The 118,609-nt window shown below is 34.0% G+C and overlaps 2 protein-coding genes across 2 annotated transcripts; one reads left to right on the forward strand and one right to left on the reverse strand.

Moving 5' to 3' along the window:
* Positions 1-45,995: 45,995 nt before the first annotated feature.
* On the forward strand, positions 45,996-63,211 carry LOC145296245 (chymotrypsin-1-like). Its single transcript, XM_080142458.1, has 6 exons — positions 45,996-46,084; positions 49,902-50,070; positions 52,963-53,087; positions 54,770-54,901; positions 57,205-57,347; positions 62,987-63,211. Exons 1-6 carry the CDS (start codon positions 46,033-46,035, stop codon positions 63,149-63,151), a joined length of 786 nt encoding a protein of 261 aa, XP_079998584.1. The 5' UTR covers positions 45,996-46,032; the 3' UTR covers positions 63,152-63,211.
* A 10,546-nt stretch (positions 63,212-73,757) lies between these two features.
* On the reverse strand, positions 73,758-102,113 carry LOC145295870 (chymotrypsin-1-like). The gene is made up of 6 exons (XM_080141606.1): positions 101,955-102,113; positions 97,580-97,742; positions 87,475-87,599; positions 83,786-83,917; positions 77,870-78,012; positions 73,758-73,984 (listed from the first exon to the last, which is right to left on the reverse strand). The coding sequence occupies exons 1-6, from the start codon at positions 101,995-101,997 to the stop codon at positions 73,820-73,822; spliced, it is 771 nt and encodes a 256-aa protein (XP_079997732.1). The 5' UTR covers positions 101,998-102,113; the 3' UTR covers positions 73,758-73,819.
* Between the last annotated feature and the right edge of the window lie 16,496 nt (positions 102,114-118,609).

Below are 118,609 nucleotides of genomic sequence, written 5' to 3' on the forward strand. Positions count from 1 at the left end.
ATAGATTCGAACCCGACAACAGAAACCATCTCTGGCTTCATTAGCAAGGACCTAATCCATTCGGCCACCGTTAACCGCGAGAAATACTGTTGAAATTTAAACATTTATATTTAAATGCTTTTTAACGTATGTCAGAGTGATCTAATCATTATATGATGATCTACGCATAAGAGCTAAATTGACCGACCTAATTTCAACTGAAAGGGCTCAACAATAAGAAACGAGTTTCTTAAAGGGGCTGACATGTGTGTGTATATGTTTGTGTGTCTGTAATTCGCAGAATTATAAAAAATTATGACATAATCAATTGAAATTTTAATTATTATGATCAAGTTCTGAAAATTAATATTTGACAAGATTTAATTATATGCACGTGTGTTTCAAAACATCATCTTAATATCGCTATTGCATCAAAATAAAACTTTAAAAACCTTTAAAAACATTCATGATTTTCCTCATGATTTACTCATTTCAATTCAGAAAAATTCTAGTAGTTACACTCGCAAGCCGTTCAAGAACAAAAAACTGTCTGTATAGAGGGGATAAATAATGCATTCTTATCAATAGATAAAACGGAATCATGATGGTAACCTTCCGTCTCGTGGGCTTTCTGCATCTGATGCGCTGCAGCGTTTGCATTGGCTAGACCGTCGAAATTGGACTTCCCTGTTCAAATGCAGGCCTGGATAGGTGATAAGGAGACCTAAGTTTGCCCAGTTCCCAGGGTCCCCCTCTCGGCGTAGTAGAAAAAGTCCGACGAAATGGTGAAAGCCCATACGGTCGGAGCCAGCGCAGCTGCAGGAGCTGCCGAAAAGGTTTGTCAGTGCTTCACCGCCTAACGAGATTCCAAACCAAATTTTTGTCCGGGTTTACTCCCTTTCCCTTTGTCTTTCCCATCCGAAAAGCCAGTGGAACTATTTGCTCATAGCTGAGGAAAACACAATCGATTCGCATAAAAATGACAAAATACAACAAAATCTAATTTGTTAGTAAGCAATGTTTGCATTACATTGTCTCCTGTGAATATCTTGGATTGTTTTCGGTGTTAACTTACGATATTATAATTATATATATATATATATATATATATATATATATATATATATATATATATATATATGCACACACACACACACACACACACACACACAATTATATATATATATATATATATATACGCACACACTATATATATATATATATATATATACACACACACACAATTATATATATATATATATACGCACACACACACACACACACACACACACACATATATATATATATATGTGTGTGTATATATATATATATATATACTAGCAAAAGTACCCGTCGTTGACTATATAGATGAAAACTATATAGATGAAAACATAGTTAAAGACAAATAAATTGTTTTAGACCATTAAAATAATTTCCAACGTTATTGAAAATGTTCACTTGATCATTTATTTTTATGATCACGTGTTTGAATTCATGTTTTAAAACCTATCATAAATTTATGATGTTACATCAAAGTTCTAATTATTTGGTTAAGGTAATATATATATATATATATATATATATATATATATATATATATATATATATATACTAGCAAAAGTACCCATCGTTGACTGGGTTTAAAAATAGCCTACAGAAAATGGACTCTGATTTATGAAAGTATGATAGGTTATGAAAAGGAAGGGGTGTAAAGAGATAGCTTCGAATTTGGGGGTATCAAAACCAAAGCAAAATATGATGAAAGTAAAAATATAATAGGAAAACCCCATAATTTATTATACCATACCTGTTCACACTGAAACACTTATAACAATATCCTGTGGATCGATATTAAAAAAAACCTTGTTAAACTTTGTAACATATTTCCATTCTATGGAGGTCAGGTGCGAACGAACATCCCATAATTTTATTATACCATATTTCTTTAAACTGAAACATAATTATCAAAGTATACTTACGCAGATAGATATGGAAAGTCTTTATTAAAGTTTGTGCCTATTTCCATTCCATGGAGGCCAGGCACGAACGCAGACCCCACAATTTTATTGTACCATCGCTATTTAAGTTAAAACATACTTATCAAAATATTATTATGTACATCTATATCAAAAACACTTGTAAACGTTTTTTTTTTTGTAATTTTTAAATTTTATATTTCCATAATTTGTGGACAAGGCGCGAACGAAGACCCCACAATTTTAATGAACCACCGTTCTGCCAGATCAAACATACCCATTCCTGTGTCTCGATACATCTTCTATCATTATATGTAATCAGTTTTTTTAAAATAGTCAACCATATAGGAGTCTATTCGTGACCACACACACACACAAAAAACACACACACACACACACACACACACAAAACACACACAGATTCAGGTTTATATATATATATATATATATATATATATATATATATTGCAATTTAACCAAGACGGTCGACCTGTAACAACGTGGGGATGGAATTTCCTTTCCCCAAACGAACGCGGCAGGTTTATCATGTACAAAACTAACTTTTTGTTGGTAACATAGGATGGAAATCACATCTGACGAGTTGATGAGAAAGAAAATTTTTATGAAAACTTAAAATTTCATCCAATTAACAAAACGGTTGTAATGAAGAGATCCAAGATGAAATAAACAAGAGTTATATAAAAAAAAAATCATGTAAGTCTAAATTTCAACAAAATTTTGTACTATATATATATATATATATATATATATATATATATATATATATATATATATATATGATTCTTTGATGGGTTACGAAATTTATATATCGCAATGATGAAGGGAAGACTTAAATTCATGATTAAAAATGTTTAACATAAAGTTACTGGGGTGAAAAGAGAAGAAAAAATGAGGGAGTCAGCTGACCGGTTTCGCCTTCACTTTATCAAAACTGTATCGACAGATTTGTTTTGGAGAAAAAAAAAACGAATGGGAACGTTATGTATGGGAACAAATGGGGGAAAGCGATTAAAATACAGCAACGATATATTACTCGAAGATCCTAGAGACTAATCACGCTCAAACCCAACAGGCAATCCTTCTGTTTAAAGAGGGAAGGCCTTCTCAACCGAACGTGAACAGTCTCTTCTTTAAATGAAATAACAAGTGAACACACGCGCATATCGACCGATTACTAAGCAACTTACCTTCCAAAGGAAAGTTGAGCTTCTGAAAAATGACTAAAATGGAAACAATGGGACGTCCTATATTCTATCTTGGATTCGAATATCAACCGAAGACAATGAACATTCCAAATCGGAATAATGTAAATATATGAGAGCAACATACAGAGATCGACATGCACAGAAGTGAGTGACATTTCTGAGTCGCTCCGCACAGACACCACACTGCCTATCACCCACTGCTGATCAAAAACACATACCATTCGCTCTATCGCTTTATTGTTTTGATTTAAATGATTTGTTGATGTGAATTGAAAAGCACAAGAAAAAGAACTAACAAAGTGTAATTTCACACGCATTTGACAAACGCGCTAACAGAAATTCCATAGACGTTACAACTGTTTTAATACACCAGTTATATAAATCCGACAACATTAGTTTTGGTTCCGTATGGTGGGAGATTGCGCAATCTCTCTCACGACAGAACAGGCGATATATCGCATTCAAGAAACTCCACCAAATGAAGCGCATGTCAATGTCCATAGCATTAATTGCATACACTATTTTCGTTGAACTTTCGATGCCTCTGTTCAGTCTCGAAGGACAAAGGGTACCCCCCCTAGGGGCAACTGCGCATATAATTGTGAGGCAAGGATTGCGCAATCTCTAAGACACCTCTCCTAAATCGGCACTGTTTGAGTCCAGTGGCAAGGTGACGCCGAGATAAGCGTAGAGTACATACAGCACCTGGAAGTCCCAAATGGTCACCCATTTTTTAAAAAACAATTTTATTACATTTTCACCCCAAACAAGGCACATTGCCACTTTGATGTAGGGGATTACTATCAGGGACATAAGCTACAGGGGTACTATGTGGGGAGTTGGGCAGCAAGATATCGGTTCACGTTACACTTGAACTTCTGCATGTCAGTACAGTTGGGGAAGCAGGAACCCTGAAGGGAATTCCAAACTCTAGCGATTCTGGGGAAGGAACTACTGGAGTAGAAGGCTCTCTTACATCTAGGGATATCTACTGTGAAGGGGTGGGATTTAGCTGCTTGTTGGGTTTGTCGGGGGTATTTACGTCGAGGAGGTACAAGTGCTTGCAGTTCGTTTGAGCATTCACCGTTAAAGTACTTGTAGAACAGGCAGAGGGAGGCAACATTGCGTCGATGAGACAGAGGCTGAAGCTTCGATGACAGTTCAGGACCTATCAGATTGGCGACTCTCTTTTGAACCTTGTCTAGGAGCGAGAGACAAGTAGCAGATGCACCAGCCCAAATGTGACAACAATACTCCATAAATGGGCGAATGGTGGCTTTATAGAGGTACAGGATACTTTCGGGCGTTAGTAGCTTTCTAGCACGGTAGAGAGAACCTACCTTCTTAGCAGCGATCCGGGCAATGCTCTCGATGTAATTGTTCCAACTCATGTTTCCTGTGAACGTTAGGCCGAGGAGTTTAAAAGATGTACTTTCAGATAAAGCGTCTTTGGCCATTGCTATTGGTGGTAGAGAAAGTTTCTTGTAATTATGAAGTTTAGTCTTGGCAGCATTGAATGTGACCATCCATTTTTGTCCCCGTTCCACTACAGATTGGAGGTCCTCCTCTAGTGTTTCTGCCATTTCTTTAGATATGTGTTCATTTGTTTTCCTGTCGTGTCTGTTATAGAGCGTGGTGTCATCAGCATACATACCAATCTCACAGACAATTTTGTCAGGGAGGATATTTATGAATATTAGGAATAATAGACGTCCAAGGATAGACCCTTGAGGCACTCCCGCATTCATATCATATTATTTAGATGTACGACCATCGAGGACAACCTGGATTTTTCTCTTATCTAAGAAGGATTTAATTATGTTAAGTATTCGTTCAGTGATACCATAAGATCTGATTTTCCTGAGAGGACCTTCATGCCATACCCTGTCAAAAGCCTTATAGATATATCTAGAGCTACCGCTCTACTCTCCCCCGCTTTGTCCAGTGAATGGTATATACGTTCAGAGATTACAGTGAGGATGTCTGCTGTTGAACGGGCTTGCCTAAATCCATATTGTTTGTCAGTCAGAAGTTTAGCATCTGTAAGGTGATGGACTAGAGGATGGTTAATTATGGACTCAAATATTTTGGTGAAAAATGGGAGGAGGCTAATTGGGCGATAATTTAATGTGTCAGTTCTTTCGCCAGAATTCTTGAAAACTGGTACCACATAAGCAGTTTTCCAACAGTCAGGAATGCGAAATTTAGTACTGACCAAGTTCAACGTTGCTTAACTTTGGTGATCCAGCGGGAACCGGTGTGTTAACGTGATTATGCCGTACAACTTTACGTTGTAAATAAACGTTGTCCCGTTTGTCAAGAATGTATCAGTCTACCGAAAGAGATGGACCCATGAGCCCAATCTTTGGCGTTCAAGGCGAGCAACATAATACGTGTTAATAATAAATGAGAATACACTGTTTAATGGATGTCGATAAATATAAAAGAAATCAATGAGATTTCGCGCGCCTAAAATGTTCATATTAAAGAGATGTTCTTCGCCTTCTATACCGCCTCGATAACAACATAAATTATAAAGAAAACACATGGAAATCACCACAGAAAAGCATAAAGCCACGCGATGTAAATAGACAAAAATATTACATTAATGTAAAAAACAAACAAAAAATAAACAAAAAAATAAATAAACAAACAAAAAAGTCATCAATATGTGTGAGATTGATATATTCCAGCCCAGAAAACAGCAATTCTGCCTCCTTTGTCAGAAACCTAGCTCCTGGAACTGGAGAACTGAAGAACAAAAATAAGGGTAGCAAGAGATACGAGCCTGCCGAAAGTACACCGAAGGTCTATATTCTACTATCCTTGAATCTTTACTATTCGCAACTAATTATTTAAAAAAGCCATATTAAAAAAAATATAATGATTTTTAATAAAATATTTACATGTTAAACGTGGTTTCAAAAGCATCTTGTCTGTTCATTCAAAATTTAAAAGAGACCACTTTATATGTTTAGATAAAATATATTACACGCGTTGACGAGTACCTCATCGTGTAAGCAATATGCCAATCTTATTTTCAAGAGGGAAATATTTGAACAAGTGGATAAAACATTCTTAGTGAATAGCAAAGTACATGTTTAAGTGGAGAATAAGTATGGAATGAAGTGGGTTCGTTTAGAGTATATAATCTATATAATAACGACGATCCAAAAGTGATCCCTCCTATTTTTAATTCCGCCCCAATGGATCAGGAGGGATGGCAAATTGCATTGTTATGATGACTGAACTTATGCATTCATGACCTTAAAGTTTCATTTCCCTGTTGCAGATATTGATGACATATGACTCTCAAAAAACAATCATTGTCTTGGGCGTGCTTCAGAAGTAGAGTGTGCCATTGAATTCGACTATTCAGAAACAATTGAACTGATTAACATTCACCGGCGCCTATTGAACATTTACAAATCCTATGCAGTTGGCCTCAGCAAAGTTAGGAGATGAGTTTGTCGATTTCAAAGTAGCGATAGATATGTGTGACAAAGCATGCTCCGGAATTTTACGAATGAAGCATCAAAAGAGGTTGGAAGATGTGCATTGGGAATGGTGATGACTTTGTAGAAAAATATATTCTGGGCCACAAAGAGGCGCTTGTTTTAAATGAACTATTATCGTCTTTATAGCTCTTCAATTTTTGGAGTTAAAAAACGACCCTCGTAGCTATAGACTTTGTGTTTTTTTTATCTTGCTTGCTTATTTTTTATGGAAATCGCTTGAGACAAGGCATGAAGGCACTTGATGTAAGAAGCTAACAGGAACCAAAATTGATCATCATAAAAACAGGAGATGCCTAGAGACATTAGTCTTGAAAAATAAGAAGACTGCACGTAGGAGGAAAACAGTGAGCAGGAAGACAGTTCCACAATTTTAGAGTTCTTAGAAAGAAAATACAGAAATAGGAAGCTGTGTTACAATGAGGTATTAAAACAGTGATTGATGGAGACCACTAGACCAATGAATCAAACCAGCTGGGACAAAGGAATCAAAGAAAAGATAAGACAATTCTGAATAAAAAATAATAGTATTTATAAAAAAAAAACTGCGACCAACAAAATCACGTCTGTGAGAGAGAAGTTGAAGTGAAGAAGAAAGCGTGGAACCAATCATATTACAGATACTTGTTTGTTGTATGTTGTCATAATGTCACCGTACACGTTATGAATACAATATGATGCTGCATTATAAACACATCGGATTTGGCATTTATTATTTAACTAACAGGGATACCCGACGTTGCCCGGGATTGAATGATGATCAACGAATATTTCACACTCCTATATTTTTCTTGTCATCCAAATCCGTGAAATCGCCCGAAAGGAAGCTTCACGTGCCTCCATGCAGTAACTTAGTCCAAAATATATGTTATTCTATATTGCACCATTGCACTCTAGAGAATCTAGTGTTTCTTTTATAAACCTATTTTATATAAACTTCTTTCCAGTTAACCAAATAAAACATTAGAAATTTACGTGCGAGGTTTGAACCTACAAATCACGTCATGCAAAAAAAAAATAAATAAATAAAAAAATTAAAAAATAAACACACTATCTACTTACTCACATATGAATTTTTATGGTCCGTTGTTCTATCATTGTTGCTAAGCGACGACATGAAAAACTGGCTTTATCGATGATAGATAAATTAAAATAACGGTTTCGATTATCAATTATCGGTAATTATCGAGGGTATTCTGAGACAAAACTTAACTAAGATCACTCCCAGACTTATACACTAAAGTTCTGTAAATTTTAAAGAAAAATCCGTCCAGCCGTTTCGGAGTGTACAAGGAACGAACACACACAGAAACAAAGTTGCATTTATATAATTGTAGATTACATTTCGACGTAACTATATATAAACTATTTCAATATGTAATATAAACTAAATTATGATAAACAGAAGCTTTCTCTACAATTATTATAAACATCTTAAGTTAATTATCTGTTCAATTTTGACATTACAAAGACCTTCCGTTAAGATCACAATTGGATTTATTGTTACTTGGATAGAACGATATGTTGTTTAATTTATTTGTTATGGACTCAAGCCGATAATAGGTTTAGCAGTGCTATGGACGGTCATCTTATTTATATTTCACTGGTGGGAACTATAGAAATTCCACAGGGGACGCATTCATACGTAATATATTGATGTTAGCATTCTGTAGATGTAGATGTCCAGCGTATATGGAGACGCTCTGATATTATTGTAGCTCTTTCGTTAAAACTATAAAAGTATTTATCTAAGCCAGTTGGGATGTCTGGCGTAGCCCGGTCGTAAAGTACGCTTAAATATGATATTTTAATTCTTGCAGATTTCGTATATATTATTATAGGGTTAATGTTCTATTGGTTTTTATATATTATAAAGTTGTGATTTCAACAATGCAAAAATATATCCATATGACTTTCGTGAATCAGCTTGAATCGAAACCGAAACCAAAACTATCCTATTAATATATAGATGCCTTCCTTAATTGCTGGGAATATTATATAGAGTCTCTCTAAACAGTTAAAACTGATAAAAACGTTATACGTGTTAATTTGGTCTTTAATTTCGACAAACTTTTTCTATTTTATAAAAAGTCGCTATTGTGGTCCTCCCGCCCAGGTCAGCAGATGACTTTTGACCCTGCTGAACTGATCTGGCTGTTGATCGTCTATCTTCCGAGTGGACTTAACATAAATTCTCAGCGTCTCAGGCTTCATGTCGATTTCCGCTGAAAATCAAATAGCTTCGCATGCGCGCAAAAAAAGAAGAAAACAAAGAAAACAGACTCGGAGAGTTCTAATTACGAAAAATTAATTTCACGAAAATTACAAGTTTTTACATATGTACATCGTTCAGTTTGATTACACCAGAGACATCAAGATTTTCCAAAATCCCATTCTTCGTTCTCCACGATGGCGGTCAGGATGGATGGAGGGGGTTGTGGCGTTCTTGGGAGCATGTGTTTTCTCGAGATTCGGCTTCAATCTGCTAAAATCGGCACGGGCAACTGCTTATAAACCAAGGGGAAGGATTGGTTGGGACAATCTGCTAAACCAAGAAGGGTCCAACACGTCTCTTGGGGGATATCCAAATCCTTTTTGCGAGTGTGAATCTCAACAGGTCTTCCATGGTCTGCGAATCTGGGACCAAAACTAAATCTCTCTTCACACGCCCCAAAAGGTCAACATTAACACCTTTCTCACTCAGAAACCCAGTAAGTTTGAGCAGGTGTTCCTCAGGCCAACAAATGTATGATCTTATTCCACATTATTCTGACATTTCCTGTCATAAATATATGCCTGTTTTTACAAAGCACATTAAATTCATCACTTTTGATAGGTTACCCGCCGCTGTCCAGGATCCATTCAACGTTTTACAGACAATCTCAGCACATTCACCCAGCCCTACTCACGGTTTTAGGGAATCTTAATCTCCCCAATCGGGAGCGATATCGCTCCCTTAGGCGGTCACGTCATACTATGGTGTTTGATTTGAAACCTTTTTATTTACTACCAGACTGATCGGTGCCGCCCGGTGATAAGATAAGCTTAAATATGATATTTTACTTCATGCAGATTACATATTTATTATTATGCAGTAAATTCTCTATCAATTATTATATCAAGCCTAATATATAACAGTGAGATCAAAACTAAAAATAAATATTTATGACTAGGGTGCGATCAGCTAAAATCGAAACCAAAACGTACAACTGTTCACCCTCATTTATTTATCTCTGAACCACGCCCATACGCAGATATATATGTTTAAATATATATTTCTCTCTCTCTCTCTCTCTCTCTCTCTCTCTCTCTCTCTCTCTCTCTGTATCTCGTCTGTCTGTTACTCTCCCCATATATATATATATATATATATATATATATATATATATATATATATCCTATCTATCTATGTATCTATCTATCTAATATATCAATCTACTTACACATTCATATCCTGTATGTATGTTTACTTATATTTTATTATATGCTTTTACTTACATACTTACTTGCTTTATCTGAAATTTGCAGATAACGGCCATCCTCTCCCCTTAATTAAAAAAAAATATATTTATATTTTATTTTTTATTTATTTATTTATTTTTATTTATTTATTTTTTAATTTAAATTTTTTTTTATTTTTTAAAATTTATTGTTTATTTATTTATTAATTTATTTTTCTTCCATTTAGAGTCTTTTAATAACTCTTGCTGACATTTTCTTAAATAATAACGTGTACATTTCAGTTGACCTCTGTTTTGCCCTATATTTTTCGCGCCTTTTAACGTCATTTTGTCTGGGTCATTATTTTATATTTAATTCTGTCATCATTTAATCTTTTTTCTCTTCTTCTTCACTGATTTTTTCCTCTTCTTCTACACTGATTTTTCTTAATTACACTTCGTGTCGGCAGCCATGTCAAACGCATATATATTTTTTTTAATTAATATTATTGGAATTTTTCCCCTTTTCCTTGTACATATTTGTGAATTATTCCACGGATTTCGGCCTTTTGGATTATTTTGGACCATCTTCCAATTACGTGATTTCCTTGAATTTTATTTGTGCGAATGGAAATTTAATTAACGTTCTTCTTTAATTAACTTTCTTGGATTTACATTGTTGGATTTAACCGTTATTGGATAATTTACCTTTCGCCAGACTATCCATTCACGTGAACTCACCTTTTTCTTCACCATATTCCCTCTGCTTCACCTTTTGCTATCAAGTAAGATCTTTGACTTACTTGCAGTTTCATCAAATACTTTTGTACGCAAAATCCGATCCTGCATTTTGCTACTTCCTACCCTCTGATGAGAAGAAAAGTATTTCTTCGAAACTTAGCGGATTAAGGACTATCCACTTATTAAGTGTTTCCTTTTCAGATTAAATATGTTTTTAACTCTTTTTCAAAGTGTTTTTAACACGTTTTATCAACTATTTGCTCTTATATATATATATATATATATATATATATATATATATATATATATATATATATTTATATATATATATAATTTATCCATTTAAAAGATGCTTTAAATTCCATAAAAATTGATTTTTTTCTTTTCTTTTCTGGTTATAAAAAAATCACTCCAATCTGTTTTGTTTAATCCGTTCAGTAATCGCCTACGCTTGCGTTCCTGGTCTCCACACGGACTCACACATATTTTCAGGAGTTCAATTTAATCATGAACTATATCAGTAGCGGCTTTGTAAAACGAGATAAAAATTATATAAAGGTAGAAGGCCGATTCCTTAAATAGATGTCAGCTTTTTTGTTGTTGACTTAAGACAAAGTAGCACGAGATAATAGATGGATAGAAAAGCTAATTGCCTTCAACAAAGGGTGTGGTGCAGAAACATCTTACGTGGGCACGTATATATATATTGATATACGTACATACATAGAGCCACACACACACACACACACACACACACACACACACACACACACACACACACACACACACACATATGTATATATATATAGGTGTGTGTGTATATATATATATATATATATATATATATACACGCATATATACGCATACACACGCATTTAGTTATTTATTTATTTATTTATTTATGTACTAGCACAGGTGCACCGCGTTGTTCGATCATAAAATACGCTAAAATATGGTATTTTGATTTGCGCAGATTTCGTATTTATTATTATAGAGTCAATTTTTTCATATTATTTTGTGCCCGGTATATAGTCATGATTTCCAAAGTAAAAAAAAAATGATTTGAGTGACATCAGCTAGAATCGAAACATAAACCAAAACATAACAAAGCACATTGATTGAAACTATATCTACAAGTCAGCGAAGACTGAAGTTTATTTGTACGTAATGTGGCTGGATTGTAAAAAGGACACTACAGATTTATTAAAAAACTTTTAGTGAAAAAATCAATCTAGGTAACACGATTATGTAATAGCGCTGACATCTATTCAATGTAGCCGCCTTTAATCTTAATCACCGCCTCGATACGGGTTCAGAACTGCGAGCATGCTTTTTCTACAAGCGCCGGCGGGAGCTCGGCGAATGCTCGTCGAATACTCGGCGGATGGCGGCGATCAGGTTGGCTTTGGTGTTGAGGGAAGTGATGTTGGTGATGTTCTCGACGTATGACCAAAAAAGTAGTCCAGCGGGTTCGGTTCGGGGGAGGAGAGAGGCCAGTGAGAGAAGGGTACAAACTAGTAGCACTCCTGAAGTCAAGCCTGAGTCTCTTTGAACTTGTGGGCCGGCGCAGAGTCCTACTGCCACAGTCAGGGTCTGCCAGTGGCCACCTGATTGCACCAGAGGATCACCACACTCTTCAGCACATCCAGGAACACTTTGATGTTGATTTTCAAGCCGACTTCGAAAATGTGAGGTGGCATGATGAAACCACACTAAAGACCATAACCATGGTCGGAAACTTTGTTTCTATCACCGTGGACATGTCCCTATTATTCGTGGCAATCCAGCGATGCATTTTGAGGGTGCTGGCAATAGTCCTGTTGTCATAATTTGGATCGGTATAAAGCATGAGTTGCAAAGCGGCACATTTCCGATCTTGCTCGGTGAACATTGTTTCACTTTCAGACATGATTGAAGGTTCCAATCGCTCTTGGGATTTGAACATAATTGATCAAATAGTAGATAGTCTGCAACAAAAAAGAAAAACAAATTTCATCAAAAGGATATGGAGTCATGTAGTCTTTTCTAGGGCAACAATTTTATCCTCCACCCTGTAAATAGGTATAGTCAAATAATCAGAAACGAACCCTAGGTTTCATAGCTATTTCGTTTCAAAATTCTGAATATTCAGTATTAGATTTCCGTATCTTCTCTGATTTGGAAATGGAAAAGCTATAAATCTCGATCAAGTCTATAAATATCGTAAATCGTGAAAGAAAGAAAAACAACGCGTATAAAAATCCCTTCTGGGCTAACATGCCTAAACAAACAATAAACAATAAACACTAATAAAAATGACGTTTAAATTAAATTTTAATAAAATAATTAAATATTCCTAAAATCCCGTAAAACAAATAAAAACATATGACAGCACTGAATAGCTCTTTTGGAGAAACACAAAAATTAATATTGTTAATCTTGAACTGGTGATTGTTTTCTTGGAGTCTACCATTATTGATAGTATATACACATGTGTAATTATTTTTATATATACGATCATCAGTGCAAGAAGTGACGATTGCTACTTGTCGGGAGATTCGAACTCCGTTACAAAGCCACCTTTGTCTCAATTGCTAGAACGTTATATTGCCCCGGCATGCTAAAATAGTACCACACACACACACACACACACATATATATATATATATATATATATATATATATATATATATATATATATATAAAGCAATTAACAAATACTTTTGTTTTTGAATATGATCTCATCAGCACAAAAAGAGGGGAGTAAAGAAATTTACTTACTACAAAAATGCTTGTTTATTTTGGTATCTTAAACTTCTTGAATTATACTAGCAGTTCCGCCAAGCTTTGCTCGGACCCTATGTACTGTTCATAACTTTATATGCATATGTATATATTAAAAAGTGTTAATATGTACCGTAATATGTACCGTAGAGCCAGTGCTCAAAACAACGAGATATTATAATAAGGCTGACTGGGAAGCCATCAGGGAACGAATTAGAGATGCTCCATGGAAAAATATTTTCTCTCCCTCTGCTGAACAATGTTCAAACGAGACCACTGACTGGTTCAAAACTGCAATCGAAGCGCATGTTCCCATGCGGAAATTTTATAGTAAGCCCCACACTCCCCAATGGTTTACGTCGACTTGTGCAACTGCCATTGCTCAAAAGCAGCATGCATACCGTAGGTTTAACCGACATCAGTCCAGTTCAAACAGACTGAAGTATATAGAAGCTAGAAATAACGTTAAGAAAGAAATAGCGACAGCTAAGAGAGAATTTACGGAAACCACTAAAAAGCGTATCGAAGCACAAAAACTAGGAACTCGAGACTTCTGGAAAATCTACAACAGTGTAGTAAATAAGGGGCAATCAACAATTCCCCCACTAACCAACAATCATGAGGTTGTCTTCTCAGCAACTGACAAGGCTAACATGCTTGCCAGTCGGTTTGCCTCAAACTCCACACTGGACCCTTCCAACCACCCCCTACCTGACTTTCCTATGCGGACAGACGCCACACTAGACGATCTGAAAACCACCCCTGCTCAGGTGCATGCTATCATAAAAAACCTTGACACCTCAAAAGCATGTGGACCCGAGCTGTGCTATTAAAAAAGTGCTCAGCCGAAGTAGCTCCAGTTCTCTCCAAACTCTACAACAAATGCCTTAATGAAGCTTGCTTTCCGGACTGTTGGAAAGCTGCTTCTGTTGTACCAGTATTCAAGAATTCTGGCGAAAAGACAGACCCATCAAATTATCGCCCCATTAGCCTCCTCCCACTTTTTGCCAAAATATTTGAGACCATAATTAACCATGCTCTAGTCCATCATCATACAGATGCTAAACTACTGACTGACAAACAATATGGATTTAGACAAGCCCGTTCCACAGCAGACATCCTCACTGTAATCTCTGAACGCATATACCATTCACTGGACAAAGCGGGGGAGGGCAGAGCGGTAGCTCTAGATATATCTAAGGCTTTTGACAGGGTATGGCATGAGGGTCTCCTCAGGAAAATCAGATCATACGGTATCACTGGTAGAATACTTAACATAATTAAATCCTTCTTAGATAAGAGAAAAATCCAGGTTGTCCTCGACGGTCGTACATCTAAACAATATGATATAAATGCGGGGGTGCCCCAGGGTTCTATCCTTGGACCTCTATTGTTCCTGATATTGATAAATGACCTCCCCGACAACATTGCCTCTGAGATGGTTATATATGCTGATGACACTACACTCTATGGCAGGCACGACAGGAAGACGAATGAACACATTTCTAAAGAAATGGCAGAAACACTAGAGGAAGACCTCCAATCTGTAGTGGAATGGGGACAAAAGTGGTTGGTCGCGTTCAATGCTGCCAAGACTAAACTAGTTTCATTCAATAATTACAAGAAACCCTCTCTACCACCCATAGCAATGGCCAACGACTTTTTATCTGATAGTCCATCTTTCAAACTCCTTGGCCTAACGTTCACAGGAAACATGAGTTGGAACAAGTACATTGAAGGCATTGCCAGGGCCGCTGCAAGAAAGGTGGGCTCTCTCTACCGTGCTAGAAAACTACTAACACCCGAAAGTATCCTGTACCTCTATAAGGCCACCATTCGCCCATGTATGGAGTATTGCTGCCACATTTGGGCTGGTGCATCTGCTACTAGTCTCTCGCTCCTTGACAAGGTTCAAAAGAGAGTCGCAAACCTGATAGGCCCTGAACTGACATCTAAGCTTCAGCCTCTGTCCCATCGACGAAATGTTGCATCCCTCTGCCTTTTCTACAAGTATTTTAGTGGTGAATGCTCTGACGAACTGCAATCACTTGTGCCCCCACGACGTGAGCACCCTCGACAAACCCGACAGGCTGCTAAATCCCACCCCCACACTGTAGAGATCCCTAGATGTAAAAGATCTTTTTACTCCAATAGTTTCTTCCCCAGAACCGCTAGACTCTGGAATTCCATTCCAGGTCCCTGCTTCCCCAGCAGTACTGACGTGCAGAAGTTCAAGTGTAACGTGAACCAACACCTTGCTGCCCAAATCCCTACATAGTACCCCAGTAGTTGTTGCCCCTGACAGTAGCCCCCTACACCAAAGTGGCAATTTGCCTTGTTTGGGGTGAAAATGTAAAAAAAAAAAAAAAAAAAGTAATATCTTTCTAAATAATCGGCTTCCTTAACTACCATAGAGAAAATTAGTAGAGACCACAGACGTCAAATTTTGTTAAATTTTGACCCCAATTTTCACCCTTTAGCATTTATTGTTTTGGGCTCAAATTAAATACAAATTTTTGACCCATGTCCAAGTAACCTACATCTAAAATTTCAAGTGTTTAGACCCAAAATTGTCAGAGGAGTTTGGTAGAGCCTGCAAAGGTCAACTCTGTAAACTTTGACCTCTTGCCAGCCAAATTTTCGCCCAAAAAACTGATTATAAAGCTTGCTGTATGTGTGAAACCCGTTATGTAAAATTTCAAATGTTTAGACCACAAAATTGGCTGAATAGTTACCTAGAGACCTCAAAGGTAAAATCTTTTGAAATTGGAAGCCAAATTTTAAGCAAAAAATGATTAAAAAGCTTGCCGTATGTCTGAATACACTTTATGTAAACTTTCAAATGTTTAGACCAAGAATCGGCTTAGTAATTTGGTGGAGACCGCAGAGATCAATTTTTTAAAAAACTTTGACCCCCAACTATAACCCCTTAACATTTATTGTTTTGAGCTCAAATCAAATTATAAAGTTAGTTCCATGTCCAAGTAACCTATATAAAAATTTCAAGTATTTAGATCCAAAATTGACGGAGAAGTTGGGTAGAGTTCTCAAAAGTCAAATCGTTGAACTTTTAACAGAAAATTTTCTGGCCGAAAACGGATTACAAAGATTTTTCCAAATCTGTACACCCTGTACATCAAATTTTGAGTCTGCAGACCGAAAATTGACAGAGTTATTTGGTAGCGAAGAGTACACAGACAGGTAGACAGACAGACATTTTCATTTATAAATATATATATATATATATATATATATATATATATATATATATATATATAGGATGGTTGCGTACCTAGGCACTTCAAAATGTTACTACTACAGGGTAAACCCCCCCCCCAAAAAAAAAATAACACAAAAGCTAAATGGAGGCCATCTAGAACATATGCTGTAGAACGGAGAAAAAAGGCCAAAGACCCTAGTGTTTTGATGTGAAGTTATGAATATAATAAACTAGTTATGACCGAAGTTTCATTTCATTCGGACAAAACACTAAGAAACGGGCCCTAATTAGAGTTGAGGCCCTTTTTTGAGAGGGTGGGTCACCCTATATTTTAACAAATTAAAAATTTTTTGGTTGTTTAGTTTTTTCCCCAGTACTTTTATCTTTTAACGTTTGAATCTATATGGATGACTTTTGCGTTTTCAATATATATATATATATATATATATATATATATATATATATATATATATATATATATATATATATATATATATATATATATATATACTAGGCTATCCGTTGGGTCAGTATGTTATATTAGCTATGAAATTAATGTACGTATTTACTATGCCTCCCCACGGGACAGAGTTAGACACCAGGGTCGTTTTTTAACGTGGAGAAAAGGTACAAAAATAAAAAATTGTCTCAGTCGTGAAGGATTGATCCTCCACCGAAAGAGAACAAGAAATGGAAGTGCAGCATCTGAAGAACAGATACTACACTTTGATCTTAATGTATGAGCATGACAATTGTGACGTACAGAAAATAGTTTTTTGTGACATAACAGAAATATTTTCGGGATTATTTATTTATGTTGGTAGTGTAGAAGAAAATGTATGATTGTTTTTTAAGAAAGGTGTATTAAAAAAGGGGAATATATTTAAAAAAAAAAAAAAAAAAAAAAAAAAAAAACAGGAAGGCTGTGGGTAAATCGCCGTTTCAAAATGCTTTTATGGTTGCCAAGGGCTAAAGTAGATTTATTTGTAAGAAAATTGCGTTAAAATAACTTAAACGTAATACGGAAATGAACGATATAAAAAATGCAGAAAGTATTAACAATTGTTTATTTGGATAATTTAAACAATTGGGACGCTGAAAACGTACACATTAAACAATACGTTTTATTGTCACGTTGATTATTTGCTTATCTACGCATGCGCAACCGGAAGTCGTAAACCAGATGTTGGGTTACAACACCCGTTACAAGATCATTTGAGTTTTATTTATATATATATATATATATATATATATATATATATATATATATATATATATATAATAAGTTATGAAAATATATATGGCAATCAACCTACACAGAATATTCCGCGTTTCATTCTCGTGAGAGTTCGTCAGGCTTATGGCAATTAAGCTACACAGATTCTGCGTTTCATTGTCGTGAGAATTCGTCAGGCTTATGCATATGCCTGGCGAATTCTCACGAGAATTAAACGCGGAATATTCTGTGTAGCTTAATTGTCATATATATTTTGATAATATACTACCTAGCTCTACCTATGTATTGAGCACTGTTGAAGTAAATACTACGCATAAATTATATCTTCGTATATTAATTTTTGTGATTAAATGAAGTAATGATTTATATATATTGTCACACATAAACATATAAATAAAATATAGTCATATACAAACATAAATATGATATAGTGTTTATATATTGTTTAAATATTTAAATATCGAGGCTTTATCTTTTTAATTGTGAACAGAGAGACCTATTTTTAGCTACTTAAAATGCGCGTGGGTTTTCTTTTTTAAAATCTCAGATGGAGGGAGAAAGGAAGTTGGGGCTTGAGGAAACGTTAACGGACATTAACTCAACGAAATGGTGGGAGAGTAGGGGTTGATACGCAAGTTATATAAATGCATTTTCTTTGACGATCGGATAGGTTATCTGATAAGAATGGGTAACAAAAAACACGTGTCGTTGGCGAAGATTCTCCATTTGTGGTTGGTGAACAATTTGGAGAGAGGACTCCTTCTTTATTATAAGTTTATTACATAATTATGTTTGGAATGCGGAGTTTAAAATGGTAAAGGCATAGACGGAGGATGAGAAAATAGGCGAAAGAACTAACAAACAGATGGATAGAGAGGGAGAAAAGGGGGGATAGAAAGAGAGGGGGGAGAAATGAAGAGAAAATGGAAGGGGAAATTGAGTCAGTTCGAGAGAGATAGAAAAGAATATACTGTAGAGAATGGAAAATACATATACAGAGATGTATAGAAAGGAAAGGAGAAAGGGAGAGACTCGCATAGTTAAAGATAGAAAGTAGAGAGAGAGAGAGAGAGAGAGAGAGAGAGAGAGGGGAGGAGAGACAAGGAAAAGAGAAGAAACAAGTAGAGAGAAAGAGAGAGAAGGAGAAAATTAGAGAGAGATAGAAAGGAATGGAGAGAGAAAGAGAGAGAGAAAAATGTGTGTACCCACGCACGTGCGCACGCGCGTGCGCATGTGTGTGCACGCGCGTGTGTGGACGTCGACGCAGACTCTAGACATCAGTTAAAGTTAGTTCCAATCCAAGTGTATTTCCTAATAGTTTTCAATGGTCACCATTTTAATTTTAACTTAAGAAACTAGCCACATGGGCATGCGCAAAAGAAAATATCGGAAATTGTTGAATTTACTGAAAAGTAAATAGAATTAGAGTTATGGTTTTAGTTAATGTTACGATTTGTGGTTGGTGTTAGGGTTAGTGTTAGGGTTAGGGTTAGGCTTAAGGGTTAGGATTAGGGTTTAGGGTTAGAGCTAAATTCGTAAAATTATATATTTCTGAGAGACTGTGGAAAATGTTTATAAAATGTTATTAAATACTGAAAAAATGTTAATAGAATCGTTAATAAATACCGAAAGAATGTTAATAAAAGGTTATTTAATACTGGAAAAATATTTATAAAATGCTATTAAATACTTAAAAAAAATATTTATAAAATGTTAATAAATACCGAAGAATGTTCTGCAGAATTGATTGTTTTGGTTCGTTTGATATTTTCAAAATAAAATTTGTATTCTCACTGTTTGGCTTCCATGTGTATCATCTGCAGTAAAAACAAAATGGCGACCACTGAAAATCATTACACAATACACTGATTAATAAAAGTCTTACTATCATAAAATACGACAATTTTAAATGTGATAGTCGTTCAAAACAGACCAGAATACACCTAAAAACCAACTTTTGAAAAGTGATTGTTAAGTAGGTACACATCGTCATCTTGACCGTTCCGACAATAATTCTGATGGTCTCGGAACTTAACAGCATATTGATGTTCTAGATATTCCCCCATTAATCGGGAACTAAAAGAACCTGTGGAAATTCCATGGAATGAGAAATATCTTTAATCAGAAAATAAGGCTGGAAGAAAAGCCATAATACGGGGAAATATTGATAAGTCAGCTGACCATATATGGTGGGAAAGGGGAAACTATCTATTATTATGGAGTGAAGTAAACATTACAGACAGAGAAGAACGGTGAAGAGCAAGATGACTCGAAGAAGCAGCGCATATGGTGGGCAACGATTCTCTCCTAAGCAGGCATAACATAATTCAATACAATATGGTAACCATTATATATATATATATATATATATATATATATATATATATATATATATATATATATATATATATATATATATATACTAGACTACCCGTGACCCGTTGGGTCAGTATGTTATATTAGCTATGGAATTCATGTATGAGCGTGACACTTGTGACGTAAAGAAAATAGGTTCTTTTTTTTACACAGCAGAAACATTTCTATGAAAGTATATTAAAATGAAAAATCACGGACGGATCACTCAAACATGAAAAAAAAAAATTCTCCCTATTTGTGTAAAGTTAACTATTTTTCCGAATAATCGTTCAAAATCGACAATTAAGCATGATTTTCCTACGAATGTCATTTAGCAGCAAAAATGCACGAATTTACCGATGAGAAATATAAGAATGAAAAACCCATATTGGAATCCATCAACTAAGTTATAGAAACTTAAAATCTAAAAAAAAAAAATAATAATCTTTGATAAAACCTGAAACAACAAAAAAAAATAAAACCTAAATAAATAAAATAAAATAAAACTAATATTGAAACAGATTAGTAAATTTGTCAACAAATTCACCGTTCTCACACAACTATTTTTATCTAGAAATGTAAATAAAAAATAAAAAAAGGAAGGAAGGAAGGAAAAGGGACGGATAGAGAGTAGTAGTAGTAGTCTTAGCTTTACTACAATTGTTCTTATGTTTGTCAACGGGATAAAGTTGCTTAGTTGTAAGAAAATAGCGACAGTATGGTTGTAATAAAGAATAGTTGCAAAACACCCACACTCTTCCCATGTAAAATAATAATTTCGAAATAATAACGTTAATATTTCAGTGCTCAGGTCAAAATCTGCAAAAGAAGCGATTTGTGTTTATTTGTTTACGTTGTTATGGGTTAATGTTTATGCGCGAATGCGCAACCGGATGTCGTATACAAGAAAGTTGGTTACATCCCTCGTTACAAGGTCATTTGAGTTTTATAATTATATATATATATATATATATATATATATATATATATATATATATATATATATACTAGCAGAAGTACCCGTCGCTGACTGGGCTAAAAAATCCTTCAACTTCGACTCTGATTTATGAGAGTACTAGCCTAGGTGTCCGTGTTGCCCGGGTGTTTGGGTGTGTGTATTGACCAAAATATATATATATATTTGTAGTAGACAGGCAGGCTCGAACCCGTACTGCAAAGGAGGAAAGAACGTGAACAAAACCTGACGTCTTTGCCGGTGCGTCCATCGCCAAACCGGAAGTGGCGGAGGTTTAAATTAAGGCTAGTCAATCGAAAAGAGGAGATTACTTTCGAAAATATCGGCGAAAAAAACGACCCTTCCTGTAGAAAAGTGCCGGTGAAGGAATTTATGATTTTAGTCAATTTTTCGATAATTGTCGTCCGAAGGGTCGAGTTTCAAAACGATACAGATCTCGTGAAAATCGCCGCCTCTATCGAAAGTTTTAGGCATACATACATACATACATACATACATACTTACATTTAAACAGACAGGTGAGATTTATATTATAGATGAAAGATTATGAAAAGGAGGGTGTGTGTCTAAAGAGATAGTTTAAAATTTTGTGGTATCGAAACCAAATCAAAATATGATGAAAAAAGAACGAAAATCTTGCGGAAATATATATTTTTGACATTAACTTTGTTGTATTTCGTAACCAAGAGTGACCAACAAAATCATGTTTTTCATAAAAAAGCAGCAAAACACCCATTGGCACATTTCAATTTCTCAATTGCAAAAAGAATGTAAAACCATGTAAAACAATATGATATTAAACATGCCAGAAGTAACTTAAAAGTATTGAAATTATGTGAAACGAGAGTTCCTGTCACTGTCGGGAATTGCTCCCACTTATGGGGAATTCCTAGCACAATCTCTATTTTAGCGATACGTTTCAATAAGTAAAATGAAGAATTCAAAAGTAAATGTTTTAAATGAGAAATTATCAAGCTGTAAAATATACAACTATAGAACTGCATAGAAGATTGTCACGCAATCATGAAAACAAAAAGGATTTATAAGATGCACCAAAAATATAAACAATGACTCACATATATTTTTATTTAATTACGGCGAGAAAAAAATATACCCAACCTTTGAATTGTTCAAAAAAATGTAAAGAAATAAGCATTTACCTCCGCTCATTAAATCAATTTGGGATGTTTTCTACAAAGATACAAAACATAGTCTCGAAATTCTGTTACACTTTTGAGAATCCCATTTGTAAAATCGTTTTCCCTTGATTCAAGTGCTGAGTCATATATGATTTGCGAACAATGTTCACTTATTAGTTTGTTAATTCCTCAGAAAAAAACTTCCTTATAGATAATATTTCTAGTTTTACCATTATGAGTGAATATGAAAACGTTGTTCTTACTCTCTACTCTAGATGCACCGATATATAGCTGTCCATATAGCTGTCCATATAGCTGTCCATATAGCTGTCCATATAGCTGTCCGTGTGAAAAACAATCCTCTTCTAAATGCAAACCAACAACTTGTAGTATTTGATTTTGTGACTTATTGATAGACATTGCAAAAGACAAACGTATGGGAACCTGAACGTGTTTTAACAAAGGCATGAAGGAATTTGAGGGATACAAACATATTCGCCTTTTCCACAGCCAGAAAATATGGCCTTCAAAACATTTCTCATATATTTCTTGATAACGAGTCTTGTGCCATTGCATACATTTATTGGCGTGAGATTGCGCAGAAACATGACCGGAGTAACTAGTTTCAATTAAAGACAATGAGGAGGAGCACCTTTAGGCTCGAAGGAATTCAAAAATTCAACTGGATAACTATTTCAGAATCATCTACGATAGGATCTGTGGATTTATAATTATGCTCAGTTCCTGGCAACAATTTTCACAAATCTATCATTTAAACAATTCACTGCAATATTTTTGGTACTATAATTGCTCTTTCACGTAACCAATCATGATTTGTAAAATTTGAAATTAATGATGCAAAACCTTTTCAATTAGTTCTTCAACAGAGTTAACCAAGTTAGGTATTTTTGATAAATTTATTTTACCTTTCCGATTCATATTCAGTCTTCCTTCTCAAAGTTTTAAAATGGCATCAGCAAATTGTCTAGACAGAAAATCTCCATGTAAATATACCCTCATATTTGTCGAAAGTTTTAAATGTTTGGTATGTTTCAAAAGTACAGAGGATTTTAAACATGAGTTCTCCTGGAAATAACTGGCAAAGTTTGCCTAAAAGCACTACAGTCACACCTCCTATTAAATAGTTGGAATTACGCAAATCCTGAATTGTTCTGTTGACAGTTTCTATAGTTTTTTTATGACATTGTAACTTCATGCCACACGATCAAAGATCATTTTATGAGAACTTTAGCAATACCAGAATTTTTACTAATATTGCAAACAGATTTATCAGTTGACCTCACATCCAAAAGGAAGCTTGAATGATTGAGCTGTTCGATCTCCAGGGAGTAAAGTTGCAGCAATTCCAAAACTTGCTACATTTAAGGCTATTTCCTTTCGTTGCCTGGGTTTGGACAGCAAGAAATTGGTGACAAAATTTTTCTAATTTCCCTTGATGCATCGAAAAAATATAATCCTCCTTTCTTATGGATCACTCGCTCAATGATTGTTCTATATGCATGTTGTTGGTTTGGCAAAGGTTTCAGCACGTTGTCATCATTGAATCTGGTCAGCGAATCAATATCATATGAAGTTATAGCAAAACATCTGTAAGTTATTCACTTCACTTCGATGAGTTTCAGGTAATTCAGATTTGTAGATCTCCTCCCCTCCCATGGCGATCACATGAAATAACAATCAGCACAGAATTATATATTTATTCGCTAAATAAAAGTAAGTAAGTAAGTAAGGGAGTGTTAGATACAATCTACCTATTGTCAACCTCATGTGTGCAAAACATAGTTTCACAGCCACCATTTTCAGGAAAATCTTCTTCTATAAGAGAGATATCCTCACTAAACTAAGTTTCAAGTAGAAAGTTTTTAGGATATCTTTCAGGAAATATGTGGTGTTGCTGATATTTATAGTCATCAGATAAATCATCCTTATATTTTTGCCACAATGCTAATGGATTACTTACTTCACAAGTTTTGAGGACTCTTATAGAAATGGGTGTCTGTGACACTGAAGTCTCAGCCATAGTTCTCTCTCATTGATTTTGATTTCTAACAAATTTAAAGCCAAACAGGCTTTCCTGTAATTATTAACAGTTCGTCCTTCAATAGTTCTTAGAAAGAAAAATGAAGTCGGTCTTCTTATTTCATGAAGAAAGAGTCTCAAAAAGAAACATTCACGGTTACTTGGGTGCACAGAGTAAACTCTTCCAATTGTAGTGTCAAAGTTTGCACCTGATGACCCTCAACATTAGATCCTCGTTTTCTCCTGTGCAATGTGTTGTTACTTCATGTGTAATACAATGAAACCTGATTATAAATAAGAGTTTTTGCAAAATTATCTTGTTCACACAATTTAAAAGTGCAGATGTATCTATTGGATTTAGGGCGACTTGGGTAGCATTTTCGTTTATGAAATAAACCCTCTGACCACTTTCAAGAAGAACTGCAAACTGCTGGATTGGAGGATGTGTTCCATGAGTAGGAAACCCAAAATATGACAAAATGCTTCTTTAGTGCCAAGTTAATATCGAGTAAGTTCATGACTAACATTTTTTGTAAGGAAAACATGGCGACATCAGATGACTTTTTTACAGGGTGACTAAAAAGAAAAAAACGGGCACCAACTCTAATTAGGCCCCGTTTCTTAGTGTTTTGTCAGAATGAAATGAAACTTTGATCATAACAATTTTATTATATTCAAAGCATCACATCAAAACACTAGGGTCTTTGGCCTTTTTTTCTTCGTTCTACAGCATATGTTCTAGATGGCCTCCATTTAGCTTCTTTTTTTTTATTTTGGTCACCCTGTATGTATTTGCAAACATATTCAATAGACTTCAGAGAATTACAAAAGTGAACATTTATGTGAGCATTGAATTTGAAAGTAAGGGAGTGTTAGATACAATCTACCTATTGTCAACCTCATGTGTGCAAAACATAGTTTCACAGCCACCATTTTCAGGAAAATCTTCTTCTATAAGAGAGATAACTATCCTCACTAAACTAAGTTTCAAGTAGAAAGTTTTTAGGATATCTTTTTTACCTTGGTTATCAACAATGCAAAGCGAATTTCTATTGATATTATCACATGGTCCATGCACCATGTGAATATTTACTATATCAAATAAGGTTGAATCAGTTTGTATATCAGGTAACTCAACTAGTGTAATGGAATCAATTTGATTGTAGTTGATTTTTTCTGGTAAGCCACAATAATATATGCGTATGAGACAAGCCTCTCTTTTGCTACTCAATTGTAGCATCGTAGTAGGCCAACGATTTCTCATTTCTCAGATTAAACTTTCGAAGATGGGTATATTTGCCGATGACATCACCCTCTATAACAGGCATGAGGGGAAAACAAATGAACACATGTCTAAGGAAATGGCAGAATCACTAGAGGATGACCTCTAACCGGTAGTGGAATGGGGACAAAAATGGATGGTCACATTCAATGCTGCCAAGACTAAGCTTGTTTCCTTCCATAACTACAAGACACCTTTTCTACCACCAATAGCAATGGCTAAGAATACACTGCCTGAAAGTACTTCCTTTAAACTCCTCGGCCTAACGTTTACAGGGAACATGAACTGGAATATATACATTGAGAGCATTGCCAAGGCTGCTGTAAACAAGGTGGGCTCTCTCTACCGTGCTAGAAGCTTACTTACGCCTGAAATAATCCTGTACTTCTATAAGGCCACCATTGCCCATGTATGGAGTATTGCTGTCACATTTGGGCTGGTGCATCTGCTGCTTGTGTCTCACTCCTGGACAGGGTTCAAAAGAGAGTCGCCAACCTGATAGGTCCTGAACTGTCATCTAAGCTTCAGCCTCTGTCCCATTGACGAAATGTTGCATCCCTCTGCCTGTTCTACAAGTACTTTAATGGTAGCTGCTCTGACGAACTGCAAGCACTTGTACCTCCTCGACGTGACTACCCCCGACAAACTCGACAAGCAAGTAAGTCCCACCCCTTTACAGTAGAGATCCCTAGGTGAAAGAAAGCCTTTTACTCCAAGAGTTTCTCGGAGTAAAAGGCTTTCTTTCACCTAGGGATCTCTACTGTAAAGGGGTGGGACTTACTTGCTTGTCGAGTTTGTTGGGGGTAGTCACGTCGAGGAGGTACAAGTGCTTGCAGTTCGTCAGAACTGCAAGTCTTTGGAACTCCATTCCGGGATACTGCTTTCCCAACTGTACTGATACGCAGAAGTTCAAGTGTAATGTGAACAAACATCTTTCTACTAATCTCCCTTCTTAATGCCCTCAAAAATTGTCCCCGATAGTAGCCCCCTACTTCAAAGTGGCACTTGCCTTGTTTGTGGTGAAGATTGAATAAAAAAAATAAATAAATAATATATATATATATATATATATATATATATATATATATATAACTTACTGATTCTCTACGTCATTTTTTCTATGATATGTATGTGGCAAGTAATTTTCAAGGTATCTGGTTGAATACGACGAAGTTTCTTTTTCGGATTCTCTCGATTTGTGGAGAATTTCTCTTGGTCTCTGGTGGTAAATTCTGTAGTATGTAGCCGAATGATTCCGTGTACTGAAGATTCCCGAAAGGATGAAACACTAGTGTCTGTAAGTATTTAATCATGATAGTAAATAATTATTTCAGCCCCTTTAAGAAACTCGTTTCTTATCGCTGAACACTTTCAGCTGAATTATAAAGTCGGTCAATTTAGCTCTCATGCGCAGATCGTCATATTATGATTAGATCACTCTGACTGACGTTAAAAACATTGAAAAATAAAATGTTTAAATTTCAACGTTATTCCACACGGTTAACCGTAGCCGAATAGATACGGTCTTTTGTAATGAAGCCATAGATGACTTCTGTCACTGAGTTCGAATCTATCGACTGGTGTTAATCGTGACACCCTGTACTGAATATTCCCGAAAGGATGAAACACTAGTGTCTGTAGGTATTTAATAATTATTATAGTAAATAATCCTTTGAAATTTTGCCATAGCATTTTAATCGCATAATTCGTGTTTTTATATACTTAATATAAAAATATTACAATATCAAAAAACATTTTTTTCAAAGTCGATTTTTCTCGAGACTAACCGATCTACAACGTATTCGATAGGTTTTCACACTTTGTTCCCTGCCTTTAAAAAAAAAAAAAAATTCTCTTTAGGTGGCGTTCAACAGCAGACATTCTTTAAAACGTTTCTGTTCGTTTTTGGTTTATTTGTTTGTTTGTTCATTATCTTTTACGTAAACAAAATCGGAATAAAATATCATTTCAACAATTTTGTAATGCTTTGGAATGCACACTTTGGCCCTTTTGAAAAGCTTCATTCACGTTTATATACGAGAATTTTGGACGCTAAAACCAACGCTGCTTCAAAGTTAACAACAACAACAACAACAACAACAAAAGCAACAACACTATAAAAAATACTGAAAATTGCCTTTTGCCTTCCCGGCGAAATTTACGTTTTAACATTACACTTAGCCGTAAAATTTGATTTGCTTGAATAAAAAATACATCATCAAATGGCGTGATTTTTTTAAAAATATTTCATCTTCGTTACGTGACTGGTATTTTTTTTTTTTTTTTTTGCATTTTCTCTACTTTTAATTGCCACTATAGTTGTAATTCTAAATTTTCACAAAAGCAACAGTTTGTCAAACTATTCCATTATATAAAAATTATCTTATAATATTTTTCATTTTTTCTCCTTTTTTAATGAATTATTATCGATCTCCAGCTTAATATTGTTGGTTTACAAAATAATTTTTTCATGCCGATTTTAACAGACTTACTAATGCTCATCTGTGATAGGCTTAAATCTGTGACTCCAGCTCTGTAGCTTAAATGTCGGCGGACTTAAATGGCAGACGAGCCTAAAAAGTTTCTTCATATTTTTTCCATCGATTTATTACCGATAAGCGACAAAAAGCGGTGGCTGGTTAATTTTAATGCATCCAAAACCAAGCTCCTTTACATCATCAACGCTCTGATCCCTATTTGGCATCTATTGAAATGGATGGCTCTCGTTTTGGAGAGGCTCCATGTTTTGACAAGCTTCTGTGCTTGACATTTACTCCTGATCTGAAATGGAACACGTACATAAAGTCTGTTGCCAAGGTCGCGGGAAACATAGTAGAATCCTTCTATCGCTCCAGAAGATATTTCACTAATGATGCAATTCTCTATCTATATAAAAGCCAAGTACGTCCAAGGATGGAGTACTGCTGCCACATCTGGACAGGAACTGCTAAAACAGCCTATCCTGCCTTGACAGAGTACAAAATAAACTTCGTGGCTTAATGGGGGATGCCCTTTTCTCTTTCCTGCAACCTCTCTCCCACAAAATGACGTTGCGAGCCTGTCTTTGTTTAATCGTTACTTCCATGGCAAGTGCTCATCTGAACTTCAATCTCTGGTTCCCCCTCGCCTATCTTTCACGATAAACACCCGTCTAGCTGAAACCACTGTCCAAAATTTCTCCACTCTTTATCTGTGCAAAAAAATAAAACGTAGATTCCATGAACAAAGTTTCTTTCTTCGAAGTTCACGCCTGTGGAACCCTCTTCCGTTTGCCTGTTTCTCACCTGACTACAACTTGGATGTCTTCAAGTTCAACATAAACAAATTCCGGATGAACCGCCCCCTTAAGTAAGACACTTTATCAAATCTCCAATACTAACGATTACTACGATACTATCCCATTGATTACTGTACACGCAATAACCCTTATCCCCGAGTGGCTTCCGGGCCTTGATAAGTGGTGACTACCATGTAAAAAAAACCTTTCACGTAAAAAAAAGAAAAAGAATCAGCAAAATTTATTAATTTTAAAATTTGAAGTAGATGATCACATACATGTCCATAGTAAAACCAATCCCCCATACTTTTCTTTTTGTCTTTTGGAAATATCAAAGGTTTACAATGTTTTGTTTTCCCTCTCTTATTTAAAATGTCCTGCAGATTATCAGACTTACGTCGTCATACTCGTAGAGTATAAGCAGTGCGACCTGTAGTTGCCAATCAATCTCAAGAAGAACGGCAATCAGCGAACGAACATAGAATGATTCCAACGATTGAAATTTTTACATACGGAGGAGCTGCTTTGCATGAAAAACAAATATTTGAATCTTGGAATGTAGCTATTAGGTTGTTGCATAAGTTCCCGCCGTTTTTTTTTTTTAAAGAAAATAAAAAAACACAGCAAAAGTAAGTTCGTGTGGGACGCCAAGCTCCAAGTTTTTGTGTGAATTCCATCGACTGAAGGTAGCGTAAAATTGTCACAAAATCACATTTCATTTTTTCACTCAATTCTCTACATGTATGGTGGCCATCTTTCTTCAAAAGAACCCTGTGCTGGTCTTCGTCTGTCTTGATTGGTCTTCCGGAACGGGGAGCGCCATTAAGATCAAAACTACCGTGTTTGAATCTAGTAAACCAATCTTGAACAGTTTTCTAAGCTATAGCGTTTTCTCCATATACGGCATAAATATCCTTGGTCACTTCACCCGCTTTTTGACCTCGATTAAAGGCGAAAAGATGTCGAAAATATAATTTTTTATTTACTTGATAAGACATTTGACGTTGGATCAAAATAAATGACACGTATAGAAGCTCAAATTGTAAAAGAAAAAAGTATTATATGAGACAGGACTTAATCTAGTGAATAAGAGATAACGGTAGTGTTTTTTCATATAATGTGAAATGAAACTTTTGTAAAATATTGTGAAAAATTTAATTTTTCGGTATGCATTGTAGATTATATGTTAGAATAGCATACAAACCATAAAAACCATATGAAAAATAAATATACAAACAATAATGTTATCAAACGAAAGCTAAGTTACTATTCTACCTACCTGGATAAGTTGTTTTGTGTTTTACTTATTTATTTTTCTTTACGTAAAGTATAATTAGTGTAAAACTGGTTTAATTATAACAAAAAATATGAGTTTCTTGCTATTTTGGGACAACTTGGTATTGTCTGGGTTTCGTTTGTTACTTCAATTCTCAGATTTGTTCTCATCTATGAAATATTCTTTGCAACTAAATTTTTTATGTGAAAATATTGAATGCTTGATCCAATAATAGTATGGTTGGTTCGAGAAATTCATTTTTCTTCGAGTTATATTGATTTTATTAAGACAGACTTCAGGGGCTTATTTCGTAATGTTTCTGAAATAGTTAAATTTTACTCCTGACTGTTTACTTGAATATATCATAATTTTGTTTCAGTTTATGTCACCCTTACATTAAAAGGTCAATCCTTTTTGTTATTGTGAACATTTTGCTTATGCAAATATTCTAACTGGTTTGAAACTAAATTCAAAAGTACTTTTTTATCATAAATATTGTAACTGACTTCAAAATATTTGACCCGGTAAATTTCAAATCTGTTATTGTTTCAAATATTTATCTTCGAACATTCTTCCTCTATTGAAACATTTTATGTTTCAATAATATTGTAGATCAGTTCGATCGTCTATAGATACCTGCAGTTTCATGGAAGCACTGGAAATTCAGTCTGTAGAGTCGTAATGTTCAAAATCCGACATGCTTCTAAAAAGAATTCTTTAATAGAAAGATATCGGGGAAATGAATGCCAAAGAAAAATCATCATGAATGATGCACCCCCACCACCACCACAACCAACAACAGCAACAACAACAACAACAACAACAACAACAACAACAACAATCGTAACTGCTTATTTTTAGTTTTAATTCATTTGATTTAGGTCGAATGATTTTTACGCAAATTGTGTGTGAGCAAAAAGAACAATGATGTGATTTTTTTTAGTTAAGTTAAAATATATTTTTTCACGCGACTCGTTTGTGCGGTGATAAAACCTCTCAAATACACTTCTGATGTTAGGTTGTATAAAAGTGTTAACTTTGGTAAAAATCTGATTTCCTTTTTTAATCGGAGTTTTTCGATTATCGATTTTCAATACTTATCAGACATATACCGATTCAAAACACTCACAGATACACCGAGTATCCTCTTGTGAAATTTCCAAAGAATCAGCCAAACCGTTTCCGAGTTCATAGGGAACTCTCTCTAACATAAAGTTCGTTTAATATAATAGTAGACATATAAACGAATCGTTTATATACATTGATTGATCTGAATATTTTAGTAGAGATGGAGGCTAAGGTTGAGCGATTTGTACATTTAAGAATAATTAATAGACTTAGAAAATGAAAATATTTAAGAATAATTAATAGACTTAGAAAATGAAAATATTTAAGAATAATTAATAGACTTAGAAAATGAAAATATTTAAGAATAATTAATAGACTTAGAAAATGAAAATATTTAAGAATAATTAATAGACTTAGAAAATGAAAATATTTAAGAATAATTAATAGACTTAGAAAATAAAAATATTTAAGAATAATTAATAGACTTAGAAAATGAAAATATTTAAGAATAATTAATACGCTTAGAAAATAACAATATTTAAGAATAATTAATAGACTTAGAAAATGAAAATATTTAAGAATAATTAATACGCTTAGAAAATAACAATATTTAAGAATAATTAATAGACTTAGAAAATAAAAATATTTAAGAATAATTGATAGGCTTAGAAAATGAAAATATTTAAGAATAATTAATACGCTTAGAAAATAACAATATTTAAGAATAATTAATAGACTTAGAAAATGAAAATATTTAAGAATAATTGATAGGCTTAGAAAATGAAAATATTTAAGAATAATTAATACGCTTAGAAAATAACAATATTTAAGAATAATTAATAGACTTAGAAAATAACAATATTTAAGAATAATTAATAGGCTTAGAAAATAAAAATATTTAAGAATAATTAATAGACTTAGAAAATGAAAATATTTCAGAATAATTAATACGCTTAGAAAATAACAATATTTAAGAATAATTGATAGGCTTAGAAAATGAAAATATCTAAGAATAATTAATAAACTTAGGAAAATAACAATATTTAAGAATAATTAATAGACTTACAAAATGAAAATATTTAAGAATAATTAATAGACTTAGAAAATGAAAATATTTAAGAATAATTAATATGCTTAGAAAATAAATATATTTAAGAATAATTAATAAACTTAGAAAATAAAGATATTTAAGAATAATTAATAGACTTAGAAAATGAAAATATTTAAGAATAATTAATAGGCTTAGAAAATGAAAATACTTAAGAATAATTAATAGGCTAAGAAAATAAATATATTTAAGAATAATTAATAGACTTAGAAAATAAAATATATTTAAGAATAATTAATAGGCCTAGAAAATGAAAATATTTAAGAATAATTAATAGACTTAGAAAATAAAAATATTTAAGAATATTTAATAGGATTAGAAAATGAAAATATTTAAGAATAATTAATATACTTAGAAAATAAAAATATTTAAGAATAATTAATATACTTAGAAAATAAAAATATTTAAGAATAATTAATAGGCTTAGAAAATAAAAATATTGGAAGCAGCAAAAAAAAAAAAAGACGATGAAAGACATTACTGGAGGAGTAGAAACAGCTTCCACATAGATTTTGCTTCAAAACCAAATTCATGGAGCAAAGGAATGTCTTAAAATATTTGAAAAGAAAGTCGTTGTTTAATTCTATCAAATTGCTCTGCCTTGAAAATACTCAAATCTGGGATAGGTCATAAGTACACAAGTTTTCATGACTGGAGTGATTTTATTTGGTCAATGTTAAGCATCAATATAATCTATTTTATACCAAGCAATTTTGAATGGAAGTTTTTTTGTGTTTTAACTTAATTTAAAGTATTTTTATTTACTTAAAATATAAGTAGTTCAAAACCTGTTGCGTTAGAACAACAAAAAGATGGTGGTTTCATTATAGTCATAGGCGAGCCTCAATAATTGCTTTAAAATCTAAAATTAAACAAAATAAATAATAAATTAGATTTTCGCATGTTGATATTTATTGAATAGGTTTATAAAAGTATTTTGTTGATTTTTCGATTTTTAAGCGATTATCTAGGTAACATTGTATATTTATTTTTGTCCCTTTTTTCGCTTTGTTGCTTATGACTCAATACATTATTTCTTTATACGCAAAATAATGTTTTCAATTTAACTCTCTTTAAAATATTTGATGGTTTTGTTGAAGGCTTTAGTCAGAAACATCGCTCATGGAATGTGAGGATTGTGTGCGTTGTATTTGAAATGCTCATACAAAAAATGTATGGAAACTTATTGAAGGTACCTCGTATTATAAGGTAGCCTTTGAGAAATTCTTGTGAATTACTGCGTTGAAATTTTGGTTTTCGTGTAATTCGACACATTTTTAGAGGTCTGTATTGATTCTATACGTTCTTATGGCAATTGTTTTAGAGAAAGCATAGAGCCACTTGATACACGGAGTGAACGATAAAAAATAATTGCCAACGATAATATAGATGGATAGATTCCGACCAGAAAACAGCAATTATTCCCCCTTTTGTCAGAAACATCACTCATGGAATGTGAGGACAAAAGGACAAAATTAGGGAAACGAGAGTTACGAGGATGTCGAAAGTGCACTCAATGACTCGAATAATATTGTTTCGTGCTTGGTATTTTAAAGATCAATATTTTCAGATATTTAGGGAAAACGAACATACAGTAAGTGGAGCGTTAAAAACGAAAATGACAGCACGTATTAATCACGAATCTTTGCGATTAATTGGATAATATGTACGAGCGGATGGATTGTGCGTCCGGCTTTAAAATTAAAAAAAAAATACGCTTAAATATGATATTTTAATTTGTCCAGATTTCGTATATATTATTATAGAGGCGTGATTTCAAAATTAAAAAAATGTATTTCGGTGCTATCAGCCAGAATAGAAACTGTAACATCCGAAGCTGGTGACGTTACCACTGTACCAATTGACACGCATATAAACCGATTAAAAATTGAAAATAAACTGAGATGAATGTACAAAATGTTTAACGATTGTTTCATTTTTTACCCATTTTGACCTCATAAAAACTATTTTTATTGGCTAAAAACCCATAAAAGAAATCCAATCATTTGAGGCCCCTAGAGCCGCTCTGCGACTTTTAGTTTCGGAAAAGATAGAGTTTGAAAATATGGAGACAGGCAGACAGACATATAGCCGTTTATATATTAGATTTTGATTATAAAATTTTAAAGTTAATCGCGCAGATCATCTATATGTGTACAAATGGCATCAATCAAATATTGTTTGGTTTTGAAGGTGTTAACTTTGTGCCGCTTTTAATTTTAATTTCTTTTGTTTGTGTAACTAATTCTCATGTCACATTTCTACTTGAAATATGAGGTTAAAAAACGAGTCTGCTAGAATCAGGCGCATGATAGATTTAAAAATAATTGGAGTTATTCTAAGAAAAATAAGTGGAGATGGAAATCGCGATGGGGTAAAAATGTTTATGAAAATGCAGAAAAAACAAAACAACTGTTATGTGTTAGTGACACTGCATATTTTTTATAATGAGATTGCTTTGAGCTTTTCTTTTGTCACGTATGTATGTTTAATAGTCACCATGAATTGTTGTCTCTTTAAAAGTTTGTACGCGTTTCCTGTTCACTTAATATGATTCCAGATATGCCTACTCTGCACACACACACACACACACACACGTACGCGCGCACGCACGCACACGCACGCGCACACACACACACACACACACACACACACAACCACACACAGAGGCATGTTATATATCCGCTGTAGCCGATTGTCAAAAGTATTTTTCAGGCGATATAAATTCTAAAAATCAACCTTTGTCATTGCCTCGATATATACACTTGTTGCCGATAATAAAACACACGTAGCTGGGTATAAAAATATTGTGTTTATTCAAAATAGCATTTTCGCTTTTCTAATTACAGTTCTGATATTAATGACGGCATGCGGGATGAGGTTGATACGTTCTTGTAGTGAAGAAAAAGTGTGTCGTTTAGCTCGTGGTCGCTCTGCTCCTCTCTGTTGTCTGTCATCTCTTTTATTGGCTCAGATGACGTCACCATTCCAACATGCATTGTCTTAAAATGTAGGTCAAACTCACTGACAAAATCTCCGGGGATTCTACGTCCCACATTTTAACCTCTTTGACGTCATCCCTGGGCATCCACATTCAAGCTTCCGATCGACTTTTATTTTGACGTCATGCGCGAAGATCTGGATGATCCAACATACACACACGCAAATTTTGAACCAGAATAAAATATTGATCTTGTAAGATGAAAGCTCTCGATTACGAAAGTCAGCTAGCAGACTGACTTTACTTTATTACATAGATTTATAATTCGTGATTATTGTTTATTCATTAGAATAAAATGAAAATTAATAGAAGTTTTACTTATAAATGCAAAAAATCTCATTATATCCTTTTTTAATTTATCCGTTAAGAATGAATTTGAGAAATTAACAGAGAGAAATATATATATATATATATATATATATATATATATATATATATATATATATATATATATATATATATATAATGTTTACAAAACTGGAACTAGAAATGGTTTGACGTAGGAGAAAAGCTATATAAATAAATAAATGATAATACAATTAATACAAATATTAATTGAAATGTATTTATAAGTTCGCATTAGAAACGAAATAAAAGAGTGGATAGTAATAGGGGCTTAACGTACCCTGGACGTGCTATGCGACGATGAAATTCAGCAGTAATATTAATTTCGGCTGTGGCTGTGTGACATTGCGCGTGGCAGTGTGTAAGTTCTTTGGGCTAAGCTGATATTTGTCCATACGTCTTTTATTTAGTCAGCATACGTATGAACTTACGTGTGGCTGAATTTGTGCCTGATTGTCTGCGGTGAACCTTGGTCCAGTGGCCAAGCCTTTATTTAGATTTTCCCATAAAAAGTGCACTATGTATGTTTGTTTAATGTGATTTTTTTTTAAGTATAAAATCTCAATAACAGCATATATTGGAGATATGACTTACATTGACACAGCGGTTCTAGTTAGATCACCAAAGTTAAGCAACATTGAGACTGGTCATTACTAAAATGGATGACTATTTAGGAATTTCATGTGTTCTATGTGCTCTTCACTTATCTCGGCATTGTTTCCTGTCGTCTAGCACTTCTCCTTGCCATGTAATAACATTTTAAAATGCCTGGGTACGTAAGCATTCAATATATATATATATATATATATATATATATATATATATATATATATATATATATATATATATATATATGTGTGTGTGTGTGCACATATAGTTACATGAGTATATGTCATTTAAATTTATACACACACACACACACACACATATATATATATATATATATATATATATATATATATATAAAAGTGAGAGAGAGAATTAAAGCATGATAGTAAAAGTTATTCAAGACAAGTGTTTCGTTTTGTACAACCTATTAGTGTGGCTGGATATAGCTAGTATATACACACCGAGCATACGGTATAAGCACGTTGATACACCGGTTCCCGTCAGATAATCGAAGTTAAGCAACCAGCAACGTTGAGCCTGGCTATTGCTAAAATGGGTGACCAATTTGGGAATTCCAGGCGCTGTATGTAGGAGGACGTCGACACCTCCCTGCAAGAGTTTCAAAAACCTAACGTCATCTCCCCTAACGGGGACCGCTCATGAATTTTATAATTCTATGAAACGTCCTCCTTTGGAGGAACCCAGTTAAATCTGAATAGGGTTAGTGTCGACCGACACTGACACACACCTAGCGTCCGATCACATTCAATTGTGAGTAACAGTCAAGCATAACAAACATATTACTTATAATTTCTTGTCATTTAGTTCTTAATCAGTTTCGATATATTTTATCACACTATTCGGTAACCGAGAGAACTCTATTCCTTACAGAATATCTTGCTAATGCTGATTATAACTGAACAATAATAAATCAATTGATGTCGAACGAATAAAGACATTATTAGCAACAGACTGTTGTCTATGTAAGTATTTTTGGACAATTTCCAATGGACATTGTCGACGCTCACCGATATCTCCTGTGCCGTAAACATCTGTCGAAATATTGATGGATCAGTTTCCATTCTTCATTTCCATTCTGATTAATTCCAATTCGATTCCAATTAATTATGAGAAATTGAACTCAATTCTATGTCCAGCTTACTCGTCTCGTATCGACCCATCATAACTTTCGGCGCAACGTGACTTTACTTGAAGACAGAAGATTAATATTTTGAAACTTGTTTGATTAAGGCTTGTCTTTATATTGGATTAAAGATGCCTCTATCGACAATACGTAACGACAACAGATTTCTTTAAAAAATTTATTAGCCAAAAAAGCCACATATCAAAATCAGAAACAGAGACACCATTAGACCGGGCAAGATTAGATTACTAGTTAAATACTTGTCCTACAGATAGAGAAAATGCAATTGAAATAGAAGTTATATTACCTTTAGGGCATGTCTATATACACAGCGGATAATTCGAATCTTCATCTATTACTACTACTACTACTACTACTGCTGCTGCTTATTTGCTACAACTTATAACAACATATCTATTATAATAAACTACTATTTCTGTCACAATGTACGCCATATATGACCATAAATGATGTCATAGCAGAATGGTGTCATAAATTACGTCATAACAAAAATAATTTAAACGGTGGAGGAGGCAAAAATGAACGTAAAGATTCAATATACTACTACTACTACTACTACTACTAATAATAATAATAATATTAATAATAATAATGATGATGATGATAATAATAATAAAATAATAATAATAATAATAATAATATTTAACCACTATTACGCATGACTTCCCTACCCTCGTTAATTGCAGTTTTTGTAATTTATTTCTTTATGAGAAAATAAGTAGAGAAAACCTTATTTTTTTCATCTCTCTTCTTTTCACCTGCATGTTTATTATGATATAACATTATTACGATGTTTTTGCTAATTAGGTACAAGGTTTAAAATATGTGCAGGCGTCAGAACACAAACAATTTGCAAATTTTAATGATTGTAAAATAGAGAACAGAAAAAAAAAGAAAGGAAATGCATGTTGCAAAGAATTGACATTTGTGGAAATATTTCTTTGTCTTTCAGCTGTCTTTGAATATTCTTGTCTTCTGTGTTCGTATATATGGAGTGTAAATGTACAGAGTCCTTGCTGTCATGTGCTGAGATGAACCTCTGCATGTGCTCTGTCGGGTTCTATTGTAGGCTCGATTCACGGAAACCCAGAGCAAAAGAGGAAAAAGCTTGAAATTTCACAAGATCGTCTTGGCACAATTCGTTTATCGTCTTTCATTGGTTTTCTTTCGACGAATCAGAAATCTCGTAAGAAATTGCTATTTTAAGGGGAAGTAACGTCGTGTAAAATATTTGAACATATAACGTAATCTTGAATATTTTTTACCAGCAGACCCAGGTAGTATTGTATCTCTCAAGTCTATATTTAATTCTGCTTGGCGAGTAAAGTAAGACCTTTTTAATATGTGTTATTCACATATGTCAAAGATAATCCTTTTCATCGTTGTATACTATACACAGGTACGTATATAATTTGTTCAGATAAAGTTGCAGATAAGCAGCACTATTTTCCCAATTCAAGGGGGATAAATATTCTTTTCAAAATAATTAAAAAGTAATAATTTAAAAAAAATAATTAAAAGTAAGCTCCAATACGCTTTAAATAAATTTCATAAACGAAATTTCCTTTCTTTACTTTTAATTTTTAGATAAAAGAACGTTTAAGTTAAGAAAAATGTGTTATAGTTTGTTTGAAGCACTGTACGTAATGTAAAAGGAGTTATGCTTGAATGCCAATGCAGTTGGTGTGGAAAACACCGTGGATACGAGTTAGTATATAAAAGAATAATAACAATATTAAAAGGAATGTTCAATAATTTTCAATTATATTATGTTTATTTACCAACATAATGTGTCGTACAAGACAGTTGGTGTCGACGTCCCTAATTTTCGAGAGTAGTATCTCTTCTTCAGAGGAGAAAAGAAAAAAAAACATATGCAACTGTTTGGCGAGTCTTTCTTTTGGTCTAAGGGAGGTAATTCTGCGTGTGTTTAGATTGGTCTCCTTGCTAAAGCGTATACGTCAATATGTATACGTATACACGCATACGTATATGTATGTACACACGCACATATATAACTGCATATATTCATTTTAATAATTTAATTAATTTATTTATTACATTTTTATTTGTTTGTTTATTTAATTTATGTTAATTTCTTTATTCTGTTTGTTTATTTATATGTATATATACATATATAATTTTTCTCTGCGTTTTATCTAACCTTATTAATTTATTATATATTATTATTGATTTAGTGTCAAGGGCGTAATAGAATTATTTGTTTGTTATTTCAAGTAGTGAGTGCATGTTCAGAGTGTTGCTGGTGTTTCTATGTTTATATAAGGAGGCTGCAGTTTAGTTCTGCTCTGTTATTTATTTTGGTTTTATGTTGTTTTTATTAGTAGTGATTCCTTAAAAGTTACTTTCCTTAGACAATTCTCATTATTTAAAACGAATATTTACACCACGGTAGTCATTATACTCTCAAGTACACACTTAAAGAATAACATCAAAAAACACTTACTCTTGACTAGTTTTTGACCGCAGCCAAAAACATAATCATTTATATACATTTATAAAATGCTATAATGATTCCCAACAATATTTAATATCCATCAAAACTCGTATCCTGGAAATTGATTTGACATCCAGACTGCGATACTGACAACCGGAAATAAAGAAATAAATAAAAAATAAAATAGACAAAAGAAAGCCTTGCTTAACAGTTGCATACGTTTTTTCTGAAGAAGAGTACTATTCTCGAGAATTAGGGATATCGACACTTACCATCTTGTACGATACATTTAGTTTGTTTTAGTTTTATTCATTCATTTCGTATAAATCAGATTCTATTTTTTTTTTATGGCAATCGCTCAAGACAAGGCACTCGATGTATACGGTTAAAAATACTACTTCGCGGTCAAAAACAAGGCAAAAGTAAGTGTTAGATGAATAGATTCCGATACAAAAAACAGCAATTCTTCCTCTTTGTCAGAAACAAAGCTCAAGGAATGTGAGGACTAAAGGACAAAAAAAAAGAAAAGAAAGGAAAGCGAGAGTTAACGCAGCAGCCAAAAGTGAACCCAAGATCTACTGTCAACTTTCTTTGTTGTTTTTTATTGGCATTAATTTCCCCGGCACCTTTCCAATTATAATTATTTCTAGAAAGACATCGGGTAGTTACTACGTGAAAGTTGCTTACATTTCAAATGAAACTGTTTCTGTGGGACGAACAGAATTCCAACTATGTACACCCAGGTTATCAGTCCATGTCGTTAACCACATAGCCATTGTCAACCCCTAAACAACACTTTTTTTTAATATATTATCTACTAGCTGAGGGGGAAACCCTGCTTTGCCCGGGTGTAAAATACGTTTAAGTATGATATTTTAATTTGTCCGGATTTCAAATATATTATTAAAGAGTCGTGATTTAAAAAGTAAAAAAAAAGTATTTAAGGTACCATCAGATAGAATCGAAACTGTAACATACAAAGCAGATGCTATTACCACGGTACCAACGTGACACGCACCGATTGAAAATGAAAAATAAACTAAGATCAATGTATAAGATTTTTTTTTCAATTTTGATCTATTTTTGATCCCTTAAAAACAAGAGACCCATGAACGAACGGTCCGTAAAAAATCCAATTATTTGAAACCTCTAGCGCCGGTCTGCGACTATTAGTTTCGGTGGAGATTGAGTTTGAAAATATGGAGAGAGACAGACAGACAGACATGGTTTTGTATATATTAGATTTGCATTATTTGAATTATCTAAATTACTATTCTCACCTTGAATTTTATTCTCTCGGTGTTTCAGCCGATGTAAACTCCGATCTTCTTTTAGGTGCGTCTTTCTAACTCGGCATCTGTACAGAAATATGGAATACATTGTTCTCGTTCTATCAGCCGATATCGAATCGAATATAATTTTTTTTTCTTAGTTCGTTTCACCGGTAGTGAGTATAGAAGTTTTCAATCTACAGAAAACTATAACTTGGAACTGGTTGTTTTTTTACGAGGGAGTCAGCACTTACCAAGGCCCAAGGCTACTCGAGGATAAGGGATAATAAATGTACGCTAGTCATCGGGAATACACCTTTATCCGTAGCGCAACGCCTCCATGTACAGTGTGGAACAATAAAAGTGTCGTCCTAAAGAAAACAACACTACATATTTATTTAAAACTTTTATTGAAACAATTAATTCAGATAAATTTATTATGGAGTAGAGCTATTCAAATGTAGACGCCTTCAGTCTCAATCACTGGCTCGATACGGGTCCGGAACTGGGAGCATGCGGGAGCTTGGCGAATACTTTGCAGATGGCGGTTTTGTGGTGGTCATGTTGGTGATGTTCTCAACATATGACAAAACGAAATAGTAAAGCAGGTTTAGGTCGGAAGAGGAAGGAGACTAGTGAGAGAAGAGAACAAAGTCGTAACAATTCTTTCTGAAGCCAAACCTTGTCCTCTTTTACTAATATATATATATTTTACTAATATATATATATATATATATTTTACTAATATATATATATATATATATAATTTTACTAATATATATATATATATATATAATATATATATATATATATATATATATATATATAAGTAAGCTTAACTATATCAAATATATATATATAAGTAAGCTTAACTATATCACTATATTATATATATATATAAGTAAGCTTAACTATATCACTATATTACTAATATATATATATATATATATATATATATATATATATATATAAGTAAGCTTAACTATATCAAATATATATATATATAAGTAAGCTTAACTATATCACTTTTCATGCTCACGTTTTTCTATTGTTGCATATATATATATATATATATATATATATATATATATATATATATATATATATATATATATATATGCAACAATAGAAAAACGTGAGCATGAAAAGTGATATAGTTAAGCTTAAACATAGAAAAGTAAAGGACTAGTTGTTAAAACTGGGAAAGAAAAGGACAATATATTCAAGTAGAAATTTGTATTGTGAGCGTGCTGGCAATGGTCCTATTGTCACAACTTGGATCGGTAGAGAGCATGAGTTGTACAGCTGCGTATCCCCGATTCGCTCGTTGGACATTGTGTCACTTTCCGACTTGATATAAAGCTACTATCGCTCTTGGGATTTGTACACAACTGGCCAACTAGTAGATGGTCTGCAACAAAAAAAAGAAAACCGATTTTTATCAAACGGAAATGCAATCATATCGTCTTTTCTTTTTCTGAAAATAACATACAGGAATAACCCAAATAACCCAAATATCAAAATTAGCAATCCAGATCTAGAAAATTCCGAAGCGAAATATTTATTTGTTCTAAAATCGAATATTATATTTTAAAAATTATTTTAAGAATATAACAACATTTGTTGAATACTACGAATTACATTTTATTACGTTCGTTACATTTTTTCTAAAAATAGCAATAAACATTACAGCTTGGGTTAAAGGTTTTATTTATTATAATTCTTCGTTTCAATTTTCGACAGATTAATACATATTGCAATTTATTCAATTCAAATTTAAGAAACTATCTATATCAAGTTCTTAGGAGAGTATCTTTGCAAACAAAGAAACAATCTTTTAGGACTTAATGTAGTTTCTATCTGATTATTTCCGTGTTTTCCCCCCGCTTATCCTCCGCCATATTTCCATCTCATATATTTTTCTTAATCGTTATCAACCTCAATTTTAGTTATGTTGAGTGAGGTTCGAAACTGGTCATCTATCTGTTTCATTTTTTAATTCATAATGATTAATAAATTCGACCTGTACATAGTTTATATATTTTCAAATTTATCTCGTATTCCTTGTTTTGAATAAGATATGGTAAATTTAATTCTAAAATATCGTGACGTCTTTTACTAATACACACACACACACACACACACACACACACACACACACACACACACACACACACACACACACACACACACACACACACATATATATATATATATATATTTATATATATATTTATATATATATATATATATATGCATATATATATATTACAATAGAAAAGTTTCAGCATGAAAATTCATATGGTTAAGCTTAAACATGGAAAAGTAAAGGACTGGTTGTTAAAACTGTAAAAGAAAAGGACAAGATATTCAAGTAGAAAATATAATAAATTTATAACTTCAAACATTGCAGCATTAAGAATTGATTATACAATGTTATAAATTGAATTTAAAAAAAATTATTAATGCTGAAATATATTACATTATGAATGCATTATATTTTTTCCTAGAATATCTTGCCCTTTTCTTTTACAGTTTTAACAACTAGTCTTTTATTTTCCAATTTTAAGCATAATCATATCAGGTTCCATGTTCGCATTTTTCTATTGTAATTCATGATTTTTCCAGGCTTTAAATAAATTCACTTCTTTGTTTAATTTTAGTCTTATTTTTTTGACCCATAAACACATATGTAATAACAATGTACGATACTCGTCTGTTTTCAATAAAATCCACCAATTATCTCCCTTTCATGTTTTAATCCTCTCTTTTTCACTTGTTACTTCTTTGCTCGCGACAGCAATGAATTAGTAGCAACACTAGTCGCTATGGATACCAGTCATAAAAAACGTCGCTCACCTCCTTACGATTTTTACGATTTCAAACACCATAACTTTTGTTTTACTGGACGAAAATTGAAAATGCTTTTCACAATATAGCTTAGAGGGTGATCTATAAACTGTAATAATTTTTTGAAATTTGGTCGACAAATGAGTGAGAAGTGAAGCTTTAAAGCAGTTCTAAATGACTCAAACTTCCACTTAACCATATATTCAAACACTCAAACACTACTGTGTTTGAATATATATATATATATATATTCTTTATTTGTTTTTACATAAGCACTAATATGTTGCTACACAGTCATGAACATGTTTCGGTTAGCTAGCTACTAGTAACTAGAGACCTATCCAGGTGACACAGCTTATACGAAATCACAGTTTGCAATGAAAGTATCAGGTCTTCTTCGTCACGGGGAGGATTAAAATCAGAAGGTTCCGTCAGATATTGTTAAAAATAATATATATATATATATATATATATATATATATATATATATATATATATATATATATATAATAAGACGACAAGATTATGAAATGAAGTCATAAAACTATTGCCAAAAAAAAATATTTCCGAATATTACCTAATCAATATTACAACCTTGCATTAACCCCCCCCCCAAATATAAGCGTTTTTATATTGCCATTTGCCGTTTAGGTTTCACCTGTCAAAAATACCACTCCATAGTTAATAGACACCCCACAAACCGTTAAAATTTTACCACGCAGCAACAATACACCCCCAATTTTTACCCTAAAACATATACCCCTTAATATCAACACTATGTTAAAGACCATATACAATTTTATATATAATACTATATATAACAAGCTTCTTCTTTATTTATTTAGATTTCAATAAAGCTTCCCCTAACATTCTATAATTCCTCCTAATCCTTTTCGACCCTAATGAACCCTTCGCTAGACGCCAGATCTTCCCCCATGCTACCTAGCATCTTCTCTACTCTTCTGATGAGAAGCATTAAGCTTCGAAATGCCCTGGCATAAGGAGTCCCGTCTATCCCTCAAATTTTGCTTGAATTCCATTATTCAATAAATGATCCATTCTATATCTACCAATATATAGTTTTGTGACTTCATTTCATACTATTGTCGTCTTATTGTATAAGCTCCAAAAATAATTGTTGAGCTTTGCATTATCCGGATAAGTCTCCCCTTGTGGAGTTGAACTTCCTTTCTTCCCCTTACGCATTAAGCTATATATATATATATATATATATATATATATATATATATATATATATATATATATATATATTAATTAAAATTAGATACTTGCAAACTTGGTTACGTGAAGATTGCCAATATCTATAGCGAATTTAGTGTTGTAGGATCGTTTTAACTCAAACAGCATACCCAGTAGTCAAGCTGCGCCTGCATCCATATCTTTATTGTTACTTACCTCCGATAATCCGGCAGTAAATCGTTATAGAGCCGAAGACATGCGTATCGATCATTCATTGTTGATGGATTTAGTTATTGTTTGTTTACTGTAATGAATTAATGGCACCCGCGTCTGCATTAGAAACATGTGTACCTGGTTCGTGGAGAATTTCAATTAACCAACACAAAACCATCGCATATGGCGAATAAGAAATCAAACGGGAAAACTGGAACAATCTAATATGAAAAGTCAACATGAACACTATAAAAGAGGATGAAGTGTTTGATTCCAGTATCATTTTGAACAACTAGCAAACAATGAAGATGTTCATCCGTATCTGCTATTTAGTGTTGGCGTTGGCAGCTTTAGGTTGGTTCATAAGTTTTGCACCTTTTTTATTTACATTTTTATTTTATCAACATGCTTTCGATTTTTGGCTAGGAACAAAATGTAGCATCTGTTCTGATAATACACTTCACCTTTTCTGATCTCAATCAGTGAGGGATCCATTCTTTTAGACTGGGGCAAATTTAAATTTTTTGTTCCTGTCCAGAGAGACTCTTTTGGGGAACTGGATTTCTCACATTAAAAACCGACTTGTGTCCGCCCTCGTGGGAAGGCGAGTAAATAGGAACATAATTTATTGAAATCCTTTTAAACAATTAATCACACAACCTTAACATACTTGCGTAGATGTAAATCGTACATTATATTCCCTTTAGCGTCTATTTAAGGTGCTGGCAACTGTTGAACGGCTTTTAAAGATTGACTTCCAAACTAATTTATCTCTACCTAAGTCTTTGTTTATCCCTCTTTTTTCTCAAATCCATCTTTACCATTTTCCTCAATGGTTTTGTTGGGCTTCCGCTGTAAACTGATCCTGATACCTTAACTGTTCTACATTTATTAACTCAAAATCTCTCATTCATTCTTTCAATGTGACTATACCATTTAAATCTCCTGTTCTACGCACACTTTTCTATACTGTCCAGGTTTACTTTTTCTCCGAGATAATCAGATCTTAGCCTGTATTTACACTACACAGCAATCATAACATTTTCAAGTCAATCATCTCCATTTCTGTCATCATCATCGTCGTCGTCATCATCCTGAGTACACGTGTCCAAGAAACTCTTCCCTTAGTCAACAAAGCAGCCGCTCATCTCTCTTAATTAGTTGATGAAGTCTTGTGAAGATGGTTCTAGTGGTGATGTTGCTGTCGCAAAGATCTTGATATTTTCTTTCTTTATCCGTGTTATTGCTGAAAAATAGAGGCAATTACACGGAACCCAAAACAACTCCATAAATTGCTTCCAAAATTTGTATTGACTTCTAACAGTAATATGCAGCAAGTACACTAAGATAAACTGCATCTTTCCCCACCAGTCCCTGTAGGATGGAGGAAGACCCGTAACCCACGTCTATTCATTTTGACATCAAATTTTTGATGCAGGCATTCTCTCTCTTTAACATTTCTGTCACGTAATTCCTCCTATAACATAATTCTTTGTCACATCGTCATAGGTTCATAAGAGTAGTGGTTGATCGGCAGAAATCAGAAGCTCAAAGTATTAATACTTGGGTGTCTCTGGGGCCCAAATATAACACTCTAATCTACATCAATGATCTCCCAAATCACACCCTAAGATCATTCGTAGACATTTATGCTGACGACACTACCATCTATGGCAACACTTCAAAGGCCGTAATTGATCGAGTTCTCTCTGATTCTCTCTCCTCTGATCTTGAGCACGTGGCACCATGAGGAAAGAGGTAGCTGGTTAGTTTAATGCATCTAAAACAAAGTTTCTATCTTTACATCATCAACGAATGAATGGCTCTCGTCTTGGGGAGGTTCCATGTTTTGACAAACTTCTGAGTATGACCTTTACGCCTGATCTGAAATGGAATACGTACATCAAATCCGTTGCTAAGGTCGCTGGAAAAATGGTGGGATCATTATACCGCTCCAGTAGATATCTCGCTGCTCATGCAATTCTCTAGCTGTATAAAAGCTAAGTACGTTCAAAGATAGAGTACTTTTGCTACATCTGGATAGATGTGGAGGGTATGGCTTCTTCTCTTCCCTGCAACCTCTTTCCCACAGAAGAGACTTGGCGAGCCTGTCTCTACCGTTATATTCATGGCAAGTGCTCGTCTGAGCTCCAATCTATGGTCCCCTCTCTCTGAACTTTCTCGAAAAACACTCGTCTAGCTGAAACCATTATCAATAATTTCCCCCATTATTTATCTGTACCTAAACCTAAACGTAGATTCCATGAACAAAGCTTCTTTCTTAGAACTTTACGTCTGAAGAACTCTGTTCCGTTTTCCTCCTTTTCAACTGACTGTCTTCAAGTCCAACGTGGACAAGTTCTTGATGAACCATTCCCTTAAGTAATCCAATTTACCAAATTTCCACTACCAACAATGTCTACGATATTGTCCTATTGACTATTGTACACTCATTAATCCTTATCTTCGAGTGGCCTCCGGGCCTTGATAAGTGGTGACTCCTTTGTAACTTGTTATTCTCTGTTTTAGTTAAAAGCCACTGGTGTTGTGCACAAGTAACTTTAACAATCCATACCGACGAAAGTTGAATCAAGTGATTTGAATGCTAACAGAAACATTTCATATACTCTTTTTGAAATAGAGCACCTGTCCTATGTTTGAAAATTACTTGCTTGAATCATGTTTATTATCTTCGTCATTCTTGTCGGTAGTGTTTGAATATATGGTTAAGTGGCAGGTTTAGTCATTAAGAACTGCTTTAAAGGTTCACCGCTCACTCATTTTTAGACAGAAATTCAAACAATTATGACAGTTTATAGATCACTTTCTCAGCTATATTATGAAAAGAAAATTGTCAATTTTAATTCCGTAAAACAAAAGTTATGATGAATTTTCTGGTGTTCAAAATCGTAAAAATATGTAAGGAGGTGAGCTAAGCTTTTTATAACTGGTTTCTATAGCAACCATGTCGCTTCAGCGACTAGTGTGGATACTAATTCGATGCTGTCGTGAACAAAGAAGTAACAAGTGAAACAGAGAGGATTAAAGCATGAAAGGGAGATAATTGGTGGATTTTATTGAAAGCAGACGAGTGTCGTACATTGTTATTACATATGTGTTTATGGGGACAAAAAAATAAGACTAAAATTAAACAAAGAACAAGTGAATATATTGAAAGCCTGGAAAAAATCATGGATTACAATAGAAAAATGCGAACATGGAACCTGATATGATTATGCTTAAAATTGGAAAATAAAAGACTAGTTGTTAAAACTGTAAAAGAAAAGGGCAAGATATTCTAGGAAAAAATATAATGCATTCATAATGTAAAATATTTCAGCATTAATAATTTTTAAAAATTCAATTTATAACATTGTATAATCAATTTTTATGCTGTATATTTGAAGTTATACATTTATTATATTTTCTACTAGAATATCTTGTCCTTTTCTTTTCCAGCTGTAACAACTAGTGTCTTACTTTTCCATGTTTAAGCTTAAGTTTAACCATATTAATTTTCATGCTCGCATTTATATATATATATATATATATATATATATATATATATATATATATATATATATATATATATATATATATATATATTAAATACAAGGACAGAAAACTGAGATGTAGTCTTAAATATCCAGATGGTTCAAGCAATTTCACTAGTGTTGCAACAAACCTGACAATCAAGTTGGCCTAAAATCATATGATCAGAATAAGTCAAAGGGTATCCTGTAAACTTGTTTTTGTTTATATTTTTTAATTTGTTTTTGTTTTAATCTTAAATTAATTTTTATAATAGTACAAAAATATCAAATGTTTTATTTTTGTTAAACAAAAACGATGAGAACACATGCAATAACAATATTCTTAACATGATTTATGTAAACGAGACTCGAAAATGGACCTCCACTTTATTCTCGGGGCCTCATAACTTTCGCTTCCATTATATTGTCATTTAGTTCTCGCATTTCAAGAACGATATTTCTGGCACAGGAGGAAAAATTGATTTTTACTGTGTCGAATCTGTTCATCTCACATTTGTCATCAGCTATTTTTACTTGAATAGTATTTTTATCTACACATATCAAGTGGCTTCATGCATTGTCTGGATTGATTTCCATAAAGAAATGGTCATAATTTAATAAAATGTTTCTAATTTCAGAATGCCAGTCTGCTTCCATCCGTCATATCGTTGGTGGATCAAACGCCACTGAATGTGAATTCCCTAATATCGTCTTCCTGGATATCATAAAAGGCCCACTCATGGACCTCTTCCAGTGTAGTGGCTCATTGATTGACAACAGACATATTCTCACCGCGGCGCATTGTTTGTAAGTATTGAAAACAGTTTTAATTTCCAATCACACAACTTCGCCATCTTTCCTTTCGTTTTTTCAATAGTAAGTGAAAAAAAATGTAAATCTTGGAAAAGCACGAATCTGGAGATTTCATTAAAAATAGAGAAATCGTGAAATAAAACCAGAAAAAAAATCAACAGCTGATTCAGTTATTCGATATATTAAAAATATTAACTTTTACATTTAAATTAGCAATGTTATCCGGCGTTTCCCAGAGGAATAGATAATGAAATAGAAAAAAAAAACCTTTTAGCTCACTCTCCGGCTATCTCTCTTTTCTCTTGACCTCACTCAGACTATTCTCCTCTCTACCTCAGCCGACAGTCTCATAATCTCTCTATCTCTCCCTAACCCTATCCCTCTCCCTACCTCATCCTCTGACTGTTTTTTGTCTCTGTACCTTACCTCTCTACCTCTCGATTATTCCGTTTTCTATCTTACTCCTCCAACTCTCTCTCTCTTTCTCTCTTTATATCTTTCTCCCACTATTACTTTCTGTCTTCTTTACACATCGATTGTCTCCTTCGTTTTCTTATCTCTATATACAACCACCCCTCTCTTTATCTTAACCTCTAATTGCTTAATTGTCTCTTTTTCCCTCTCTTTCAGACTTACTCATTTCACTGTCCTTACTTCTACCCCCGACTGCCTCTTCTTCACTTTGGCGTATATTTCAATATAATAGAAAAGATTGTTGACTGAGCGTTTGACCTTTTTTAGTCTATTTTTTTTAAAACAACGACAAGTAAAAATGACAAAAATTAATTGTACTTCCTTCCCGCCACATACTAATTTGGCTCTTGCTAACCACAAAAGAATGCATATTACAGTTCTTCTAAGACCTTAACTAGATCGAAGTCAAACTGATTTTGATGACACAAGACTAGTAAGTGTATCTTTGTTTTTGACTTTTAGTTGGACACTCAGACAGAATAACAATGTTACTTTATATATTAGAACAACACTTCTCAACCAGGATTTCCTTAAGAACAAAACAAACTAATTCACTTGGTTATTCTAATATTATTATTATTATTATTATTATTATTATTATTATTATTATTATTATTATTATTATTATAATAATAATAATAATAATAATAATAATAATAATAATAATAATAATAATAATAATAATAATAATCACGCAGTCCTTCATAGCTGAAGATGACTAGTCAAGGTCTCGGTGCTTTATCCTACTGTGTTGTAGCATTCCACGTTCAGTGAGGAAAGTTTCCTCTACAAGTAGTCCATGGGTAATTACCAGGGTTGTGCGTTTGGTAATGTTTTTATTCAGATCTTGCCATTATTCCTATCTCTATTTCTGCCTTCCTTTGTAAATGCTAATGCGCCAGCAACTTCGGTCTGCTGCTAGCTCTTCCTAATTTTTCGTGTTCATTTCATTGCGTTTAGGTGGCAGTTTATCACATCCTTGTTCCAGAGCTTCTGCCCAGTAATCTTTCTGTACCCATTTTCAAATAGGATTTTTGGGATGCGATTGTTTTTTTTTTATTTTGGCCACATGTCCAGTCCATCGCAGTTTTGTGGTGGCGAGTATGGCTTCTATGCTGTCCATGTTGGCTCTGTTGAATACTTCAACATTTGGTATAATAGATTGTAATATAGATCGATTATGAAATCAGTATTAGAAAGAAGTGGAAGACATTAAAGGCGACCGAGACAGCAAATACATCTTAGACCACGCAAATATTGTTGGTGCTGACTGTATCTTGGGAGGATAAATTTACAATCGCAGAAGAGAGAAAGATGAGAGATTTGGTGATCTATAGATCGAGTGAAAAGGGATAGATTATTAAGTATTATTATTTCGCTGTGGGTGTTCGATGATATGTTGGGCGAACGCTAATCAACACACTGCGACATCGTTTTTGTTGTACGAGGGCAGAAGTAAATAAATTGTCGAGAGACTTACAAGTGCATTAGTTAAAACGTCAACCTGGATCTGTTTGAAAAAAAAAAAATGGCGGGTCTTGAACAAAAAAAACAGCTTATATTAGTAAGTATCAATTAAAGGACGAAGCTCTAAATTGGTTCTTCCTGATAACCACCGTAATAGATCTGTTAACTATTGTGCACTATAAATGTTGCATACGACTTATTCTAATTCATTGTTATCAATATATATAACAATGATTGGGAATATATTCAGTAATATCTGTACGGTTTCAGTTATAAACCGCTTTTATCAGTCGGTGCTAATACAATGGACAGGACCTGTACATGTCTCTATTTCGATCGATGACGTCACATGAACATCGCATTAACCGGTGTTAATCTGTTTAAATAGATGGCGTTACTAAATTATGACGTCACCCACTCTACACGGGGATAAACTGAAAAGGTCCATCAAATTTTATGTGTAGTATATACTAAACTGCTAAGAGTATAGAGTCCATTAAATATGCTGGCAACTGTTGGGCGGCTTTTAAAGATTGACTTTCAAACTAACTTATCTCTATCTAGGTCTTTATTGATCCCTCTTTTTCTTAAATCCATCTTTATTATTTTCTTCCATGTTTACGTTGGCCTTCCCCCCTGTGAATTGACCCAAGTATCTGAACTGCTCTACATCTATTAACTCAAAACCTCTTATTTGATGGATCGCGTCATCAATTTATGGCATCATTTATGACGTCTTGTTATCATTTTATTGTTATTTTTATTATTATTATAATTATTTCTATTATTATCTTTATAATTATTTTTAAATTTTAATCATTAATAATTAATTAATACTCTAACTATTGTTACTATTATCGACTTTATTATTATTATTATTATTATTATTATTATTATTATTATTATTATTATTATTTATGTATTTATCTATTTATTTATTTTCAGAGAAGGCGATATTCTTAAAATCTCTGCTTGGTTTGGTTCGCTTCATACATACGAAATGTCTCATGAGAAAATAGTTTCCAACTTTTCTGTTCACGAAGACTACAAGGAAACTAACACAACCATTTGTAAGTAACGATGCATTTGCTATAACTATTGTATTACAATCAGAACATGACTACGGCTGCTGCAGTTTACTTCGTTGAATGGCATATTAACTCTCGAATATCATTTAATGTCAAATCTGTATTCTATATACCTATATGTCATCTACGAAATACCGGTCTTGTTCCTGATTTACACATTTAATATTATTATGTACACACTACAAACACTATATAAGTTAAATGATAAAATGATAAGACTCTTTATTTGTTATATGTGAATAATAATAATAATAATAATAATAATAATAATAATAATAATAATAATAATAATAATAATAATACTGGGACCTTGGGGAGGCTTATTGCCACTCAGATTCGAGTAAAGACCAGTGGTCGCTACTAACGAGACATCAATTGTAAACAGTTGTTGCAATAACGCAAATTAATTTGCAAATGGTATCGAAAGAGGTTGAGAGTACTGGAAATCTGGGGAGACTTGTTGTCACTTAGACTCCAAGGAAAACCACAAGTTACTCTCAAAGAGAATTCTTTGATGATAGCCAGTGTGAAAACTCCTAATGAGTGATTAATAATAATAATAATAATAATAATAATAATAATAATAATAATAATAATAATAATAATAATCTGAAATATTTAGGAAACCCCTTGAATACGGAGACTAATGCACGTAAGCCACATGCACGGACTACAGGAGCTACTGCAGAGACAAAACATGAAGAAGCCTTACATGGAACCAAGAAGATGCATATCCATAAGTTCTCTATCCTGTCCCCCATCCCCTTCCATTACCCAATCACCGCAACCCACAAAAAAGAATGATACCAAATAGCTGAGAAGGGCCAAGGAGGATGGAAAGACCGAGGAGAAAGCACTAACCAGACCTCCGCTGGATAACTGTGAATAGAACTGAGACCTTGGGGAGGCTTATTGCCATTCAAATTCCAGTGGAGACCAATGGCTGCTGCTAACAAGAAATCAACGTTAAGTGGCTGTTGCAATAATGTAAATTAATTTGTAAATGATATACAGAGGTGGAGAGTACTGGAAATCTGGGAAGACTTTTTGTCACCCAGCTTCCAGGGAACACCAGGTCTTGTTTTCAAGGAGAGATCTTTTAAGACCTGTGTGAAAGCTCCTTGTGAGCTAATGATGATGATGATGATGATGATGATGATGATGATGATGATGATGATTTTATGAACATACGAGGAATGAAACACTTTATTTAAGGAGTTAAGCAAATACTATTTCAAGGTAAAAAAAAAAAAAAAAACTAACTAACGATACGTTTCATATAGATAGAGTCCGACCTAGGAAATTGCAACTCTCTCCCTTTGTCACAAACATCGTCCATGGAATGTGAGGACTAAAGGATAAAATAAGGGAATCGAGAGTTACGAGGTTGCCGAAAGTAAGCCTAAGGGCCACTTTCTATTCTTCTTAATTATTGAATATTAGTTAAATGTGTAATGATAAAAAGTAACGTTTTCCTCAAAAATACACAGTGATGTTTTCTCGTAATTTAAATAAAGATAAACTGCGCATGTACTCCAATTATCGGCGTAGATAAGGTTCAGTTCAAAGCGAAACGTTTAACCAACTCAATAGAAACCCGAATAGAATAATAATATGACTTTTACTATTCATTTTTATCTTTGATGTTGTTTTTCCAATTACAGTTAATGATGTGGCTGTTTTGAAGTTGTCTGAACCAGTTCATTTTAACGCCTGTTTAAAGTCGATACGCATGGCAGACGCAGGAGAAGAACTATCGAAAGATTGCGTGATTGCTGGGTGGGGCAAAACTGGCGGTGAGTACTTTTTATTAGTTTCTTTATTTGATATAAAACTTTCGAATGTCTCAAAAAAGAAATTGGTGATAGGTCATTCTTTTCCATGCAGACAATTGTGTCTACACCTACAATAAAATTTCGTCGAGGCCGGGAACTCCAGTTACTTCAGACTTGGAATTATTTATAAATTCGGAATTTACACTAATAAGCTAGGAAATTATCCCGAAATCTCTTTATATTTCCGAGTTTCATTGTACGATGTTCTCAGTGCGGTTAGACTAGCACTCATCCAAACTCAAAGATCGAACCTACATCCATCTAGTTGATAATTGACATCTCTAATCTCAGGCGCATGGAATCGGCGCTCGCAAATGATTTACCCAAATGTTTATTTATATAAACATTTGATCGCTGATTTTACAGTGCTTGACTTGTTTGTTTGTTTATAAAGACCTTCGCGCACACGCGCACACACACACACACACACACACACACATATATATATATAAATGTTAGCCCCTTTAATAACTCAGTTCTTGTTGAGCACTTTAAAGTTGAAATGAAAGTCGGTCACTTAAGCTCGCATGCGCAGATCATGATGTTATAATCATTAGATCACTCTGGACGGATGTTACGACATAAAAAATAAATTAATAAATGTTAAAATTTAAACGGCGTTTCTCGCGGTTGAAATTGGCCGTGAGATTTGTTCCTTGCTAATGGAGTCGGAGATGACTTTGTGGTCGAGTTTGAATCTCCCGACCAGCAGTAATCGTGTTACCTTACACTGATGATTCCCGAAAGGATAAAACACGTATACATACATAAAACACGTATATATATATATATATATATCAGTATATCACGTATATATATATATATATATATATATATATATATATATATATATATATATATATATATATATATATATATATATATATATATATCAGTATATCACGTATATATATATATATATATATATATATCAGTTGAAATAAAAAGTTGGTCAATTTAGCCCTTATGCACGGATCATCATATAATGATTAGATCACTCTGACAGACGTTAAAAAGCATTTAAAAATAAATGCTTAAATGTCAACAATATTTCTCGCAGTTAATCGTGACACCCTGCAATGATGATTTCCGAAAAGATGAAACACTGGTGTCTGTAGAGATTTAATGATTATTATAGTAAATAATTATATGTTATTCAATTTAAATCAATGTTAAAGTTTAATTGTCTAAAAGTCTTTAGTGAAAGCACAGAACGTCACTATCAGATATTGAGGTGATCAAGATATGTAGAAGGCTCTTCTTGGGTCAGATCACTTACAGACGGTGTGATGTATAGATGCCCAAGAAACTGCTGTCCTCGGATATAACAAGAAAACTAAATGAAGGTCCAATCTTTTATGGTTACGTGGTAGACACGTGTTGTGTAAATAAAGCTGTTCGATAATCCCGAATTAATATTTATAAACCACATGTTTCGTAAATTACGATAGATTACGTTAATAACTGCATTCTACTTAATAGTTTTTTTTTATGTCAACTATAGTAGAAATCATTTGTTTAGTAAGTAATTTAATGAACAAGGACAAATTAAAATACACATTGAAAGTATTACTGATTAAGGTTCTGAAGTTTTTAGACGATTGCTTATATTACTTTTATTGATCGGACTATGGGTGATAAAAAGAGATAATCCCCTGTCGATCTTTATTAGAGTTGCCTCCCCTTTATCAAGCAAATTTTACACAAATACGGAACAATAACCATAAAATAGAGACTAATAATAAAAAATACGAAAATAGCTACGGCGCTAGTAACTTTTCTCTTTTCTTTTCCAAACAACTAGCATGCCTGAGGACGGTCGAAGGCCAATCCGACTGAAAAGTTGCACAAAAACACTCAGAATGAGAACAATAGTCCGATCAATACAAGTAATATATTACAGATTACATTATATATTTCAAAACTATTACATATAGCATTATATATCTTAAAACTATTACACCCTACATTATATATATCAAAATTATTACAGAGTGCATTACATATATTAAAACTATTACAAACTATTAGAACTATTACAGACTACATTATATATATATATATATATATATTCAAACTATTACAGATTATTAAACTATTACAAATTACATAAGATATATCAAAACTATTATAGATTATACTACATGTATCAAAACTAATACAGATAACATTTCATTTTACACCAATTCTTATAAAATGATTCTCTAATATAATCCATGTTTTAGTAACACCTTTTTACAACCTATGTTTTACTTTAAATGTAGAACATCTCGGAGCATCTCCATATTTGCAACGTGCCGATGTTCCCCAACAAACTCCGGAAAAGTGTGCCAAGATCGATAGTAATATAATAAAACAACATATTTGTGTCGGGACGTTCATTAAAGGCGATAAATCAACTTGTCAGGTAAGAAGCATTCTTTTCTTTTCTACTTATTTGAAAACTGTTAATGGATTTCCTACTCTCTTATTAACAACATATTTAGCAACTTATTTTTTTTATCAATCGATTTTGTTTTTACAAAGATTTAAAATGATTTTATTATCTATTAGCAGTTCAGCCCGGATTTACTCGTGCCCTATGTACTGTTCATAACTTTATGTGCATATGTGTATATATATATATATATATATATATATATATATATATATATATATATATATATAAGTTTGACTCATGACCAGGCAACCTACATTTAAAATTTCAAGTGTTTAGACCCAAAATTGGCAGAGGAGTTAGGTAGAGTCTGCAAAGGGCAACTCTTTCAACTTTGACCTCTTAGCAGCCAATTTTTTGCCCCAAAACTGATTTAATAGCTTGCTGCATGTTTAAATACCCTTTATGTAAAATTTCAAATGTTTAGATCCAAAATTGGCTAAATAGTTTGCTAGAGACCGCAAAGGAATTTTTTTTTTAACTTTGTCCCCTTGGCAGCCAATTTGTCGGCCAAAAATTGATTTAAAAGCTTGCCGTATGTCTGAATACAATTTATGTAAAATCTCACATGTTTAGACCAAAAATTGGCTGAGAAATTTGGTAGAGACCGCAGGGGTAAAATTTTTTAAAACTTTAACCCGAATTTTGACCCCTTAACATTTATTGTTTTGGGCTCAAATCAAATTAAAAAGTTTGATTCATGTCCAAGTAACCTACATCTAAAATTTCAATTGTTTACACCCAAAATTGGCGGAGGAATTTGGTAGAGTTTTCAAAGGTCAAATCGTTGAATTTTGACTCCTTGGCAGCTAAATTTCTGTCCGAAAACTGATTAAAAAGATTTTTCCAAATCTCAATACCCCTTATGTCAAATCTCGATTCTGTAGACTGAAAATTGACAGAGTAGTTTAGTAGGGAAATGTATACACACAAACAATTTCACTTTTATAGATATATATAGATATCATATTTCGTTTAATCTATTTGTTCCACTTTTTCGCAGAAACCACTGAGCCAGTTTAGCTAAAACTTTCTGTGGACCTTTATTATGATAAGGTACAGCGAACTAAGCATTATGACACCCTTTTGATGTACAGTCATAGATTAATAAGAATGATAAGAGATTAATAGGAATTAGTATTTAATGCAACTATCAATTCGACATAAAGCATCCATTATAAGTCAACATGCAGTAACTTTAATTCATTTTTAGCGGTCCAAAATGTGCAGTATGTATGATAATTATAATTCTATGTGTCCGGTTAAAAGTTAACAACTACACAACATACGCTTATAAATTATACGTCATCTGATTTAATGTAACTTCTTAACAATGTAACTTAAAAAAATAGGAGTTTTTTAAAAATAAGTTTCTAGACCTTTTTCATATGGGAAATTTTATTGATAGTACACACAAGAACCTCTAGTTCCTTTCGAAGTAATCTCTTCCGGCTGCAATGCACTTGTACCGTTCCAACAACTTCCAAAAGGACCCATGAAAGTCCGTTTGTGTGATCGTGTCAATTACCCTCGTCACAGTCTCTTTCATCCCCTGAATTGCCTCATAACGACAACCTCTAAGGTTTCCTTGAGCTTAGGGAATAACCAAAAGTCACAGGGAGCAAAATCTAGACCTCGTAACAGAAGGGCCTCGCCACTTCAGAAAAGCAGTGGATGAATAGGGATCGAAACTGCAAAGTGGTTCCGCCAAGTGGTGAATTAGTACTGGATCTGGTAGCACACTAAAAGAATGTTTCCAGAAAATGTTGGGTAGCCTTGCGTGTTTATATTAATTGTAACAGTTTTAGAATACAAATTTATTTATTGTTTTACTTGCATTTCGCTAACTACCACGAAACACCCATGTTAGATTTTGAGTCATTTTGTATATAGCGTTGTTTCACTATTGTAAGTATGTTTAAAATTAGCGGAGGAAGATATGTCCAAACGAACAAAATTTCCAGGTATTTTTTCTGAATAGAAGAAGTATCTGATTTCAACGACATTACCAAATTATTTTTTAGTTGTTCCCCTTAAACACTGATTCGTAACGTGCTATTACGATCGCAGATATATATTCATAGAAGATGCATGAGAGGGAAGTTGAACAGCAGTTCATATTACATTTAAATTTATGCATGTTGGTACGGCTGAGGAAACTGGGAGTAGATAAAGAATTCCAAAGATTATTAGGCCTCTAGGGACTTCAACATTGAAAGGACAGGATTTTGTTGCTCGTCAGGTGGGTCGAGATATTCATCGAAGCACATTCCATATGTAAAACAAACACGAGAATAACACCGTGGTGATACGACAGTGGCTGGGGTTTGGTAGACAGTGCGGGCCCTATTATATTAGAAATACGTTTTTTTTTATTCTGCCCTTAACTGGGATACTAATGGTTTTTGCTATAACCTAGACGTGACAACAATACTTCCATGCACAGGCCAATAGTGACTTACTAGAGATATAGGATCAGATAAGTGTGAAAATCTTTCTAGTTCGGTAAAGGGAACCTAGCTACTTCGCGGCAGATTGAGCAATACCTACTGTGTACTTATAATACTATACTGTGTTGCCTGAAAATGTCAGACCGAGGATTTTAAAAGTTAGACTTTTAGGAAGGGTGCTATCGACTATAACATTCGATGATTGGAAAGGTTTCTTATAATTATTAAAGAAAAAGGACTTTATATTTATAGCATAAAATTTGACTATTGAGCTTTATGCACCATTTTGCTAGTCAGGAGGCCATTTTCAAGGATTCAGTCATTCCCTTGCATTTGTAGACATTCGATTTTCCCTCCTGCTGGAAATAGAGCGTAATGTCATCAGTTAATACGCCCATCTCAAACGCTATTGAATCAGAGAACATCAGCATGATGGAGTGTTTTGGAGGATGTACGGCAATCAAGCATGACTCGGTTGTTTCTTTTAGCAAAAAATATTATTATATTGTATAATCATCCAGTATTGGCGCACATGTCGATTCTTCTGAGAATACGTTCACATCAACCATGTCATAGGGTTTGGAAATATCTATCGTTGTCGCTCTAATCTCAGCTAACTTATCGAGTGTGTGATATATGCGATTATTGGTGACCGATGGGATATCTAAAAATAAAAATATGTTGCCTAAATCCATACCTGTGGCCAGAGAAAAATCTAGCATTTTCTTAGGTGCGAACTATCGCTAAATTATTAAGTTTTTTTGTGCGAAGGGTGGGGGGAACCCCTATGGAGAGATAATGTTGCAAGTTAATTAAGGAATCCTGTCATATTCATAATTTCTCATAAGGAGGATAATTACGATGATTTCTAAAAACGTTTTTTCTCTGTCATCGGAATACGATAAAGTAGAGACAGATACACAACTGTTTAACTATGAAACAAAAAGAGAGATTATAAAGAAACGTGGCATGCAGGGTTAACGTAAAGTGGTTCTCATACTTTTTTCAATCAGATTTTAACAAAAAGATATGTTTAAAAATGTCCTTTAAGAATAACAGGGGATCATTTTCGTATAACATAGAAAAGACAATCCCTACAAACTGTTCTAATGAAATCCTTTAATCATCTGAGTAATAGATGTTTCAATTGATGACAAGATTATTAAATATAATCGCATCTTTCTCTGTTAAAAGATCTAGGTCCTGATTAATGGCGTATATCTTCTAAAGATCACATTAATGCAAGTGTACCATGATGCATGTCAGACCCTAAAATGTAAACAAGCATAAACATTGACTTAATATCATTTTTCCATTATACAACCGAAAACAACTTTTACTTTTACAACAAAAACTATATTTACTTATTTTTTTATAAGCTGGTTTAATGGTTATCGTACTTGACTCACTGTCTTTAGGTTTTGGTTTCGATCTTAGCTCGAGTTTTTTTTTTTTTTACTTACAAGAACTGAACTGTTCAGAAAAAAAAACATATACTCGCATGCACATGTCCCAGTTTCTATATTTATTAAAATATAATATTATGCGTATTTTACGACCGGGAAAACAATATATACTTATCTTTTATATTATTATATTATACTATATTTTTGAAAAAATATCTATCTTATTACATTTTTAATTGAACAATTAGAAGCACACGAAGTAATTTTTGTTTAATATGATATCATTATTCTAATTTATTTCGTAACGTTGTAAAACTTTTTCGAGATTAAGTGTACAAATAAATTCCTATTTCTAGTCAATCATATAGTGTTTGTTTAATATTTATTTTTTTCACAATCTAAAGACGAAAACCATGCTTTTTTATATGTTGACGATTTTTTTTTCTTGGTGGCAAATAACTGGCTACGCTATTTTACTTTAAAACATAGGAAAGAGAAAAATGAAGGCGTACTTATTTTTCTTTTAAACTAACTCTATTTGTTGTATCGATAAACATTATTGTCTATTTCATCTGGCAGAAAACTGCACTTAAGTTCGTTTGGTCACACGATAACTAATTAAGCTATGCGGGGTAATTATTTTTATGGATTTTCTATGACACGATCCCGAAACGTTTGCGGTTCAAGGATAAGACAGAGTTTCCAGGCAACCACGAAGTAAGACGCTTACACTATCTTACTACCTGTCGATTAGACACTTCAAGCACAGTTATCTTCACTTGACAAAATATAACCTTCTGAAGAAGGAAAGTACTATCGGCAGCCGACACATATACACACCACTTAATTCCTTTCAACAAAATGACAAATTCACAATTATTACCTCTGATCATATAAACACTCAACTGTGTATGCAATACATATTCCTAAACAGTAGAACCCCGGAATACGGTGGCCCTAGGATACGTTTTTCAGGTTACAATGTGGAATACTATGTTTTTCCGGTCCCTGGTTATGGTATTTGCCCCACCTTACGGTGTTATTTATAATATTTTTTAATTATGCACATGTGTATTATATACTGTACTGTATTTTGTTACTAATTTTAATGCCTATCCTAAGGTTTTAATGTACTTATATAAATTGTTTGCTTATAGAAAAGTCATGTTTTCCTTTATTTTTAACAATCCGAAACTATGAATACATTTCATTCCTGTTTAAAAATGATTATATTTATTCCGAACAAAATGACCCTCTCATTTGACGATATACACAATTTACGTTACAGAGTCTTATAATTATATGTACCCAGCTCTGATCGGATTGAGACTTATCTATTATCGAGTGAAAGGCTAAGAAAAAATATACTGGTCAAATTGGGACGTGTAAATACTATTTGTATTAAAAATAAATACTATGTCTTTTTGTAAGAAGGAAATATAAATAGTTTAAGACATGCTGTAACTAATCACGCGACCGATGATGATGATGGCTTGCAAGGTCGAATAAATTAGTCTTGTTAATGTGAATCTTTTTGTTCGCGTTCATCCATTCATCTCAATCCGGTTTTTGTATAACAACAGAATAGTAAGATGGTGCAAGGTCCACGACATATTGCCCAGATACCAGATATCAAAGTACTAATAAGAGGAATATCCAACAATTTCCTAATGTAAAATGAACAGAGAACAATATTTTCCTATTAATTTCTTTTATCATTATCTAATATGTAAGCATTTTTCTTTGTTTACAGGGTGATTCCGGTGGACCACTAACATGTACAAGTCAGGAAACAGGGGAAAAAGTGTTAGTGGGTGTCGTCTCGTATGGTTGGACGTGTACGGAGGGATTGGCCGTATTTGCTCGAGTCACTTACTTCAAAACGTGGATTGAACAGCAGATACAAAACATGCAATAAGTTTAACCATTTCGTTAAAACCATGACGCTTAACGATTAATAAAGTCCTCTGAAATCGCATTTTTTTTGTGTAATAATTTTTATAGATACTTAACTTGCAAGCACATCCAGCGTTGACCTAGATTTGATATTAGGTTGTCCCAAAAGTTTGTAAACATTTGCTAAAAATTTAAATTTTACTCGCCAAGAAATAACAAAAAAAAAATTAATTAATTAAATCTTCGAAATAAAGACCATAATTTCGCAAGCTTTTCTCCAATCGATCTGCAAGCTTCTGCTTCGGTGAGTTTTGCGGATCTTAAGCGGCTTTTTTGAACAAAATCAAGTAGCTTAAAGTGTCGGTGAAATGTCGATTGGTCAACTCCAGTTTCATCAGCCAATTCTTTAGTGCTCAATGAAGGCTCAGTATCCAATCCAGTTTGCAAGTCTCCATCATCCAACTCATGAACAAGGCTTATAATCAAGATTTATGTCGCCAGAATCAAAACGTTTGTACCAATTTGAGATCGCCGCATATGCAATTGTTCCTTCACTTTCGGCAATACAAATCTCTTCTACGAGTTCCCTGGTTAAAAGACTTCGAATCAAAATTTGCAGCTCAATTTTATCAATTGCCATCTCGAATAGACGGATGAAGATTACTATAACAATATAAACGAAAAAACAAAAACAATAAAAATTGCATCAAAAAGTCAATTTTTCGCAAATGCTTATGAACTTTTGGGACAACCTAACTCTCCCAACTGTGTACTTCTACTCACACCTCGTAACTTCATTTTTCAATTTTTAAGGAGTAAACAAAAACATAATATTTGCCGATGTTCAGAGTGAATGCAGATGCCTATGGTACTCTAATAAAAATGATTATCATCGTTGGATTCTTTTTATAGTCTTGCATTAGAAAGTTCGTATCCTGAAACACGGCTTTATCGCATCCTTTGACAGAGCGACAGACAGGCAGACAGAGAGAAGCGGAGAAAGAGAGATAGTTAGAGAGAGAGAGAGAGAGAGAGAGAGGGGGGGAGAGAGAGGGGAGGAGAAAAGAGAGAGAAAAAGAGAGCAGGAAAGATACATAAAGAAATGATAAACATACATTTATATTATAAAATAGCGAAGGGCCCGGCGTTGTCCGATCGAAAAATACGCTCAAATATTAAATTTTAATTCACGCAGATTTCGTATTAATTATTATAGAGCCAATTCTCTATCGATTATTATATCGGTCCTAATATGTAGTAGTGAATTCAAATGTAAAAACAAAAATGGTTTCAGTTACAATCGAAACCAAAATATAGGCCCATCCGTTATAGCATTTGACTTAAATCCATACGTATATAAAAATGCAAAATATAATAATGTTTAACCTATAACTTTTAATTAACGCAATATGCAGAAAAATCATGTTGTCGACTTAAGCCAGGCAAAGGTAATTTTTTCCCAATTTTGACCCCCTAGCAGCTATTTTACCGGCTAAGTACCAAATCAAAAGTGTGATAGCGGTCCAAATACCCTATGTATCAATTTTCAACTTTATAGATAAAATATTCCGATGCGGATTTGGTAAAAACTTCACATAGACCGACAAGGTCATATATATATATATATATATATATATATATATATATATATATATATATATATACTAGCAAAGATACCCGCGCTTCGAGTGAGAATTTGCTGTACAAATTCTTCATTAATGTGAGCGTTGAACTGTTGAAGGAGGACCCTGTTGTAAGGAACAATCCACTGGTTTGTGATTTCTTAATGAACATACCGCCTGAGTCTATTTGTATAATAACACTGGCATGAAAAATACAAGTTGTTCGAACTTTAATAAGTGTTCAATGAATCCGCAATACGTCGGGAAATAAAAAGGTGCAGTAATATCTTAACAAAGCAATACTGACATTGACGAGAGAGATTGGCGTGGAACTAGCAACAGTGAAGAAAGCGTTGAAGGGGGATTTTCACTCCTTATACAAGTGTCGAAAGGGCAAACTACTCATGACATATATCCAAGAACGCGAAGCCAAGAAACTTCACAACAAGATTACATCTTAGTTGGTACGGAAACGCTCTAGTTCTACTCGGAATCAGTTACGTAACACACATAACAAGTGGATAACTTATCGTTCGAATGAAGTCTCGCGTTTGACTAAGATCATTCTCCATCAAGCTGTGATGACCTTTCAGTGTGAGTTAAGCGAGAATCAAAGAAGGAACCCCTCTTTTCTTTGAAAATAGACCTAGACTCAAAAGAATCTTATTCCCAAACACTTAAAACCCAGAGTTGTTGAGCAGAGAAAGTCGCCAAACTCATAGGTCCCACACTATCAGGTAGGCTTCAACCTCTGTCCCATCGACGAAATGTTGCATCCCTCTGTTTGTTTTACAAATATTTTAATGGTGGGTGCTCCGACGAACTACAAACCCTTGTACCCCCTCGACGTACATACCACTCGCAAACCCGACAAGCAGCTAAATCCCACCCCTACATAGCAGAGACCCCTAGATGCCAGAAAGCTTTCTAGTTTAATAGTTTCTTCCCTAAGACTGCTAGACTTTGGAATTCCCCTCCTGAAACATGCTGCCCTGGTTGTACTGACATGCAGAAGTTCAAGTGTAATGTAAACAAGCATCTTGCTGTTCAACTCCCTACATAATATCCCTGTAAATTATGTCCCAGATAGTATCCCCCTACATCAAAGTGGCACTGTGGCTTGTTTGGGGTGAAAATGCAAAAAAGAAAAGAGAGAGACTTGGTTTCCATAGGTCTTGGAGAATAACAAACAAGGTTTTGAAGGAATGTAAGACCATTATTGCAACCTTTATTAATAGACCCTCGGCATCTGATAAAAACAGACATTTTGAAAATTATTTTATCAAGATCAATTATTTCCAGAATTACTCCTACAAATACGATCAGCAACACCCATGTATCTGTCCGGGATGCTGTTAAACTTATCATGAATCTTGATGCAACCGGTTTGCACAGTATGGAGGCCATTATATTTAGAATTCAGCAGTTGGAACAAATCTTATTCTTCTATAGCTGCTCAATCGTTGCTTAAAGAAGAAATGATTTCTATCTTCTTGAAAAGCTTCGTCAATTCGACTAATAAAAATTTTTGTAGATGTATTGCACCTCAGAGCAGACCGATAAATCTACTGGATGTCATGAGTAAGTTGTTTGAATCTGTGATAAACCAACACGTTGTCAATTACGTCAGCAAATGTAAATTTACTCTGTCGCAAGCAATATTGTTTTTATCTTGCAAGGTCAGCAGCACAGAATAAGTGAATTTATCGCCTAGGCCTTTGTTTCTTGTATAATAGCTACTGATATAGCAAAGGCATTTAATAGCGTTTGCCAGCAAAGCCTTGTTTCATATGTTTGTTAGCTATAGAATAACTTTTCGATATCTTCAAAAGCATGAAATCCTATATCTCTGATAGCTCATAATAGTAGCCGTTGATGAGCAGAAGTATCAAAGCCGGGCGCCCCAACGATCCATTTTGAGTTCAATAATCCTTTTGAATATTCTGAAACCATTTGTTTACATCTATGCAGATGACACAACTGTCTATAGCGGTATTTTAAGGAGTATTTGTGGAACTGCTGATTTTCTCTCTTCTTGTTTAGAGCATGAGGAAAATAGTTAACATCTTGTTTGGAGCATGAGGAAAATAGTTAACATCACTGAAATTAATTTTCTATTTTTCGCCACCAACGCTCAGATCCTCCGTTTATCCAATTGAAATTCTTTTTGAAGACAGCTTCTTCGTATTACGCGTACTTGGATTCTTCGGAATATTGTTCTCACACTTAGTGTCATTTTCACAACGTTTTGGTTGATGTAACCTCCAACCTACTTCATGTGTATCTTGTCGAGCTCGAGAATGTTTATGTCGAACTCGGGAATTTGCACGGGATTTCGAACGGAACCCTTTATTTAATTCATGTCGGATAGCATGCTCTTGTTTCACCAGCCATGACTGGATTGAGGTTCTAAGTAACTCGTAATTGTATTTTTCGGTCGCCCACACTGAGGATTGAATTTTCAACCATCAGGAGAATATCAATTTACAATTGATTTTTCAAGCCACTCTAACCACTGCGCCATGGGTCTGTGTGAAAATAACATTCACGATGAGAGCAGCAAATATTACGAATAATCATTTCTCATCTCAGTAATTCGGAAACGTAGGAAGATTCTTGTCTAAATAAGCTATATGGGTACGCGGGTATGTATAATGTCTCAGGGAGATGAACGCCCCTGTCTTGCACAGTTTAAGGCCATCCTTGGGCAAGGTGTAGCACCTGTTAGCCTCCCTCTGAGGCTTTGGAGAGTTACTATATATATATATATATATATATATATATATATATATATATATATATATATATATATATATATATAGTAATTTATAAAATATATATGGCGATTAAGCTACACTGAATATTCCGCGTTTCATCCACTCAGACCATCATTAAAGATTTCTCTTTGAGAACAACTCGTGGTGTTATCTGGAGTCTGAGTGGCAACAAGTTTCCTCAGATTTCCAGTACACTCCACCACTTCTGATAACTTTATAAATGGATTTGCGTTTTCGCAATAGCGGTTTACCATTGATTTCTCGTTAGCAGCAACTATTGGTCTTCAGTGGAATTTGGATGGCAGTAAGCTTCTCCCAAGGTCCAGTCTTCTTTGCACTCATCTAGCGATGGTCGGGCTAGAGCTTTCTCTCCTTGAATTCTTCTATCCTCCTTGACCCTCCTCACTTATTTAGTGTGGTGTTAGTTTAGGGTGACACGCACACAAAAATGGGGAAGCAAAAGGCAGGGACACAGGGAGGTTTAACTTCGATTATACAGTTTCAGTTTTTATGATTTCATGTGATGTTCCTTTATGTTTTATGTCCAGTTTGTGTCAGTAAATCATCATCTCCACATTCAAGGGGTTTCTTTAATATTTCTACAGTTTTCATTGCAGTCATCCGCCGTATTATTATTATTATTATTATTATTATTATTATTATTAGTAGTAGTAGTAGTAGTAGTAGTAGTAGTAGTAGTAGTAGTATAGATGTATCATTGTTGTTTATTAAGAAGTAAAAGACTTGTTAATCAGCGAACTACTTTACATAAAAGATTTTGGTGCTACTACTGCTACTATTACTACTGCTACACTAGGTGTGTCAGAAGTTTTGGGGAATTTTTTGACACTCCTAACACAAAACTGCGAAAAAAAATATTAAAAAAACTCGTAAATTCTCTTTTTAAAGTGGGTTGTTTATTTTCTTTATGGAAAATATTTCCAAGATAAAATAATAAAGTTGTTTAAAAAATAACAGAAATATTATTTTTTATTTAAAAAAAAAACAGTGTTTGTGAAGTGCCTGCGCGCGTTCATGCAGCCATTTTTTACGTAATGAAATTAACTGAATTTTACGAGTTAAATTTTATTCAATTTTTAAACTTTTAAAAATTTTCTATTGGTCCAATTTTTAAGATATTTTCAGGTTCAATGTGAAATTTTATGCTCTTTCCAATAAACCGAATATAATATTCTAGACAAGCGTTTTTTTAACTTTACCCCCATTTTTAAATGTCTATTAAAATGAAAATAATTAATCTCACCTCAAATTTATATATCACAAATTGAAGATAAAAGATCAATAAATAAAATAAGCCAATTTAAAACAAGAAAGAACAGTTATTTTCAAATTTACCCGTAATATCCAAATTTACCCGTAATATCCTTTTTTTAATCACGTTGAATTTTTTTAAGTGAAACCTTATAATCTTGTTATATTGTTTAGAAAATTTCGTAGAATTACGACAATTTTTTCTATTTCATTCAATGTTTTTTTTAGATATTAAAAAAAAATCACTCCATAAAGGAGAAATAAAATATATTAAATTAAAAACGCATGTATTTCTTTAAGAGAATAAAAAAATAAAAAATTGTTCAACTGTTTTTTTATCGGCAAAAACTGATAAGTGAAATGGGACTATTTTTCATATACGGTTGCCCATATTTACTAACTTTCGTTTACAGGCAGCAATAGAAAGAGGCATTAATTCTGTCACTTACAGGACACCATAGTTCATAACTCTAAGAAAGGGATATCCCCTTTTTCCCATTTGTGACGAGCTGAAGTCGCGGTATTTTTTAATACTCACTTAAAAGAGTATTTTATTTAAAAAGGACATTGAATATAAAATATAAATATGGATAAATTCTTAACAATAAAGAATAGAAATACCTATTGATGAATATTTTTCATAGGTAAATTATTTTTTTAGAATGTATATATACATATATTTTATCGAAGTAAGTTAAAATTCGCTGATTTTCTTTTAATCGTTTTAAAAGAAAACCGATTTTAATAAACAAATATTGCATAATTTGCTATTAAACCTGTTATTTTTTTAATTTTGGTCTTTGCTCCTTTAATTGAAAAATATTAGGGTTTAATTACATTTTTCAAGTATTTATAAGCTTCGAAACATAGGAGGTCGAATTATTCAATTTTCTATCACGCATTTTTAATGGCTTTTTCTGACACTGCTACTGCTACAGTACATTACTGCTACTTCTATTACTACACACACGTGTGTAAATTAGATTGACACGCAGAGGAAACAGAGTCAGTCTTTGTCTAAATGCTTAGAAACATTTAAAAGTATTAGAGAATAGTTAGATCAACATAAAGTGAACTGGACCGAAAGAGAGAGAGAGAGAGAGAGAGAGAGAGAGAGAGAGAGAGAGAGAGAGAGGGAGAGAGAGAGAGAGAAAGAGAGAGAGGGGTAACTTGTTCTGTTAATTATAAACTACGGCTGATTATTAATATTAGAACTGTTCTTTTTATCAAACATGACTTTATCCCAATATTAAGATATATATGCATTTTTTTTTGTTATTAAAGAACATTGGAAAAACGCTGTAAACAAGCGTTCAGGAACTCACATTTAATATTGTAATACAAGGTTGAGCGATAAAAGTGTCGCCCTAAAAAAACAACACTACAGCTTTATTTTAAAACTTTTATTGAAAAAATTAATTCAGGTAACTTGATTACGCAGTAGAGCTTATATCTATTCAATTTAGCCGCCTTCAACCTCAATTATCACCTCGGTACGAGTCCGGGGCTAAGAGCATACCTTTTATACAAGCGCCGGCTGGAGCTCGGCGAATACTCTACGGATGGCGGCGATCAGACTTCCTTTGATGATGTGGGATGTCATGTTGGTGATGTTCTCGACGTATGACTAAATGATGAATCCAGCGAGTTCAAATCGGGAAGAAGGGAACAGTGAGAGAAGGATACAAAGTCGTAGCACTCCTTCTGAAACCAAGCCTGAGTCTCTTGGGACTTGTGGGGCGGCGCAGTCTGCCAGCGGCCACCTGACTGCACCAGGAGATTGCCATACTCTTCAGCACGTCCAGGTACACTTTGGTGTTGACTTTCAAGCCGACTCCGAAGATGTGAGGTGGTATGATGTGCCTCTTCCTTGAAACCATACCAAATACCATAACCGCGGCCATGTGACGTCATGCCCCATTAGGGAGCTTTAGAACAACGCTGAGATAGCTAATCATTCCCGGGTGATTTAAAATAGAGAATATAAATATATATATTTTATTTCATGTCAAAATAGAAATTGTTTGAAACCAGAGAAATATATTTTGCAGTTAAGTTGATGACAGGAACTTGAAGCATAACATTATCTGGCCTTGGTAAACTCAAAGTCGGATGTCAGAACTGACATCTGACCTTGGCGGTCGTGAGAATTACTCAGATCCCAGATTCTTGAATTGCACAAACGAAAAGAACATGAAGCTTTTCGATTTCGTGGCGAAATCTTATTGGCTGGGGAAATTTCCATCCCAATCCACATACCTCACTATATATACGAATGTCCCGCGAACAGAAGAACAGGGGAGAGTTTCGGGAGATTGCTTTTTGATTTCGGGGAGAACATATCGTATAGAGACCTCCGTTCCGTGAGGACCCGACCCTTCCTCTTCCTCCTCATCCACCTGTCTGACGCTGTGAAGAGATTTGAGACTTTGAAAAACTTACTAAGAACTGAATGATATGTGTAAAAACATTTGTACATAAGTTTGTGAAAATTAACTCTGTAGACTACAGTACAGGAGTTTGTATTTCTTCCTGTCTGCGGTTTCGATATTCGCTTTCAGCATACAGGATTCCATGTAACAACCCTCAGAGAAGACTAGACGACACGAGCCGATATTTCCAGATAAATAAGGGTCCTAACAAGATTCATCAGGAGAGGTTACAGTTTCGTGGCCGCGACAATGATATCAACCCGAAAAAAGGGTGAGACTTAATATTTCTCATTTTTTTGTTACCACGGAAGAAAGAGACAGACGGGGACAATTGAAAACAAAAGGAAGGAGAGACAGAGCTGAAAAATATAGAAAAAAAAGACGCCTGGAAAAGACTTTAAGTCAGAAAGAGAATTCGCACGCGTGAAAAGGACATTAAAAATCTTTAAACAGAGGAAACGCCCGTTTGGAAAAAAAACTTTAAAAAACGGTTGAACATTTGGAAAAAAGAAGGAAAACGTAGAGAGAGGAAAGAGAGGAATTTTTTTGACGGATTCAACAAGTGCGCGCTGCGAAGCAACGAGAACAGAGAGAAAAAAAGAAGATAACAGAATCGAAGTAAGCAGAGCCTTTTTGTCTTTCTGTCGTCTGTGAAAATTGGCCTAGAGAGAAGATAGATAGATATATATATATATATAGAGAGAGAGAGAGAAAGAGAGAGAAAGATCATATGCGTGTGTGCAATGGCCGTGCGTGGGGATAATCAGCACGAGTAGTCGTATATGTTTTTATTGAATTAAAAGGCTTGAAAGAGAAGAAAGAGAAAGTTTTATTGTTGTTTTTTAATGCTAAAACAATTGATTGAAATCCAATTGACGCTTAAATGAATCTCATATTTTTTCTTTATTGAATTAAAAGCTTGAAAGAAAAAAAGAAAGAGAAAGAGGAAAATGTTTTTATTGCTTTTGCTTTAAATGTTTGGACGATTGCATAATTGTATTTTTTATTGTTCTTTTTGTGGTTATGTGATATTTTTCTTTTTGTGAAGTTATTTGATATTGCGTATATTTGAATATTTTAATATCATGGGGGCGTAGAGAGATAATCCAGAATAATGATGAGATAAATAAAGACGTAGAAGGCATTGTAACAACAAGCAGGGGTCACGTCTGAAGCGGTTGTGATGGTGGCAAAGGTCAGGGTGGAATTAACTTTTTACGATGAAGGAGAGAAGGCCTTAGCAGCCCTCTCGGTGATGTTGACTTACAAAGATATCAAGAGACAACTCAGCAGCACAGAAAAATCTCTGTCAAAATAGAAATTGTTTGAAACCAGAGAAATATATTTTGCAGTTAAGTTGATGACAGGAACTTGAAGCATAACATTATCTGGCCTTGGTAAACTCAAAGTCGGATGTCAGAACTGACATCTGACTTTGGCGGTGGTGAGAATTACTCAGATCCCAGATTCTTGAATTGCACAAACGAAAAGAACATGAAGCTTTTCGATTTCGTGGCGAAATTTTATTGGCTGGGGAAATTTCCATCCCAATTCACATACCTCACTATATATACGACTGTCGCGCGAATAGAAGAACAGAAGAGAATTTCGGGAGATTGCTTTTTGATTTTAGGGAGAACAGACACGAGCCGAGATTTCCAGATAAATAAGGGTCCTAACCAGCTTCATCAGGAGAGGTTACAGCCGAGAACTTTGTTTTCATCACCTTGGGCACGCCCCTGTATTTTGAGGGTGTTGGTAATGGTCTTGTTGGTATTACGTGAATTGGTAGAGAGCATGAGTTGTCTAGTGGCGCATCTCCGATCTCGCTCGTTTAACATTGTGTTACTTTCAAACACGATAGAAGGCGTATATCCCTCATGGGGTGTGTATACAATTGGAAAACTAGTACATGGTGTGCAAAAAAAAAAAAGAAAAAAGAAAACCAGTTTTCATTAAACCGAAATGGAATCATGTCGTCTGTTCTAGGGCGACAATTTTATCGTTCCACCTTGCAGATAGCATTTACCGCAGTCTTTGGTAAAAATGATGAGACGGAAGATGGTTAATCTTCAACATCGTTTATACGAACGAAAAAAAAAGTGACCCTTTCTCGTTAAACTGTTTAAAATCTCCAAAGACATTATGCATCATAACTAAAACTAAATTATCGACAGGTGAAGTCGGGACAATTCATGATTCTTTGTCGCCGTTTGTATTAGAGCACCTTTAAAAACAAGGGGTTGTTTTTAAACAATCTTAAACTGTATTCAGTTACAATAGATATCAAATAATATACAGTTATTTTGAGGGCAAGCAGACAATTGATTTTAAAAGTTACTATGGCTAACTTATAAATTCTGAATAAGTGTTTAAAAGCAATAGACCTGGAATAAGAAGTTCTTATCATAAAGATATAAGATTGTGAACTGCCGTAGTAGTAGTAGTAGTAGTAGTAGCAGAAATAGTAACAGTAGTAGTAATAGTAGCAGGAAGTAAAAATAAAAATAACATAACGAAGCAAGTTTAATAAAATCCAATATTGATTACTATAGTTTTTTTTATTCAGAAATTCTCCGAAAGCATTTTATTTATCCGAGTGAATTACAGCTTGGATCCAACTATTGAAATAAGCAACGTTGGTATAAACGCCGAGTCCTTCCCTGCAAGTCCACCCGTAAGAGACAAGGCCAGTCAATACAGTTTCACCGTCGTCAGCGCTTTTGCACATGAGTGGTCCACCGGAATCGCCCTAAAAGAAAGAATTGATACAAATGAAAGCTGACCAACATATCGAGCAAAACGCAAGCGTTTACACAACTAAGAGTACATATGAAAACTTTTGCACTTTGCGATATCTTAATGAGAATATCAATGGCTTCTGAACTAATAGTAATAATGATCACTGTTTGAAGAAGACCGCATAGATATTATATTTTAGTGACATCATGCCACGAGGAAAGAAAAAAGAAACAAAATCATTCTAATCGTGATCATGTTCGCCAAAAATTTGATTTTTAAACAAATAAATATCTTTATTTATTTTTAAATATGTGTTTGATTGGTATTCTAAACTTGCGAATTTCAATTTCGGTTAAAATAAGGCTTATATAAAGAAGAAAAAAATCTTCCCTAATTGATATCTTTATAATTTCTGTTAGATCGCTTGTTATAAAATAAATATTTCAATGTTTGTTCATCAGTATTTTCTCTTACCTTGCAGAATTTTTACCTATATTTGGTATTAATATATTTTAGAATGAATAGAACATCTCTCTATCTAATTCTCTCTCTATCTAATTCTCTCTCTCATTCCCTCTCTTTAATTCTATCTCGCTCTCTTGTTTCCCAAATATAAGTGTAACAAACGGTAGATAGAGATTCAAAACCTTGATAACGCGATTAATTTAGATTGCGAGAAACATTCTAATACACCACTTGAAAATTTGAAGCCGAGATTTAATCGACAATCAACAGCAAATGATTAATCAATGTACATTCGGCAATCGAATGATAATGATCTCGGTATCAATAAATCGGTATCAATAAATCCTTACTCTAATCCTAATGCTAACATGATAAAACTTTCGTATCATTTCGTAAAGATCGATCTCATATTAATGATAAAATATTAATGCTAACAAAGTAAAATTATGACAAAACTTTCGTATTATGCTGTAAAGATTGATCTCATATTAATGATGAAAACATTAATGTTTTTGTTACATACTCGCGGTGTATATACATAATTAATATGTGTCATTGCGGTGTGTGTATAAAATGTACATGTATATACAACTATTCATGTAATCATGTAATTGTTAGCGGTACTATCGTTTAATGGTGTGTATAAAGTCCTTACAATGTGTATACAGCCATCGCTTTTGTGTGTATATACGGTGTTCATATAAATAACGTGTGTCGTTTGAAATGTATTTATAATATATCAGTTTGTGCGTATATGCGTGCTTGTAACATCTTTAACATCTTGCCTGTTTGGCACACAGGAAAGGCACATACAAGAAGGTGGGTAATTCGACTAAACCGGCGAACGCCCTACGGTGTTCCACCGAATATCGACTGATATCTATTTGCTTCTCCACGTAAAATAAAATGTAACACAAGGTCGTTTTTAATGTGGGAGTATCAACTCCCCCAAAAGAAGGCACCCTGGGATTTTGCAAAAAAAAAAAAAAAAAAAAAAAAATGCCTTAGCATAGAAGGGTTTCCCCCTCCATTGACTAAAGACAATTAATTTGAGTGCAGCATCTAAGCAGACACCACACTTCAGCCATCAGTCCAATACGAGTACCGGATGTCGACTTTCACCTTACAGCTTCGTCTTCCGGCATTTATTGAGTGTGAAATAGTTTATGAGTTAGTTCTGCAACAGCAGTGTTCTAATATATAATAATGGGTGTATCTTTATAATTTCTTTGTCATCGAAAACTTTCTTGCTACAAAATAAATATTTGATTTTGGTTCGTCAGTTTTTTTTTATCTCGTTGATCGTTGCATTATCTTAGAAGAGCAAAATGTAATTCGATTTCGTTTTCTTCCCAGAAAATATTTTGCCGTGATCAGAATTATTTTTAATTGGCCGCCATTTTCAAAAAGAGGCGTAAATTTGGATTCATTTTTAGAGTTACTTCCCTTTGATATGGAAGTATTTTTGAAAACTGAGCAACGCTAGTATTTACTAAATTTATTAACTTTCATTAAAATAATTACATATTTAATAGAATTAAAGAAAGTTAAAACGTTGGGCCAAACACTGAATAAAGTTGTACAGCATATATATATATATATATATATATATATATATATATATATATATATATATATATATACTAGCAAAAGTACCCGTCGTTGACTGGGTTCAAAAACAGCCTACACAAAATGGACTCTGATTTATGAAAGTATAATAGGTTATGAAAAGGAAGGGTTGTAAAGAGATAACTTCGAATTCGGGGGTATCAAAACCAAAGCAAAATATGATGAAAGTAAAAATGAAATAGATAAACCCCATAATTTATTATACCATACCTGTTCACACTGAAACACTTATCACAATATTCTGTGGATCTATATTAAAAAAAACCTTGTTAAACTTTGTGACATATTTCCATTCTATGGAGGTCAGACGCGGACGAACACCCCCTAATTTTATTATACCATATTTCTTCAAACTGAAACATAATTATCAAAGTATACTTACGCAGATAGACATGAAAAGTCTTTATTAAAGTTTGTGCCTATTTCAATTCTATGGAGGCCAGGCGTGAACGCAGACCCCGCAATTTTATTATACCATTCCTATTTAAGTTAAAACATACTTATCAAAGTATTCTTATGTACATCTATATCAAAAACACTTGTAAACGTTTTTTTTATTGTTAAATTTTTATTTCCATACTTTTTGGAGCAGGAGCGAACGCAGACCCCACAATTTTTATGAACCACCGTTCTGCAGGGTCAAACATGCCCATTCCTGTGTCTCGATACATTTTCTATCATTATATGTAATCAGTGTTTTAAAATAGTCAACCATATAGGAGCCTATTCGTGACCAGACACACACACAGACATTCAGCTTTATATATATATATATATGTTTGGGTGTGGCTACAAAGGCAATGGATCAATGGTGGAGATTTGTATGTTGTGGATTCTATTCACGCTGACGGCACCCAAGTCATATATATATGTTTTTGTTTTGATCTCACTACTATATATTAGGTTCAGTATAATAATCGATAGAGAATTGTCTCTATAATAATAAATACGCAATCTGTATGTATCATATTTAAGCGTATTCTACTACCGGGAAACGCTGACCGGCCGGCCGGCGGGCCGGCCTACCGGTATTATATAAAAATATTTAATGAAAACAAAAAGCAAAATATAAAATAACATTTTTTTAAATTACTTGTTTGAATATTTGGTGGATTGATAAATACTGTAATTTATTCAAATTTTAATTTTATTATTAATTTAATTGTTTTATTTAGTATATTGAGTGGTACTTGTACAGTTTAATCAAGACATTAAAATGAAAATATCGGACAAAGTTTAAATTTTACGTATCTGTTATGGAATAAAGTTTTCCGAGAAAAAAAATTTCACTTGATTTCATCAAGTAATTTTTGTTTTACAGCGAAAAAACAATGTTTTATGATACCGACCAATAGGTTCTATTTTTAGGAAGAAAGGCTAGTATTAAAGATAGAGAGGGAGTGACGGAGCTTTAAACTGAGTTATCTCCCGTGGCGTTTCTAAAATCCAAACAATTTTTTTTTTTTTTAATTCCAGATATCTGCCTTCAACGTGCTGCCAGAAAAACGTGTTCTTCGGCTGTAAAAAAACACACAAAAAAAAAAAAAAAAAAAAAAAACTACTCGATCAAATTAAGTGAAATTTTTTTTCGGAGATCTTCAGTTCAAAACGGATACGTACAATATAACCTTTTTTTCGATATTTTCATTTTTTTATGTTTTGATTGAACTGTACAAGTACCTATTGAGCTTTATATGAGCTCGATATCTTCTTATATAAAGATAATGTAATTGTGTGTGTGTGTGTGTGTGTGTGTGTGTGTGTGTGCGTGCGTGTAAAGAAACACGAAATGTACATCTACCTTGCAGGCGGATTTTCCGTTATATGCAGTATCTCCGGCACAGATATGTTGCTGTGTAATACCTGGAACCATGTAGTAACATCTAAGCAATGGCATGATGGGAACGTCAGCTCGTCGCAGCCAATCAGATGGTTGACTATTAGCTGTAAGCAGATTAAATACACAGCATAAAGATGTGAGTGGATGATTTGGTTATTCAAAGCAAGGGTAACATAGAAATAAAAAGAAGCCTTGGCAGATGTGATAAGCAACGAGAGAAATTATATCACATGAACGTGAATATATTCATTTATTTTTTACAATAATGATAAGACTACTCAGTTTTTACAGAAGACTATTATCTTAGCATTCATTAGCATTCAGTTTTTACAGAAGACTATTATCTTAGCATTAAATTGAGATAATTATTTCCTAATATATATATATATATATATATATGTGTGTGTGTGTGTGTGTGTGTGTGTGTCTGACTGACGTAAAGAACATTTAAAATTAAAATGTTTAAATTCAACGTTATTTCACGCGGTTAATGGTAGCCGAATGGATACAGTCTTTGCTAATCTAGCCAGAGATGGCTCGTGTTGCCGTTCGAATCTGTTGACTGGTGTTAATTGTGACACCCGGCACTGAAGATTCCCGAAAGGATGAAACACTAGTGTCTGTAGGTATTTAATTATTATAGTAAAAAAAAATAATTATATATATAATTATTTACTATAATAATTATTAAATACATACAGACACTAGTGTTTCATCCTTTCGGGAATCATCAGTGCAGGGTGTCACGATTAACATCGGTCGATAGATTCGAACCTGGCATCAGAAGTTATCTCTGACTCCATTAGCAAGGAGTTAATCCATTCGGCCACCGTTAACTACGAGAAATACTCTTAAAATTTAAACATTTATTTTAATTTTTTTTTTGACGTCTGTCAGAGTGATCTAATCATTATATGTGCATGCGAGCGAAATTGACAGACTTTTTTCAACGTAAAGTGCTCAACGATAAGAAACGAGTTAATTCAAGGGATCTTTCTTAACTAGTGTTTAGTGACTACGGATCAAATTTAATACAAAATCTGAAGTATGTGAATTTTCAGATGGGAAACGGTTCCCAGATACCGCTTTCTAAAATCCCTGCAAAATATTTCAACGAGTTTAGGACATTGTCATTTAACATATATTTTTTTAAATTTCACCAAATATGAGTTATTTGAAGTTTCACGACAGGTTTCCACCCACTTATCTTTGCCCTCGTTTGCATAAAACTAAATTAAATTAAATGTAACCCACATTGCCCAACCTTACGCCTTACAGTTGTGTTCATAATGATTGGTTAATTAATTTATCTTTACACTAACGTCGTTACCACTTTTATACAAAAAAATCGATGTAATGGACATTATTACTAAATTTTTATAAATTCCTATAATAAATATAGATGCATACGATATTTTTGTAGAAGAGTATAGACTTATAAAAGTCCATTCAAAGAAACAAAAAAAACAACATTTTCACACGATTGTTTCACGGTATTTTCCTGATCATAATATGAATCCATATGACATTGTATTCCTGAAGCTATAACACAAGAACCACATTATTTGTACAATAAAACCTCGTTTTAAACCATCCAAAGTTTTTGTAGTTTTTATAATAATTTTGTTACATTGCTAATTCAATGACTAAATGATACCGCAATAATAACATTTTATTTATTTACAGATTGTTATCTTCATAGTTGTTGTAGTTTCACCATGTTTCGGCCAATTCATTCTCTGGCCTTCTTCGGGTAATTAACCGCGACGGGATAAGAATACTGAATCCCGTAATTTTATCCCCAGTAATTACTGCCTTCCATATTTGTTGTTGTCGCAACCACGTTTTTGGCCAACTTAACCTTTGGATAGGATTGAAATCGCTATCTTCAGACAATGTTCACCTGGAACCGTAAAGATTCAACACTTCTATCCACTGGCGATCAAGGTTGGATTTTTTTGGTCTTATAAATCCAAACTTCTCATTCTTATCTGGTCTTCCACTCTCGGGTCCGTGCCGAATAATATTGTATATTATTTTTTACTGGAATTCCTTTTTAATGAGTAATGCTCATCTCAAAGGATTCCAATAAAAAAAAAATAATATGTAATAATATTTAATTTCCAATGTCCTATTAAAACAGATAATTTGGTAAAACCAATGTACTTCAAAAATGCAAGTAACAAAATTCTATTGATACGCTAACTACCTACAGTTATAATGTTGTTTTTTGATGTTCAACTTCAAAAGATTATTATTCCTTTCATAATAAACTTTATTAATCGAAATAAGAACCATTAGAATCGACACATTTTTGCCAACGAGAAACAAGTTTATTTATTCCATTAGCATAGAAATCTGGAGTTCTGGAAGCGATGAAGTCATTGAAGGCCGATTCGGTATCATCTCGGTTCTGAAGCGTTTTCCGCACAAGACGTTGTTGAGATGCTTGAAAAGGTGATAATCGGTGGGCGAAAGGTCTGGTGAATATGGTGGATGAGATAGAGTTTCGTAGCCCAATTCGTTCAGCTTCTGCAGGGTCAGTTGAACAACATGCGAGCAAGCGTTGTCAGGAGAAGAATTGGTTCCTTTATATTGACCAATCTCGGACATATACGTTCGATCTCCTTGTGCATTTCGTCAATTTGTCGGCAGTACTTCTCCGCCGTAATCGTTTCGTCCGCATTCAAGAAGCTGTGATGGATGAGACCGGCTGCAGACCACCAAACAGTCACCATAACCTTTTTTGGTACAATTTTGGCTTCTGGGCGTATGTGGAGCTTCTCCGGCACTCGACTACTGTGCCAAAATCGTCGATTGTCGTAGAGGATCCACTTCTCATCACACGTCACAATCCGCTCGAGAAATGGGTCGTTTTTGTTGCACAGAACGAGCATAGAGGACACCTCAAAACGATGATTTCTTTTATTATCGTTCATGCGGCATCAATTTATCCAACATTTTTTTACTTCCCCGTTTGCTTTAAATGGTGAACAACTGTTGAGTGGTAGACTTCTAGTTCAACAGCAACTTCTTGTGTGGTTTTGCGAGAATCGGCTTCAATTAAGGCTTTCAAATGTTCTTTATTAACCGTAGTCGACCGACTGCGACCGTCTTTATTTCCATATATTAAAATGTACCAAGACATATCTTTATATTTATTATATTTCTCTATATTCAATATTTATTATACTTCTTTATAATAAAAATATTATATTCATCTATAATGAAAAAATATTATATTTGCTTATAGTAAAACATATTATATTCCCCTATAGTAAAAATATATTATACTTTTCTATACCAAAAATATATTATAATTGTCTATAGTAAACCTCTATTACATTTCTTTATAGTAAAAAATGTCACATTTTTCTATGGTAGAAAAAGTTATTGTATTTTTGAATAGTAAAAATGCATTAAATTTCTTTATATTAATTTTATAAAGCTTATTAATTCGTTTATATGAAAATTCAATCTATTTCTCTATAGTATAAAGGTATTCTATTTCTTTATAGTTAAAATTATACTTTATAGTAAATAATCTAATTCATAAAACTCACTATAGCCGTCTGTCTGTCTGTCTGTCTTCACATTTTTAAACTCTATCTCTTCCGAAACTAAAGAGGGCCTTAACTGATTGGATTTTTTATGGGTCGTTCTTTTATAGGTCTTTAGCCGGTTTAAATAGTTTTAAGTGGTCAAAAAGGGTAAAAATTGAAAAAATCGTTATACATTTTGTACATTACTCTAAGTTTTTTTTAATCAGTTCATATGCGTGTAACGTTGGTACAGTAGTAACGTCACCAGCTTTGAATGCTACAGTTTTGTTTTAAGTTTCGATCCTAGCTGATGGCACCTAAATACTTATTCTTAACTTTTGAAATCAAGATTCTATTATAATATATACGAAATCTGAACAATTAAAAATATCATATTTAAGCGTATTTTACGACTGGGCAAAGCCACCCACCCCGTCCCCCGCTAGTATATTATATTTTTTTAAAGGAACCAGTTTATTATTGTTCTCTTCATTAAATATTTATTATATTTCTATATAATAAAAATATATCGTCCAACACTAAACAAGATATACTATTTACTTCTATTAAAATATATTTCTTGGTATTCAAAACTTTATTATTGTTGTGAGACCGAAACTTACATGCGTCATAGACTTGCCGAATACTATATTATAATTGAAGTAATCCTCTCGAGGAATAGTATCATACTACCGTAGAATCAGCGGGAGTACTAGTAGCACGCAGCACATGTCCATTACAGGTGGCCGTATGACCACCTGTAATAGACACAACCAGATAGTAAGCTCCGCTTACTCGTTATCCTATCCTTGCAATCTTTTGGTTAATATATCTTTCTTACAACTAATCCGTGCGTTCCGCGGTCCGAACCTTTGGTCCACACCAATTATATTTCTCTAAAAACCGTGCTTATTTCAGTAAAAAAAAAAAATAAATAAAATATGAGCATACTTTATGAAAACACGTACATTTACGCATAAATACACGTGTATTCTATATTATACGCCAAACCTTTTTTACCTTTAATTCTCGTTCAATATGTCGCGCATCATATCCAGTAACATACGTTTTAGTTGTACTATAAATACTATTCACTGACAAAGGAACAATGATACGAAGTGTGTGTGTGGGGAATCCGATGTGCAGTTTATATACCGGTTGTATAGCTGGATCCCCTCTTTGTAGGTTGCGCACAGGAACCGGTTACGGGAAATAGGCTGCGTGTTCAATGAACTCGATAGTTGGAGGTCGTCGTTACTAGGACAACGTAATAAAGAAAACAATCAACATAAAGTGCACGTGTTATGAGTACATTTAAGACATCGAAAATGAATCACGCTGTAACAGGATCATATATTTACACATGTACAAGGAATATTTATTTGCACAGAAAGGTTACGAACGTTACAGAGTGTTTGTGTGTTTATAACTAGCATGCATGTATATAAACGTTTGTTGTGTGTATGCGTGCGTGAATGTATGCAAGAGTTCGTCGAAAAGCATACGTTGGAAATTCATTGCGTGTGTAAGAGTCTGTTTACGCGAGTTTCTTACCTATCCTGAGAAAAGATAAACGCTTTGTCGAGGCATGGACGTAATTTGCGTGCCGCTTATATTTGAGCTATGAATTGAAGGCAAACGCGTGTCGCCAGTTCCGTGTTTCGAATGGAAAGAGAAAGAAGTCAGGAAGAAAACGAAAGAGGAAAAAGAGAGCACCACCTGTTGGGCAAAGTAGAGGTTACCACAGAGGAGACAACTGGTGCGTTGGTTAAAAGGTGTATGCATGGATGTGTGTGCGGTTTGCTTAAATGCATGTTACATTAAAAAGGTATGTTCCTATATGTGTCTGAAAAAATAACGGGATTAATTTCACAAACGATTTATTCCAATTCGAAAAGAAAATCTTCATATTAACTTAAGCAATCTGACATCGTTCTATGCTTCAGTACTACGTTCGAGTGGAAAGATGCATCTGAGATCAACTTTGCTACCTTCCTGAATCCTCTCACGGCACCGTATCCACTTGATGATTAATTTGGAATTGAGGAAAAATCACACGGAACAAGATCAAGTGAGTACGGAGGTTGCCCAATGTTCATCATTTGTTCCTCGGTGCTTATAGCTGAATTACCTTAAAGCGATGAAATGTAAAGAAAGTGATCTGGATTAACATACAATCATTGCAAAAAACTCATCTTACGTTCATATATTCCCAAGATTGTGTGCTAGATACTAAGACCACCTTTTCAATCTATTTTTCCTATAACTTATACATCAGACAGAGTCATTTTAGTTTTCAGACCTCGCAGTCCTCTTTATAAAATCAAATACTTACCAGATGTTTTACCCCATCCGGCAACAACACAATTCGAGCTAATCTTTTCTTCTGGTTTCGCCAACCTGATTGGTTTTCTACAAGTAGTTCTTTTAATGGGACGACTCAGCGTCAGAATGGCGATGTCATTCACTGCAACAGAGACCAAATTATTAGAACATGTAACAATTACAAGTAAAATAGCGAATACATTTATACATTAAATGCTATTGCGCGGATGAATAATTCGTGGAAGTATTATTATAATGCATTGGTAAATACTTTATTTAAAAGATAAGAAAGTAGGCGATTTAACATAACTTTCTTCTATCATTTAATCAAAATATTAAGATCAGCAAAGCATCACATAGAATCTATGCTGTGAATGTGAACGAAAATTGCTTCAAGAATCTCTAGCCGTTGGTTGTTGAAAATGCTTTCTTTTTTTTTTTACAAAGGCATCACCACATTATCAAGGCCCAGAGGCCACTCAAGGATAAGGGTTAAAGAGTGTACAGTAGAAATTGGACAATATAGTAATCTTTAGTAATGAAAATTTGGTAAATTTGATAACTTATATGGAACGGCTCATCAAGAACTTATTTACGTTAGACTTGAAGACAACCATATTGTAGTCAGCCGGAAAGCAGGAAAACGGAAGACAATTCCACAGGCGTGCAGTTCTAAGAAAGAAGCTTTGTTCATGGAATCTACGTTTAGGTTTAGGCACAGATAAAGAGTGGGGGGAATTATTGATAGTGTTTACAGCTAGACGAGTGTTTCTTGTGAAAGTTTGGCGAGGGGGGACCATAGATTGAAGCTCAGTCGAACACTTTCCATGAAAATAACGAGGGGAGGTTCTGTCATGATTTCTCCATTGCCTATGACCTCACTCAGATTGTTCAGGAACCCACCCGTGTGCCCGACAATGACGGCCAGTATGCGAGTCTACTAGACCTTTTTCTCACAACTTGCCCTGAACTATGTTCAGTTTCTGTTCTGTCGCCTCTTGGATCTTCCGACCACTCTGTTGTATCGATTAAGATAAAAATGAAATGTAATAAGTCCCCAGACGTACCTCTCCATCGTACAGTATATCGATACACTAAGGCTGACTGGGATAGCTTCCGTACATTTATATGATCTACCTATGCATTCCATGTTTAAAAAGGATGTGTCCTCTATAGTATTAGACCTGACGGAATGGTTAATTGTAGGTATTGACCGTTTCATACCCTCGAAAAAGTTTCAGCAAAAACCTAACAACCAGCCATGGTTCTCTCCAGAATGTGCTGCTGCCATTGCGCACAGAAATAACTTTTTCCACTGTTTCCAACGTAATAGATGTATGGAAACTAAAGCCGTTTTCAGGACTGCCAGCAACCATTGTAAGAAATTAATAAAGAATGCAAGAGAGTTGTATGCTCAATCTGTTAAGTCCAAAGTAGCTGAGCAGCGGCTTGGTTCCTACCAGTTTTGGCAAATAGCAAACAGAATCCTGAACAGAAGCGTGTGCTCCATCCCAACTATTATCAATGGACCTGAGGTAATCTCGTCAGCATCAGACAAAGCCAAACTCTTTGTCAAGAACTTTGCAGCTAATTCTACCCTTTGCGACCAAGGCCGCCAACCCCCAATATTTCCTCCTGTATCAGAAAACACGCTATGTGATATACGTATATCTGTACGTGATGTTGCCAAGCTAATCAAAAACCTTGATTCCAGTAAAGCAACTGGCCCTGACGGTATTCCAATTATAGTACTCAAAAAACTTCAACCTGAACTAGCGCCCATACTTCAAAACTGTTTAAACGTTGTCTTAAGGAGAATAGTTTCCCATCTCCCTGGAAAATTTCATCAGCATGCCCTGTATTTAAGAATTCAGGTGATCGCTCATCCCCCTCTCAGTACAGGCCAATAAGTCTCCTGTGCGTCATGAGTAAGTTGCTAGAATCTGTGTTAAATACAGAAGTAATCAACCATCTCAACAAAAATAACCTTCTTAGTGACACTCAATATGGTTTCCGTTCTGCTAGATCTACAGCAGATGTGCTTACAGTTATATCTCATAGGATTAGCAAATCTCTCGACGGAGGCAACCTTTCTAGGGCAATTGCTCTTGACATATCTAAGGCCTTTGATAGGGTATGGCATAAAGGTTTACTTCATAAGATCTCTAGCTACGGTATTGCTGGAAATGTCTTCTCAATTATTAAATCATTTCTTTCTGATATGTTCATAAGAGTAGTAGTTGAGGGGCAAAAATCAGAAGCTCACATTATTAATGCCGGTGTCCCTCAGGGGTCCATCCTGGGCCCAACTCTTTTTCTGATCTACATTAACGATCTTCCAAATCACATCCTTACATCATTTGTAGACATTTATGCTGACGACACTACCATTTATGGTAGCACATCTAAGACAGTAAACGACCAAGTTCTCTCCAATTCTCTCCTCTGATCTTGAGCACGTAGTTCAATGGGGTTACTTTTAATGCATCTAAAACCAAGCTTCTCTCTTTACATCATCAACATTCTGATCCACATCTGGCATCAATTGAAATGAATGGCTCTCGTCTTCAGGAGGCCTCAAGTTTTGACAAGCTTCTTGGCTTGACCATTACTCCTGATCTTAAATGGAACACGTACATGAAATCTGTTGCCAAGGCCGCTGGAAAAATGGTGGGATCTTTCTATCGATCCGGTAGATATCTCACTGCTGATGCTATTCTCTATCTATATAAGAGCCAGGTACGTCCAAGGATGGAATACTGTTGCCACATCTGGGCAGGAGCTGATAAAAAGGACTTGTCCTGCCTTGATAGGGTTCAAAATAGACTTCGTAGCCTCGTAGGAGATGTCCTTTTCTCTTCCTTGCAACCTCTATCTCACAGAAGAGATGTTGCGAGATCTTCGGATTATTATAAAGGAATCCCAAGGACAGGCAACTGATTATTTTCGATACTATTTGCGTGTGTTGTATTTATTCCAGATGTTAATCAAGACGCAGAAGCTACTCGCCGGATCTGCCATAAATTAAGGCAGAATACGCCCCCACCCCAAAGAACCGTTTGCCGTTGGTTTTCGTGCCTCCAAATGGGAATTTTGCGAGCAAAAGACGGATCATACGAAGGTCGAATATTTGAGTTCGATTAATCATGATTGAATTAATTACTTCACGGAAATACACGGGGAACAACGATAGATATGTGGGAGATGATGGCTTATAGTAACAAAAAAAAAACGGTTCCATAATGAGCAAGATTTGTAAACGCTCATTAATTCTTCAATATGTCTATAAAGTTTGAACTAATGCCAGAACCGAAACGACACTCAACATAGGTGTGTTGAACCGGCTTCCTCCAACAGAGGAGGTTTCATTGGAATATAACCCCACCCCCTCCCACAAAACGATCACCAATCGTTTGTATATGACAAATTTAGGTCTTTTGCAGTTCTTGCAAAAAGATGTCAACATCTTTCTACAATAGCATTTGGTATTTCCAAATGGTCACCCATATGGTATTGTTCAGATTCAACGTTGCTTAACCTCTTTGATTTAACAAGAATCTACGTGATTTTGCCGTATATAATGGACTAAAAGTTAATAAAAATACAAGTCTTTATTCACATAATATTTTTAATGTGATCTCCGTATGAAATATAAGGAATGATGAATATTGATATTAGAGTTAAATGAAGACCACTTACGAACTGAGGCCCGCGTTTGATGGAAGTTGTTATGTTGAGTATAAGTAGATACTGGTATGATATCCCTCATGTAGCGAACATTAAGCGAACCAAAAAGAGCATGAACACTGCGGAGGTCACCATCTCTGAAAGGAAAAAAATGACAATCATCAAATTATCTACAACGTAAATACAATTTAGATTTGCTATTGATGTCTCTTTTTCAAAGTATGTATATGAAGCTTTTTTTATGTCATTCACTGTCAATACACAATAGCTTATATGAGTAAATAAACATATAGAAGAGATGAGGCACATCAATGAAACTTGATTGGAACTAATATTTAACATTCACCCAAACACACATTACTTCATCGTAAATCTGATAATAATATGCTGAAATGTTCAGAATAACGTGTAGGCGGTCGGGTTCTCGATTATTCCTATATATATATTTTATATTTTATATATTAGCCATTTTCTTTTGTTTAACGTCGATATATGTTGTTTAGAAAAATAGAATTTAGCAGAAATTTCTAATTTTAGATTAACTAGAATTTCAGTGAAAGATGGCATAGTTTTTTTGATTAAGAATTATGCAATTAAATTGCTGCTTACGTTAAGTTATGTTTTGATGAGTAAGTCACGTTTCAGTAAGCTGATTGAGTCAAATAAGATTTGTAACATTATCACGTAGAATTAACAGTAAACAAGGGGGTTAACTGTTACAAATTCTCTTTTTTTTTTCCTTTTAAAGCTATTTATTTCTTGATTATTTCTATCAATATTTTATACATTAGCTATGTTCCTTTGTTTAACATCGACACATGTTGTTAAGAAAAAGTGAAATTAAATTGATATAGTTCCTTTGAGAAAATATTTTATCCGAGTAAGAATATCTTTTTCAGATAGCTGCTTCCATTGCTATCAGGAGAAAGTTTTAATTACAATGAACTTCTCTGCTAATTTAGCTATTGATATTAAAGACTAATTAGACATTCAAATTATTGGAAATGTATAAAAGTTTACGCATTTTTATAGTAATATGATGTGACGTCACATTTATTTTCTAGTTGATGTCAATTCAAGAAATTACCGCTTTTTCCCTGGTTAAATATTACGCTTTTGATTTTACAAACGCCGATTTTAAAAATATTTAAAAAATATTTAAACAGAATTTGAATAAATGCAGGGAATAATTCAATTAGTAAAACATTAGCAGAACCCGTGGAAAATTCACGGTGGTTGAAAATTTTTTAAACACAATGAAGTGAATTAAAAATAGAATAAACCAAATGATAACGAATTTAAAACGATTTTTAGCAAATTCTTTTAACCTTTTAACTTTAAAAAGAATTGATTTAAAAAATGAGATTTTTTCAATGAAAATTCAATACCCAATACATAGTTTTTTTTTTTTTTTCCGAATAATTTTTTATATGAATTATAAAGGAATACATGTCAATTCACTTACACATTTTAAAAAATTCTATGCTATGGCAGGTGCTCGTCTGAACTCCAATCTCTGGTCCCCCCTCGCCAATCTTTCACGAAAAACACCCGTCTAGCTGAATCCACTGTGAAAATTTTTCCCCACTCTATATCTGTGCCTAAATCAAAACGCGGATTCCATGAACAAAGCTTCTTTCTTAGAACTGCACGCCTGTGGAACTCTGTTCCGTCTGCCTGCTTCCCACCGGACTACAACTTGGATGTCTTCAAGTCTAATGTTAACAAATTCCTAATGAACCGCCCCCTTAAGTAAACACTTCATCAAATCTCCACACTAACGTAATGTACTTGCAATAACCCTTATCCTTGAGTGGCTTCCGGGCCTTGATAAGTGGTGATCACTGTGTAAAAAAAAAATGACTGTTTCCTCTCAACATAACTTTTTAAATTATAAAATAAAATAGTCAGTTTAATGTACTCGCAAAAAATGGAACAAAAAGACATCAACAGATCCTATATACAGCAATTTAGCAGACAATAATGATTATATAAAAAAAATAGAATTAACTTTTCTAAAAAGAATAATTAAACGGAAACGCTAAGTGCTATTTTATAACATGGATTTATATGAAAACATGCTGCCTAAATCCACACACATTTTCTATCTATCTATCTATCTATCTATCTATCTATCTATCTATCTATTTTGAAAATGTACACTTTACGGATATTTTCTATTCTAAAACCGTAAACAGAGAGCCATGCTTTTTTTTTTTAATTTGTGGAGAGGAAATAGTCTTAATGATTTTTAATTGATAAAGAGTGACTATAAAGGGAGGTAATTCATTTCTCATTAATTAATGTTTGCGATGATGTTTTTTGTGACGCCAGACGCACGGACACGTGAAGACATATTTAGATTGAAAATAATAATATATTGCAACTCGTCACAAATATAAGTGGGTGCCGGCATTCAATTTATTATCGTAATTTACAAAAACAATTCGGCGACAATAATACTAAACACTCATATAGAAATGGAAAGAAAACATAGCTAGTAAAACAGTAATAAAATAGTAATAGATATCTAGAATTATATAAATGCAACTTTGTCTATGTGTGTGTGAGTTCGTTCTTTATAGACTCTGAAACGGATGAAGAGTTTTTCTTTAAAATTTACAGAACTTTAGCGTATTAAGTCCGAGAGTGATCTTAGTAAAGTTTTGTCTCAGAATACCCCCGATAATTATCGATAATCGATAATCAGACCGTTATTTTTATTTATCTATAATCGGTAGAGCCATTTTTCCATGCCGTCGCTTAGCAACAAAAATAGAACAACGGGCCGTGAACATTCTATCGTGACTAAGTTGATAGCGTTTTTTTTTTTTTTTTTTTTTTTTTTTTTGCATGTAGTTGAAACTCCGAACGTAAATTTCTTAATGTTTTTTTTCGTTAAATATTCGTTTATCACCATTCAATCCCGGGCAACGTCAGGTCTCCTTGCTAATATATATATATATATATATATATATATATATATATATATATATATATATATGTGTGTGTGTGTGTGTGTGTGTGTATGTGTGTGTGTGCATACGTGTATATATATGTATATATATATGTATATATATATGTAGAGAAAGAGAGAGAAAGAAAGAGAAGGAGAGAGAGAAGGAGAGAGAGAAGGAGAGAGAGAGAAGAAAGTGTGAGAGATGAACAACACTGAATTCTATCAAGTGAAACCTATTTCGGAGACGAAGAAGGATTTGTTTGCACAATCTACAACTGTCAAAGAATCATGCAATCCAGCTGGTAACTTTCCGACCATTTAATAACATATTATTGACCTACAAACATCATGTTAATGATAAAATATTGCATTATATAGAAATACATAAACTTCATGTAACATATATATATATATATATATATATATATATATATATATATATATATATATATAGTAATTTATAAAATATATATGGCGATTAAGCTACACTGAATATTCGGCGTTTCATCCACTCTAGGATTCGTCAGGCTTATGCGCGAATTCTGCGGTTGTTTCTTGTTTTTATATGGTCCTCTTCTGTTGAGGATTTTAGTTAACCAATCAGCTTTCTAGTATCCACCGCGCCCCTTCCTATCAGCCAATGGGCATGCATTTTATCGAACAAAGGATCTGTTTTAGAACTAGGTTAGTGGTTTAAGGCAGACCTTTTCCTCCCCTTTTTTATATATAAATATACATATGTGTACATACATATATGCACATATGTATACATATATATATACATACATATATGTGTGATCGTTTATGTATATTCATGTTTATTTAATTTATTTATTTGTTTATTTTCTATTGTTTTTGTTAGTTTTAAAGCTATTTTGTAACGCTATCCTAGAGTAAGTTTTATTTTGTGAACACAGATAAAAACACATATGAACAATATTTAAAAGATAACGCTACCCCAATTTACGTAAACCCTTAGTCCAATCACCCACCATCAATTATAAAATAGTTTTAAAGCTATTTTGTATCGCTATCCTAGAGTAAGTTTTATTTTGTGAACACAGATAAAAACACATATGAACCATACTTAAAAGATAGCGCTAACCCAATTTACGTAAACCCTTAGTCCAATCACCCACCATCAATTATAAAACACATTCCTAACTTGATCGTAAGTAGACTCAGTAATAACTCAAGCGATGAAAATGCATTTAACAGGTCAACCAATATCTACGACCCATGTAAATTATGCCTTCATGAAAAATTTGCTATCCTGTACTTTAAAGAACCCCAAAATCTATTAAACTGCAGAAGAGAAATGACAAATAATTGACAGTACATGTTGTAGTTCATGTTTCCCTCAGTGAAATTTTACTCTCCAATACCTGCAGCGCTCATGCAGCCCAGGCCATGACATTCCCACCACCATGATTGACTGTAGGCATGAACAAACTTGCTAAGTTAACTTATAGGGACGCAGAGACGAGGCCAAGTCTAGCTGTGCAAGTGCACTTAGCTGAATTCTTCATAGATGCGTTAAGTAACCCCTTTATCAAAGAGGATGTGGTCAGATCAAATCCGGCAACATTATCGGAGGCCTTGTCTGCTGCTAGACAACGCGAATTGCTCTACGAGCGACTCCGAAGTGGCCACAAGAAGGAGCAGGCTTTCTTAAATAATAACTCAGTAAATAGCGTTAACAAGTATCAGGGACCAAAAGGGGCCCCAACTAGATTTAGGGTACCAAAACTATATCTTACAGCAACTGTAATGCTGTAAGATATAAGTTTTGTGGGTGTGTTTTGGCAAGACCGCAGCGAGGGCGGTTCAGTCATATCATATCAACAAAAATCTTAACGTGAATTCCGCGTGACCAAACGCACCGTTCCGATATTTAAGATACTACCGTATAAACTGCAAACAAACTTATACTTGCTTATTCTCTGCCCCAGCAACAACATGGCAAAAAAGAAAAAAAAATCATACTGAAGATGAAGGTTTCCTTCGAAATATATTTATGGATTTCAATATAAATTTCAAACAAAATAAATGTCTATTTATTTTGTTATAATGCTTTGTTTTGGCTTCAAGCGTATATAATACGTATTCATTTTATTCAAAGTGAACCAGCGCTTCTAAGGAACAAAAAACTTAACACACACACACACACACACACACACATATATATATATATATATATATATATATATATATATATATATATATATATATATTAGTAAATGAGTTTGGGAATAGGAGTTAAGTTTTGTCTCAGAATATCACTAATAATTTCGATAGTCGATAATCGAAACCGTTATTTTAATTTATCTATAAGCCATTTTTTCCATGTTATCGCTTAGCAACAATAATAGAACAACGAACCGTGAAAATTCTTCAATGGGTAAGTTAATAAAGTGTTTTTTGTTTTTTTTGCATGACGTTGTCTGTAGGTTTAAACTTCGCACGTAAATTTCTTAACGTTTTTTTTTTGTTAACTGGAAAGAAGTTTATGTAAAATAATTTTTATAAAAAAACTGTAGGTTCTGTAAAGTGCAATGTAGAATAACATATATTTTGGACTCAGTCACTGCATGTAGGCATGTGAAGCTTCCTTTCAGGCGATTTCACGAATTTCGATGACAATAAAAATATAGGAGTGTGAAATATTTGTCAATCATCATTCAATTCCGGCTAACGTCGGGTCTCCCTTCTAGTGTACATACATACATACATACATACACACACACACACACACACACACACACACACACACACACACATATATATATATATATATATATATATATATATATATATATATATATATGTAACTCTTGGTTCGTTCGCAATTAATAGTCTAAAAAACCACTGGACGGATGGCTTCCACGTTTTGGTATGATATGTTTTTGCTATATCCATGTGTGTTTTTTTTAATTATAACATTATACTTAATTTTTCTATGATGAATAGGTGGTTTTCTTTGTACCGATAGGCCATTTTTTATTTAGGGACAATTATTTATTACCGCTTGCTGTCACGTGACCAGTGTTACAATTCAGCGGTTTTCCTGCTAGATCTGGAGATTTCGTTTGCAATCTAGCGGGGAATTCTAGAAAATCTGGAGATATTTGGCACCCACACACCCGCAATTTTAGATTAAAAAATAAAGAAAATACTTGAAAACATAAAATAAACTCATTCTTGTAAGTAAAAAAAAGTAGCATTTATTGCCTTTGGTAACAATTATTTATTGATTATTTGTTTTGTTTTTCACCTTTTTTCGGCTAACCATTCTTAAATCTCGCTATAAAATTGATTTTTCCAAGTACATTTTTGGTGGGGGGCATTCCAACCTCCGAAGTTTAGTTTAAAATACGATCTAAGCAACCCTGCTTTATTTAGAAGTATTTAGTCGAAAATTGTAAAAAGCAAGAAACAACAGACAAAAAAAAACTTATACCAATACAGTAGAATTTAATTATCTACCAACCTAAATACTTTTAATATGCTAAAACAAAGTTTTTTTGTTTTTTATTTTTCTAATTTCAAAATATGTTGCATCATTATTGTGATGTTTAATTTGCAGTATATTTCAATTTAACTTTTATTATAAAAAGTTTGAGTTTATGATTTGTTTCCTGCAAAAAAATACCCTCTCTGAAAAAAACAGGCAAAACTAGCTGATAAAATATGTAAGCCTTCTGGGGAGCTAACCGCTTCAATATAATTCCAGAAACATATAGTGAGAAAACACGGAACATTTTATATATTGAATAAACTATATTTATAATTTTTTATGGTAGGAAAGTAAAATATGGAGTTGGGGAGGGGGAATTAGCGATTTTTGAAAATTTCAGACGATAAAAGTTAAAAATCTAGCGATTTTCTGGGCATTTCTTTCTCCTGATCTCGCGTATTTTTTTTTAATCTCAGTTGCCAACATTGCATCACTAAAAAAACACTACAGGCTTAATGTAAACAGAATGTGTTTACAATATCGGTAAATTTTCAATGGGTTTAATCACATGATTATTGATAATGTAACCATGTGATTGAAATTTAATTTAAATTAACTACACGTGGTCGCTTTCCTATCAAATATTCATCGAAAAATGGTAGGTACACAAAAAATGAATGCCGACGCTCAAAGTGTATAAACATTTTGACTCCTCCCTTTACTTAAAAATTCACCAAAAATCAGGAAATTAACGAATTTTAATGAAAATTGCAGTATTTTTCAAATAATGATCGCAGAATATAATGAACGATCGCAGAATATAATGAACTAATTATTTTTACTTAACTCTTAGTGAAAATGTTTTATTTTGTTTAAACAAAAAATACCTTTACTAAAGTTATGGTTTTCAGTAGTAAATAAAAAACGCAAGAATGTATTTTTGCTTTTTTTCATATAAATAAAGCATCGTAATTTGTAACAATAAAAAATAATTTTACAGTAACATTACGAAAAAAGCCCCTAAAGTCCGTATTAATGAATTTGATATAACTCGAAAAAAAATGAATTCTCGCATACTATTCAGGAAATTAAAGATTCAATTAGATTCCTATTTCAGTCACCTAAATTATTTAGGGTGAAATGAGTTTAGGAATTTATAGCCAAACCTAAATATTTTTTTTCTTAAAAAAATAGCATTAATACAGTAAGTTAGGTAAAATTTGCATAGAATGCTCTGCTTTACGGTTGTAAAAATGGAACGGAAATTTGAATTTCGTTCCCTTTTAAATTCGGTACATTTTTACATTACGTCCAACTCATCGTTCACATTCGACACGTCAACTTTTATAGCTTTTCGGGTATCCTGGCAAGGTTAGGGGTGTCTATTCTGAAAGCCGTTCTTAACATGGATAGATTGGTAGATGTGTCAGAAATTTCGTGAAAAACAGTGAATAATTCCACCCCGTCTTTCCAAGCTTATAACTCCTCGAAAAATGTAACTCTAGCCCTAATTTTTTTCCAATTAAAGGAGCAAGAACCAAGGTTTCATTAAAAAAAAAACAAAAAAAAAACAAACAATATGTTTTTTTAAAAAAAAAAGGTTTTAACTTCAGACTTTACAGGTAAATTTCTAAAAAACACTACTTTTTTGTTTTAAATTTGAATATATTATTTATTAACCTTTTCTCTTCAATTTGTGATATATAAAACTTTGGTGAATAAATTATTTACTTTTTAATAGACTTTTTAATAGACATTTCAAAATGGGAGGCGTGAATTATTCTACCCCCTGTCTTTTCAAGCTTATAACTACTCGAAAAATGTAATTGAAGCTCTAATGGTTTTATCAATTAAAGGAGCAAGGACCAAGGTTTCATAAAAAAAAAACAAAAGAAAAAACAACCAACGTGGTTTAAAAAAAAAAGGTTTTAAACTTCGAACTTTACAGGTAAATTTCTAAAAAACACTACTTTTTTTGTTTTAAATTTGAATATATTACTTATTGACCTTTTCTCTTCAATTTGTGATATATAAAACTTTGGTAAGTAAATTAATTATTTACTTTTTACTAGACACTTGAAAATGGTGGGGCGTGAATTAAAAAAAAACGTTTGTCTAAAATATTATATTCGGTTTATTGGAAAGAGCATAAAATTTCACATTGACCCTGAAAATATCGTAAAAATAGAATGAATAGAAAATTTTTTATAGATTTTAAAATTTTAAAAATTGAAAAATATTGAGTTCGTAAAATTCATTACTGTTTTGTTTTTTTTAAATATTTCTACTACTTTTAAAACAACTTTAATAGTTTATTTTGGAAGTATAATCCATAAAGAAAATAAACAACCCACTTTTAAAAGAGAAATTACGAGATTTTTATATTTCATTCGCAGTTTCGTGTTAGGGGTGTAAAAAATTCCTACAAAAATTCCGATACATCTACTAGATTGGAGTGTTTATTCGTTGTAAACGTACCCGACAACCTATAAATGTCGACATTTCCAATGTGAATGGTAAGCTGGACTTATGTAAAAAATAACAAAAACATATACCAAACTGACTTTTTCGTTTAAAAATGGAATTATTTCCCTTTCGTTATTAACTTTTTTTTTAAATTTATTTTTAATAAATATTTTGTGTTTTATATACATAAAGCACAATTGTTGAATGTTACTGTTTTGATTCTATTCGTTTGGGGGGCACAGTTAAAAAATTAAGAAAGATTAAAACGAAGCTAAATTTAAGTTTCCGTTCCATTTTTACAACAACCGTAAAACAGCGCATACTCAGCAAGTTTTATGGTAATTTATAAGCATAATATTGAAACACTAAATCAACATTTTATTTTTTTTTTTTTGCATAATTAATGATGGAAGTATTTTTCTGTTTATTTTCTTAACATCTGTTAAAAAAATAAATAATTTGTACATTCTCTTGAAAAAAAGAATCAAACTTTTCTCTACTTTCACATGTGTTCCATTTTAACAAACTGAGCCACAGCAACGCGTGGCCGGGCACAGCTAGTATATATATATATATATATATATATATATATATATATATATATATATATATATATATATATATAAAGAGAGAGAGAGAGTGTTAATTTAGGTGGGGTCAAACCAACCACGCTATTAACACACACACATTTGAGGCGACATAATACAAGCATAGCTACACATCCACTCATATACCGAAAGTTGTTCACTAAGTGAAGCCTCATCCCAACAAGGTGAAGGTTACAAGAAACAAAAATTATAATTTTTAATTGCCGTTCTTTGTGCGTGCTTTGCTGTTAAACTTCCAACATAAGCTGCTACGACGACAGCAAGGGCAATAACACGAACCACAGAATCTATAAACAAAACCAAGTCCCACCAAACTCCATTGTAATAAGTTTTCGCCCCTTTTCTTGAAAGCATAACGCTACAGATCGACAAAGCGTTGGTTAGAAGCATGTTTCCTTTGTTAGTAATAGCTTAATTAGATGAAAAAGTCTACTTTATGAATTAAAGATAAATATTGGAACTTGTTTGACCAGGTAAATTTACGGAAAATATAATAAGATATCGTCCTACTACGAGTATCACAGAGAAAAATATGTAAGATTTGCATAATTTGATAGGTGTGGTTTCGTTTGAAATGCCCTAAGAAATGTAGCTTTATATTTTGTATATGAAAGAAAGTCTACTTACACGCAGTGGGCGGCTGTGAGGATATGGGTGTCATCAATCAAAGAGCCTCCACAAGAAAAGGTGCCTTGTGGTTTAACGATGAAGATGAAAGCAATATGAGGGAATTCACAGTCTTTTGCCCGTGTACCACTGACGATGTGATTGACGTTTGACGCCTGGATTTCTGAAAAAAAGGAAAGAAAATATCAGGTTTTATATCACTTACTATCCCGCATAAGAGAGAAGAAATAAGTAAAGAAAAAGTGAAGGAATTCGCTTAATATACTCATTTGAAACGTGCAAATTAATTTTTCTTTTATTATATATAAGAAAAAAAAATCATTACGCCTGGGCGAGGTTCGAACTCAGAACCTTTGTTCTTACGTGCTGTTCACTAAACTATCACACCAAGAACGTAAAATTTGCAACGTTTCAAATAAGATATTTATTGAAATGCATTCATAGTGATTACGACTATTCCTTATTTTGTTCCTTCCGTCCAATGAACTAATTATGATCTGAGTCTTTACGCTTATTTCTTTTGGGTGCTTCATCCGCATCAGCCGAAAGTTGAATAACGTGTTCTTTTTTTATAGTCAGTGTCATTCTAAACAAGGCATAGCCTCACTCGGATGCAACATCGCGGTGACGGGGCCAGGGCTGAATCTTTGTAGACAGTGTAGGATTATTAGGTTAGGGTTGTTTTTTTTACCCTGTCACAGATTAAGAGACTAGTAGTTGGTGCACCAGCCCAAATATGACAACAATACTATATACATGGATAAATTGTGGCTTTGCAAACATATAGAATACCAAAAGGCATAAAAAATTTTCTAGACCGATAGATGCAGCCTTTGAAGCAGACTTGGCAGTCTCTATATATTTATTCCAATTTATGTTATCTGTGAATTTTAAGACCAGGAACTTGAATGCTGGACTCTAGGAAAGGGTGCTATCAGCAATGGTAACTGGTGGTTGGAAAGGTTTCTTATAATTCTTAAAGGAAATGACCTTTGTCTTGGTAGCATTAAATGTAACCATGCAGGGTAATTTTCCAAGGATTCAGCCATTGCTTTTTAATAGATGTGCGTTCGATGTTCCCACATGTCGAGAATAGAGCGTGGTATCATCAGTAAATATATTCATCTTGTATGCAATTGCATCAGGGAAAGAGTTCACGAAAATTAGGAATAATGAAGGTAGAGGATCGACCACTATAGAAAACCAGTATTGCTGTGATGTTGTTTAGATGTCCGGTCTTTATAGACAAACTAAAGGAATTTTAAATAGAAAGATATCGGGGAAACGAATGCCAACAAAAATCATCCAAATAGATACTTAAAAACAGCAACAACAAAAAAGACAATCCCAGAAAACTGAAGGCACCAGCAAAGTAGGGCGTTAACCTTTTCTCGTCCGCGATCAACTGGACGCTGAGCAAACCGATCTTTAATGCTCGAAGAACTTTGACGGTCAAACTGTATTCTTTTAGTACCTTTCTTCATTCTAACACTGTCTTAACTACAGATAGCTTCCAGCCAACACCATACTAAATACATTGCTGATATTGATATTTGACGACCATTTTGTTAAAAAATGTTATAAAATTTAGTTTTATAGTCTATATTAATTGAGTGCTTATTTAGAATTGAAGAGCTGAATCTTTCTTTTAGTAAACAAGTATCTATTAAATACCTGTCCAGAAATACCGTATGAATTAATGTTCTTGAGAAGCCTTTCATGCCAAATCTTGTCAACGGCTTTGTGTAACGTGACCGTTACACTTTAACCGTGTCGTTACATTTCAACCCTCGGACCTGCACGCTGTCCGTCGCAGGAACAAAAAACAAGGAAGGACATAAAAAGTACAACTCATCACTTTTTAGGTGAATACAAAAGGCGTTTATTCCAGTAATTTCCGACAACGCACTTCACTTTGTTTCAAGACGCTCTTTCATGCACGTGTCTTTGTTGTCGCTTCTCTTTCCGCTTTTTCGAACACGCAGCGCATTTTTCTCTATCGCCACACAAATGTTAAGACACGTTCGATCCTTTTCTTTGCTCAACCATGTGCTGTCCTTTTCTTATTTTTTTGTCCTTCTTCTAGTGACGTCAGCGCGTACACATATGCTTAATTTGCATATGTGCTAAGACGGCTGCTGCTAATATTTTCGCTAGGCTACTGCTGATTTTATCACTTGCATCGATACGCGCTCTGTTACAAATAAATATATTATTAGCTAGCTTTACATGTCTTATCTAGTATATGGCATAAGCATTCAAAGATGACATTTGATAAATTTCCCGTCAAATGTGATTGCTTAACTTCATATTTTGGGCTAGACTGAATTTTAGCATTTTCGCTGGATTGATTAATGATTCAAATATTAAAGCAAAGAGCGAGAAGAGATGACTATGTGAGCCATTTATTTCACCAAAATTATTGAAAACTGGTACAGGAATGGCTAGTTTCCAACTATAAAAGAAGCGATATTCGCCAAAGCATTTGATGTGGAGTTTGCTGAGGACAGGGACACAGCTCAACAGACTGTCTTTTTATTACCGTATCAGGGATAATATCATATTCACATGCTTTTGAGGTTCAAATGTTTTTGTGATATCCAGTACATGGGAAGAAGTTAGGAGTAGACCATCTAGTGTGGTTTCTGTCTGTCATGTGAAATTTGGGAGTGAGTAGTTTATCGAGTCAAAAGTGGAGTTTAACGCGAACCGCTGGACAAGATGCTTAGCCTTATTTGTTGCCGTGCAAGCGATGTGGTTTGATAGTGGAAGAACTTCGATTGACCATTGTTCATTACAATAATATACATTTTCCAGAAATCGTACGTTCATAATTTCTGAAACTTGATGCGTTTTCTTGTAATCGCGGTATACCTAAATTTAACTACTATACTCTTACGATAACTTATTGACGCTATAAGTTTTTTTTTATTTGTAGTTGACTTATGGCGGATTAAATGAATGAATTTTTGCTTCATATGCGCAAAATTATTGATGGGAGTGATGTTTGTTCTAGAATTTTCGTGAGGGGTGAACCACTTCTGTGTCTGCTTTGACCCATTCCGTTACGTCATTTATGCACTATTCTGCCGGAAAGAAAAAATGTTTTACTCCAGGGAATCTCTAGGGTTATATATAATTGAATACCAATCAGTTTGTTGACAATAACTATTCGTTTTAAGTTAAGGGTCTTCGGTTTGAAATTGGTCGGCTATTATATTATTTAGTAAAATCGAACAATATAATCTCAGTTATTTGTTACCAAGGTAAAAGTAAATTGAAAATAAATATATTAATAAACTGAGATCAAAGTAAATTACGGCGCCATTTTCAAAGTTTTCACTTAACAAATGGAACGATTACATTAGATGGTCAAATTTCAAATTTAACAAACGGGCCGATTTTATTGGATAGTCAAATTTCGAACTTTATAAACGGAACAATTTATTTGGATAGTCAAATTTCAACGTTTATAAACGAAACAACTTCATTGGATAGTCATATTTCAAACTTTATAAACGGAATGATTTCATTGGATAGCCAAATTTCAAACTTTATAAACGGAACAATTTCATTGGATAGTCAAATTTCAACGTTTATAAACGGAACAATTTCATTGGATAGTCAATTTTCAACGTTTATAAACGGAACAATTTCATTGGATAGTCAAATTTCAACGTTTTCAAACGGAACAATTTCATTGGATAGTCATATTTGCTGATTCTTTAATAACAATAAGCAGTGAATCCAGCTGAATGAATTATAATACAGTTACATGATCCATTGAAGAAAAGAAAATCATTGTTCATTCAGTGCTTCACTTGCCAAAAGTTTAAGATGTAGTAAAAATGCCCCCCAAAACACTAATATATCTATTTAACTCATAAAGATATGAAGTTTACCCCCCCGGCCCTCTGAAAACAGGTTCATTGACCTCTGAGAAGAAATTATACAAAAGAAATAACAGAAACACAGTTTCCTTTAAATATATGGAAATTAGACATTTATGAGAACGAGTAACCCAGATAATCTCCATCTCCCTTCCGACATTTATAATACTACAGCAAACAGTGGCAATGGCGGTTTACACGTCGAATATAAAAATGTTGATTTAAATAAATGACACGCAGACGGGCGTCTCTAGAAACAGGGGACGGAAACCTATGCGAAAATTAATGGTTGAAAATATCATTATATGATATTGAGAGTAAATATCGATTTAGTAGCATTATTAGACTGGTCTAGTATTCTGGAGTGTTGGAGAAACATATAATATTAAAGGGTATTAGAGTCTTCCGTAAGTAAAATGTATGATTTTCGGGAATAAAATCGTTTGGGCATTGAATAATAACTAGTTGTATAGTAACCGACTTACCGCTTGCGAAAAGTGCTGAGAGTAACAATCCTATCCAAACCATTTTCGTGTTCTTTCTTTGAAATTATGTCTCCTGTCGAGAGAGCTTCCTGGTTAATATACACCTTTCGAATGGCTCATCGTGGTCACGTGGGTTCAGGTTAATTGTGTCATGTTATCAGTTCCCTTCTGATCTCTCTTCTTTCCTTAAAACGAAAACAAATATTCTGGGAGAATTTGTTGAGCAACAAAATCTGAACACATGTTCTCTCTCATAATCATATTACGTTTTTTTTCTATAAGAGGAAACACGCGAGATAAAGTAGAAAAGCGTATACGAAGATAAGCAAAGGTTTCTTATCAAACGTCTGCAATCGTTTTCCTCAGACTTGAATCAATAGAGTTTCGTGATTTCGTGACCGGATCTAAAAAATAAAACAAGGATACAATTACAAAACTGATGTCATCGATTTTAATATCAAACGAATATATTTTAATTGAGGTTGAGCCATATTTAATAACACTAGTAAACAAGACGAGCTCCCCGACGTTCGCCAGGTGTCAACAATAACACCATACAGTGATGTGTGAATTCGTATGGATCCACAATCATCTACTTTTGACCTGCTTGATTACATTGTTGGCATTGCCAATTCTTTCCAGAGTCAAACATTGTCGGAAGGGATCACGTGAAGGTAGCTAACATCCATACTGAAAGTGATCCTATCGATCTGACAGGATTCGAACTTAGTACGCCCAAGTCAAAAGTCAACATTTCTGTTTTCACCTGTCACCATAAAGTAAAAGACGATTATGATTACGAATCATATTTATCCGATCCTCACTATTAAAAAGTTAGGTATGATGTCGGTTTAATGTAAGGGGATCCAGCTTACCTGGTGTATCACATAATAAGGATATTTACAGGCTTTCCGTTGCACGGAAGTTAGATATGGCGTTAATTTATAGGGAAGGATAAAGCTCTAAATAATAATAATAATAATAATAATAATAATAATAATAATAATAATAATAATAATAATAATAATAATAGAAAGCAATGTGGACAAAACAGAATATTGGAAATGTAACTAGCAGGTAGAGACTAAACAAGAAACATGAAGAACTGAAGCAAAAAATAAAAGCAAAAGAAGCGAGATTGAGACGATATAGATATAAATCTGAACAATGCAAATAAAACAGGACATTTGAAACTAATGAAAGCCAATTCTACCAAAATATGAACGGAGGAAAAACAAAAACAGAACAACCAAATCCGACAGAAACAAAACTCTACTGGAGTAAAATATGGGAAGAGCGACGAGATCAAAATAGAAATGCCGAATGACTGAAAGACATGAAAGAAGAGTTACAACAAATAGAAGAAGGAACAGTGAATGAAATCTGCAAGGAAGTCCTTAAGAAAACCATAGGAAAAATGGCAAACTGGAGAACAGCAGAGCACGACGGGATACATGCATACTGGTTCAAAAAGTTTACACAATTACACGGAAGGCTAGCCCAAAACCTGAGATGTATACAGGAAGCAAACGTGCCAGACTGGATGACAAAAGGTAGAACCACACTGCTACAGAAAGACACAGAGAAAGGAACCGTCCCTAGCAACTATAGACCGATCAAGTGCTTAACCACGTCTTTAAGGAAAAAGAGGAACACATGATCTGCTATATATAGATCAGAAGATCCTAAAGGAGGTAAAAAGAATGAGAAAGAATTTAGCCATGGCATGGATCGATTACAAAAAAGCGTACGACAGGATCCCCCAAGCATGGATAATAGAATGCTTAAAAATGTATAAAATACCAAGCGGGATTACCAACATAATAGAAAATTCAATGAAAACATGGAGACTGGAATTGACAGCTGATGGACAACACATAACAGAAATTAAAATACAAAGAGGCATCTTCCAAGGAGAATCACTATCACCATTACTCTTCATCATAGCCATGATCCTCCGGAATAGTATTCTGAGAAAGTGCCAAGCCGGATACAAGTTCCCTAATACAGAGGAAAAGTGAACCACCTGATGTACATGGACGATTTGAAACTTTTTACTAGAACCAAAAAAGAGCTAGATACACTAATTAACACTACCAGGATCTTCAGCCAAGATATCCAAATGGAATTTGGAATGAAAAAGTGCGCACTATTAGTTATAAGACAGGGAAAACTGGAAATGACAGAAGGAATGGAACTACCCAAGCAAACAGAAATTAGGGCACTAGGGAAACAAGATGGCTATAAATACTTGGGAATTCTGGAAGCGGACACCATCAAAGCAACAGATATGAAAGACAAAATTGGAAAGGAATACCTCAGGAGAACAAGACAACTCCTGGAAACGAAATTATATAACAGAAACCGAATAATACATGGGCAGTATCACTAGTAAGATACCCAGGACCGTTTATAGGGTGGACAAAAGAAGAACTGAGATAGCTCGACCACAAGACCAGGAAACTAATGACCATTCATAATGCACTACATCCAAAGGACGATATTGACAGACTCTACGTGAAAAGGAGAGACGGCGGGAGGGGACTGATCTGTATAGAAGAGTGTGTGAAGGACACAAAAGAAAAGAAAAATACATAATGCAAAACACTGAAAGGATAATTATGGCAGCGAGAGACACTGAAAAAAAAATAACAAAACAGAAAACAGAGACACAAATGACAAAATGAGAAAAGAGAAATGGGAAGAGAAACAACCTCACGGAAGATTCATAAGAATGACAAAAGATGAGAATAACGAAAACACCTGGACATGGATGCGAAAAGGACATATAAATCGAGAAACTGAATCTCTAATAACTGCAGCACAATATAACTCGATAAGAACCAACCATATCAAAGCAAAGATCGAGAAAACACAAGAGAACAGCAAATGCAGACTCTGTGGACAAAGAGACGAAATGATAAACCATATAATAAGTGAATGCAGCAAACTTGCCCAAAAGGAATACAAAAACAGGTATGATCAAGTGGGGAGGGCGGTACACTGGGAATTGTGCAAACGGCTGCATTTTAACCATACAGACAAATGGTACAAAAATAAACCCGCAACAGCACTAGAAAACGAGAACCACAAGATCCCTTGGGACATGGACATACAGACAGACAAACCCATCCAAGCAAGAAGACCAGATATCGTAATAATTAACAAGAAAATAAAATCCTGTCAAATCGTAGACTTTGCTGTCCCAGCTGACCACAGGGTGAGCATGAAAGAAAGGAGAAATGAAGCAAATACACAGAGCTAGCCAGAGAGTTAAAAGGGATTTGGATGATGAAGAAAATCAAAATAATACCGATAATAGTAGGAGCACTAGGAACAATTCCGAAAAAAGAACGGCAGAAATTGGAATCAGAGGAATAGCTGCAAAAATACAACGACTAACGATAATGAAAACGGCTGAAATATTAAGTAAAACCCTTGAATGCGGAGGATAGGGCAAAAATACAATATAACAAAGAAGCGTTACAGGGAATGAAGAACACCGAAGCTGCATATCTACAAGTTCTACACCTCCATCACGCATCCCCTCCCATTGTCTCATCACTGTTCCCCCAATATAAAAGTGATGGCAAAGAGCCGAGAAGGGTCAAGGAAGATGGAAAAACCGAGGAGAGAACGCTGACCAAACCTCCGCTGAACAAGCGCGAAGAGAACTGGGACCTTGGGGAGGCTTAATAACACTCAAATTCCAGTATAAACCAATGATCACTGCCAGCGAGAAATCAATGGTAAATAGCTGTTGCGATGACGCAAATTTATTTGCAAATGCTATCGAAGGAGGTGGAGAGAGCTGGACGTCTGGGGAGACTTGTTGTCACTCAGCTTTCAGAGAACACCACAGGTTTCCAATCAGATCGGTTGTTGACTTCTGTGAAAGCGCCATGCGAGCCAATAATATTAATAATAATGACTAATTTTTTATACATTGCAAAAACACCAGAACCTCAAAAGCAAATGCAATTATAATTATCTAGAGCATTATCGTAGACTGGGCTAATTTTTTGTTTTGTTATATAAAGTGATATTTGAGATAAATAAAAAGCAATGTTAAAAAAGCACGTATAAAAAATTAACGTATAAGAAAATGTACTTCCACACTTTATAATGGAAACAAAACAAGAAATGTTTCCGAAGAAATATTTTAAGCAAGCGTGAAACAATAAACAGAAATGTTAAAATGCACGTTAGTTAAGTTGTTAAAAAAGTTTGCATATGTGCATAATTTACCAAAATAAAAGAAAGTAACGAATAAGGAATGTTTACGAAGATATATTTAAATCAATCCTGAAGCTATTGGTTCTGGTGTTTTTGTAATGTATGAAGAATCCTTATGGAGGGAGGTAAATTTGTTTGGTTTTGATGAAATCATTAGTAATAAGTTGAAATGGAACACGCATAGAAAAGTTGGTAGCCCATGTAAGGAAAGAAAAATCTCTAAAAAATAAAATGTGAAAAAGGTTTACATTGTAGAAAAATGTGCATACCGTCCAGAATAAATTGTGCATGACCTCCACCCAATACAGGAAAGAAATTTGGGAAGAAGTATTACAATCAATCCTAAAACAATTGGTTTTGTTGTAATTTAATCAATAAGAAATCCTTTTCAACTGAGTTATTTTTGTCATTTTTATACATTGGTCGATAAGTTAAGAAGTGACGTGTACGATAAAAAAAGAAGTGGAAAAAGCAATCCTAACAAACAGTTTTTGCGTGTTTCAATGATTTAGAAGTCCTTCAAGACAGAGAACGTTTTCTTATGAGATGATCAAGAAGTTAAGAAATGGAGCCCCGCTAATAACATGAAATCTAAACAATACTAAAAACTACGAGACAAATAATAATCATTAAAATAAGTGCAACTGCAATTTTTATTATTATTATTATTATTATTATGATGATGATGATGATGATGATGATGATGATGATGATGATGATGATGATGATGATGATGATTATAATCGAATGCAGCAAACTGGCTAAAAAAGAATACAAGAACCGGCACGGCCAAATGGGGAAGGCAGTACACTGGGAATTATGCAGACAACTGCATTTCGGACGCACAGACAAATGGCAATAGTACTTGAAAACGAGAATCACAAAATCCTGTGGGACATGGACATACAAACAGACAAACCCATCCAAGCGAGAAAACCGAAGAAAAATAAAATTTCCAAAGATTTTATTCTCTGACAGACATGATATTGGAGAGAATGGTGCATTAATTATTTGGATTTTAATCGATTAAATATCACAATTTCAGATTATAAAACCATTTCTGACAAAATTACTTCGTTCCATTTTTACAAGAATTCAGTTTCATGTGCAAGAGACTTTTACTATGAATCGAAGAAAACTACAAAAGTAAAATGTGCTCCCGGCTTAATTTTTCTATCGTGATCGATATTTAGTAATTTAATAAACACGATTACATTTACTTTGACATTTACAGCAGGGAGATCGATTTTCATTAAATCTAAATTCCTGTTGTAAGAATTCATTTTTAAAAATTCCGTAACCGACCAAAGAATATCGACCCCAAAGGATAATTTTATGTGAGACTTGCACAATAACTATTTTTGTATTATTTGGATTGTTTGAATTATTGTTGTTATCGGTGAATGAAGAAAAAAAATTTTTTGTTTGCTTTTCCAACGAAAACTCTTATTAAAATTCAAAACGAAGGAATGATAACACCTAGTGTGAATATTCACCGGAAAAAGGTCGGAGGTTACACAGACCGAAACGCCGTGAGAATAACAAACAAGATTAGAGTAATAATGCTAGCAATTCAAATAATACAAAAATATTTATCAATCCACATCTCAGAAATATACAAACATCATTGTACAATTTTTTTTTTTGTTTTAAATCAGAAACAATATATAACAAAAATTAAATCTAAAACAACTGCATCATACTTCGATTTGAATCTGTTATAGCGATAAAAGGGGGACATAATTCTAAATAAATAAAGTTAACGACTGGACAGTTCGAGTGGCCAGGGAGAGACTAGCAAGATGGCGACGCGCTGGATACTCAATATCGTCATGTAAATAATTTAATGTTTCTACCGTGTATAAAATGGATTATTGTTATTATGATATCCAGCAATCCTGACGTTACATTTTTCCAAGAACAGCAGAATCCTTTCTAAAAGATACCCTAAAAGATAACAGGTAAACCATTTTATTACTTTCTCAATAAAATGAAAACCATTTATGTTATTGTATAAAAAGATCGTTTTCTCGTATATTTCTACCTCCACATAAATTCACATGGATAGCTGTCCACCATTCTACACTGGCGTTTATTCTGATATTTTTACAGTCGGGCCCTAACCATAACCATAACCATAAACTAATCCTAATATAACTCAAACCTTAACTCAAAATCTACACTCATGAGCAAAGCGTGAAAGAAGGAAGAAATCGATTTTTCAATGTTTTTCTATGAATTTTTGTTAATTTTAACTGAAAATTTCTATCTTGCAGATCATTATTATTATAGCATATAATAATAAGTGGAAAATTAATCCTAAAAATAGTAAGACCGCATCTTGGCGAGGATATAAAAAAAACCGAATTGCAGGGTTAAGGCAGTCGAAAATGATTTGCAAGCAGATTTTGATATTTTAAGAAAAGAAAATGTGAAAACATCTCTTTCTGTAGTGAAGCGAATTGGTTAAAGGTTCGAAGTCGAACGCTTGCTAAAAGGGAAATCTGGATCTGGGCACCCTAGAGCATCCACTTTGAAGGACGACCACGGGCTTAAATTTTTTTGTTTTGAAGGATTGAAAGAAAATTGATGTTGACCATAGTAAAGAATTCAAAACAGGGGCTAGAAATTCTCTTTCTAGAAATACAATATCTAGACGAATGAAAGAAATGGGATTTTCTTCCAAAAGCTGTGCAAAGAAATCATTTTTATCTAAGAACATCAACGATAGAAAGAGATTTTTCTCGTGTTTGGGCAAGAAAGATGTAGACTGGTTCATGAATGTTTTCTGGTTAGATGAATCAAGATTTTGTCTTGTTACCATATACTGTAGAAATCCCTAGACGCCAGAAAGCCTTCTATTCGAATTGTTCCATTAATGTAAAAAAATCACAATCATTATTTTTTTTACTGTTATTTCGTCACAAAAAAGGCGCACTCTGACTTTGACATAATGAACTACTATTTGAGACCATATCTATAAAGATACTATGTAAGGAGTTGAGCATCGAGATGTCTGTGCACATTATACTTGAACTTCTGCATGTCAGTGAAGTAAAGAAAGCAGGAACTCGGGAGGAGGTTCCAAAGTCTATCAGTTTGAGGAAAAAAACAATTCGAGTAGAAAGCTTTCTGGCGTCTATGGATGTCTACAGTATATGGTAGTATTTATCTGCTTGTCGGGTTGTTGGGTTAGTCGGGCGTACATTGCCTCAATTAGCACCATATTATCTAAATGAACTGACGCAATTGCTTTTGAATCCGATTTTCTGTTTTTTTTTTTTTTTTTTTTTTTTCATAGTTCGTGTCGGTAGACGGATTAGAACTTATTTTGTTATTTAAAGAAATTGTCGCTCGATGAAAAAAAACAAACAAAGGTGTATAAATATAAATGTGCAAAAAAGTAAACGCATGAATTTGCGATTATAAATTTACTAGTGGGGAGGGGGCGTGGCTTCGTCCGGTCGTAAAATACGCTTAAATATGCCATTTTAATATGTCCAGATTTCGTATATACTATTATAGAGTCCTGATTTCAAAAGTAAAAGAAAAGTATTTGGGTGCCATCGGCTAGAATCGAAACCAAAAGCAAAACTGTAGCATTCAAAGCTGGTGATGTAAACACTGTACCAACATGACACGCATATGAATTAATTAAAAATTAAAAATAAACTAAGATGCATGCACAAAATGTTTAACTATTGTTTTTAAATGTTGACTCCTTTTGCCCCCTTAAAAACTATTTTAACTGGCTAAAAACCCATAAAAGAACGGCCCATAAAAAATCCAATCATTTGAGGCCCTTAGCGCCACTCTGCGACTTTTAGTTTCCGGAGAAAGAGAGTTTAAAATTATGGAGACAGACAGACATATAGCCTTTTATATATTAGATATCTAAAACTTGTGAATTAAAAATATACAAGGTGGAACGATAAATTTGTCGCCCTAAAGAAAACAACACCACAGCTTTATTTTAAAATGTTTATTAAAAACAATTCAGCTAACTTGATTATTTAGTAGAGCTGAAATCTATTCAGCCTTAATCTCCAACTCGAAACGAGTCCAGAACTGGGAGCATTCCTACAAGTGTTGGCGGAAGCTCGGCGAATACTCGGCGGATGGCGATAATCAGGCTGGCTTCGGTGTTGTGGCATATCATGTTGGTGATATTCTCGACGTATGACAAAACGAAGTAGTCCAGCCGGTTCAGGTAGAGGGAGGCAAGGGGAGGACAGTGATAGAAGGGTACAAATTCGTAGCACTCCTTCTGAAGCCAAGCCTGGGTCTCTTTGAACTTGTGGGTCGGCGTCGGTTCTGCTGCCCCACTCAGGGTCTGCCAGCGGCAACCCGATTGCATCAGGGGATTACCACACACTTCAACACATCCAGGTACACTTTGGTGTTGATTTTCAAGCCAACTTCGAAGCTGTGAGGTGGTATAATGTGGTCCTCACTTAAAATCACACAAAAGATCATAACCGTAGCCAGAAACTTCGTTGAGCGGTGCCCTGAAGCATTGAACCGTCCGGATTTGCATTTTGAGGTGCTGGTAATGGTCCAGTTGTCATAACTTAGATCGGTAGAGAGCATGAGTTGTACAGGGAGTCGACAGACCTTCAGTGGTCGATCTTGTTTCCTGACTAGGGCAATGAACGCCTTTTCCCCCACTCCCGACACACCCCATCCATTAAACTCGGCACTTAGGAGTGCTTGAATGCCATAATGCCAATACAAGTAGATTGGGTTGACCATCGTCTGATGGGTTGAGGGTACCGGATAGACAGTTCCTGGCTGCTGTTCCCGACTGGTAGTACAGGGGGCCCTAACTCTTTGGTAGCGCTTAGAGCGGCTGATCCATCAACAGTTGTATAATATCGGGTTGTTTGTAGTGCCATGTCGCGCATGGAAAGGGACCATGCACTCATCCCCGGTGGGCTATCCCGAGGCCACAATCTTAGTAGATGGCAGGACAACTGATAGTCTGCTTGTGTTGCATGTCTGGTATTCTATATAACCACTTGTTCAGCACCCCTTACCTAAACTGAAACTCTTAAAACAATGACAGTACAATAAAAAAAAATACGCTAAAACCAGGCCCAAACTCAAACCAAATAAACCTGCCTTCTCCCATTTACGAACATCTGTGGGCTTAGAACTAATTTAAATGATGTCGAAGCATTTCTCCTAACATGTCATGTATTCTCCCGGTATCTTAGCACTACGTATGTATGTCATGTATTCACCCGGTATCTTAGCACTAAGTGAGACTAACCTACATTCCTTAATCCCCTCTAACTACTTTAACATGCCTGAATATCTCCCACTCTGTCGTAAGGACTCTGACAGACATATGCACGGGCTTGGAGTATATATTCGGAACACCCTCCCCTCGACTACAGAAACCAAACTAGAATCGGACGATCAAGCCTTTATGTGCTTTAGACTTAAAATGCAACATAACATTAGCTACTTTTATTTTCTCTACCGCTCTCCCTCGATCCAGAACTGTACCCTAATAAACAAAGTCTCTGACAGCATAGATACAGCACTTTCCCTCGACACTAGCGTACAAGTGCATGTATTTGGTGACTTCAATGTCCGCCACAGAAACTGGCTTGGACTCACACAGACGCAGCTGGTATGACAACATATAACTTCTCTATATCTCATTCCCTATCACAAATGGTTATGTTTCCAACCCGTTTCCCAGATCAGGAAGAACAACACGCATCACTTTTAGATCTGTTTCTGACCACAGTTCCCGATGACTGTGTAACTAATGCCCACAGCCCACTTGGGAACGCCGATCATGTAGTGGTAATAGTTGAAATAGCCCTAAACTTTCGAGCAAGAAATGAAGATCCACTGCTCAAAACAACGAGATATTATAAAAAGGCTGACTGGAAGCCATCAGGGATCTCATGATGGACGCCCCATGGCAAAATATCTTTTCACTTCCTGCTGAACAGTGCGCAAATGACACCACTGAATGGTCCAAAATAGCAATTGAAGCACATGTTCCCACACGGAAATTTTACAGCAAGCCCCACTCTCCCCCAATGGTTTACCTCTACTTGTGTAGCCACCATCGCGCAAAGGCAGCATGCGTACCACAGATTTAACCGACATAAGTCAAACAGGCAGAAGTATATAGATGCCAGAAGTAACTGTAAGAAAGAAATAGCGACAGCTAAGAGAGAATTTACTGAAACCACCACACTAGATGATCTGAAAATCACCCCTTCTCAGGTGCATGCTATCATAAGAAATCTTGACACTGCAAAAGCATGTGGACCTGATCTTATCCCGGCTGTGCTATTAAAAAAGTGCTCCGCCGAAGTAGCTCCAGTTCTCTCCAAACTTTACAACAAATGCCTTAATGAATCTTGCTTTCCTACCTGCTGGAAAACTGCTTCTGTAGTACCAGTTTTCAAGAATTGTGGCAAAAGAACTGACCCAGTAAATTATCGCCCCATTAATCGCCTCCCACTTTTCGCCAAAATATTTGAGACCATAATTAACCAAGCTCTAGTCCATCACCTTACAAATGCTAAACTTCTGACTGATCAACAATATGGATTCAGGCAAGCCCGTTCAACAGCAGACATCCTAACTATAATCTCAGAACGTATATACCAGTCACTGGAAAAAGCGGGGGAGGATAGAGCGGTAGCCCTAGATATATCTATGACAGCGTATGGCGGTAGCTCTAGATATATCTATGACAGCGTATGGCATGAAGGTCTTCTCAGGAAAATCAGATCATATGGTATCACTGGAGAATACATGACATAATTAAATCTTTCTTAGATAAGAGAAAAACCCAGGTTGTCCTTGACGGTCTTACATCTAAACAATATGATATAAATGCAGGAGTGCCTCAGGGGTTTATCCTAGGATCTCTGTTATTCCTAACATTCATAAATGACCTCCCTGACAAAATTGCCTGTGAGATAGGTATATATGCTGACGACACCACACTCTATAACAGACACGACAGGAAAACAAATGAACACATATCTAAAGAAATAGCAGAAACACTAGAGGATGACCTCCGATCTATAGTGGAATGGGGACATAAATGGTTGGTCACAGTCAATGCTGCCAAGACTAAACTTGTTTCCTTCAATAATTACAAGAAACCTTCTCTACCACCAATATCAATGGCCAATGACTCTTTATCTGAAAGTACATCATTTAAACCCCTCGGCCTAACGCTCTCAGGAAACATGAGTTGGAACAATTACATTGAGAGTATCGCCAAGACCGCTGCGAAGAAGGTAGGTTCTCTCTACCGTACTAGAAAGATACTAACGCCCGAAATTATCCTATACATCTATAAGGCCACCATTCGCCCATGTATGGCGTATTGTTGTCATAATTGGTCTGGTGCATCTGTCACTAGTCTCTCGCTCCTAGACGAGGTTCAAAAGAGAGTCACCAATCTGGCAGGTCCTGAAGTGTCATCTAAATTTCAGCCCCTGTCCATTCGACGAAATGTTTCATTCCTCTGCCTTTTCTACAAGTACTTTAACGGTGAATGCTCTGACGAACTTCAAGCACTTGTGCCCCCTCAACGTAAATACCCCTGACAAACCCGACAAGCAGCTAAATTTCACCCCTTCACAGTAGAGATCCCTAGATGTAAGAGAGCCTTCTACTCCAGTAGTTTCTTCCCCAGGAGAGCTAGACTTTGGAATTCCCTGCCGGGTCCCTGCTTCCCCAACTGTACTGACATGCAGAAGTTCAAGTGCAACGTGAATCGACATCTTGCTATTCAACTTCCTACACAGTACCCCTGATGCCTATGTCCCTGATAGTAGCCCCCTACACCAAAGTGGCAATGCGCCTTGTTTGGGGTGAAAATGTAATAATAAAAAAAATCTCCGATCTCGCTCGTCGAACATTGTTTCACTTTCAGACATGAAAGAAGGCTCCTATCGCTTTTGAGATTTGTATATAACTGGCCAACTAGTAGATCCTCTACAACAAAAAAAGAAACCCGGTTTTCATCGACCAGAAATAGAATTATGTCATTTTTCCTAATTTCATCGTTCCGCCTTATATGAAAAATTAAATTAAAATATATAAAAAATAAAAAACACATTAACAATAATTGTTATTTGTTATTCTAAATTTCTGTTGTTCTTCAATTCGAATACCATATAAAATCCATAATAAAATAAAACAAAACAAAAACAATTGTAAATGAAAATATAAGATGTATTAATTTACAGAGAAATTGCTGATTGGTTGTTTTTTTAACGGCATATCGACACTGTACGTTGATTAAATTCCATAAAATATTATTTGCTGTATATTATTTGTAGTATTACTTTTCGTATGTTTAATAAATTAAAATTAAAAATTATATCTTTACCTAAAATATTCCTACCAATTTACATTGGTAGGAATATTTTAGGTAAAGTTATTTTTATTTTTAAAATTTCTAATAAATTTCTTTAACTTTTAAATGTAATCAAGTAAGAGCATCTAAGCAATCAATATGATGGATGGAATCTGAGCTAGTGCACTAATCATTCGTCTTTCCCTCTTTCTCTCTCTCTCTCTCTCTATCTCTCTCTCTCTATCTCTCTCTCTCTCTCTCTCTCTCTATATATATATATATATATATATATATATATATCTCAGACACGACGCAAAAAAGAGTCTCTAACCTTAAAGACCCCACAACGTTTGTCAAGTTCTAATCCCTTTTATGTCACCGCTGTGTTATGACCCTGTGATCGTTCTACAACTTCTCCAATATGCAATCAAGTAAAAGCATCTCAGTAATCTATATTTTGCATGGGGTATTGTTGCCGCATCATGGCTAGTGCACTAACCATTCGCCTCTGCCTCTCAGACACGATGCAAAAAAAAAAGAGTCTCTAACCTTAAAGGTCCGGCAATGTTTGTCAACTTCTAACCCCTTTTTACGTCACCAGTGTTACAATCCTGTATTCGTTTTACGACTACTTCCACGAAATGTGTTCCGATGAGCGTATTTCACTTGTACCTACACAACTTTAATAACGCCGATTAACTAAACTAGTAGCATAATCCCACCACTTTATCGTAGAAGTCCTAAGATGCCGGCAAACTTTCTATTCTAATAAATTCTTTCCTCAAACTGCCTGCGTTTGGAATCCCCTCCCGTGTTTCCCCAACTAAAAAACATGCAGAAAATTTAGGGTAATTTGCGTTTCGGTGGCAATCCGTAGTATTTAGAGCGAATAGAAATAATTAAAAATATATTTGTGTGTGCATTCCGATGCGGACTGTTGTCCTCATGTTCATAGTTGTGGTTTCCGCAAAAGAATACACAAATTCTGAAACCTAACTTCAAAGGATTCTAAAAAATTAAAAATAATATATATATATATATATATATATATATATATATATATATATATATATACTAGCATGGGTGCCCGGCGTTGCCCGGGTGTTTGGAGGTGTATGCTGAGCAAAAAAAAAGGGGGTAATTTTTTAAACTTTGACCCCTATTATGACCCCTGAAAATTTATTGTTTTGGGCTCAAATCAAGTTATTAAGTTAGATCCATGTCCACGGAAGCTATATCTAAAATTTAAAGTGTGTAGACCCAAAATTGTCGGAGAAGTTTGGTAGAGTTCTCAAAGCTCAAATCGTTGAACTTTGACCCCTTAATCGCCAAATTTCTGGCTAAAAACCGATCACATAGATTTTTCCAAATCTCAGTACCCTGTATATCAAATTTCGAGTCTGTAGACTAAAAATTGACAGAGTTATTTCGTAGGGAAATGTACACAGACACACACACACACACACACTTTCACTTTTATAGATATATAGATTTAAAATTTGAGTCTGACAGAATGACAAAATTATATTGCAAACCGATATATTAAACAAACGAACTTCAAAGAGACAAATGAACACATAAGTAAAAACAATTTGTATTAGAAAACATTTATTATTCCACGTCTTTTTTTACAGACCTGACGACTGAGGTTCGCTCTTAATAAAAATTGTTTTTTATAGTCTTAATTTTGACTTCCTTTTTCATAAAAAACTAAAAAAAAAATCAAGAAAGAAAAGAAATTTAATTTTATTTTTTCATTAATTTCTTTCTGTGCAAAGCAATTCTTTCAAACTTACTCTGTTTCCAAAATGTTTTTATTTTATTCCCCTCCCCCTTCATTCATTTTCCTCCGCATCCTGGCAAGATTACTGTACACATAGATTCGAAAAAATAGTCAAAAACAAATATATAAATAAATGTTATCAAAGGCAAGATAAGTTACTTTTCTACCTAACTGGATATCTTTTTTGTGTTTTTATTCAATGTAATATATTTATTCAGCTCGAAAAACATACAGTGTTTACCGATGTGTTGGAAAATTCAAGATGGCGTCTCACACCCTCTTTAACACCGTAAATTTGGGAAAAGGTGTTATAAATAAAAAACTATACAAAATACTATTAAAAACCCGCCGAATATATGTCAACCTATGTCACGGTAACATATATTGAGCGAGTTTTTAACAGTATTTTAACAGGGCACATCGTAAAAACTGACCCATTAATTTTCCTGAAGTAAAAACTATATAGTTTTTAAACTTTTAAAACTGTACATTCTAAAAAGAAAACTGTTCGAGTGATTTTTTTTTTTTTACATGGGTGTCACCACTTATCAAGGCCCAGAGGCCACTCAAGGATAAGGGTTAATAGGTATACATTAGTCATTGTGATTTTAGCATAGTAAACAGTGGGAATTTTGTAACTTGGATTACTTGAAAAAGAAAACTGTTCGAATGATTGAAAATGAAAACAAAATAACAATGTAAATATATTGATAAGAAAAAAACAAAAACAAACGAAGTTTCCGTTTCAGGAACCCGAGTTTAATTTTATGTCGTAATCATTCAACTCGTTAGCGGTTTTATTCAGCGATTAGGGATAACCATACGACATATCTAATTACCAAAGCGATTTTTTTTTAATTTTTTTTTTTTATTAAAACTAAACCTGCTTAGTTTTAATGAACCAATTTTTTTAAAGCCAACACTTTAGTTATTTTGAGAGCGTGCAACTGCACCCGAAAGGTTGATAAGGAAACTCCAAATCCTTTTATGACTCGAAAAAAAAAGGGCTTTTTATCAGCTTAAATGATAAACTAATGTTAAATATTAGTATTTGCCATCGATTCTGAAATAAAATGAAATCCTGACATTGTGATCATTTTTGCAGGTGTTATGTGCCAAATATTGAAATAAGAATGTTTAAATTCAATTATTGTAATTTAAGTCTTTAATTTTAAAGTCGATTTTATTTATAAAATATCTTTTTAGAAATCAATCTCAAAAACAATCTGAACAATAAATCTCTTTTGTTATGGCTAAGTTTTTGTCAAGGGTAGAAATTATAATAGACAAGTATTCATCCATGATGACATTTTACCGATTTCCTGGCCTACAGGTATTCTTGCTAAATTTCTTCGAAAGAATTGACATAAACAATACTTCAACTAAATACGTATATTTCATGCAATAATGACTTTTATTTCTTCTGACTTTTCCTAAACTAAACATAAAACATCGGTTAGGGTTAGTTTAACATTCTGTAAAAGTACCTTCCGTTTTTTTTTTGTTTGTTTTTTTTTGTACTTCTGCAGAGAAGGTAAAAAACCGATAAAACTGGATATATTTTTCGTGTTTTTATTCAATTTAACATGTTTATTCAGCTCGAAAAGAATACAGTGTTTACCGATGTGTTGGAAAATTCAAGATGGCGTCTCACACATTCTTTAACACCGTAAGTTTGGGAAAAGGTGTTATAAATAAAAAACTATACAAAATACTATTAAAAACCCGCCGAATATATGTCAATCTATGTCACGGTAACATATATTGAGCGAGTTTTTAACAGTATTTTAACCGGTTTTTTATTTATTACACCTTTTTCCAAACTTACCGTGTTAAAGAGAGAATCGGCCGCCATCTTGAATTTTCCAATACATCGGTAAACACTGTATGCTTTTCGAGCTGAATAAACATGTTAAATTGAATAAAAACACGAAAAATTTGCCTTTGATAACATTAATTTGTTATATATTTGTTTTTTGGCAACTTATTCGAATCTATGTGTACAGTAATACAAACCCGAAATGAATTTAAGACCACGAGTGAAATGAGAAAAAGAAGTCAGCGGGTTTGGTTGCCATAATAACGTGACGGTAGTGAACGTGTGTGTGTGCGTGTGTGCGCGTATTTCGTGTAGTTTAGTTTCGTATAATAGTTTCGTATTTTTTTAATTTGTAAATAACAAGTTATTAAAAAATTAAACCCTTCCAAGATGGACAATAAATAAAGCCATAATATTTTATGGTAAAGGTAAGAGCGTAGAAACGATTGTTTTTTAGGAGATGTGATTAT

The sequence above is a fragment of the Euprymna scolopes genome, chromosome 16 (assembly GCF_053919585.1).
Source record: "Euprymna scolopes isolate OS-2025 chromosome 16, ASM5391958v1, whole genome shotgun sequence".
Lineage (NCBI taxonomy): Eukaryota > Metazoa > Mollusca > Cephalopoda > Sepiida > Sepiolidae > Euprymna > Euprymna scolopes.

Coding starts and splice junctions, on each gene's coding strand:
- LOC145296245 (XM_080142458.1), top strand. CDS start 46,033: ATGAAGATGTTCATCCGTATCTGCTATTTAGTGTTGGCGTTGGCAGCT. Junction 46,085..49,901: donor GTTGGCGTTGGCAGCTTTAG/GTTGGTTCATAA, acceptor TTCTAATTTCAG/AATGCCAGTCTGCTTCCATC. Junction 57,348..62,986: donor GCGATAAATCAACTTGTCAG/GTAAGAAGCATT, acceptor CTTTGTTTACAG/GGTGATTCCGGTGGACCACT.
- LOC145295870 (XM_080141606.1), bottom strand. CDS start 101,997: ATGGTTTGGATAGGATTGTTACTCTCAGCACTTTTCGCAAGCG. Junction 87,600..97,579: donor CTCACAGCCGCCCACTGCGT/GTAAGTAGACTT, acceptor TTTTCCTTTCAG/AGATGGTGACCTCCGCAGTG. Junction 73,985..77,869: donor ACGGAAAATCCGCCTGCAAG/GTAGATGTACAT, acceptor TCTTTCTTTTAG/GGCGATTCCGGTGGACCACT.